The sequence below is a fragment of the Hippoglossus hippoglossus genome, chromosome 21 (genome assembly GCF_009819705.1).
Source record: "Hippoglossus hippoglossus isolate fHipHip1 chromosome 21, fHipHip1.pri, whole genome shotgun sequence".
Taxonomy (NCBI): domain Eukaryota; kingdom Metazoa; phylum Chordata; class Actinopteri; order Pleuronectiformes; family Pleuronectidae; genus Hippoglossus; species Hippoglossus hippoglossus.
The window spans coordinates 4,073,204-4,194,019 of NC_047171.1; the positions used below are offsets into that span (position 1 = coordinate 4,073,204).

The following is a 120,816-nucleotide window of genomic DNA, read 5'->3' on the forward strand; positions in this document are numbered from 1 at the left end:
TAGGCCGCTCTGAAAACCTTTACACCACTTATTTGCTCTGGCCGTTCCAGTTCCCTGGTTGATCCTAGAGGAGACAACCACCGAGTGGCTGAAGGCCTCCAGCAGGAGTGCAGCTTCCCAGCTTCCCATTTGCCTTCAGCAGAGTGAGAACATTTATATGTGTAGGCAGACGTATGTGTTTCTACTGTATCAGGTTTTAATCAGAGCCTGCTGAACAAAGATCGTCTTCTTTTCACATTTATTTTAGCAGATTTAGTTAACATCAACATTCCTGCAAGCTCACCTAAGCCGTTTTCAGACATGAACTTAGGAGAATGTCCTCACACTTGGGTGTAGAGCTTCTCTGCAGTTTGTCTTCCACATATGAACAACGCAGCAAGAGATGCTGCTCACAACAACACAGACATCTCTGGAGTGTTCAGGTGACGGGCATATCGCATGGATTTGTCTACAGCAGAGCTCTCAGCATCCTTATTGGTGTCTTCTTTGCTTTTTCCTCCTGAGGTATTTGTATTCTTTAGAAACGTCACCAACACACCTACTTGTTGGCATTGAATCCTCCAGAGGCTCATCCAGAGGAGTAGCTTGGAGGCTCACAGCCCCCTCCGCAGAATGTCAGGAGATTATCTGGAGTTCAGTGCATGTCTGGAAGCAGCTCTAACGGCTGCGGGGTCGGTTCCTTGCAAACTGTCCTGTCGATAAAAGGCAAAATGCTGAAAGAAATATCCTCTTTTTTGATAATAATCTCTGATCAAATTTATCATTTTCACTTACTTAGCATTTTAGTCCTGCCACATTATTGAGGAAATCCCTCAGTTTACCTGCTATCTGCCTGTGAGCCTGTGAGACTGTGATTGATGACTGTTGTGTTGTGGCTTTCTCACTTCATTTGTCTCCAACATTCCTCCTGGGTGTTCGGTTTGAGAAGTTTGTGGAGACTTGTTCCAACAGCTCCTGGACCGTCTCCTATTTAAGAGCTTTCATTGCCATTATAAAGTCAGCACCACTGTTGTGAGGAGAAACAAGCAGTGGGAGGTAAATAGACACAAGACACTTGGCTTCTTCAGCCAGTTCACAAATCTGCAAGAAGCAGTTAACAATGCTGCCCAGTCTCTTCAAGCTCCACTTCACTAACTAAAATCCTTTCATAAACATAGGTTCTATCTGTGCTTTATGTGGAAAGTGTCACTGCTTTCTTTTTAAACGTAAAGAAAAGGCTTTACCTGTTGCTCCATTTGTTCAAAACAACAGTTTAATGAGATGATTTTACAGGGAAAATGTGACAAGACTCATAACAGGTGAGGCCCCAAATACAGACGTCATCCAAAGAAAGTTTTCTTCCACTTATCCCCGGCTCGAGTTGCACAGGTATCCGGCCAAGTAGGGTATCCCTGATGTACCTCTCCCTCGCCAGGAGTTTCAGCTCCTCGTCAAGGAATCCTGAGGAGTTCCCGGGCCGGATGGGAGATGTAATCCCTCCAGGGATCTTCTCCAGGTTGAGCGTGCACAGTAAAAACCTCCAACGTCCAACTGCCCCAGGAGGACTCTTGATTTAATACCTGAACAACCTCAATTGTTCCCTTTTGATTAATGTCTGAACTCCTCACCCCATCTTCAAGGCTGACACCTGAGGGAGGAACCGGCTGCTTGTATTCACTTGGGAGATGCTGATGGACTCAAACAAACTAAATACATGAGTAGCATTAATCAAGGTGCGGCAGCTAATCAACTAAGGGGCGGCAAGGCAGAGAAAGACAGGAAGTGAAGTGATCTGAAATGATAAACAACAGTAATTACCAAAGTAAAGCAGGAAATAAACTCAAATAGTCCAGGCCAAAGTCCGTAAACACAATATGAGTCCTTCAAAAGATCCACTTAAACAAACCAAAAGTCCACAACACAGGCATATAGAAGAGTTTATACGAATTGCAGAAACAGATTTAGAGTTTGACAACATATTAAACAGCTAGAGCACATGAAGGAGAACTGTTATAATAGGAAGTACTAGCTCCGCCTACAGATCTTTAGTGGTTGTCTGTAAATTTATTTTGGATTTTATGTCACAAAACTTCAACGTTCACTTTCACTCTTAGCAACTTCATTTCAAGACACAGAGGACAGCAGAAGAAGAAAATAAAACTTATATACTGACTACATGCTAATTGTCTAACAACAGAATAAAGACGTGCAGTAAGATGCTAGCGGGTGAGTATTCAGTAGCTATAGAGTCAGAACATTCCCTCAAATAAAGCTAAAAAGTTGTTCCAAAAAGAAAAGTTAATGTTGTGTCACATGTCTGCTTTTACCTTCAACATGTGAATTCCATAGGATGATAATTCTGCCCTCCCAAAGTGAGTTGTATGCTGTGTAATATCTAGATGAACATTGTAATAAGTGACTATATCCTCTATATGAAACATGTGTCATGGCTGAGGATTCCTTTGGCCTGTGTTCTCGTTCTCTTGAGGATTAAACAGGAAGTCGGAGGAAACAATTAATTTCTCTTTGGGGTATAGTACGTTGACCCGGGGTCGACTGCAGCACGCGGTGTTCATACGTTGGCACCGAGGAGGGGCCCCCGGTGTAGGTTACTAAGTTTCCTGCATTTATACTCGACGGAAATGTGCTACATGCTAAGAACAACAAACCCCCGCAGGTCAGAAGACTCGTGGAATTACATGATCAAAGAAGCACTTGAGGGTGAGAAGAGTTTAATCCTCAATTACGGGACCTCGCAGGCATTGGCTAAACCAAACAGGGGGGGGGTGTGAAATAGTAAAAAACCTGCAATGCAAACATTCATAGTGTTTTTACATGAGAGCAGTTATGTAACTTTGCTAATACATTATTTATTCAGCCCTTGTGGCTCATTATTCCCAATTAAAAACAGAGAATATGTCCGAATCTGTTGATTGATACAATAAGTATATTATATAATGTCTAGTTTCACCAGAACAAATCTGCCTTCATATGTTTTTCTTGGACATTTTGTACAATTGATGCATTTCCCTTTTAGGAAAAACATTTTCTTGTTTAAAGTTGTCTCCTGTTATTAACTCTATTTTATTGGCCTAAAAAGTCTTCTGGGTTAGTGGGGGGGGGGGGGGGCTGGGGGTTTGGTCGAGATGACTTTTGCAGATGAGCCAGGATCGTGAAAATACATGTTGGGAGGAAGGGGGGAGTCATCACAGCCTTGGCAGCGGTGGATCCAGGCGTCAGTACAAGCAGGAGATATCACGGGGGAGATTGTTCCGCTCACGCTGCAGAGGAGCTTTCTGCTGGAGCTCCTTCGGTTTCACTTGGATTCATGTAAAACTGCCACCATGTGGATCCCAATACAAAACAAAAAGCCTCAGAGTCAACATACAAACTCACATCCGTGATAATCAACTGTTTCCACAATTCAACTGTGTCCTTGTTTTGCAAACAGAAAAAAAGGTAATTAATGTTTTTATCTGTTTACAGCCGCCCCCCAAACACACAGCAGCCCGGCTCAAATGTCTAAGTTAGACAGGTTTCCAGATAGATTTGATTTGATCACATTCTAATCACATTCATCGTGGTTCATGGCTCAGCTCCAACCTCCGTTTTAGACTTGTTATAGGCAGGAATGTACCATTAACTCTGCCAATAACTTTCTTCTTGAACTTCTCAAACACACAGTATTTATACGTTTGTGGTCAGAGCTTCCAGACTCTGGAAAAGTCTGCATGAAGCAATAACTATAACCAGTCCAGTGTTTGATTATTATTTATAGAGCATTTTACACCTTTACTAGACAGCCAACAGAGCGAGAGATGACAGGACATGGGGGAGGAAGATGGGGGGATTACTTCGCCACACACAAACTGGGAATGTAAGGGGCGGGCTGAGATGAACTGGGTCTTACAAGGTGTTACCGAACCACAGTAGCCAACAGGGACACTGGAAGGTGTGGTGAAAAGCTTGTCATCCCAGAGAAGGAGGGCTGTGATATTTGAATATGGGTACAACCGCACACATTTTTTTGGACACACTGTCCTGGAAGACTTTGAACTCATGTTGCTCGAATTACAAGCGACAGAAATAGTTGTGGAGTCACTGGATCCTGTCTCACCTCCGCACAGCTGGCCACTCCTGATGTCCAGTGGGTGGGAACGCTGGACTGGAAGCTGTAGAGTCGCTGGACACAGCCCCCCTGCCCTACTTCCAATGAGGGGGGGAAGGTTTCTGAACCTATCTGATAAGCCGTTCTGATGAGACTTTACAGTTAGTTGTCTCAGCTTAGTATCTACATTCGTCCATAATGGTCAGTGGCAGTGAACTAAATGAGGGGGGGGGGGGAGTTTGGCCTTATTGTTCTTCTTATCCAGCTACACTTTTAATGGTCTGTCCCTCGACCACCAGGGCTCCTTCCACATTTCCCTTTAAATCCCCCTTGAAACTTCACTTTATAAAATGTATTTTTATTGTTTTCACAAATCTTGCTGTCTACTTTATTGTGTCCAGCAGTGTTGCATAAATAAAGTTAGTGTAGATAAGATTGTTATTGTGCAGCTGAACGTCATCTAGAGGTTTCTTTTCATCTCTGACAGGATCATATACTGTTATATATATACAACACAGAGGTCTGCATTTTACAATAGGCCCCATGTGCGTCCCATCTGCTCCACATTCTTCCTGTCCGGTCCGTTTACAAGACAGCAACAAGAGTAAGAGCCTGTGGATTCAAATGGGATCTTTGAAAAAAATCCCAGGTGGAAATGATACCAGTTCTTGGTAATGGGCAGATAGTGAGCTGCTGGTGTGCGAGCTCCGTCTGCAGAGGCTGTGTATTGCCGATATTTTGTCAAGCGTAGCCTTGGTGACTTATTGCTGCAAATTATTTCCATTCTGTGGTCAAATCCAAAGCCAGAGTTACAGTAGATTGTATCAGAGAAGCCTCCTCGTCTACTGCGTCTTTCAATACCATCAGATCCATGTGCACGGAGCACGTCAGACCACAACATACTGATGACACATGTCAAGGTGTTTTGGAGTAATTAAAATGCTCAAGTTCCTACTCAGCATCACAGAGTCAGACGAATACAGTATTAGTGGAGGAGAATGTGTGACGTGTTAAAGCAGAGTTATAGAAGCGAGGGCTTGGGTTGGCAGTCCTGGGAAAACCAGCCACTCCGCAGACGCTCCTCCTCATTACAAGGAAATAAAAAGTCTTACCAGGAGGAGTTCATTAGTCAGGGAGGAGACGCTGGAGTGAAATGGAGGATGAAGCCAGTTTTTCTCAACTACTTCCTTCTACTGGAGCCTCGTCCCAAATTGTGTTCTTGGATGAAAATCTAATCCTGAGCACTTGGAAAGCTGCACATCTTGCGTACACAACAGCTTGCGTACATGCAACGCAAACTGCAGCTCAGACTCACACCAGAGCAACAGCAGAGGTTGTGTACTTCTTGCTTGTATGGTTTAAAGATGTAACTAATAGAAAACAGGATCAGTTGTACAACTCCCAGTCTAAAGAACTACAGATCAGGTCTTTTGTCTAATCAACAGTATGAGCAAATCTCTACTTGACTACATTTCATAAAATGTGTGTGAATCAAACTATACTTTTAGATTAATATACAAGTTCTGTGGTCAAGCATATAACTTGAATAAAACCAAGTGAACAAGGAACCTTTCCGTGTTATGCAGAGTTACATCTGGGTTGAGAAAAACATAAATATCTGCTCTACAACAGGCATCAGGTTACAGGGAAGCAGGTGGTTCCTGCTTCAAGTTGCAGGGAATAAAGCCTGAGTCAACACAACTCGGACTTTAGCAATATCAAGTCACATTTACCTGCAAGTGACAGAAACACAAAGGAAAAACAAATATGGAGATTCTAACAGCAGTCGACAAAATGTATTAAGAACTATTTTCATGTCTTAGATACATGAAGTATCAGTCCTCCTCCAACTGAGCTTTTAGTCTAAAACAAATGATACAAGAAACTTGAATAAATTGTTTTTAATTTGATTGAAAACAACTCAGTTAATCAGCTGAATGAAAGTGAATAAATCAGTACACATAAAAAAGACACTGAGTTTACACTGAGGTGTGTCTGTGTGTCTTTTATCTACAGCAAAAAAAGTTGTGCTAAAGTTGTGCAACAACTGATGACTGCAGCAGATAATCAGTTTATGCTTGACTGATGTAAAATATGTAAACTATGTAGTCTGCTGTGTCTCCTGCATTATGCACGTTTTATTTAATGTTTTTTTTACCACACAGATACAGTATGTATGTTAACGAGGTACTAATCAGAAGTAGAATGGATATAGCAACAAAACTGCAACTTCAAACCCAGTATATTATAGTATTCACTGGGATAAATCAGTTCTTTTTCCATGCTCTGTGTGGAAATACACAGATATACATTTACACTCACCAATGCTCAGTCTCCGCTCCGGCCACATTATTCATAACCTTGACCCGATACGCTGCACCGTTTCATCCAGTCCGAACAAAAGAGGAGAAAAGGCACAATCTTAAGGCAGGAAGCGGATAATAATCTCCAAAATCTGAAAATGTAATAATCCTTCTTTTTCATGTTACTGTTCGTGGTGACAGGATAATGACAGCACCTGACATTTGTTCATAACTTCGTGCCTTTTATGTAAAAAGAAACCGGAATTTGTAGATTGATGCCTGTTGGACAGGAAGCGGATCACACAAGGAGCACGTTGCAACATGCAAGCAAAACTTTCAGAGTTTAAAAGTATATAACATAAGTACCTACACGTGAGGTTTGCAGCAAGTATTAATACCAAATGTTCATACCCTCTGCTATTAATCTATGACTTTGCAATATACAGTGTAATAATGGCAAGAAAAGAACACAACGTTCAGGCGGAATAGTTAGAATATCATGTTTCTTCTTCACGTGATAATAATCCACTGAGAAATCCAAGAAGTTTGCAGCAAAGCAGCTTTTCATTCCACAGAAGTAGAGATAATTGTTTTTCTGGTTTAGCTTGCAGAGGTGAAATCGATATTAAAGTACCTTTGTCAGTAGGTTCAATTTAACGTTTTTTGCATTTTTCATGTGGTAGAGTTTATTTTCCAGTTTCTTATTTACAAACTCTCTGGCGTCTCTGTTTGCTTCAGCACGATGGCGAGTGTTACTTAGCGGATGTTCACTCCTTCAACTCAAATCACAAATGGCGTCGAGGCGGCCGGAAATACGATGCTACCGAGTGGACCAATCACAGCTGGATGCAGCTTAATGTTGTTTACTGTAGAAGAAATCACTTGCACAGCAATCTTGTTTCGAGACCACAGGGGACTGGCCATGATTTACACGAACCGATTCCCAGAGCACCTACACTCCCTTTGGCAACGGTCTCGGTAATGACAACATTTTTTGGGCTGCGACTGGGTGTCAGTGTCAGCTCTGCCCTGATGTTTCCTTTGCCCGTCGGTTCTCCGAGAAAATACAAGTGATGCTTCTTGTGAGTCCTGAAGCTGAGGGACCTTCAATTGGCCGACCTGCGGAGGGGCAGGGCCAGCGAGAAAACAGCTGTCTTTCTCATTAGCCCTCCTCTAGGCTCTTAAACACCTCCCCCATCCCCCCCCCACACCCACACCCCCTCTTTCTATACACTCACACACACATGCACACACACACCCTGTCTGATGGAAAGTCAATCACCTGATGCTTTTAGCGCCTTGTGAACACGACACACAGCTGTTTCCTGTCCTACAGTTCAGAGTGTGTGGCAAAGCTTGGGTGAGAAACTTTGGTGTCATTTCAAAAAGTGATGTTTCATTTTTCAAATGGCTCCAAGTGTGTATGTGAGGTTTATGAATTCAGAATTGTGAGTTTCATTAGCTGTAATTTACATCTCAAAATAAGAACTAGCCGATACTATTACATGACTTCATGGCTTCTCTAAGTTTTCAAAGTCAACATAATTTATCTGTGTAGATGGTAACATCATGTTTGTGTTCAGAGCCCATTGTTCCGAAAACCAGGATTCACCATATGTGGATGAGCCGGTGAAAAATTGTCCCACAGAGAATCATTCATCTGTTATTTCTCCATGTTTCTACATTTTGCCAAAGACGAATTGGTGTCAATTCCTCGTGAGCAGTTTCACTGACGTGCGGAGCTGAACTACAACAGATCTCTCTCTATGTGGGAAGAGGAGCAGCTCATCATTCAGTACAGTGTCATCTGAATTCAAATGTCCCAACAACATGTTTAATATTGTACCTTTTATTATGTTGCTTAAAGATTAAGGACTTTAAAACCTCGTTGGTGCCTCACAATGAAAGTTTACACTATTCTTGGTTTGGTGTAATCAGACGTAGTGGCTCAGTGGCTGGAGTCCATGTTCTCGGCATAAGTCAAGAGGTGCTGACCTCAGATTTCTGTCTAAATTTACATTCTCAGGGATGACCACCTACGACCACGACCACCCATCGTGACTCAGTTTGCCTCTTATCTCTCTTTCCCTTGTTGTCACTCAGGACAGTTTTAATTTAAAACGATCGCCTCGGATTCTACAAGCAAACGAATCGACGAGCAACCTCGTGTGCTACAATATCCTAACTGCAAATTTCTCATCAGAAAAACAATAGAGTGATAAAACTCTATTCTTGCTTTTAATTGGCCCGTCTCGGCTTTCTGCGCGTCTCGTTCGGTGTCTCACAGACGGCAGTAAAACGTCCCTTTTTATGATCTCACTTAGCAACCACTTCTGAAGAGAGGCAGAGAAATCAGTGACATCTTGGGACAAGCAAAGTCATGTTTTCCTTTTTTCTTCTTCTTCCTTCCTTATCTCCTCACCGGCATCTTTGTTTGTCCTGTGGCTCCGAGGTTTAAGACGGATCACGTTTTGAGGGGAGCGACTCGAGACCGCTGAAGGAATCGCTGGAAACTATGAGAAACTTGTTGAACATGGGTGTAGTTCTCCCTCAGCCACAAAGCCTGTGAGAGGATGGTTATGGGAGAGGGCTGACAAAAGAGGGGAGGGGAGGGCGGGGGGGGGGGGGGGGGGGGGGGGGGAGGAAAATTAGGCCCGCCAGCATTCTTCTCATTTAAAGCTGTAACTACACAAAAAAAAGAAGCCACTCACGCAGTCTGGGCTGGGTCTGCTTGCTGCTTACAAGGAGAGGCACTCTCGTACTCATGGTGGTGCAGTGATAACCTGGGCACTTTTTTTTTTTTGGGGGGCTTTTTTTCTTTGCACACACGGGACTGGCTCATGTCTTTCTTCTAGACACGATGAGCTCTGTGCGTTTAAGGACTTTCCTTTTTCTGGTGGTCTCCGTAGCTCAGGTTTTGATTGTTACATGTCAAGAAGGGAACAGTGGTAAGTGGAACCCCCCCTCCCCCCCCCCCCCCCCCCCCCACCCCCCCATTCTCTGCTGTTTGGTTGCTGTTTGGTTGTAATGTGTGAAGTTGGCTGAAACCTCAATCGTTGACTTTTTTGTTTGTGCAAACTGTGAAGAAGTTGTGTTTTAGTTGTAGCAGTTTATTTTTGTCTCTGTGGTTTAAAGTGATTTATAGCAGCGACTCCTAAAAGTGTGTTTTTTATTGATTAAGGGAAAAGTTACTTCGGATAAGTCTTATCCTGTTAATTTCCTACACTGTGTATTGGTTTTGTTTCTCCAAACTTAATTCTCCTGGTACATGACGACCTTATTTTCCAATGTCTTGTTTTCTACTGGACGGCAGTAAATTCATGTAGAAACAACACAGAACATGAGAAGTTGCATCTCTATTGTCGGTGTTTGAGACGGACCCTACTTGGTCAGTGAAGAGCAGTTTACAGAAGAAGAAGATGAGAGTAGCTCTGCTGTGATTATCCACGATTTGGCAAACGTCCTGTGTGTCAGGAAACAGTCCTGTGGACATCTGTCAGTGATTGCAGGTGATGTCACCGTCGGGCACAGAGAAGGGGAAACGAGCACCTTTGTGGTTTTCACATGCGCTCCAGCTCCGCTCCAGCACTGGAAACATTCATTAAGTGTTACCCCAACCCCCCCCACCCCCCCCCCCCCCCCCCCTCCTCCTCCTCGTTCAGTCTACATTGTACATCTGCTAAAAGAATTCGAGCAGCGGAGCCCGCGCGCCTCTGAGGGAACACAGCCTGCACGCTAATGCAGGGCAGATGTGGGGAGACATGAGATGCTGTTGGACGCTCTGAGTTCCTGAGAGTGTGCTGATGTCTTCAGCTGGAAACACGGAGCGCTGGAACACCTGAGTGTTCTTGTTTTACTTGAACTGTGCTTTCTTTTTCCTCAACTGGAGCGTTTGATGTCCTGTGTCGTCACAGGGACTGTGTTGTTTCTACATGTATGATGTCATGGCCCACACTGAGCACGGGGGAGTTTATTGGATGGGGGCCCCTGATGGAGTTTGGCGTTGAGCAGTGCAGCAAAGACAGAGCTGTTTGTTATTTTTAAGACATTGTTCCCTCTGGATAATTTAACTTCTTTCATTATTTCATTAACTAAAATGAGTTGGCTTTACTCTTTAAGTTCAACGTGCAGAGACTGTGGTGTGATAGAGGGGACCGGATATAGCACCACCTTGTGGTGAATGAAACACAGAGCCCATAATGTGTCTCGTGCTGAGTGTGAACTCAAACTGTGCTGAAGAAATTATTCAACTCTATTCTTGCTGCTTCCATTTGAGAAGCACGGGAACAGACACTGAATTAAACATGTTTTACATTTCCTGGAAACAAGCTACAGCTCCACCGACCTCTACATCATTCTGCTGCTCTGACATGAGCAGGGGGAATTAACTCTTGTTGGTGTTGAGTAGAACAAGAGTGGTTAGTGGCTGAGTTAAAAACTGCTCCTCCGCCCTTGTTGGGAAACAGTCTGAGTCCATGTTTGTTCAAGAGAAGCAGCGCAGTGATCGTGCTTCTTTCCATGGAATAGTGGTGGGTGAGGTGATTGCATTTCGACCAAATACAAACAGTGGAAAGTTGGTGGATTTCGTAGAGTCAGGGAAAATGTGGTTCACCAGAGTTTTTCGAGACAATGTTCTTGTGTGTGTGTGTGTGTGTGTGTGTGTGTGTGTGTGTGTGTGTGTGTGTGTGTGTGTGTGTGTGTGTGTGTGTGGGTGTGTGTGGGTGGGTGTGTGTGTGTGTGTGTGTGTGTGGGTGTGTTACTGGAATGGTTTTTGATGTGCAGACTTCTTGGCATTTTACACTCCAACTTTTTGGCAATTGGTGTAGTTGTGTGAATAAAATGTATCCAGAACCCCCCAGAATAACCAATAAAACTTAAAGCACTTAGAGTTTGACGAACACTGACCCGAGGTGCAGTGTTGTACGTGATCATGGCTACAATTACCAGTGGAGACGCCATTTAACTTTTTACAGGGAACTCGAATGGACTATTGCTGAATCTTAATAAAACCAAATTGTAAGCAGACATTGAACTCTGAGAAAAGTCTGAACCCGACATTTTTCAGTCTGATCCCAAATGGAAAAGGTCTATGCTGAGGTCACTGAGACCATTGGACAGATTTCTGAGGGCTTTGGAATTCGAATAAAATCAAATATGCAGCCTCGAGACCGAAAACATGTTTAAAGCAAATGTTGCAAATTTCTGGTCAATGCAATGCTACGGGTCTCGATTGGAGCCACATGCCTGCACATGTGCGGAAAGTTTGCTCGCAGAAGAACACAAGTTGGCAAATGAGATCAAGCAGCAGACTTTGAAGCTCACAATTGGAAATGGTGACGCCAGCACAGATTACGGGATAAAAATACAGTACAGCCCCTCGAACAAAACCTGCAGCTCGCGGTACATTGGAAGAAGCCGAGGTGTGGAGTGAGGGTTGGGGATATGAACATGGAAAAAGGAAAAAAAAAGCTGCAATAGAGAACTGACGCCAATAACATAAAAACGCGACTCTGTGCCCGGAGTTTAAACAGAGATTCAGGCCTGTGTGTGTGTGTGTGTGTGTGTGTGTGTGTGTGTGTGTGTGTGTGTGTTTGTGTGTGTTTAAACATTATTCCTCGCAGACGCTGACATGGCTATAAAACATCTTCAAAGATGCCTCTTAGCGCCTGACATCAAAGCCACCAAACGCTCAGTCTTTGTGAAACCAGCAGCTTACTGGGATTCGTTACATTGGTCCCATCGTCACACATGGGTATTTGATAGCCATCGCAAATCTACTCGTGAAAAGTTTTCCCTCACTGAGAGAGAAACGCTGAAGCTGAGAGCGCAGAAGAACCCAAATCAACAAAAGCTACGTTAGCTCACTCTGTCTCTCCTAAATTGCTTCCAGTTGTTGTTGCCACATCACTGACATTGCAACAAATGGGCTGTTTTCTACCAAAGCCGAAATGTCCAAACATGTGAATTCAACCAGGTCCACAGACGGCTTTGATTGGAAACACATGCTGCATTTTTGAGCTATGACTTGATTACACGCCTCTTTCCCTTCCACAGTTAAAAGGGGGGTCGTGCAGCTCACGAGATCGCACACGGTCCTGGACTTTGAGGAAGACCCAGATCCTATCAGTTGTCTGATGTGTAGCGTCTGGACCTGGGACGTCCTGGTCTGCACAGACGACGGGGCCGATAGATTTCTTTTAATGCAGCTTGTGTGAGGACTGCTCCATGGGAACTACTTACAAACCAAATTATTGCAGTCAGCAAATGGAGGCGCGGGGTGGGTGTGGGGGTGGGGGGGGATGACTTCCAGATGTTAAAATAGTCGCTTTGGCAGTATTTGGAAAATATATTGAGAAAAAAAAAAAGAATAAAAGCTTTGGCCTTCAAGATAATTGGAAAGGGGAGGATGGCTGATGTAAGACATAACGTGTCAATATTCCTTCAAGGGGACTGGAGCATGGATAGATGTGGTGCTCATTGGCTCTTGGTTCTTCCTCAACAGCCTGAGAGCTCACAATCCCCCCCCCCCCCCCCATCCTCATACTGAACACCTCCACAGGTTCAAGTTAAAGTAACTGTTTGTTCCAAAAGCCGTGCAATTACAGGCTCCTCCTGTCAGGTTTCCCACTGCTTGATTGGCACTTACCCACCGGTCTTCCCCTGTGATCCTCTCGGCCTTGTCCATGTGGGAGGATGACAGGGCCACGTAAACACACGAGGGGCCGGGTCCCCCAAGCGCTGTAATTGTCTTAATTTCATTCTGACTGAAAACGTGCCAGCGCTCCTACGCGTACACCGATAAGTCTGCATGTGACGATTTGTAATCGAATAGATTAAACTAATTCCAGTTGATTTAGAGTTAAATGTGTTGTGTCCCATGTTGAGATGAAAAAGTTCAAAATGTCCTACACATAAGGTTCAATTTACTTGTCAGGAGGAGAAACTGGGCCTGTGAAGGGAGTGGAAAAATGTTACAATCTGAAAAAACTTTATTGACAGCCGCAGGGACATTGCTTTGTTACAGCTGCACAACACACAGTTAGGAAAAAGGAAGTTAATATTCATAAAAAAGTAAATACTACTACAACAAAATACCAATAGCTGCACAGTAAGAATATAAGATACACATGTGCACAGGGGTGCAGGGTCTGAGGTCCCCTAGTATCCAAGTGGATGATGTCACATGTAGTTGCCAGGTTACCGGAGGGCAGTGTAAACAGTGTAATGTATTACGGATGCAGCTCAGCCAATAAGCTTCATGTCTGAGCTGCAGAAACGTCCCATCTTGTCCGTCTGGAAGCAGATGATGGTCGCTTGTAGCCATGTCTCCCTGAGGTCCCTCTGTCTCCTCACTCAGGCGGCTGCCTCATCCATCTTATTGTCCGACAGTCTCAGGTTACACATGATGATCGAGAAGTGATGCACGACTCTCCATCCTTCTGTTTTCCTTCTTCGCTTCATTCCTCCTCCTCCTGGAGTTTCTGCTCAAGGGTCGCCCAGGGAAAATAAAGCTTATGACATCATCAGGGTTATATTACAGACTCAAGTCAGCATATATCAGGCAGAGAGGGTCTAAAGATGATATTCAGTTGCATTGTGGGAAATATAGGATCCAGTGTTTTAGTAGCTGGACTGATACTGAAGCCTAAAATGGTATTTCATCATGAGCTACCTCAGTTTCCACCACTCTTTCTTTATTCTGTCTCCTGTCAGTCGTCTCTCTTCATAGAAGTGCTATAAACTTTAGTCATCCCTAAAGTCACTGATTGTTTCTTGTCATCGAACGAAGGCTCACATGATTTCTCTCAACAATTAAAAAGTAATATTGTCCATCACTGAGTGCCAGGAAAGCAAACATGACTGTCATCATGTTCCAGCTTCTGAGGAGTCGGCCGTCGCTGCACACGAACGTTTGCCTGAACACTGAGTGTTTGTGCAGCTGCTTGTAGTTTTATTCCAGGTTGACTTTTGCCCTCTGGAGCTTTCTGTAGGTTGGCAGGTCTGAGTCTAATGTGGCACCACCTCCACACATGTTCCCAGTCGCTCCCCCGGTGACAGTTTCAAAGAGCGCCGTGATTGCTTTAAAATCGTCCAATTTTCACGAGACGTCGTGTCCCGTCTGGGAGCCGGTTCCTCGCCGTGGGGACGAGGTTAAGACCAGGTAATGATTCAGTAAATTAGATTACACTGGCTGCTGAGTGGATTTTCTAATTAAGCAAAGAAGAGTTTTGTCATCAGTAATTAAAAATGACGAATGTATGAGTGACCTCTACATTCTTTTAGATGCAGCTTTCTTATTGGTGTATCACCTCATAAACCCTGTGACAACACCGTGTGTCCGACTCTCCAACACCTACTTGTTTATACACCACAGTATGGTGACCGGCGGCCATAATTGCAGGTTGGGCTGCAGCCTAAATTCTACGTTGTGGACTCGGTCGTTGTATTACGACTTGTGAGGGTGAACCAGCGGAGCTACATGGGTGTTGGTGGGTGACAGGGGTTAGCAATGTGGTGCGGGATTATGTTTAGGCCCTTAACAACTTGTTGAACAGCTGATTGACTTAACAGGGAAATGCCTGAAGTGCAGCAAAGGGCCTTGAGCTGCTTTTTGAATCCAGGTGGTCCTCCGCTGGCAGTAATCAGATTACTGCAGTGGCATGGCATGATCTTATATTTTTCTGGTTCTTTGGGAAGGCTTGTTTATGTGCTGAATATTCCTTGTACCAAGGTCTCCCATAGAACATGGATGTTCACCAAGAGGCTCATGTTCAGGGGGAAAAATATGAAGCTGACGCAGGGCTGGCGTCTCGTCTCTGCATCACTGCCAACATCTCAGCAGCGAGTATGATGTTTCTTGAAAAGTCATCTCCAATCACGCTCAGCGCGTTCGCAAGGCCGATATGTGTATGAGCTCGAAAAAGCAGAAATCACATGTGATGAATGAGCTGAGGAGATTCTAGGCATTAAAGAGACTTTTGTTTAATTGGATCATCGTCTGTTAAATGAAAATGGCCGTCATGCACATTTCATAGAGGTTGCTACGCGACGGCTTTAAAAACATCCCGTTGGAAAGTCAGTTATTCGGTGAATTCCTTTCGACACAATGTGAGTCTGTGCTGCCCCTGACCCACTGGCTGCACCGTCCACTCACTGTTCCCCAAAACAGACACTTCTCACATCTACCGCGTCCAATGACATGTGGAAACGTCTGCCTGCAGCCGGTGACTCATGGCTGCCAGTGGATAAACGGCTGCTGCGGCAGAGAAGTGTCTGAAAGAGCCCGACTGAGTGAGAACGAATTGGAAAAAAGCTTTAGTTGGAATTCAAGCGTCTGTACTTATCCAACCTTTCGTTGTTTGTACATCGTGTAATGTTATGAGCATTTCAACCAAGAGAGCAACAAATCCAAATTCCTGCACGGTGACTTACTGCTCACTTACTTTGAAACTATCCACATGCAGGACTTCAACTGAAAGCACTCATTAAACATACTTCAGAATAAAAGCGGAGCCACGTTCGTTTACCTAACGAAAAAGCTTCCGGCAGAATAACCGTGTATTACTGTTCATACCAGGCTTCAGTTCCACATCAGGTTTACACAGCTTTAACTGGGGTGTGCAACATGCCAGTCTTTATTTACCTGGGCTAAGTTACAGCTCTAAGTACAGGCTGTGAGTCGTGATTTGTATTTAACCTTCTCCTCTTATTGTTTGGAGCCACTGATGTGACCTGGTATTAGCTTTTAACACGCAAGGCTGGAAAGGAGAAAAATATGATCCTGGTTTTTTAACTACTGGTTTGAGGGATGAAACTCTGGTGAGGAGGAGGAGGAGGAGGAGGAGGAGGAGGAGGAGGAGGAGAGGAGTCACAGCAGGAACAGTGGATAAGAGCTGGAATCCATAATGGGAGAAAAAACAAGAGTGAGAATGTGAAAGGGAGTGGACGAAGTGAGGGAAGCCCACAGGGCAGATTGGTACATGTCTACCAGGGAAAATATCCCCTCACTCTGTGCACGGCAACACACACTGGTCCCACTCCAGCACAGGAAGTCATGTCAAAGTGGAATTTCCTCTGAAAGAGCACATGTTTTGGCTCTGGTCGCTGTGTTATCCAAAAGATAAGACAGACACCAAATCAAAACATAGGAACAAAGCATTATTTGATGTTAGTCTCGCCTTTTGTGCAGCCACAGAATTAAGAACATTCTCAGGCATTGGTATTTCAGTGTAGAAACACATTTGCTCCTCTTCAGCGTTGCAAACCAGTGAGACTGCTCTGAGGCTCTCACAGCTGTTGATGACATGTTGAATAAAGAATGCAGCTGTTACTGATAGAAGGGAGGAGTTAGTGCAAACAAACTGCGACACATCTGCAAGAAATAACCCCCCGCTTGGCACTCGGGACATTATAAGAATGCTCTCAGCTACAGTGGTGTTTCACTGCTTTCCTGCCACAATGTCAAGTCGTGGGTTGGAATATATTCTCCTCGTTAGAGCCTGAACGATACTGGATCATAGGGCAGATATGAGACAGATACTATCTGATTAGACAACAACAAAGTGTGTGTGTGCGTGTGTGTGTGTGTGTGTGTGTGTGTGTGTGTGTGTGTGTGTGTGTGTGTGTGTGTGTGTGTGTGTGTGTGTGTACATATGTAAATGTTCTGCTCTGAAGTAACTTTGGGAATACAAATACATTTGATCACATATTCGCTTTTTACTATTTCTATTTCTAAACTTCCAACTTCTTTGGCTGCAATATCGAGCTGCACACATCACACTTCTCTCATTAGAGAAATCTAGGTCCGTCTGTAAGTGTGTGTGTGTGTGTGTGTGTGTGTGTGTGTGTGAGAGAGAGAGAGAGGGAGAGAGAGAGACTTTGAAGTAGATTTTATTACAATTAACTTTGGACTTTATTTACTTCATAACATGAAGCTTGATTAAGTAATATGTCGTTTCATGGGCGGATCTTTTCCAAAGTCCCTAACAAGTGGCCCAGCCTGTGACACATACACTTTAACAGTTTCTTTTGAGGAGACATTTATTTGAGACACACCTAAATTGGAAGCAGCTGCATCCCAGCCTTTATGATGAAGACTTTGTTGATCCACCCTTGAAGGAATAAAATCACTGCAGCAAAACTTAACTCACTAGAGATCAGAAAGTGATAAACTGAAGCTTAAGTCCAGTAAAACGTGCTCTTAAAGTGACAGTGTACCGTCTGGGTTAATAATATGGGCTTTATACTGAGACTTATATCACATTAGGAAAGATAAAGGAACTTTTCTCCTGCAACATGGACTTTATTTGTAGTTTTTACTTTGTTGGTCACAAATATTGCTAAGTTGTCTGCTGTTTGGATCGTGTGGATTTTACTGATAAACATTATTTGAGAGATTTAAAATAAAACGAAGGATGAGAAATGTTTATCTTTGCTAAGTTTTAATATATTATATAAATAAACAACTGTGATACAAAGCACGTTCTGAGCAAATGTAAATTTGTCACTGCTCTCTAGTGGACAGTTTATGTAATGGAGAAGCTGTTTCTAAACTACCTGAACTATCTTTGTGCGTCATTGACATTAAAATAAAGCAATTTCTGTCAAATTTAACACAATATATCTTTGATTATCTAATATTTAATCTGCAATCAGTGATTTTCAGAGGGTTAAACCTCGTCCACTCATTATCCAGGCCCGACTGACCTCACAAGACTGAACAGAGCCCGACCTCTGACCTCATCCCCTCTGTCTCTGTCCCCAGCATTTACAAAATGCAGGTTGCAGAAAACTTCAATGGCTTCATTTAGCATTTAAAGGGAAAGTGATATATTGCGTGTGTCCCCTGAGGCTTCAGGCCTGACTGAGGTCACCGCAGGGGCCCACACAGGCAGTGTCGCCTTTCAGGCTCTCCCCCCTGCTCAGATATCTGCAGTGTTCACCACAGATAATATTAATAGCCTCTGTTTGGCTTCAGATACGAGTGAGTGATGCAGAGTCCTCAGTGCTTTGTACCTGCAGTCACTGGAAACTACCCGAGCGTCTATCCATCCATGTTTTTAGTCGAGCTCAGTAATAATGAATAACTCTGGCAAGTAGGAGACGAGCTGATGTGGTTCACCTGGAGTTAAGTCATGGTTTCCATTTTACAGATGATACTGGGCTTACTCCAAATAAAGCAAACATCTGCCCAGACACGTTTTTCCTTCACAGATTCGGTCTCTGCTCACAGAAGCGTCTCTACAACGTGAGCTCTGTGTTTGAGCTTCACGACGGCAACACAGCTGCATTTCTGCAAATCAATTTTCAAACATGAAAGTGTGTTGGATGAATCAAGGGGTTTATTTTCTGCTTTGGAAATGTTTTGTAGGATGTTGTGGCGCCGAGCCCTGAATCCACTCCCTCACCTGTTTTTATTCCCTCAAACCTCTTTTGATGAAGAGGTTTTGAAATGTAATGTCGAATAAATTCTATAATTTTAAGGAATATAACAGTGAGTGAGTTAAAAACAGGTTTAACCTTTAAAGAACTCAAGGGACATGATTGAATGGACCTGTATTCTTTTTTCAGAATAGGAGAACCGGCTAAATCTCACCACTTAATGCAAGTATAGATAATGTAAAGCTTATGGCCTCATAATGTGCAGTCCAGTTGAAAATGTAAATATTTATGGGAAACATCCTCTGCCTGATGTGCGGTTCACAGAACACAGCGTACGTCGGTTTCATGGCCGAGCAGCTGCACCATTTCCCAGAGCCTTTAAAATAACAAAAGAGAGGCAGCGACATAATTGCTGTTGATCATGTATAAGCACACGAGAAGAGGAAAAGCAGAAAGGAGAACAAGGAAGGGAGGAGCGAGAGGAGCGAGAGGAGCGTGAGGGCGAAGTCGAGAAGGGTGACCGCGTGCTTTGATAGGGATCAGGACAAAAGGAAGGAGGATGGAAGGAGCTTTGACGAGGATATGAGAAGACACAGGCTAACGTGAAAGAAAAAAGTGGGATCTAGAAAAAAGCGCCTCCGGCCGCCATCTGGTTCGAGGAGAGGATTGCAGAATCCTTAAACTGCTGTAGCAACGCAGGTCACACAAAATGTGGAGGCAATAAATCTCCTGCCTTTGGGGCTTTCTCCTCGCCACCGATACAGGACGCCTCATAAAACCACTCCGAGACCTTCCCCACCTCAGGAATGACAATGGCTGAACATGTGCCGTCCATTCTTTGACTTGTGCAGGTCAGCAAAGTCAGTGGTTAGGAATATTCCCAAACCTTTAAACTGTGACCATATGCTACTACGTTTATACAGTGTGTTGTGTTGTGTGTTGCTTGGTGCACGATAGTGTGTTTGTCAGACGAGTGTGATGTTGATTTACAGACAGCAAAAAAGCCACAAACCCTGCTCCGAGGAAACGATGATCACTTTGTGTTGATGCAACAACCTTCATCATCAAGCATCTGTGATTATGCTCGTGTTCTCCCACATGATCACAGAGAGACGGTGGGACTAGTGGGAGGCGGTGGAGGTAGGGGGGGGGCAATCGAAAAGGCAAACAGATGACTTCAGCATTAACTGATTCAATTTTCTGTCTGAGATTTGAAAGTTTAGTGGAACTTTATTAGCCGTCTGGTGGGTTTTTATTTTTTCAGAAATCATTCCTGCTTCTCTGGATAATCCACAGAAAACACTGGCAGCAGTTTTCTTAGGACTTTCTGATTCTATAGAATTATTTTAGTTCCTTTCTGATCTTACACCATGAATGTAATGTGTCCACAGAGGCAGGGACAAGCTTCCCCCTGCACCCTGAGCTTGATTAAAACCCTTTTAATTACAGATGTGTGGTAAATTAATAGTGTTTTATTCATAATTTAGCTTTTTTATGTATATATAAATAAATGTATCTGTTGCAGCAGCAGAGTCTAAGTGAAACACACTAATGCTTGTGCAGTATCTCTACTTCGTCGTTTTCCGATCGAGCAGCTCGAACACATTGTGCTGGAAGAGACTTTAACTCCCAGTTCCTCTGTGAACAGAGAATCCACAGTTTATCTTTCACATCTGGCCGTGCGCTCTGTTGATGTCAAACCCCAGGGAGCTCTGACCCCTTGTATACGTTACTGCTCTGCTCTGGTAAACTGGAACATCTGACGTCACCCATTTTCCTTTGCTGCATACCTGCTATTACATGAACCAGCCAAACGCGATGTGGTTAATCAACACATTTAACAGGTTTACAGGAACGGGGGGAGGGGGGAATATTATCAGGGGTGATTAGAGAATGAGGGGAAATCCTACGATGCATATTTTGGTTGCACTGATTATGTGCATGGATTATTTTTGTGGTAACACCGTCTTCTCCTGTGATGACAGTCAGGTTCCAGCACTAGTTTTTGTGGAATGTGTGAAGAGAGGACAGCTGCTGAAGTACGCTGTTCACATCTGGTGAAGTGTCTTTCTTTTTTATTTAGCTTGATCGATGTCATCAATCAATCAGATTTTATTTGAATGGCCCAAATTACAGTTTGTCTCATCGGGCATGTGCACTGGACCCATCCTGAGGGGATAAGTGAAAAGCACATGTTTGACCAGGAACTTGTTTCAAATCGAAAAGGTCCAGCTGCTGAAAAGTGAAACAGTCGTTCACACAAACTCATAAACAGGAAGTTCACCTGCTTTGTGTCGGTTGTGTTGTCGCGGATGAAGCTGGCGACTTCACTGTGGATGTTCAATGTTTTAAGAAGCGGAACATCAAACTGGATTGTGATGATATAAACATCAGTGTTTACAGTCCAGGTGAATTGTGATACAATCTGGAGATGAGCTTTGTCTCTTTGCAGTCAGATTTCTGCTGCGATCCAGAAAACTAAATAAATCCAAAGAGCGTATGTGTTGTCACAGAGTAACATGAACACAACTGGAAATCCAGCCACAGAGTTGAGTATAAGACAAACCAGAAACATATTCCTCATGAAGACAGATCCTGTTCTGTCCTGCAGCCGAGCACAGATCTTGTCTCAGCGGTTTCATGCCTGAGCAGGACGAGGCCGCCCTGGTGTTGAACTTTGACCCTCAGCTTGGTGCCAGCCTCAGGCAGAACCAGCGAGGGTCAAGCTTTTGGCATTTATACCAAAGACCCCCCTTCGCTGTGCAGTAGCTCACGTTTCCATTGCAACAGCTTATGTTTTTCTAATTCTGTAATCACAGCATATTATTCAGTTGGGATCTTGCCGTCTGTCCAGCAGCTTCACCAGTACTCTCCGTATGGTGTGAAGACGCAAAACCTGTGTGGTCGATACAAGGAAAGTCTGGATTTATAAAGAGCTTTTCTAGTCTTTTCACGTGCACATTTGTAAACTGCATCTATGTGCAGCACTTTATCATAAATCACTCTTAAACTGTTGCCTCAGCCGTCAAGGGGCAATACAGGGTCCAGTATCTTGAATTTGGGGGAGACTGGTATCGAACCGCCGACCCTCTGGTTAGTGGACGACCTGAACTTGATGCTTGAGAAAATATGGCAACATACATTATATCTTAGAAACCTTTTTAATGCTGTTCTGCCAAGTTCCTTCCTACAGCTAATTTAACTTTAAAAAAGATAATTCAGCTCTTCTCTCAAATATCCATGCACACAGATGGAAATGAATCAGATCCAAAGCGAGAGGAAGCAGAGAGTCCGTCAGCAGAATAGATGGAGGCGAGAGGGGGGCTGGGGGTGCAGGGTGAGGGGGGGTGTAATTTAGCAGGACCACAATCCTCCCCGGGCCGATCATGTGATGGGAACAGATCATAGCTGTGGTTTAGCCTCTGTAGAGGACGACCCGTTGGAGATGGGGCCTGTTGCTGGAAAAGCCTCGACATGCAATCAGAGAGCTGCTTATTCAGTTTTCCTGGCCTGAGCCTCCTACACCCCCCCCCCCTTCCCTGGAGATACTGAGCTGTGCAAGTGGCAGCCAAGGTGAAGAGCGTGTTCAAACTGGATCGCTCTTTCTGATTTCAAGCCCTGTCAACATAACGCAGCAGATCCTGCACGCTGCGGAGTATTGAACAGACAGGGTGCTTTATTCTGACATATTAAGATCCTCACTGGAGACGCCAGCAGGGCGACGGCTAACAGGAGGGAGTCGACTCCCTTTTGAAGGAAGACGCCGTGTTGACGTGTTGAGCCCGGGAGGTGACCGTCCTCACTGTTGACCCAATACAACTCACGCTCGGGGGCTAATAGGGCGAAGGCGACGACTGATGTTTGTGTGGCGCGGCCGGTTTATGGACGGCTTCATCAGCGGACCTGTCAGGTTGAGCTGAAGGGGGAAAGATTTACTTTTGGCCGCCACACCGAGCGGTTTAGAGCAGGAAAGAGCAGCAGCTGCAGAGCCCACCCCCTCAGCAGCTGTAACTCATCTGGACAAGGTCTCAGGCCTGCGCTCCTCACGCCATTAACCATGTTGTTGTGGCCAGTTGCTCTCAGTGAAATGAAGAGAATGGAAGAGATTCTGTGATCTGAGCTCTCGATGGCCACTATCTTCTCCGAATATGAGTCAAATGGAGGCTGTGAGTTTTGGGCTCGCACAGGAAATGAGAGATCCAGTTTAAAATGACTCATTGTTTCCATAAGGTCATTTTCTAACCCCCACCCCCCCACCCGACTTCTGGCTGCAATTGATTCTCCCCAAACACTCTGTGAGTATTTCCATATTAGCCAAGGAAAATCCATAAACTACCCACTTTTTTTTTTACCTCCTCACATCTGCCAGCTACATCACATCTGTGGCAATGTCCCCCCCCCCCCCCCGGTTGAGTTCTCGATGACCTCAGCGAGGAGGCTGGCTTCTCCGTTATCTGTCTGATGAAGTGATCGGTGCGGAGCAGACACATGAGTCATGTTGAAGAGCTCCAGACTCCGTGTTTTTAAACCAGGGGAGGAAACCGTCTGCCCACTTCGCTGACTGGTGGAAAGTCGGGAGGGAGAATGCCTTTTCGCCGCTGTCACGATTTGAACTGTGGCTCTTACGGCGTCTGTGGAAAAGTGTTGGGGCCTGCGATGAATTAGCCCGAGAGGAGGGGAAAAAGTGAGCGTCCCTCTCCTCCACCCCCTCAAGGCTTGCGGTGGGGTTTTTAAGGCTGCTCCAAAAAAAAAAAAAACCCACACTTCACTTCCAGTAAATTTCAAACTCTCGCAAACAAGCAGCGTCTGAAATCCCCTTAAAAATCCGTCAAGGGAAAAAAATCGCCCTGCAGCCAAAGAGGTGCGAAGTGTCGAGAGGTGTGAAGTGTTTCAAAATGGCCTCACAAATCTCGTGAATACTCTTGTTACTCAGAGTTCTGGATCTGATTTTTTTTTTAAAAAGGCCACAACTCAGTCAGTCGGACGTTTGAAAGGCAGGAAACTTCCCTGCTGGAATATGTCGTGTTTTTAAGAGTCGTAAAATACTTTGCGGCCGACAGAACAAGAGCGACTGAGAACCTCCAGGTTGATCTTCTAAAGTACACACAGATAAAGGCTGCGCTCCTCAGCCAACACAGCTGCAGGATGATAAAGAGCCTCTGTTGTGGGTCCAGGGGCGTTTACAGTTGCAGCAACAACTCTGTGTGAATGTTATTTTGTTTTGCTTATTTTTTTTATAATGAGAGTCCAAACCCGAGGCCAGATAAAAAACACCAGGAAGCTTTGAACTTCAATATGTGGAGACTTTTCTTTTTGATGTTAATTTGATGAAGATTTTATGTCGATTAGGAAACAGGATATTTAAACGACTTACTTCTTAAGTTGAGAGATTTTTGAATGAACTAAAAATGATGTGAAAAAGAAATGTGGTCTGTGGGTTTGACCTCAATAGTCGAACATTTTTGTGGGATCAGATGTAATGAGCGTAAAGTGTCTGATCACATGATGCAGCCAGTGGAAATCCAAACCTTGAGTTTCCTCTTTTAATTAGATGACGTCCCAATGTCTTGTCTTGTTAAGGACAGTTCAAATGTGATTTAACATTCATCCTCACTTTGTCTGATCTTGTACCAGGAGTCTCCTCTTTTATAAAGTTTCACACAGGGTTCATTACGTCATCACTGCATATTAGACCTGTGCAAAGTAGTGGAATTAAAAGACCTGGTGTCCTTCTTTTATTTATCTTTCATTTTTGAATAAGTCACACTTTCAGATTCAGTGGGCGTTTAGGGTGAATTACTCTCTACCACATAGTGTTGTTGTTATTTCCAATGGAGGAAGCCAAAGTAAAAAGTCTTTCACATGTAAATTACTTTTGATCGTGAAAATATTCTGGCGTTATGAAATATTTTTTTCATGCTACAACTCCTTGATAATCAATTTTGGGAAATTTGATGCAAAGTTTTGCACACACCAACTTTTTCTCGTTGAACTAATCAGCCTTGAACCCACACATAGTGTTCTGTAGGAGATTAGTATAGTATGTACATAATGTTTCAGTTATGTTTTATGAACACTTGTTTGTGTTTGCTTAGTCGCCTTTGTCGAGTTGTATACGTGTGTATCTTCCACATCTCTCATGTACAACTATTCTTATTAATCTGTTTAATTTCCCTGAGAGCCGCTCAATCAAGTGCATCAACATTCATGATCAATATACATCTCAAAGTTCATGTCACAGGTTAAAGCTACTCGCTGTCCAATGCTTGTTTAAATTAAACAAGTCGTCTTTTTACATGAGGACTCACTATAAGCAGACCTTGTCCACAGTGTAGAATGAGGTGAGTGAGGTTTTCACCACAGGTTTGAGTCTGTGTTCTCCTCAATGTGGCTTTTCTCTGTGGATAAAACCCACTTCTATGAACCGTCAGCTGTCAGGTTCCGCTCTGCAGCTTCTGGTTGAGTGGCTGGACACCAACCTGCCTCACCTGTCTGAAGCTCGGAGCTGCCACCTGCTGTTTGCAATGGGAACAGGTAAAGGCCTCGGAGCCTCCTGTCTGCAGATGTGACAGATGTGGGTTCGGATCCTGTTTAAAGTCAGACACCCCCACCCCCCACCCACCAACTGGAGGTCTCCCTCTACTCTCACTACTTTTTATAAAGGAGTGAACAAATAAGCATGACTTTTCTATTTGTGAATATCTTCAATTTTGTTTAGCATTTACTATTTGTCCAGGTACCACGGGCCACGTGTTCAGTTTTCTCTCGGTGCACATTGAGGGTACACAGTTCATTTTAAACACAAACTGGTGAATGAGATGTCTGGCAGAGACAGTCGGTGGTTGCAGGGTTTTTTCTTTTGAACATGTTTCAAGTTCTTTGGAGACGCTGCCTCTGGAGGAAATGATCTCATGTCTAACCACTGGAGACTTACAGTAAATTCCAGATCTGGATTGTCTCGGTCTTTGTGCAGAATATCACTCTCTGAAATGCACGGTGCACACAGAATATACATGTTGTATCATATTTATCTTATAAAACCCTGCAGTGTTAACACAGAGGACAGTGACTCAGTGACTGGTCCCCTTGAGGCAGCTGCTGGGAGGAGGATTAAATAGTTTAATTACCATACCATTACCCATACCCCTGAACAGAAAGCAGAGCTAATGGGAGGAGGCCGGATGATTGTTTACTCTTTGTTTGCCTTTTTAAAGGATTCAGACACGTGTGGTCTATTCTCTGCATGTGGACACTCGGACTAAAGGTGCATGTCCTCCTGTCTCAGTTTATGTCCTGGTTTATTGGTTTAAGCCTTAAAAGGATCATAATCGAAAACAGGTTTTCTTGGCAAAAGCCCTTTTTTTTTTGTTGCTTTTAATTAACTGACACAAATCTGATAAACTAAGAGAGTGTCCCCCCCCCCCCCCCCCCCCCCGTCTGTTCACAGGAGATGACTTGAGCTGCACGGCCGACGGCCAGGTGTACACAAACAGGGACATCTGGAAGCCCGAGCCATGCCGGATCTGCGTGTGCGACAGCGGCCAGGTCCTGTGCGATGAAATCCAGTGCGATGAGCTGACAAACTGTGAGAAGGTGGTGATCCCGGACGGCGAGTGCTGCCCCGTGTGTGGGACCGACTCAACCAGCACCGGCGGAACTAGCACCGGCGGAACCAGCACTTTCGGTGGGTGAGCAGTCGCCCGCTGTGGTTGTTTGTCACCTGAAGGAAACAAACACTGTTCAAGGGAACGGATTCTAGTTGTAGGGGGGAGGTCACATTAAATGTCCTCACAAACACAAACACAAAGTTTAAAAGCTAAAAAAGAGATAAAGCTATAACAACAATAACAGCATCCTGACCCTGACAGAAGCTTTTGACAGGTTGTCAGTGACTGGGTCAGAACCAGTGAACAAATGTCGGCCATTATCAGGCCGCTGCCCTCACTCGCTCAGAATGAGTGACATCAGATCGATGGTGTTAATTGACTGGTTAGCCTTTGTTTACCTTGTCTGACCTGCTTACTGATGGGAAAGGATTCTCTCTGTAACTGGGTCACTATGCAGTCACGATGTAAACGTGGTTGAATGAATAATGAGATTTATTTTGTTGCTTCTTCCCTTAATGCAGGTGGAGACCGGGTCTATAAGGTTGGTCACAGCTTCATCACTTTGGATAGTTCTGCTTTTTGAAACATTTTTAGTGACATAATTACAACTGTGTGATGTAAGTTTTAAAAAGTTTCTTCTTTTCTGTTCTGCTTCTGCTTATTCAGGGTCAGAAGGGTGAACCCGGAGATGTCCCACTTGTGAGTGTTTGCGTATTCTAAACCTTTTACACAGGCTTTCTAATCAATCTCCTAAACAATCCAAATGCAGGATCTAACTGTTTTCTTTTCTTTTATAATTCCCTGCAGGTCACTGGCATCAGAGGTCGTCCTGGAGCGATGGTGAGAATATCTCTCGGTTTTGCCAGTGAATGCTCAACTACCTGAATAGACACTAGATGGCATGAGAGGACAGTTTCCTCCTGCATAACTTCACCTTAAAAGGAAAAAAGTCACTGTGACATGTAAAGCTGCACCTACAATGACGTACGGTGACATTGTTGTGATGTGATCGCTTTGTGTTTTTGTGGACAGGGACCTCCCGGCTCTCCAGGAGACAGAGGACAACGAGGAAACAAAGGAAGGCCTGTATGTCACATCCACATTATATATCTTTCAAATTGTATCTAGGCATTTTTAGAACGGATATATTACAGTACAGAATACGATGTAATATAGTATAACAAATGCAATGTAATATTTTAGAGAGTTTGTTTGTTTGCAGTTCGTTTTGCATTGAATCTCTCGGCCTTGTCAATATGCCGACTGACATAATGACGATTGTTTATTACCAACAAACACATGAAAAGGTTAAATGAAGCGTCTTGTCCTTAAAGTCCATCTGAGTGTCCCTTGAGGAGTCTCAGTCCTTCACATGACATCTGTCCTCCGATCACACTGAGGTCATGAGAATGACTCCGTTGCTCTTCACTCAAAGTGAAAATAAAAACACTGCTCTATTAAAAAAGGTTTTTTTCAGCTCAAGGGCAAGAGACTAAGAGTCAGAATGTAATGTAAAGTGGAAAGTTTGATGTATTATGTGCTTACCAAGCACAAGCGTAGCAGGGTGATGAATGAATGGTCCCCTCCGGAGCTGCATTCCGGTTGAGGGCAGCATTTTAGGTTGATTTATTGGTACATAACCAATGGTTTCCTTTTCTGCACGGCTACAGAAATTAATCTGCATCATTTCTATCAAACTGGATCCACTCTGCATCGCGACCAAAAGCAAAGTATCCTAGCAACGCTGATTGATTCATCAAATCTATATTTTCAATTTTAAGATCACAAAATGAATAATATAAATGAACACAATAAAATAGATTGTTTTTTCATAGCCACAAAATAATAATGTGAGACTGAGAACGGCAGAGCAATAAAACAAGTGACTCAGCAGCAATTGTGTCTTTTCTGCTTCACAGGGCCTGCGGGGCTCTGGGGGTTACGATGGAGAGCCCGGTGTGCCTGGTCAGCCAGGTGAAGCTGGACCTCCGGGACCGCCCTCGCACCCGGGAGTGAGTCGAGCAGGCAGCACACACACACGTGTACATTCGACAGTTCATGCACGGGCCAGCCAGCGCAGGGAGAGCAAACACAGCACCGATGATCTCAGAGGCTGTGGCGGCCATCAGAATTATCGTTCACACCACAGAATTAAATATATGAGGTCTACACACATGATTAAATGCTCATAGGATGTCAGCACCCACCACTGTGCATGTTGGGATGTTAAATCATATTTATGCACAGAACAGGCACAATACACATCTGGTATTATTAATGCATACTTACATGTTTGGTTTACATCATTTACTCCCACTGGTCTCACTTGTAAATGGCAAATTCATTGTGATTAAATACAGTTAAACTAAGACAAAGTGTGTGTGCTTCACCTGCAGGGTCTGGGATCCCAGATGGCCTCAGGGTTCGATGGGAAGTCGGCCCCCCAGGGCATGATGACCGGCTCGAGGGTAAGAAGACGTCAGCGTATTATGAGCCAGCCTCGTCTGTCTGTGTTTTATAAGCCGCTTATCCAGAAAAAAAGGAGACATCTTTTTAAAAACTAGCTTTGATTGTGTGTCGGAAAAACTGTTTTTTTTTCTCCGTGTGTAGCTTTGGCAGAGAACAGCGACAGACTGGTGATTAAGAACAGCCCAATGGGACAGTGTCATATTTGTGCACTGGCTGCCAATACCTGTTTAATCTGTTTTTAACCAGGGCTCTAAGGAGAAGGGGGTTCAATATGTTTTTTTTAGATTGTAAAGAATTTTACAATTTCACATTTCTACTTTTACTTGATGTAGCGATTTAGACTTGAGGAGATACTCCATCAATTGAATGTTTCACTTTCATAAAGTTGGAGAACTTGAGAGAAACAGATGTAAAACAGTTACTGACACAACCTCAGATAACCTGTTAGTCAAGTTACTAAACTCATTGGATCCTACATTTCCCATGATGCATTTCTCTGTTAGAAAATCTCTGTCCACTAAACCCATGCTCTCTTTTCTATCATCTATAATAACATCATTAAGAGAGATGTCTCCAGAGCTGCATAAAACGTATAATACAACATTGTACAGCTTTGTGTGGAGCTTGTAAATAACACCTGAAGTGTTTCTTTAAACATGAATATTGGCCACATGTAGCTTGTTGCAGTAAAACCTCTGCTTAATATTCAGTATATACCTTATATATAAACTCATACAAACACATCCTCCTCCAGATTTCTGGATCTAATGCAGGAAGTGATTAATGTTGTAGAACATTATCCTTGAAAACTTCAAAATGCCGCCTGCTGAGGAATGGGAAATGTTGTCCTGTGCAATAATTTAAGAGCATGCATTGATTGAACTTAACATAATTTAAAGTCATGTCTGTGGAAGAACATAAACCATCTTTTTGATTTTCATAGCTTGTCAGCAACTGATTTCAGATTGAGATCAATTCATTCTTAAATTGGAAAGTAAAGTGCACTACACTTTATATTTACATCAGCAGGAAACAGCGATTGGCTGATGTCTTATCAACATTGGACGATGGGATAACGCACATTTTTTTGTGTTTACTTGAATAATATATTAGTGTAAAACTAATAATTATTTACAGTTCAAAAATGTTGTCTCATAGAATGTTTTATCAGCTGCAACAGCATAATAAAATATCTACATTGGAAACTGACCAAACCCATCGATCGTCCGCTAATTCACAACCACAGAACTTTGTCAGACATTAGAAGTCAATCCATGTCCCTGTGTCACTGAATCACTATGAAGTGGAGTAGATCGGAGTATATATGTGTGTGTATATGTACACGTGCACACACGTTTATTTCCGTTGTGAGGATAAGGTTAAATTCTGTCCATTGTCTGATTTTGCGTCGTGTTGGTTTCAGGGAGAAGCCGGAGCACGAGGACCTCCTGGACCCCACGGAACGCCTGTGAGTCCAAACGATCTTCTACACATTTAGATGGACGCTGCACAGTAACCACTGATAACACTTCAGTGCTGATTCGCTCCATGTTTATATTTAAATGTTTTATTCTTATAGGGTCATGCTGGACCCCAGGGGCCTCATGGAGATGTTGGAGATCCAGGACATATGGTACAACATAAATCTTCTTGTGATTTGCGTAATTTAAAGCATTCATGTGAGTGTTAGTAACTGTGTTGTTGTGTCTCAGGGTCCATCTGGCCAAAGGGGACCTGAGGGCCCTCCAGGGAAAGCAGGTGAAGATGTAAGTATGACACGTGAAACTCAGGGAAACTAAACCATCTTCCATCTTACTTTAAACAAACCACAGCATTTTTTAAAATAACAATCGGCTAATTCATATTTCCCACAGTTTGAAAGAGCTACAAACAGGATCTGAGCTGTCAAAGTTTAGTGTTGATGTAACTACGCCTTTAAATCCAAACACTTTTCATGGATCCATTTCATGCTTTGTCTTTCATGGGTTAGTGAATGAAAATAAAAGACTTCACGTCAGTGACAGTGTCATGAAAACTGTGCAATGAAAGGATTTGGTTTCCACAAGAAGTCAGTAACTGTGCCTGTGTTTCCAAACAAAACACAAGCACAGGCAGATTGCATTAAGAGCGGTGTAACAAAAACCCATCTGCAGCATTAAGCTCCAGTTCCTCACATCCTGGATTCCAAGTGCATTATGTCGTAAAAAACACTTTTTCACTAACATTAAACCGGAGAGAATAAATCTGACGTGTGTTTCAGTGACATTCATTTCAATCCGTCTAATTTCCTCACACAGGGAGAAGCTGGCAAATCAGGAAATTCTGGAGAAATGGGATTCACCGGATCAGCAGTAAGCTTCTCCGCCACATGCATCACGCAAACTGTTGTAACCTCCTGTTTCTGGTCTATGAAGAGATCTCTGGATATAACTGATAATGGCTTTCATGTGCACACTTTGTAGGGTGGCAGAGGATTTCCTGGTACTCCAGGGCCTCCTGGACTGAAGGGTCACAGAGTGAGTACAAGTTGTCCAGCACATTTCTTATGAAACAAGCTTGAATGGTACATGTGCTTCATTTTGCTGGTTTTCCTCTGCTCTGTCTCATTAAACACAACAATGACATTTTTTCTCCTTGTCACCAGGGTCACGGTGGTATTATTGGCCAAAAAGGTGAAACTGGAACTGTTGGATCCAAGGTAACAGCCTGTCCCTTTGATTGATGGGTTGAATGATTGACTGCTTAGTTCAATGATCTGAAATATGTTGTGTATCATCGCTGTAACCACAACAAATCTGTTGTCTCTGGATTTCTAGGGTGCCAACGGACCCTCTGGTCCATTGGGAGGACCTGGACCCATGGTAAGTTATATTATGAGAGTTGAAGTTGCTTTCTTTTTTAAAGATATCCAAAGAGCTGAAGCTCGAAGTTTGACTGGGGCAGCCCAAACAAATGATAACAGTTTATCATGAATGTGTGTGGACTACAGCACTCTGTAGTTTACCTTCTGCTCTTATCTAGAATGAGACAAGGTTGTATCTAAATACTAAATACAAAAAACCCTCTGAACTTACTCACCTTAAACATAAGCATTGAATCATGGACAGCTGTAATTGATCACTGTGTGTGTGTGTGTCACTACAGGGTCCTGCTGGGATGCCGGGGGAGAGAGGGCGCTCTGGACCCGGCGGTATCGCTGTAAGATGATATCACTGTGTTACTTCTTTTCTTTAACGCCTCTAATGTCCCTGTTGTTGTCCAGTATTGTCTCTTTGTAGAGCTCGTCCCTCACAGGGCGACATCACAGTGATTTATGCATCCGAGTGAACAGTCTTTGTCTTTTAGGGAAAACGTGGGACTCCTGGTAACGTTGGAAAAATTGGTCCGATGGTAAGTCAGCGTTCACACTGTTGCAGATTGATTTTATACTTAAATATGTAGCATGACATCATCATGATCAGAACAAACACACATGTGGAGGTACATCAGCCAGCTGCACTCTCCTCCTCTCTTATCACTGGACTACCAGTTTGTTTGCAGACTTTTTGGTTCTTTATTAAACTCTGGTTTTGACCGCTGTTTATTTTCCAGGGTCCCCTGGGTCTCAGTGGCCCCCCTGGATATCCAGGAACCCCAGGAATGAAGGCAAGTACAGAGAAAGCTCTCGTCTTTCATCTGCAGTAAACACTCAGCCTCATGCTAATGCTCTCCTTTAATTATTGAACTATTAAGAGTGAATATTTGGTTTTCTTAATTGTATAACTTGTATGACTTATTACCGAAAGCATATACAAAGACTGTAGCCAATATATTCCAAGCCAGACGTGTCATTGTGATGTTTAATTGTGATACGTGATTGTTTTCCGTAGGGACAACCTGGCCCCACTGGAGTCCGGGGTCCTGAGGGCCCACAGGGACAGAGAGGAGAGACAGGTCATCTGGGTAGAGCTGGACCAGTCGGCATCGGGGTAAATTTCTTGCTTTACTTACACTGACACATCACATACAGCAACTAAGACACCTTTTAGATCTGCTGGGATGGGAAACATCACCATAGCTAGTGCTCTGAATTGATGATCTAATCAGAGAACTTTTGTTTCTCCAAGGGACCCTTGGGTACAGATGGTGGCCCCGGTGCCAAAGGACCAGTGGTATGTAAAAAGTTACTTAAATCACAGTCTCTATATATTCATGGAGGTCACATGCAACATGACTGATTACTCTTCACAGGGAAATCTTGGTCCACAAGGTCCTGGCGGCCATCTTGGACCTTCTGGCCCACCAGGACCTCAGGGAAGCACCGGTCAGCCTGGTATCAAAGGACAACTGGTAATGTGGATTTAAGTCTGGAAAGTGTTGAAAGTTCTGGTCACTGTAGTTTAAAAAAAAATCCTAACTAAACATTTTTGAATGATTGTGTTACAGGGAGATGTTGGTGTTGGAGGATTTAAAGGAGAATCTGGACCCAAAGGAGAATCTGTAAGTTTCTAATATGTTGATTCTGCTATTTAAGACAATAAGAATAATTTGGATGAGTTAAATATACAAGTAAAAGTCAAACTAGTTAACTTTTGACAACGTCATGCAAGATAAGGAAGGGGTTTCTTGGTTTCATGTGTAATCTGGTCTTGTGTGTCATGTTTCCAGGGTCCATCAGGCTCCCAGGGTGTGATCGGACCTCAGGGTGAGGAAGGAAAGCGAGGACAACGTGGAGATTCCGGGTCTGTCGGCCCTGGTGGTCCTGTTGGCGAGAGGGTGAGTCAGCGTCTTGCCTCCTGCTGTTACAGTGACAGAGCTGCACTTTGGGTCAGGGGTCATTGGGGGGGTAATGAAGTAAATACAGAACAGTAATCGGAAAGTGGAAAAAGATTAGTGTGGGACATTGGAAATTATACCAATTATAAGGGGGGGGGGGGGGGGTATATTGTTTCATGGATATTGGCAAACATGGTGGTTAACACACTCACTTTACTGCAAGGAGGTCCCGGGTTAAAATCCCAGGCAGCTGTGGCCTTGCACTGCAAAGTTTGCGCGTGTGTGTGCGTGTAGTTTCCTCCTGGAGCTCTGGCTTCTTTCCACAGTCCAGAAATTAGACCGACTGGAGAGTTTGAATCTCCCACAGACGAGCGACTGCCCTCACAATTACCCAAATGAAAAAAGACAGATGAACGATGGTTTTCCAAGAAAACATTTGGTCTTAAGGGTCTAGATGCAGCTTCTCAGCTTAGGGAACAATGTGTTCTTTACTTCAGTGATCCTGTTAAACACAGTTGTAACCAGCTTTCTGTGTGACTATGATTCAGTGTGTAACTGGTTGACGTGTTTCCTAGGGAGGTCCTGGTAACAGAGGATTCCCTGGCGCTGATGGGCTCCCAGGACCTAAGGTACAATATATTTTACACTTACTGTTTCTATAGGTTGGTTTACTGCAGTATAACACACATGTAAATACTAACGTCAGCATGGATTAATCATCTTTGTACTTTTTTCTGAAGGGTGCTCTAGGAGATCGTGGCACATCTGGACCCCCAGGACCCAAAGCCTCTGTAGGAGACCCTGGTCGTACAGGAGAACCTGGTCTGCCAGGAGCAAGGGTAACACTGAAGCTTGACATTTTACCTTTGAGCTGGACTATCTGTTCATCCATGATTTCTGTCTCCACAACATACTTGAATAACATATTTTATCTTTTTTTCCAAAGGGTCTTACTGGCACTCCTGGAGTCCAGGGGGCAGAGGGCAAGCCAGGACCACTGGTAGGTCGCAGTGCTCAATAACAAATGAGTCATTGGACATAGTGTAAAATGTGTTATAATAATTATAATCACTCCAAGTTAGCTTGAAGGTGATGACAAATTCAGTTAAGTCACAGTGATGCTTGCTTCTTTCTTAGGGGGCCGCAGGTGAGGATGGTCGTCCAGGCCCTGCAGGGTCCATTGGAAACAGAGGCCCAGCAGGAACTATGGGAGTTCCAGGCCCTAAGGGCTTCAATGTAAGGCTGCTCAGTCACTCAACACTTTACATTAACAGATAATCTGATCACTCACGTCATCGTCCTCATTCTGAAATATGTTTTACTTTGAAAGGGTGATCCAGGAAAGACAGGTGAACAGGGATCTGCTGGAGTGTCGGGTCAAAGAGTGAGTATTGTGCCTCACTTCATTTTTCTCACATATGGACAATTATAGATCTGTGAGTTATGAGCAGATCATGAAAACTGTTAATATGTATATGCAGCTGACATGTTCAGTCACTTGAACTGGTTTTGATGAATGTGTATTTATCACATCTCTGTGGGCAGGTTTTTAACAGTCACTTTGTTTTCAGGGTCCTCCAGGAAAAGATGGAGAAGTTGGCCCTGCTGGTCCCCCCGGGCCGGCTGTAAGTGTTTACTTTCTCTTTTAAATTGATTGTATGTTTATATCCCTGCTTTTGAAAAATAACTGTGACATTAATGTGCTTTCTCACAGGGTGTTGCAGGAGAAAGAGGAGAGCAAGGACCTCCAGGTGTGAATGGATTCCAGGTATGAGATTGTTTTTTTGCTGGTGATGAAATATAAGAAACCTGCAGACATCAGACTCTGCTGCAGACGTGCTCTCATGGCCCTGGTTAAATGTTCCTTTGTGTTCTTCAGGGTCTTCCTGGAAACCAAGGCCCTCCTGGAGAATCTGGAAAACCAGGTGATGAAGTAAGTGTAACAGAAGCTTTGATTCCTGCTTTGAGCATTAATGGTGTTTAGTGTCCCAACCCATGTTTAATCATTCAAAGTGACACAAACGACTGAGATAATACGGATGTTTGTGATTTTCAGGGTATTCCTGGAGAGCTTGGCTCTGTGGGTCAAACTGGACCAAGGGTGAGTGACTTTCTTCAATTTGAATTACTCTGAAATTCATAGTGACTCTGAACTGTCTGAGACTGATGATATTTATTTCTCCAGGGGGAGCGTGGAATTCCTGGTGAGAGAGGAGACCTGGGGCCAAACGGTCTGCAGGGACCTAAAGGAATCCCCGGTGCACCCGGTCCAGATGGACCAAAGGTACTGTTGCAGTAGCAAAACCATTGACGGATAAAAAAAAACAAAAAAAACAAAAACAAAACCTCAACCTTTGGTGTTTCTCATTGAAGGGAAGCCCTGGTCCTGCTGGTGCACTTGGTGATGTGGGTCCTCCAGGTCTTCAGGGGATGCCAGGAGAGAGAGGCATCTCTGGCCCTCCAGGACCTAAAGGGGACAGAGTAAGTTTGTCATCATGTTCTTCTCATATTGATTCTTACTCTTGATATTTGTTTCATAGCATTTACTCCAAATAACAGCACAAATGTACCTTGAAGTTAATATGTTTATTTTGCTGTCTGTATAGGGAGCAATTGGCGAGAAAGGATCAGAGGGCACAGCTGGAAATGACGGAGCAAGAGTAAGGAACACATCTTTCACTCAAACACACACAGTCGCAGCTCAACCAACAAACACACAAGTTCAATATACATCTGTGAGGCTAAAGAAAATCTGCAGCGGATGATATATCAGTGCAAACCTGAGACTTGTCTCAGCTTGTTCAGAGAAATGTGTCTGCTGACGTGACAGCACAGGTTCAGCGATGAGCCACATCTCCAACCACATTTCTTTTCTGTCAACAGGGGGCCCCAGGTCCTGTCGGCCCCGTAGGATCTTCAGGACCCAGTGGTGAGAAGGTACAGTATTCTTTTGTTTTTTGCAGCTATTCACATCACAATGACTCAAGTTTATAGCTGCAGGAAGTGAAGTTGTTTTTAGGAAAGTGTCAGTTCCCAGGATGCCCACTAAGCTGTTCATCCCTCTTATGTTATTGGCTGCATCTGCCAGCTTGTGAAGGACGGTCATTTTAAAAAAATATCGGATTCACGGAACGGCACAGACTCAAGAAGCGATCGTAGAAACTATTGTCATTAAAACCGTGACATCTTTGCAGGGCGAACCTGGACCCAAAGGACCAGCTGGACCTCCAGGATCCAGAGGAGTGCCTGTGAGTTGAGCGGTCCTGTGTCTTCAACTCGTACATCAAGTCTGGTTTGGGCTTGTTTATTGTTCTGCCGTATATGTAAATAATATATATACATCTCCTACCACAGGGATCAAGAGGTGACGCAGGCCCAATTGGAGCTGTTGGTTTTGCTGGACCCCCTGTAAGTAGCTAAAAACACTCCCCACATACTAGACATTAGTTTAGTTCACATTTTTATTGTTTAATCGACTTTTCCCATCATTATTTACACTTTACAGGGTCCTGATGGTCAACCTGGAGTCAAGGGAGAGCCTGGAGAGCCAGGCCAGAAAGGAGATGCTGGATCACCAGGACCTCAAGGCTTGTCCGGAGCTCACGGACCTCCTGTGAGTTGAAAATATAAAAAACAATACATGGAGAATGCTGTCAGCTGATTAATTTAAAAGCAGAACATGATATTCTAGACAGTTAGTTTTCATGATTTCCATACATGCTGATGATAAGTGCTTCTCTAATCACGTGTTGTTGTTGTTTCAGGGGCCAGTCGGTGTTGCTGGACTGAAGGGTGGCAGAGGAACACAGGGTGCACCAGTAAGATCAATTCATAATTATTATTATTCATATTATTACTTGAATGATTGTCCAACAGCATCTGAGCACCTTGTGTCATTTCTCAGGGTCCCACTGGTTTCCCTGGATCTGCAGGAAGAGTCGGACCACCAGGCCCAACTGTAAGTTCTCACTGTCACTGAAAACACATTCAGGGAACCAGGAGGAAGTTATTTCTTATATAAACTATAATATGATTGTAACAGACTCCAGTAGCTGATCACAAATCTGAGGTTTGATCAAACTGCTCCAAATATTAATAGATATTTGTCCACGTACTGCACTAAAACTGTAAGTGATATAAAACCTTGTGTGGAAGTAGATTGTCAGTATAATATGTAGGATATGAAACAGAAAGCTCCTGTAGAAATGACTTATGAATACACTGATTACAATAAGGACACACACACAATGATGGGTTGAATTATGAACTATTAATTATAAACGGTATAACAGGAGACAGATGCCTCACAGGAGTCAAAAAGACCCGTCTCACACTACAGGTGTTCCACAAACAATAGACTCAATTGACCAATTAGAAAACGCCTTATTGAAGTGTGCACACTCTGCTGCATGTCATGTTGCACATCGGATCCTGGTCTGTAAGAGAAGTGGGCCTCTTCACAACATCTGTGACGCATTAGCATGATGCTTCTCATTCCTCAGCCACTCACATTCCAACACACACAGCTACAGACTGTTTATCACAAAGAAGAACTCATGATAAGACAAAGAAGATTTCTGAAAACAAACAAACAAATAAATAGTTAGAAACTGTAGCTACTACTTTCAAGTACAGAGTTATCAGTGCTTATGTCTTTGTGCTGAATGCGCTGTGACTGACTCCTGCCAGGGTCCACTTGGAGAACCAGGACCCCTCGGGCCTCCAGGAAAAGAGGGACCTCATGGTATTCGTGGAGACAACGGACCCCCTGGAAGACAAGGAGAGCGAGGTCCAGCGGGACCAACTGGCAGCCCAGGAGACAAAGGGGACTCCGGAGAGGACGGACCCACGGTAAAACCAACGAGACGATAAATTAGAATCTACTAATAGGAATATTGTGAGAAAAAACATCAGCTCAAACTACCAGAGAGGATTTGAATTGATGAAACCCACATTTCTCTCTGTGCTGCTGCAGTAAAATAGTTGTAAAGTAAAAGGCCTTTTTATTGATCCCAGCACACAGGTTTAATTTGAATTGCCTGATCATTACTGCAGGGTTTATCGATTGCTCCTAAACTCAAATTCATTTTAGAAATTAGAATGGCACTCGGTGGAGTGAACATCTCCGCCTGTCTGGCTCTTATCACAGATAGATGAGTAAATAAAAGAAAAAAGGAAATTCTCCACCAAATTATACAAAATAGGATCTTAAAACCATTAATACGTCTCGTTACTTACATCAAGATCCTCATTGTTTCCTGAGAAATTGTTGAAAATGTGGAAAATGTGCTCACTTCACAATTTAAAAAGTGATAAATGACGAAGTAAAGTTTTCTGCCCGGGTCCACGTCTCATCCCTCCATCATGTTTGGTGCTGATTGGTTCAGGATTTTAATCCTATTGTCCAATTAACAAACAAACAAACTAGAATGACGCCCAACAGTCTCCTTATGAAACCACATTGAAATCCTCTATCTCCAGATTTTTCTACAACCTGTAGTTTTTGTGTAATACTGCTAGTAGGTCTGTGTTTAATCTAAATATTCTGTGTGATGATCTTGTCTTCAGGGTCCTGATGGTCCTCCTGGCCCAGCTGGTACCACAGGGCAGAGAGGCATTGTGGGTCTCCCTGGTCAGAGAGGAGAGCGAGGGATGCCCGGCCTTCCAGGACCAGGGGTCTGTATCACTCATGTTCTGATTGAACTGCACACAAGCTTCTGTCTTCATGTCATTCACAAGAGTTTCCTTTAAGAGCTGCGTCATGACGTCCATGTTTGTTTTTCTCAGGGTCCACCAGGGAAACAAGGATCCACAGGATCCTCTGGAGAGAAAGGTCCCCCAGGTCCAGTCGGTTCTCCTGGTGCTAATGGACCTCGTGGTGATCCAGGTCCTGATGTAAGTTTAAAATCTGTCTTGGTCATAAGTAGAAAGTGTTTTCTCTCGTGTTGTCATATGTCTTATTGTGTTTCTGTGTGCTCTTCAGGGCCCTGCAGGATCTGATGGTCCACCAGGCAAGGAAGGCAGTCTCGGACAAAGAGTAAGAGACGAGTAAAATTGTGCGCTACATGTTGTTTTGTGTATTTGTAGTGAATAACGGTCGTTACTTCTCTAGGGAGGCCGAGGAGATTCTGGTCCAGAGGGTATGGTCGGTGCACAGGGACTCCCTGGCACCCCAGGTCCTGTGGGTACCCCGGGTGACGCTGGAAGACGAGGAGACGCTGTAAGTGGACGTTTTCTCCACCTGTGTGTTAATGAGCTTGTGTCTCTGCACATTAGCAGGAGAGTAATAAAAGATTAACGCACATGAGCACGCTCTTGATTCCAGCCCTGGAGGCATGTTGGATCCTGACTGGACTTAATATGAAGTGATAGGAATGATGTGTTTGGGTATAATGAGGCGTCGGAGTTCCTCGGTGCTGGCAGAGCTCTGTGCTCCCTGAGGGTCTGATCATGATCTCACTCATTTGCAGGGATCGAGAGGACCTGTTGGTCCACCTGGCTCCGCTGGAAAGAGAGGATTAGTGGTGAGTGTCCAATATCCAGCTTATAACATCTTGACATTCTGTGAAATATGATCACGGCAAAAGAGACGACCTACTCTAGATGCTTTGTAGGTTTTTGTAAATGTTTATCAGCTGATGGAACCGAAAGGAAAACGTCCCTGTTTCGAAGCAAATATCACATGTGTCACATCTTTCCTAATTCAGGGACCACAAGGACCAAGAGGAGATAAGGGTGACCTGGGTGATCACGGAGAGAGAGGACAGAAGGGACATCGAGGGTTCACTGGTTTACAGGGTCTCCCCGGACCTCCGGTGAGTCACAGTGATGCTCAGTAGTGAGAGTCTGTTGTCAGGGAGCTTCTCCATGGGTCAGGTTCAGTAAGATGGTTGATTTAAAGTCTCCTCCTCACTTCTAGTGCCCCCTGGTTCTATAATTTTAACACACGAGCACCAACGGAGGAACAGGAACTGACTGATATCAGCCAAGTCTTCTGCCAACACTGTCCCCAGAGATCTGTCTCTGCTGTGTCGGCCCATTGTCTCTGTGCTAGAACACAGAACAAAATACTTTGTAAAGAAAATGCGTATCAGTGTATCACACTAGAAAATGACCAGACTACAGTTCAATAGTTACAGAAAGGCCCAAGAGTGACAGATACTTTGTTCACTTATTTCAATACAATACAAAACATAACATTGAAAACCATTCAGAAGTTATTGTACATTAAAGATTTAATCCTCAAAACACCAGGAAACTTAAAATCTGCTGTAATCATTCTCTCTCTCAAATTAGAAAGCAGTTGTTTGTCACATCTTCCCATAACCTGGTCTTTTGGTAGGAAAAATACATCTGAACAGTGGAAACAAAATGCTATGAGCTGAATAAAAACCTATAGATAGACCTACTGTTGTATTTACAGCAGAAACAGATTAATGAACATTTATTTCTTTAAAGGGAACCACAGGTGAACAAGGAGCTCCAGGAATCGTTGGACCAAGCGGCTCCAGGGTAAATGACATCTTCTGTAATATTCAGATTTATGATAATAAAATGTAATCATATCTTAGTTTCATGCCAACATTCAATTTGAAATCGAAATCCTGAACACGGTCTTATCTGTCACGTGACTCAGGGGCCTCCTGGACCTATTGGACCTCCTGGAAAGGAAGGATACCTCGGACAGTCGGGGCCCATGGGACCTCCTGGAACTCGTGGACTCGGCGGAGAAATCGGACCAGAGGTATCGTCTCATTATACAGTTCACAGAGGAACGTATTACTATATGTACAGTGTGTTGACTCAGCAAACCTGGTGAAACAGAAAGACTTTGTGTGAGGTAGAAACAAACAAAAGGCTGAACATGCTTTAAACAAGTGTCTTAATGTTGTTAGACACAGAAATGACTCTGTACATCCACAGGGCCCTCCAGGAGAGGACGGACCCCCAGGTCCTCCCGGTCCCCCAGGACCTCCGACGGCTGCATTGGACGAACTCTTCGGCCCTCAGGATTATGATTTCGGCCCTCCTCCTCCTCCTGAGTTCAACGAGGATGAGGCTCTGCCCAACAGCAACTCCTCAGCCAGCGTGGTCGTGGACCCCAGCGTCCAGGCCACGCTGAAGGCCCTCAGCAGCCAGATCGACAACATGAAGAGCCCGGACGGCAGCAGGAAGCATCCCGCCAGGACCTGCGACGACCTGAAGAGATGCTACCCCATGAAGATGAGTGGTGAGTGCCGGCAACCATCGTGTTGACAACGCTGTTGTGAACTGAAGTACACACAGGATGTCTCACAGGATGTGGAATATCAAATTTCAACCTATTCCTCTGTCCTTTTCCTCTAGTTTATATGTTCTTGTGCAGTTATTTTTCATCTCCATCTTCTTGGTGTTTCTTTCTTACATAATAAATCTTGTCCAGGCACAAGCCAGCATGTGATATCACGGCTTTATTTGACCACAGCAGCTGTAGAATAACTCAGTGCAGACTCTCACCACCTCCTGATGGTTTTCTCGTGTAGGTGAGTACTGGGTGGATCCAAACCAGGGCAGTGCCGAGGACGCCATCAAAGTGCACTGCAACATGGACACCGGAGAGACCTGCATTTCCGCCAACCCGGACAGCATTCCTCGTAAATCGTGGTGGAGCTCTTCCAGGAACAAGCCTGTGTGGTTCGGAGCCGACATCAACAGGGGAACACATGTAAGCGCTCGTATCTCTGATGGTGTGAGCAGGGCTGTGAACGCCACACACACAGGAAAGTACTTACTGACTTTACTATTGTCTTTGTTTCTCCAGTTTACGTACGGCAACAAAGAACAGCCAGCCAACTCCGTCACAGTCCAGATGACCTTCATCCGCCTCCTCTCCAAAGAAGCATCCCAGACCATCACCTACCACTGCAAGAACTCCGTGGGCTACAAGGACGAGAAGACGGGCAACTTGAAGAAGGCTGTGATCCTCAAAGGCTCCAACGACCTGGAGCTCAAAGCCGAGGGAAACAACCGCTTCAGATACACGGTGGTGCAGGACTCCTGCTCTGTAAGTTCCCAAAGCTCAGTCACGGCTTTGCTGCTTTTACACACTTCTTCAGTATTCAATGTATCTCCGGTACTGTAAAGTCATATTTTATGTTCCTCTTATTTTCAAATAAGCTATGAAACGACCAAATATGTCTCAATAAGGCATCAGAGATAAGATTTAAGTTTTTCAGTGAGGAAATAAGTAAACCTGTAGTTTGCAGATGTTACCTAAAGCTTCTGTAATCAATGTTTTTATACTATTAAATTATATTAATAAATGAGGCCACTCATAGAAATGATCCCCCAACTCTTCAGTTCCATGAAGCATGTCGGTGTCTTTCAGCTCATTGTTTCAGTTTCACAAACCCTGACTCTCAGTGTAGAAAGATGGACGACATGACAGCTCAGCAAAAGTGAAGCCAAAACCTCTCGATTGCCCCCTGGTGGCTGACTGGAGTATAGATCATAAATCTCACCTCCTCCAAATTACATGATAAATAATGTTTCGTTTCAAAATGGCCTCTTATCAAACAAAAGTTTGTCCAAGCATAATTTTTTCCAGCAAGTGTAACTTTTATTTAGTTATTTGAAAAATGGGGTGAAACATTATGATGGACAGCTGAGAGTGACCTTAATAATAAATTCCATCCGCCAATTGATACTGAACAAGCTCTGATTCCAAATATTCCATTCATATCTATTTTGGCTTTATTTCTGGATTCTGGGAAGAAGTAGAGATGCGTCGTCCATCTTTATAAATAGTTTTACTGCTCTCAGCAGTGATGGTCACAGACTGAGAAGTATGTGTGAAACATTTATCATTGAGGAACCAGATGTTTTCCTCTGAAGTCAGTGATCAAAGTATAATATAATAAAATATGATATAATATATCTTAATAAATCTTCAGTGAAATGTATGCTAAAACAAATTCATATTACAATATGTCTGTGTTGAGCTGACAGCTTGTTGGGCTGCCCCCTAGTGGCCAAGAAGCTGATCCATTCAGACACTTTTAGACACAGCTGTGCTGCATTAATGAGATTTTCAGGCAGGAGGATTGAATATAAATAAATTAAATGTGTCCACGTTAATGAAGGAACATCAGTCACCCAGTGCATCAGAATGTATTGGTTTTTAGTTTTTTGACTCTAGTGGAGAACTGTGGTTAACTGGTCCAGATGAGATTAACCCGTGTTGTTCACTGAAGAAAGACGCTGACCGAGCTTCTGTTTGTCTCCTTTCCACAGCAAGCGAACGGCAACTGGGGCAAGACGGTGTTTGAGTACAGGACACAGAAAACAGCAAGACTTCCTATTGTGGATCTCGCCCCTGTGGACATTGGTGGCTCGGATCAGGAGTTCGGCATCGACATCGGGCCCGTGTGCTTCTTGTAAGAACGATAGCTGGGAGGCGTGGAGGACAATCCTGAGACTATTGAACTGACCGCTGACGCGTTCAGCCACGTTGTACATACAAGTACTGAGAACTACTCTGGCCCTGCGGCAAAGATATTTATTGTGCCTTTTCGACCCGGTTCAAGACATCGACGATTTGTAAGTTAGAAGAATGTTTGGGAATTTACATAAAAAACCTTTTTTTGGGTAAAAATCTGAATCATTCCTCTGTCTTCTTGTGTATGTTTGACTTCAAGCTTTGGTCACTGTGGTCTAGTTTGGTACAAAGATCTTTAACCCCTATAATTTTATTTCACAAATCCACTTCGCCAAAGAGTCATGAATATAAAAGCTTTAACATTTTTTTTATAGTAACTGCTGTTTACAGGCCCAGAAACCCCCCCCCCACTGGAGTTACGTCAAATCTCACTCCCCAACAATTTTTTTTAACAGATTTGTTTTTCTCTCTCTCTCAATGTTTTCATTGTCTGAATATTGAAACTCGATTGTGGTGCTATTGAGGAAACAAATACAGCTGAGGACGAGCTCACCAGCTCCGGTATTTTTCTCAAGTTTCAGTTTTGATGGAGCCGTGTCTGTATCCAGTTGTTTTAAACTCTGTACCGATCACGTAGAAAAACACCAAAGACACATTAAGACTGTCTATTTCCTCAGTGTCAGCTACCTCGTCACCGAAACTGAGAAAAAAACGATGACACTATGTGTATTATTATTATTTTCTTTTTGATTTCCACCGGTGCTGTTTTGTAAGTAGTGTGATCTTTGTGCTCTTCTCCTGGCTACGTGGCACAGGGCAGGGTTTTGGGGGGGAAGCCAATAAAGACCTTTCTGTCGAAGATGGAGAGATGAATGAGGTTGTCGTGTGACTGGTGTGTGGTAATTTGTGACACTTTTCTTTCCCTACGACTTTAATATCGTTCAGTATAAGGTAGCACAGAAAATATCCTATTTTTATGCATGTCGGTTCCCCCTTTGCAGTATCCTGGACTTATATGCTCTTTTTTTATAATCGGTTTTGTAGAATAAGGTGGCTGTGTGTGCCTGTTTGCTTTGTATTTCTTGCTATGCAACAAATTAAACACAATGCTTGTAAATCCCCCCAAGCTCTTGTCACGTTACTTCAGGTACAGTCAGGTCCTTCGACTTTGTTATTTTGCACACAGACTCGATTTTTCGACATATTTCTGTTCAGCAAATGTATCAAAGTCAAAACAGTTGTTTTCTAATGTAAACGCTTTGTTTTTCCAATTTTCATGAATGTGCCTTCAAGTAATTCCATTGTGACGGTTCATGTTTAAGTATATTTATTCTAGATTAGAACACTTAGCGAGGCTCGACTGCCGGCTAGCACCCGAGAGGCAGAGCTCACCAGGGGGAGGAAGAGGAGGGAGACTTCCACACTGGAGGCAGATGCGTTTCTTCCTATGAAAAAATAAATATTGAAAATAATTTCTCTCTGCCTATTCTTGTTTGAGGAAAGAGTTTATCTGGTCCTTTAAATCAAACTTTGTGCCATCTTAGAATAGTCTCGGCCTCGGGATGGTTTGAAAACAAGCCAGAGGAACTCTTATTGAGATTAAATATAATATTAGACTGAAGAGTTAACTGCACCGAGCTAAATGCTAACGTGTTGATGTTTAAGGTTTTATTTCCTTGTTCACCACAGTAGTGTAGTAGGTTCGCATGCTAACAGGAAACCATATCTTATGCTGATCCGTCCTGAGTTTTTTTAATGACAAGCACCATTCACACCCATGTATCTTCATCAATTAACCTAAAACCAGTCTGGATGTGTCTGGAACATTGGGAGAAACAGGAAGACCGCAGCTGAACCAGGATTCAAACCTTGTCCTGTGAGGCCACAGTGCTAATCACTGCACCACCGTGCCACCACCGCTAGAGTCCGATGATAAAAATTCTGAATTTCAAACAAGCAACAGCTGAATTAAGTCAAACAATCATTCGAAAAGACAGAATTTTTTCAGTAAGATTTTCTTTAATAAGTGTAACAGCAAAGTCAATGCAACCAAAAGTAAAATAATGGGAATAAGAACTGCATGAATGGACAGTCTCTGTCCCAAAAAGTGCCTTCTGGTGCAAGAGAAGAGAGGAGAGTAAAAATGACGATGCGTAAATATGGAACTGACGTCTCATACTTTTTAAAAAAACAAACAAACAAACAAAAAAAAACAGCAACAACAAAAATATCCTGAAATATCAAAACCAAAAGGTGGGAATGTAAGTAAGCAACATACATGTACATCATATCCAACTGGGTTAATGAGCTACATCATGTGTAAAATAACAGTATGTGATGTTAGGGGGCGGGAGGAAGGTTTTAAAGATACAGGTTCCATTTATTTAATTCTTGCCAGCTTGTGTTCGGCGTACAAACAGGAATGTGTCACAAATACACAATTCAAATGGTGCATACACACAAAATGGTCTCATATGAAAATCCTGCCACGGAGCGTACCATTCAACATGTCCCACTATTTACATCTCTCATTGCCTTGTGCAATCAAAGGTACTCAAAACGACTCCTTCCTTTTTTATTCTTCATACAAAAATAGTTCTTTTCTATAATGGATCTAAGTTCACCTTGATATATCGAAAAAACCAATCTAAATGCAAATGCATATAAACCTCAAGATGAACAGTGTGACATCTTGACTCGGCCGTGGAGTGGAGTTTGGCACTTCTTCATACAAACGGGTTCAAAGTACGCGGCGGCGAGGAGCGTCTTCGAGGCATCAGCAGCGGCTGTCGAGCGGGTCCAGGGAGAAGACGGTGCCCTCCAGGGTCAGTCCCATTTTGAACCCCTCCTGGAAGACAAGTCAGTCAACAGCTGTGAGAGACGCGGCGGCCGCCAGCACCGACGGGAGGTGACATGTCGCTGATCAACAGTCAAAACGTGAGTGACGGTCGGACTGAGACGGAGCCGTGGGAACAAAGTGTCTAAAAGCTCTGAGAGGTTAAGAGAAGAATGAAAAAGTTCAACATGCACTTTATTCACACGCATAAACTCGAGCACAAGCAACAGGACAAGAGTTTCTGTGGAAGCAAAACAAAAGCATGCTTTTATTAACACAATGAAAAGTTATGTAATGATGCACCTCGTTTTTTGTATGTGTTTTCTCACATTAGTTCATAAAACACAGACTCAAAAGATGCTCATCCACTGCAGAGCAAGACAGCTGATGAATGACACAACCACACGTGCACTGTGCACATGAGAACATGCATGCAAAGTGAGTCACAGCACACACACACACACACACACACACACACACAGAGCAAAGAGTACAAACCATCTCTGACGCTGCGAGTATAAGAGGACGAGAGATAAGAGATGAATTCAGATGTTAATAACAGTTCAGGAGAGAAGGAAGGAGAAGCTTGCACCGAAAAGGAAACAAAGTGGGAATCGGAGCAACAGCACCTCCTACTGGCAACACGCAGATCGAACTCAGCTGTTTGAGTTCAAATGGTGTCTTTACTAAATGTCCCTGTGGAGGTGAGGGGGGGTGGGAGAGCTGCACCACCCTCACCTGCACCACAGAGGACCAATCAGCGCAGGGGAGAGCTGTTAGCTGATTGGTCCTCGTGCTTAAAAGGCAGCGTCTGCGCAGCCTCACGGAAGAACTCAGGGACTCAGACACTGGAGAGACTCCCAGACACCCACCCCCTGAGAGACGCCCAGACTGAGCTGCACAGCTAGTCTGCTTTAAGTTGAGGTCTATTTATGTTTGCTGAAGTGTGTGTCTGATTCAATAAAGTATGTTAAAAAGCGAATGGTCCGTCTCTGGTTGTTGTGGTTCGAGCCCCGTGGCGAGGTCTACTGCCACAGTCCCGTCTCTTCTGATGATGAATGAAAACAGTCTCCAGCCTCCTGAGACGTCTTGAAACAGACCAGTCAGGTTTAACCCACTTATGTCAGAGTGGGAGAATTGAACATGATTTTTTTAGTGTAGAACATTTTTTATTTTTTTCTTGTGCATGAATCAAGATTAATCTCTGAAGCTTTGCTCGTGTAAACCACTGTTGTTTGTTTGATGTGACTCCATGAATCAGATGATCTAACTCAAGTCCCTTTGCCTCATTCTCCACGTCCTCAGTGCGATAACAACTATGAAACTATCTTAAAGGAAAAAATTGTTGATGTGGAATCTGAGTTATTAATTTGGTTCAAATCCCATCCACTGACATGGAGGAGGTGAGGTTCATGACTTATGCTGCAGCTGGCCACCAGGGGTGGATCGAGACGCTTCAGTTTCAGGGAGCAGGGAAATCTGACACCTCCACTGTTCCTGGTTTTTAATTCCTACCTCCAGGCAGCAGGGGGGGTGAGGGAGCTGCTGCTGCGTCTGACGAGCCACATTATTTCTGAAGAATGAATCCAATGTCAAACATTTGAGCTTCTGCTCACGTTGAAGGAAACAGAGCAGAGGGATCTAAAGTTTTAATAAACACTCCACCGCTTTCTTAATAAAGTGGAGGCACTTCATTAACCAACTGTTGTGCTCTTTTTAAATAATATAGAATAGAATTAATAGAATTAAATAGTTACTCTTTCACTTCTGTTTTAAGCACTACAGTTTGAAAACCATGATCTATTTCGAAATTAATTATTTAAGTAGAAAGGGAACTGCTCGCTTACAGTTCACAGTGCACACAGGGTGGTGGCGCTCACTGCTGTTGGAGAACTTAGAGGCTTTGTTCATATAAACAAGAGGAAACGTTTGAATCTTCTAAGTGCTGACAGTGATAATAAGAGAGGACAGGAGACCCTCACCTGCATCTCATCCAGCTTCGACTGGATGTCCGGAGGGAAGTCGGCCGACCCGCAGGTGAACGGATCGAAAGGCTCTGAACCAAACAAGTCCTTCCCTACAAACACACACAGCACACACACATTTGGCTCAGACTGCAAAGGAAACACTCTTACAAGCCCGAGAACTGATTAAAAGACGTCAGAGAGTTATCACTCACTTATATCTGGTGGCAATGTGGTTGGCGGTGGTGGCGGGCAGCCGTTACTGGCCACTACGGGCACCAGCGGTGTCACAGGGGAGAAGGGAACCATGTCGAAAACGTCTGTGGACGACTGCGGTTTCATGGAGATACTGCCTCCCTGTATTTAAGGAGGAATGATCTTACTTGTGCGAAAAATGCACATAAACAAACTCCAAAGATATAGGAACAGCAGAAAATGCAAAAAAAAACTAATAAACAAGAAAGCAGACAGAGGTGAAAGATAATAAAGCTTCAGGGACAGCAACAAAGCACAGAGCAGAGAGAAGGAGAAAGCGTAGGATGTTTACGCGAGGCCGCGGGATGCTGCATCCCTCAGCAGGCTTAGGAGGAAGAGGAGCAGGTTTGGCAGGCGGAGGAGTTAGTAGCCCGCTGGACAAGTTGGACTCCGGCGAGCTCATAGGGGTGAGTGTGACAGAGGAGATTTCCAGACAGGACAGTGACTTGATGCTGTGACACCAGAAGAGAGACGAGGGCCTCTGCAGCATGTACGCTTCGTTGGAGGCGTTAATGTGCAGCGGCTGGGAGGAAAAAGAAGAGGTCGCAGAGAGAACATGAGCAGAGAGAGAGAGACGGTGTTATTCAGTGTGTGTGTGTGTGTGTGTGTGTGTGTGTGTGTGCGTGTGTGTGTGAGTGGCCGCGCTCGCAGGAGGCTGTCACAAGCGCCGGCGTTTGAGCCGCTGAGGTGGTGGACGCATCACATCCCTCATCAGACCAATCAGGTGTGAGATTACTTTGCCTCAGACTCGGCTCGGACCCCCCGCGGAGCCCCTCCTGGTGGGTCATATCAAACCTGAGCCCGAGGCGCAGCGTCCAATCAGAGGAGCAACATCAGCACAACCGGCTGTCCTCTAAAATACTTTGGAAACTTGCATAGTCACATTTTGTTAACTTTTTATAATTAAAGTTGGTCGTGCAGGTTTAGCTGAGGGGGAACATTAAAAATAAATTGACAGATTAGAGGTGAAGCTGTAGTTTACACTGCAGACTGTGGAACCATGGACACAAGCCACTGTGCTGCTTAATGTCTCTAATGTCTCTAATGTCTCTAGTGTTAGCTAATGTTAACCAGGTCGGTGCCTTTACGACTCTACTTATGCTACAGTTAGCTCACACTTTAGCATTTACAGTACCGCCCTCCCTCTATCTTCACATATGGAAATATCTGACCTGGGCTCGTTCTAATATTTAAGAACCCCATTTTGTTCCGGGTCTAAACTGAGGAGGCTGTTGTGTCCTCACCGGTGGAGAATGAGTGATCATCAGCTGCTCTTCAAGATCCTGAAGCTGCTTCTTCAGCTCAGAGTTTTCAGATTCCAGTTCTTGAATCTACAAATGAAACAAGAGCAGTCGAGCTGGTTTAGTAGAAGTTTTTTCAGAGTTTCTCATCCGATCTTTTTGTAAGGAATGGATTAAAATATTGATAAACTGTTTTCATTATATAGACAATATTAAATCTGATAATGTGAAATCAATATACATATTGTGAATTGCAGGAGACATCTGCTATTGATTGAATTAAATACAGAATCAAATACATATCATCCAAATCTTTCTATCAAACTTTAAACATCTAATTTGACAAAACAATCCCAACTCCAGAGCCACTTATTAACTTTCCTCAGGGCTTTCAACTTCAGTAGATGGTCTTCATCATATTTGTAAGTGCTTGTCTGTTGTGCTGGACGTCCTCAAAGTGCGATGGCTGAAACCACAGCAGCTTCTGAGCTTGCAAAAGTTTAATCTCCATGACAACTGAGCAAACCTGATTCACTGCTCAGAACTGTGTGACGCAGTTTGAAAGCTCTGGAAAAGTTAGTCAGGGAACCTCGAGTTGGGGTTTTAGTTTTTCCAAGATCAAGATAAATGTTCAGTAAAAGCTGAGTTCACACGGATGACAATAGCTAAAACCATTTTAGAAACTAAACTTCAAATGAACCTTTAAGTACAGAACACATGACACTGGTGTTTAAATACAACATCACTAATGCAGATTCATACAAATGTCTTAATAATTGTAATAAACAACCATTTAAATAGAACCCACTGCAGTTTATCAGCAGGGTGCACATTACACTCCTACTCGTCATCAACAGAACATTAATGTTCATTACTGTCACTTTCCAATCAACACAGCGTGACCGTCCACACTGAAAAACAATGAATACAAACCAGCTCTGTGTAAATTCATAAAGACATCGATGTGTCAGCATGACGGTACGAGTCCATTAAAGTCTATGTGAGAACAAACAAGCTGAGCCAACGGGATGTGACTGGATGGGAGACGTACTCTTTTTTGAAGGGTCCCGATCTGTTTCCTGGTTTCCACGTCTTTGCCTCCAGACTCCAGGAACTTCTTGTAGGCCAAGTCAAAGGCCTGGCCGATGGTTAGAGTGATCTCCTCTGCCTGCAGCGGGACGGGAACAAAGACTGTGAGGACGTCACTGCAGCTTATTCACACAAATCACCGATATAGAGAGAGAGAGCAATTTAAGAACACGAGATTTGAAACACAACACATGCGCAAGGATTCTGCAACCTGTCGTTAAAAAGACGAGGAAACACTTACACACTTTTCACTGTCAAACACGAAGCAGAGGTGTTTGTTGGACTCGGAGTCTTTGCAGATGAAAGTGAATATCCTTTTATCCGTCTTGTCGTCTGCACAGAAGGATATCCTGTGTAGCTGACAGTTATGCTGCACATCCTGGAACACAAGAGCAATATGTTTACCATCGACCCGTTTCAAAGCATCAATGCACAAATCAAGAGCACTAACACTGAATTACTTGGACTCACTTTTGACTTGAGATCTAGTACTTTCACGCCATAAATGGAAATCTGCAATTCCACTTTGGGAGTCTTCTGTCCCTCCGACTTCTTGATGTGCCTCTGGAACTGCACATTACACAAATTCAAAATGGGGGGGAACAACTGATTAGTTCACACTATTAATGCAACAATATTCATAAGGAACAAACATCACATGCTAATCACATATAATACTACAACTTTAAGTCTCACAGAACAAGCTGAAACCACAACAACACATCAAACAGTTGTTATGATCAATATGCTATAGCAACCATTCGCTTATTTACACATTCGGCAGACACGGAAAAGAATCACCACTGATCCCGAGTCAGGTTTCTGGCCACGAAATCCAGAATTCACTGACATTTTAGCTCAGTTTGAGTCACCACCAATTCCCAGAAATGTTTTTGGGGCTGTGTTTATTATCTGCTTGCTTTATGTGTCTGTTAGCTGCTGGGTAGGTATTAGACAGAGGTTTGTTTTCCACAGACAACATTTGAAAATAATGGCTAACGAGAGTTTTGAGACCATAAAACCAAAAACGATAAACGAGATGAATAAAAAAACTGTTCAATAGTTAAACGGTGATGAAACTGTGTTTAGGAAAAGTTAATCATCAAGGTGAAGTGTTTTGTAGAAGTCGCCAGAAGAAATCCATCCAATGGGTCACTCGCTCTTTTAAGCACATTTTAAGTCTTTCCCAGTTTGGTTGCCAAAATGGTTTTAAAGGCCAACTGCAGCTGGCAGAGAGTTCAGCTCAACACCCAATGAAATTGTCTGTTAGAGGGGGAGTGAGCTCTTGCATGTGAGCAAACCCACAGCAAGCCGATGACAGCTTATGATTATTTAGGATTTGATCATATGCATTCAGACAAATCTTCATGAAGCCAGTGTGGCCATCAAATTTTAAAACCATTAAATCCTGCAGCTCTAATTTCTCTTTTTCAGTTTGAGAGGAGACAAAGTGTGTTCATGTGAGCGTGTGCCAAAACAGATAAAGCAGCAGTTTAACCGTCTGTACTCGAACACTTTGGCTTATGGAGAAACGATATGTTCAGCTGCAATCAAGCCCTTGTGCCACCTTGAGTTCAGCCTCAGTAAATTGAGGACATTTACTTTTTCACGCTCTGCAGATGTAAACATGGACAGAACCGCAGAGGAAAACACGTTTTACAACCAGGTTTATCCCGAGCAAGGACACACATCTTCTAACTTTCCAAGGCCGTCTCTCAATTCTTATTTTTCTAACACATTTTTTTCCCCCCTCCGCATGCACTTTGGAAATATAACCGAGCTTGTCCAGATTCTCAGAGTAACCTTGGTCTCCAAAACAGGCTTTCAGGATCAAATGTAACAATAGAGGTGTGGGTTTGGGAAAACAAGGCTCCCCGACGAGTGGCCTCACAGATTCTACACTTGGCAGGAGGAGGCAGAGGGGGGTGGCAGTTCCCAATGCTTACAGGCTAACACTGTTAGTTTTACTTTATCTTCCTGATGTTGAGTGGTCTGTGTCCTGAAAGGAACTCGGGCTAAGTTCAGTGAAACCGAGCCCTAATTACATCGGGGAAATTCCCTAAATGACAAATACGAGTTTAGTCAGTGGAGTGAAAACGATAAACTGAGCAGCTTCTTGGGTATTTTCCCGGTTTGTGGAAACTCAGATACTCAGTTCAGGGAAGTTCTGTCCTGATTAAAGAAAACTAACATTTTAACACTGAATCAGTTTAACATGTGTAATGTTAAAGAGGTGACTTGCAATGACAAACCACAGAAGATGTTCCACATGAAAGCTTCTCCATGTTAGTGGATGGGACATGGACCAAACTGAAAAGTACCTACTAGATACATTTTAAATGGTTCTTTCTGTTCTTTAGTGACATGTTCCTATTGATTTAGCTTTTAATTAGTTGTTGATGGTATAAAAACAGAGTGAAACATCATGATCATTGTGATTGGTCGTGTGTCAGAGGCTCCAAATTACGTTAAAAGCACAAGATGGCAGCACCAACATCCATAATCCATAATAGTTTGGCTTCAGTTCTGTACAACAGGGGGAAGTACCTGCACTGAAGTGATTTATTAAGAACACCAGTGTCCTTATATCAAGAACATGTTGAAGGGGGATTCATGCTACGGATCTTTTAACAACAGGTTTTAATGGCAGATACATTTTTATATCTCTTCCTTTATACCTGAGGGAGGTTTACATAGCGAGGTGCTGTGCTTATCGAGCCGTTAAAAGCATCCGCACTGGGGAGCTGAACAACTCCAAGGGCACCTTGATGGTACGAGGGAGGGGAGCTTTTGTCACCCCCCCCTCTCCTGAAAAACACTGGGTCTGTGCTTTGGGCTGCAGATTATCCGGAGGACAGACTTTACCTTGAGCTTTCTGACCGCATCCTTTACAACTTCTGTGCCTTTCGGGGCTTCAACCTCGGTGTTTCCAAGGAACTAGACAAAGAGAAGAGAGAGAGATGCAACATTAGAGAGATGACAGAAGTAAAAACTAAATGTGGAAAGAATGAAAAGAAAGGAAAACACTGTGGAAAAGTCTTTCAAGTCCTTGTCCTGTAGCAGAGCAAATATCTATCTACAATAAGATTGACCTTCTTTATATCATCATAACACACACACACACACACACACACACACACACACACACACACACACACACACACACACACACACACACACACACACACACACACACACACACACACACACACACACACACACACACACACACACACACGGGAGCGCACACTGAGGTGCAGCACTTCTGCCGCCCTCCAACAGATGGAGCCATTAACCTTTGTGCCTGAACATGGTGCGTTCCATCTGGCAGGCACAGCAGCAATTGTTGCAGTTACAAAAACACACACACACACACACACACACACACACACACACACACACACACACACACACACACACACACACACACACACACACACACACACACACACACACACACACACACACACACACACACACACACACAAACACAAACAGAGCGTGCTTCAGTGCCTCCTGAGCTTAACGTGTGGAGCCTGTTCCAATATCAGACTTCATAAACACTGGTGTCGGCCCCTCAAAGGTTGAGGAAAACAAAATAACAATGTCTCCCGGCGGAACGGAGCAAACAGGCGCAGACAGACGTGGACTGTCTTTACAGCGAAATAAAAATCTGTGTGAAGCTTTCCATGACTTGGCTCTGCTAACGTCCATGTGACTGGTGCAGGCTGGTATCTTTATGCTGCAGGTGGATTGATGCTGTGGTTCATTCTGTCTTGTTGCTTCTATAAAAAAATATATTTCTGTTAATTGAATCAGTTATTCACAGTTATTTTTGCTGACGCCTGACAGCAATAAAAAAAAAAAAAGGGGGATTAAGCTTCAGAATTATGTAACTAATTAAACCTGCAGTATTTGTTGGGAGTATTTGTTCTGTGTCTACAATTTTTCTAAATCCAGTGAGACACAGTGTCACCTATCAATGCAGCCAGAAAAACAGATTGCAGCTTATAATACACAAAAAGTGTCAGCACTCACACACGCTCCTGTTTGACAAATGTACTCCGCACAGACGTAAGGGACATTGTGTGAGCGCCGCTGACAGATGCCCAGAATAGAGTGGAGAAAGCAGTTGTTCCTGACCAGTGCATTCTGGGGTGCGGCTGGGGACGTTTCACAAGGCAGGCCAAGCCCGGAGGCTCATCCATCAACCGGTGCACGTGGTGGAAAAAACACAACCCCCCCCCCCGCCCTCCCCTCATTCCCTACGGTGAGGATTCACACCTCAGCTGTGCAATCTCGAATAACAATATTAGACAAAATGTCCAGGGACAAAACATAGATGTCAAATGTTCCCTGGGACCAACGATGAGTTGAAAACACAGCTCAACCCGCTCTGTGTCATGTGCGGCCGAAGTGGGTGTGAAATGATTGTTGATGTCAGATCTCAAAAGCTCAGATATTCACCTCTTGTGAAACAGTGAAAACATATAAAGACGTCTCGGGAAGAGGCGGCGCAGGGAAACAGACGGGCTGCAGAAGTAGGTGCTTGTCCCTGAAGGCACCACGAGAGAAAATAAAGTGAACAGAATTCGAATCAGGAAAATACCACGAGTACCGACGCCACACTCTGAGATCCGTCTTGCTTTGGTGTGGAACGTGGGAACATTGAAGAGACATTGAAGTGGGTGGTGGTGCCGCAGGGTTTATTGATATGTGGCTCCTTCAGTGTCCATAAGGGAAAAAAAGATTTTCTTGACATTGATGAATTGAAAAATGGAAAAATAAAGATTCCCGTCCTTCAGCTCTTGATTGATAGATTTTTCATATTGAATTAATTTAGTTTGCAGTTCAATAAGACGTTTCTACGAGTCTTAATTAAAATGAAGCTGTCCTTTCAAACGTCTCTTCAACAGCTTCAATTAATTCCAACAACTGCATCTCTATTTCCTCTGTTATCAACTCAGAATTACATGTTTCTCTCCAGGAAACGTCTCTGGGAATTACTGAAAAAGGACAGAGCTGTAAGACATTTGATTAGGGATGGGGGGTCTGTCATGTGCTTCCCCCTTTTCTCCTCCTCCTCTTCCTCACTCGTTTTCTCCCTCTCAGGTGAACGTGATGACCGTGATTACACAGACGGTGATTTAAGGGAGGCTGGAGGAGCAGGAGCGCTCTGCTTCAGTTGAGATGCAGACATTTTGAGATTGTGGCTGTAAAATACTGTTAAAACTCATCAGGAACTATTTTTTGCTGTTTTAATTTATTAATCGTTTCATTAATTTCTTAAGCACAAATGTCAATCACTCCGTTCTGGTTGCAGCCTCTTTGGTGGGAGGATTTCTTTAAGTTCTGAGAGTAGATCGACTACTTTGAACTTCCCAGAAGAGTTTGATGGACGTAGTTCACGTCTTTCTGAAACTTTACTGACAACAAAGAATAATTAAGCTATTAATTGACTATTCAGAAAATGAAGCTAGTTATTAATTGCAGCCCTAAAACCATTAACATTTTAACTCCCAACATTAAAGTCTAAATAGCGTTAGTAGAAGTAAAGTGAAACTCCAAAAATACTTTGTATATAAAATGAAATACCCACCGTATATTACTTTCATCTGTAGATTGTAATTACCAAAAACTACAGAAAATGTGAGCTAAGATTTCTCATGAATAGCTGAAGCTCTGCCAACACTCGTGTCAGGTTTAGTGTCAGAGACCCTTGAGGGAAACCCAAGAAGAAATGATGTAGGTCATTTGGTAGCCTTAACAAATCAAAGACTTTCATGACCTTGTTGAATCAATAGCTGGAAACATTGAGAGCTTTTTCTCGAGGCCGAACGAGGATCCACCCTCTGCTAACTGGGCCTTTTTTCAACTTTTCTAAGGGCTTTAAACAGCGAGAACTGGCCAAACACTTAGTCAGCACCATCTCATTCCCTTCAATTCCTGCACCGACGGCTGGTGTCCTCAGATCTGAGCGGAACGTATCCCGACAGGCGGCTCGTCAGGGAAAGCTGACGATATGCAGACATTATGGAAACTGACAACACGCTTTGATTTCAGAGATGCGTCTTCTGCCAGTTCACGCAGTTTGGGTGGACGTGGTAGTTTCAGAGTTCCACCTCAGGTCCGTCATAAGATCTATGAGGTGGGATGACAGGGTCTGAGCCTCTTGGGGGCGGGGGGGGATACTCTTTGTCTAAATGAGGCAGAAAAGCAGCCTGACTCCCCGAGTGAAACATGCTGGTCTGTGTTTTGTAAGAGACCAGTGTTTCCAGTCAGAACAGAGTGTGCCATTTCATTCAAAGTTCAACTTCTTGCATCAGGGGTTCTGGCTGGTTTTCGACAGACGCATGAGTCACTTCACGTAAACAACACCCCCAGTCCCCCACCCCCCCACCCCCACCGACTGACACACTCATTAAAAAACTAAAACAAAACAGGAAGGCTGAAACACAGAGCGACTCTTTCAAATTAAAGTTTGACGAGAATTTCCCCCTCCCATCGCAGCACCGAGGGAAAACAGCTGCTCTGGAAGATAAATGAGAGCAAATCCACTTTTTGACAAATCATACTCGCGGTGTGGTGGAAAGAAAATCCAAATGATCATTGCTGTTTGTGTGTGTGTGTTTTACATGAGAAGTCAAATGGGTTAAGGATGTTGAGCTGTGCTTGTGACTTCATCCTGCGCCGACTCCAACTCCACAACTCAAACTTTACGCAGCTTCAACCTGAGATAATAAATCCACAAACAGGCAAACTCATTTAGCCGGACATTATCACACAATGTGAGCTGCTGTCCTCAGTGAAAGGCCTGGTGGTGTCAGGAGAAATGCATCATGCAACACGTGGACTAGAGGGTGTCAGTTTGACGGGTCTGAATAAAGACGGCAAACACAACAAATGGTGGAAGCTCCCAAAAGGATTTGGTTTTACTTCATCATACCACGTCTACACTTCTGGGAATAAAACTCTCCCTCCACACGACCATCGTTTGATAAAATATCTCCTTCCAGATGAGAACACTACTACAAACACACAAAAAGGCATAACAGGCCAGTAGGTGGCGATAAAGTCAACATCAACGATCTGTCAAATGTATGTTTCACAACACAGATACACAGAAGCCAGACTTTTTGAAAATCTGCACTTTAAAAAAGCGATGGTAAAAATCCAATACCTGCATTAGTGTGGACAGGATGTTTCTCTGTCCCTTTCAATGTAAAAGCCCCCAATCATTGCTTAATGTCTGCCCCCCCCAATGCCTTTTTTATACAGTTAAAGTGCTCAGCAAAGGAGTCAGTCCCACAGTGACACATACCTTGACATTGTAGGGTATGTAATGCTTGGCCAGTGCGTCCGGGGTGTGCATCCAGGATTTATCTGAAACGATACAACAAGCTCTCTCAGTCTCGTTCAATATATCACAACCTGCCACACAAGAGAGTAGATTCTCACACAAGTGACAGAAGGTGTGAGGAAGGATATTACACAACAAACACAAAAAGCAGTGGATGAACCAAACATGTTTTAAAGCTTCTGTTTCAGTTGGTGCTTCTCTGCTTTCCCCTGGAAGTTGCCCAGTATGGCCACGATCCACCACAGCAGATTTGTTGGTGAGGAATCAGCTCTGCTGGAACAGTTTGGGGGGGGTGAAGGACTCAAGGGCAAACCAATGGTGGCAATTAGGAATGGGCGAACGCTGATTCCCCCCCTCTCCCACCCTGATGAACTGAAAGTCAGGAAACTGAAAGTGGCCACGAGCCCATCACTCTGGTGTGCTCAGACTGAACTGATGTCTATTTAATAGGCAGTGCTTTGCATTCAGAGTAACACGGATGTGACCAGGTGAACGTGTTTATAGGTGGGACGAATTAAAGTGAGGACGTATCCTTGCAAGTTGAACATTGAAGTGGACAAGATGACAACGCAGGGAAGCTTCGGTTTGGGGGGAACCAACGGAACTTAGAATATTCATTCATATTCTATTTTGCATGCTACAAAACATGGTCTGATTATGATGCCAAGAAGCTAACTGTTGCGTGTCAGTGTTGCAAAATGCTGTGAAAACTCTATAAAGCCGTTTATAATGCGTCTAAGGTCAGAAAACTCCACATGTCTTTGATTATTGTTTATTCTGAGTGTTCAGGTTGAGATAATCAGAAAATGCTGTTTGCATGAGAGTCTTATTTGGACTGTTGTGTTAATCTGTTTACTATCCGGTGTCCAGGAAACACTTTGTTTTCTCTTGAAAGCACATTAAAAATCACTTAGTTACCAGAGTGAGTAAAGGTATGTTCTGCTTTGGAGCCCTTTTGAAGCGGCTCCGTCTCATTTACACTTTAAGTGTGTCAACAACTTCTTGATATTCACATCAGGTCTAAGAATTAAACAAATATAGTTCTTTCTATAAACAAACAAAACACATGAATCTATTTTGTGGCTTTCCAAGTCGATTCAATTTCCAGGGTAGCATGAATTTCTTGTTTAAATAAGAGTGTTTTAGTACCAGTTTGACTTCTGACACATCCTCACACTCGGTTAATGAGCCACTTGCCCTGCAGACGCTCTTTGAAGATCAAACCGAGGTTCAGGGATCATCACAGGTCACTGATGAAACAATTCAAACTGTCCCGTTCTGCCGTTTTCAACATTTCCTAATCATCTGCTGATTAGAGATCCTTCTCATTGTTTCATTTCCCCATTCATAAATGGCTTATCGCCCCCCCCCCCCCCCCCGTTAATGAATGTTGTGACAGGAGATGCATGACTGTGACCTTGGGGGCGCTCAATTACTGTGGGTGGATTGTGTTAATCAAGACATTGCAAGGTGGAAATTGTGTGAAGCAAATTTATGATGTTCTTCACAAAAGTCTGTAATCGCTTTGTTTACATTGTTGTTGTTGACTGAGTGGCTTGATGGATTCTAAGTCTATTATAATTAGAGTTAAATCAGTGGCCCACATTTGCTATTTTTGATTGCTTATGTTTGCTAATCGTATTATTTCCAAGGAAACAACAGGAGAAATCCTGACTTGTAAAGGAGATTTTGTTTTATTTTTCTGAAAATCTTTCTGATGGCAACAAATAAAGAGGCAAACAAGAACTAACCCACACAGAGTGATGCTCTCTGTAAAGTTTGTTTCACTGCTCAGACTCTGCAGTGTGAACCGGGAGCCTTTCCTCTACTTAACTTGTCCTCCTCCTAAAGCGTTGCTAACAGCTGTGCAATGAGATTATCCCCGCTCGTACCTTGCAACGGCCTCCTTCCAAAGTGCAATCAATTTCCTAGTGGGGAGCCTTCAATGACAGTTGATAGAGGGATGATGTATCTCCTCCTCTCGTGCGCAGCTAAGGAGGTTAAGAAACTGTAAAGTCCAGGAAAGCGTACGCAGGACTTTCAAGCCTTCAGCACACACCGTTCTGATTAAAGGAGGGAAGGTGTGTGTGTGTGGGGGGGGGGGGGGAGCTTGTCTTCTTTCCAAGTCCTTTGCTGCATAAAATGGCAACCGGGAGAACACAGCAGAAGTAGGAAGAGTCCTTCTCTTTGTGTCCAGGTTGCCACAAAGTAAGATTGACTGCTGGGGCTCAAAGGAGAGGTCGTGGTGTCTGAAGGTCGCTCTGTGAGGTTCAGTTGTCAGATGCTGAGAGGAGATGGGAGAAGAACTCACAGAAAAGTGCCAATTCATCACTGTCACGCTGTAGTGAACTTTCTCTAGAGACAAGAGGCTGCGTCACTTCTCTCTCTACTCTGCTTCGCTCTCCTGCAGAACCCGGTTGGGATTTGTGAAAGGATAAAAGGTCACAAGTCCGTCATGCTGGTTACACTCGAGTAACTACTGCTATTAGCAACAGATGCCCTCATGTTACCTCATGCTGGGAAATCACACAGTAAGGTTATTATGACCACACTCAAATGACTGTTCGCAGATCGGCTCTGACGACAAACGAATCCCAACTTGACTCATCCGCCCATCAACCCCCCGACGGAATTATTTTCTACAATTTATTCTATAATCCACACATCACTACTATGGTCATCTTGCTTGAACTACTGGCAACGCTGCCCCCTTATGATTCCTTGCACGAATACGGATGAACTGAACACACAGACTTATCTTACTTTGGAGAAAATGAGCCTTAATACTGTGCATCACTGAGCATGTTCTGTAATTTGCTGTAGAACAAACCGGTCAAGGAGAATCTAACCTGAACCCTGAGATCCTGGGATAGATGAAAATAGTTTCAGAAGTTAAATAAAGCGTATACTAGTATTTTCAGTACCAATACACTGCCCAAACAATGGCTACTTAGTCTTGCATTAGCCTTATTTAAATTATTGAAAAGTTTGCTTTCACCGCAGAGGTATAACAAAAAGCATTTGTAAAGTCACTTGGGAGGAACAGATTCCTGCACACTGTGGATTGACTGGTGGTTTGATCTATTAGACCTTTATCACAAGGAATCTCTTCTTATCTCCAACCTAACAGCAGCATTTGGTTTTTATCTCACATCTCTTTATCTCATGTTTTACTGTGAATCCCGGCATTGGTAAGATAGTTCTTCACCTCAATGAGCTGTGCTTCCAAAGATAACAAAAATCACTCCACTTTTCTAAAGTCCTCCACTTGAAAAACCATGTATTAATATATGTGATTTTTCATCTTTTACTCTAAACTGTACATATATGAGTTCAGGGAAGATATTTGACTGAAACGAAAACAACTGGCTAACGAGCACAGCTCAGATACTCTGCAGGACACGTACAAGTACATTTGCTCTCAGAGTTTTGCCCGAAGTACAGGAGGGTGATATCCTTCAGGGGATCATCAAAAGTTCTACACCTCCGTCTATTGTCTATTTAAGAGCTGTCTCCTCACAATGAACGAAAAGTTCCTATTAATATTTGTATTAACGATACCACTTGGAAACAACAGTAACAGTACCTAGTCATCACATATTCTTCAGTGTTGGGCTCTCCCCTCTTTAACATTCTCTGGGCTTAGCTCTTTACTTCTAGAGCTTTTAAATGCACAGTGTTTCCAATGCGTCCGCAAGAAGTGGGCAGGCAATAGCCTAATTCACTGCAGTGCTCAATCACTGCCACGCTGACATCTTGCTGGGTTTGCACTGTTCTCCATCATGCAGGGGTACAACCTCCATGCGGCGAGGAGCTACACCACCACGCTGCTGAGGCCCAGTAGGTTGTGTTTTTACATTTAAGATGAATCACTTTAAACTGTACGACCGCTGTAGGTACCGACGTTGTGTATGAAGCAAACGTAAAAGTGCAAGACAGAAATATTGACAGTATCTCCTTAGAGCCTCATAAATGTACTGTCTGACAGTAACAGAGGTTTCAAAATGGCTAATGTGCTGCATGTATCTATATTGTAAAGGTGTTTATGGTTTTTGAAATAAAGCCCCTAGATGGATATAAAACCACGTTTCCATTCTGCTTGAAAGGTGCGTTAAGAGTTTGTTCAATTTAAAAAAACAACTAAAACAACATCAAGTGCTGAGAATATTGCTGGTAGAAAGAAATCTGGGAGCCATTCCAGGCTAAAACGGATTACACAGCCAGAGAAGGAAATGCTTATGGATCATATGTCTCGTCAGATGGCTTTATGAACCAGCTAGAGGAAGGGATCAGGCTCATACAGCACCAGACTTCACATCAGTGTCCGTCCCTTCACTACGTGGCAATCAGACATGCACAAATTAAACTTAGGGCAGCATTTATATTTGGTATTTATATTTCCCAGTTATTCAGTTAGCATGGCCACGGGGAAATTAAAGCCCCATGTATCCCCCTCCATCTCATTTTCTGTATGAATGCTTTGTTGATTCCATCATAATGATGAATAGAGGACTTCTGACCTTAGTAACAATAAAAAAACGCAGCGTAACAATGACGTGGATATCACAGTTCTGACGACTGTGTGATGCTGATTCTTTAATTTCACCAGCGATCATTTAGACCATGCAGGGGTGGGGGGGACCTTTATTCATATTGAGGGCCATTTCAATTTTTCTAACATCCTTCCTTAGGGCCGTAATAAATCCCAGAGCACATTTATCACACTAACGTCTCTAATGCGATGTCTGGAACTGCTTCTCTTTTGGCTGGTTGTCCAAAGTTTTCTTGTTTAGCTTAAAGTAACATCAGCTCATAATGTGATGAATGTCATTACGTTCAGCCCGTCAAAATAAAACGCGGACCTTGTTTTAAAAATAAATGTTTTTTAACATTATTGATCCGTCACTTTGTCAATTTTAATTACACCTTGCACTACACTACAGTCAGATATCTGCTATTGAGTGTACAAAATATGCATGTATGGATTTCCACCAGGAGAGAAGGTCCACATGATTACTTTTAGAGCTGATGGGTCAAAGCTACAACAAGAGTATGGCCAGAAAAAAAACATTTTCCGAGATACCTCTGCGACTCTGCTGAGACAATTTAAAGCTTTATCGATCAGAAGATTATTCCCATATATCCCATAATGAGTGACACCATGAAGATGTCAGAAAATGCCTTCATGTATAGTTTAAAAAATCCATTCTTCACGGTTGTCTCTGCATCATAGAGGACTATAGACACTACCCAAGGCTTATATAGATCGAACAATTCATTATGATCATATAAATTATGTCATCGTGACATCACTATAAAATCTGAAATTGACGTCATAAACAGTAATAAAACATTATCTCAAGCAACCAATGAAATTAGATCTACATAGGTGTAGATGAAACTGTACGACTACAAAATATATAAGATTGAGGTGTATACACTTCACACAGGGTTTCCTTCGCTCCTCTGATTCCTTTCATATAAATCTATGTTTTACGACTGTTACTTACAAGAAGGTCCACATGATTCCCCCCCCCCCCCCCCCCCCCCCGCCAGAGTCAAACTACTCAATCCACGTCACGGCCAAGAGCACGGGGGCAATAAACATGGGAGATAAAAATGATCAAGATCCCTGCTGGCATTACCTGCTAGACGTGATCAGGTCCAAAAACACAGCCAGACGCAGAGATAAAGGGGGGGAGGTAAATCAGTGGAGTGGATCTGATGCCGGTGCCAGCCTTCACTCTCAGCCAAAAAGCAGCAGCAGCAGCAAGGTGCACAGAAACACACATTAATAAAATCTGTTGGACATTTATGTACATGTGGGCCTGTATGATGTCTGCTCTGAAGGCTTTTCAAGTACAACTCCAACCAGAGGCGTGAACAGACACAACAAGAGAGACGAGTTTGACTCTATTGTGAAATCCTTGGCGAACAAACCTTGTGGGAGGTCGTGAGAGACGCAAATGTAAAGTCCCGTATCTGACGGGGAGTACGGTGGGAATGGGAATCCACAACTGTCGTCAAGTGTGATGAAACAAATCGATTTGTTGCATGATGACACAAGACACAAATCTCTTAAATCCATTACCGTCCAGAGTCCTCCGCCGAGGAGCGACTGCACCAATGCGTCATCTCATCTTCCTCATCATTGGATTTTCATTATGAAACACGTTGAGATTCCAGCTCATTCAAACACCAATTTAAACCACGATGTGAAAAATCTTTGAAGGATAAACATCCATCACCAGTTTGCTCAGCCACAGTGAAAAAACTATCAAAGAAACGCCAAGAAGCAAAATAGACAGTGCACACACATGGTTCCAGGTATTTCTGTACGTTGTGGTTCATGCTCTGAAAGAAAGAAAGGTCTCATCTCTCAAAGCGGGGGAAAGCTTTTACTACACTACCTGTCAGGGACGTTTTGGCATCACTCACTGCAGATTGATTTGAACAAAAGTTGCAGGAATTAAATCAAGAGAGGAGCTTAAAGGTTATGCATCTGTTGGTGTTCAGAGGTATGAGCGCATTGCAGAGGCCAGGGAACTTCTGTCCTTCGCTTGGAGAAACTCTATCGTGACAGACGGATGAATGGATGCACGCTTAACAGCTTCCAACGAGTGCAGAGAGCTGGACGGTACATGTTCGACCTTTCTGGGGCAGCAGCTGGAATTCACAGAAATAGAATCCCAGGTAAAAATGGGGAGGAATGGGGCTGTATTTCTATCACACGCAATCAAACAGAAGTGGAATGTGAGCAGAATGCCTGCCCCGTCTGATCACCATCTTTAAAATGGAGGACCCAAAGTGAAGAAGTGAATTATAACGCCCAAAATATCATTAAATCCTGGTGCACCACCTGGGGCCCTGGACACCTTCCACCAACACTGTCCACTGCTTCTCCAGGAGTGTTGATTCCCACCAGAGGGAGTGGGACAGATGGTGGTAAACACATCAAACTGTTTCGCAATCCCCCCCCCCTCTACGTTTGGCCAGGGTCACCTCAAGACACACAAGTGTTGCACAACCCCCCCCCCTTGGCTGAGGCCAGAGCTTGGTAGATTTTTGTTGTTGCTCTGACCGTTTGTATTCTTGCATTAACAGCTTTGTGGAATGAATAAAGTTCAGTCTGGATTGGATCATTTCCAGCCTCGGTCGGTCATCCACACTTTGAAGTTGCATCGTGCCTGGTTTGTAATCAGATGAAATAATAAACACATCACTCAGGATGTCACTTTCATGTTTTTAAAACTTCACAGTCCTGCAGATTTAATGAGCTGCACAGGGCGAAAGTTGAGAAAACGTTCAAAACAGAAACTTTTTTCGGTGCATGATTGACAAATGAGTAACTGCATCTTAATGAACTTGAAACGGGAACAGTCAGGGTTTGATCCAGATGAATCTTTTTCCCCGACGTGGACAGAAATCCTTATTATTTCAGAGGAAATAATAAGGACAGAAATCCTTATTATTTCAGAGGAAAAACATTGAAAATGAGATGAAGCTGAGGATGGTTCAGCTTCAACCGAACCCAGCAGAGAAATAGAAGCATCTGACACAACGGCTCTGTGTTCGGCTGGAGGAGTTATTTTCTGCTCACCTTTTTTCCTGTTGAAGGCGCGGTTCATAGTGGAAAAATGTGCGTCTCTGAGTTCCCTCTTGGGTTACTGCCAATACTCCACCTGGAAAAGCAGCAGGAAGAAGGGGTTTAAAAATGGCTTTGACCTTAAGAAAAGGCTACAAAACAAAGTCTGACGTTTTCTTCTGGTGGTGAGGCAATGTTTAGCTGTCAGAAAGTCCCCGGCCTCATCAGCTCGGGAGTCGGGTTCTCCCGACCTTGTAGTGCTGATAATAAAGTGCTCGCTGCCCTTTCCTGTTTTTAAAGCACTGGACCGGCCTGAGACTGGTGATTTCTATCATAGACAAGTAATAAGGCTGCACAGTAAAATCTAACATTGTTTCCCATCCTCTGTTTACAGTCTGTTGCCTTATGTTCTAATCTTTATACAAAGGAAAAAAGAGCAGTTGTTTCTGTCAAAGTGCAACTTGTTCAATCCACCAAAACACATTCAGCTACACACTCAGCATTAAAGTCTACAGAACTGGAATCCAATATAATCTTTATAAGCTAATGACGAGAGATGCTGAACTTCTAATGATCTTCAGATTCACGAGGAATAAAATTGTCTCGCAAAAACAACCATAGGGCAACATGTTGAAAAGGTCAGATGTTTTAAATACTCAGATGGTTGTGCAGAAGTTATAATTAATCCCGAAAGCTTATAGATACTTTGGGTAGAGTTAGAAGATTCATGTAATTCATGGACTCTGGTGGAAAGCATCTTATCTTGTAACGTGGTTGCTTGGTGCGGACAGTTCAATGTTGAGTGTAACGCGACAAACTGTCAAGAGGGATTAACAGGGGTGAGCAGAAATCAAAGGGGAACCACAGATACCAGTAAGCGACAGGTTTACGCTGAATGGTAAAAATAAAAAGCTCCTGACATAACAAGCAATCAGTTCTATCCTTTACGTACAGAATCTGAACTTCCTTTGGGAAGGAGTTTTAAAAAGCCACGAGCTTCCAAAAGAACTCAGACCTTTTTGTATTAGTGATCAATTTTGTTGTTTTCCTGTGGAGCCAAAGACGATTTCCCCACATTGTGGACAGTATAGTTTAACCCGACCTACCCCGAACAGCCCCAGTACTATACATCATTACTCCACTCCCACACAGCCGGGATGAAGTCAGTGATAAACGTGGTGCTGAGTGTTTCTCTGTCTGAGTCTCACTGTACAGTAGCAGCGCAGCCTTGACGTGCCCTAACACAGAAACTGGTACACTCGACCCACACTGCGTTGCATCACAGGAAAAAAAAGGAGCAATTTCTTTATACAAATGCAAAGTGTCCGCCTCCGCAGCGTGTCGAAAAAATATGACTCCTGGCTTTGACTGTTTTCAGGCCTTTGCATCAGTTCCTCATGAGAGCTCGGCAATCTCGCGGACCTCAAGGACAGAGTGTCCAGGACGAGGAAGCTGTCAGCGAGCTCCACGATCAATATCCTTTCTGCTCTTATACTGTGGGGGAAAATATACAACAGCTACTTCAATCGGTGCCCTTTGCAAACAAACTTAAGACTGCATGGGGCAATTTAGGAAATGAATTGAATTTTCCCCGTCGCTGGTGTTTTAAATATATCAAGAAAAAGTCACTCTACATTTTCAGTGAATGAAAAAAACAATCCCAACTAATGTCAGAGAACCAAATTGATAAGATGTCGTATCCTCCGAAACATTTTTCTTTTATTTGTTAAAAAAAAACCTGTTTGCTCTCTTCACCGGATCAGAAAAGTCTAAATAAGTTTTTCATTTTTATATTGAAATATTTCTGCAGGCTTTAGCTGATGCAGAACTGACTGGTTTTCAAACAGCTTCACAGAAAAGCAAACAGGGATCTCGATGGGCTCAACACATTCAGACCTGATTCAGTCACACATGTAGATAATTAGACCTCACCCCAAAAACAAGCTGTGGACCTGAATGGATCCAGAATCGTACCGAGTTAAGAGCAAAGTGTTGAAAGAGTAGAAATGTGACTCATGTTTTCTGAGCTTTAAAGTTCAACCCCCATCGTCTTGCATCAGAAGACACATTTTTCTCTGGTGATGATAAAAACATTATGACTTAATCATCAAATCTATTTGTCTTACTCGGATATAACCACTTTAGATTTATTTTTCCTCTTCTCAAAATGAGTTCCTGCTCTGTATCGTCTCGTATGTTACACGGACTCCAACGACGGACATGATGCCGTTCAGACAACAGGCTTCTATGTATCAGGCCTCATCGTCCAATCGTCCCCTCGGGGCTGAGAAATAAAACACAAAGTTAAGTATGAGAAAACAAATTGATCACTGTGGTACTGGAGGGTAATGGGTCATTAGTTTTGACTGAGTAGCAGCACGGTGCCAGTAGGAAGTGATGGATTCAGGCTATCGAGTCAGATACATTACTGCTGGGAGGAGCTGATGATGAACAAACCATCCTTAAAACTACACCTCGCACACAGCTCCAATTATTTCTTAATTCAGATAAAACTGTCTCCGTAACGATTTTTAAAAAACTGTCTTCTTAGACTGGGAAATGAAAAGTAATGAGCCTGGTTTTCTCCAGATGCTCAGAATTGAGGCCAAACAGTTCAATCTTGATTGATCATCAGACCAGAGAATCGTGTTTCTCCCGGTCTGAGGGTCCTTCAGGCTCTTTCATGTGTCTTTCCCTGATGAGGGGCTCCTCTCTGGCCACTCTGCCACGAAGCCCAGATCCGTGGAGTGCCATAGTGAGAGCAGCCTTTCACAACGTTTCTCCCATCTTCACATACGATAGACAGATTGCTAATTAGGTTCTTGGTCACCTCCCTTCTCCTCTGATTGCTCAGTTGGGAAAGGTGGACATCGATAAGAAGAGTCTTGGTTGTTCCACGTAACAAATGTGGATATTACTGTGGAATATTTAGCCTCATAGGTCCTGTTCAGACCTGTTATTAACATCCTCTAAATGCAAATGATCACAACTGGCATTTTTGTTTGTTATGATGTTGTTTTTGTCCAGTTTAGGTTTAGAGATCAATCAATCAAATGTTATTTGTATGTAAAGATGTGTGTGTCATTGTGATTTAGAGAGAGAGAATGGCTAAATGCGTTATCATTATGTGATGGTCAGTGTTTATATTGTGGTGGTGACTACAAATATATCATCATATGGACTCTTACAAGTGTAAAAAATATGTTTTAACTGTGTTAGATCAGAGGACGTCAGCTGAGAGGGAAACCTGAAAGTGTCTTTGAAAAGTGTAAGAATACTTATGTCAATATTTCAGTTTTCCTTTTTAATATATTGGTATAAATGTCTTTAATTGTGGTTTCACATAAAGATTAAAGGATATTGAGTGTAGACTGAAGAGGGGAAAATGACTTTAAATCAACATCAGGCTGCAACAGAAGTAAATGTGAAAAGGAAAAGTGAAGTGAATCCATTTTAAATGCTCTGTCATAAGGCTCAAACTAATGTGGCATAAAGCTGAGGGAAAATGCAGTTTGCAGATACAAACACAATGTAAGTGGGTTTCTACTGTAAGGGGATATTTTCCTGTAACTCGGGCCCTGGAAAGGGCAGCAGCACATTCTAAATGGAACAAGCTTCAGGGTGGAGACTGGGACATTCCTCAGTCTGCCAAATCCTAGTATCTCTGCTGCTGGGAAATTGGGTTCCTGATGTACAGGTCTAACGTGCTGCTGCTCAAAGCATCGCATGAGGAACAAGGACAGTATTGTTTACACTTCACCAAATACAGTGCGATAGAGAGGATTCTGCACATCTCAGCACCAAAGTACTCTAAAGTATCTACGCTGCCAAATTAAGAACTTGGCAGCGACGGCCTTGGTACTTAACTACAGCTTTTTTTGAGAAGCAGCTTTTTGGATTTAAGTGCCTTCATCCTCAAAGCAAGTTTGACATATTTTTGTATAATACAACGTCCCTTTTAATAGTTTGTGGTGTTTTTATGTTTATGTTGTAAAAAAACAAAGCAGATCTAGGGATAGAGGACAGCGTGGTTCTTTTGTGACATGAGATATAGAAAAAAGGATTTCGAAAGCCTATCTTCATTTCAGTTATGAACAAAAAAAACAAATATGTAAAACCAGAAGCAGCCCACCAGGGGTGTGGTGCACCTGAGGAATGCAGCCTATTCAAAAACAGAGGAGAAATATTAAATATGCTCCCACTGGAGCTGCGTACCAGTGTTTCTAAAAAGCACTACGAGGCGAGTTTGACAGCCGGGTTTGATCTCCAATACAGATTGATAAAAGACAGACCATGATGGGCTCCTGTCCTAATCCTATTTGGTACTCGTCTAAAAATCCCAATTAAGAGTTTTTAAGTTCATGAAGGATTCACAACATGCAGCAAAGTCAGGCCACATACTTGCTTGTGGGAGACTGTGATATAACACGAAGCCACGCCTAACACCTGACTGTGATGTCACTCACTTGTGATAGACAGCCCCAGTGTTCAGCCGGTTTTAATAGCTTCCTGTCTGGTGCTTCAACAGCACCCCCTTGGGAGAAGCGTCGATCCCGAGACACACACACACACACACACACACACACACACACACACACACACACACACACACACACACACACACACACACACACACACACACACACACACACACACACAGATACACACAGTAACTTAACACTGAGCTGCAAACTTCCTCAGTCTCTGTCAGTGTTTACTCGCTGCAGTGGGAGCAGCAGGTTAGGTCTGTTCATTTCCAAACAGAGTCCTCACCGGGCTCTCGGTACACTCAGCAGACCTAACAGCACATTTATCCTCCATCATTATGAATAATGCAACTTTATGAGGTCCAATAACCAAAGTAAGTGGACACTAAAAACCCTACAAAGCACAATTACACTGTAATTAAAACCCACAACAAACAGCTACAGTATATGAATGTCTAACATGATACAGAAAACACACAAACTCATTTAAAACCACACAAGAAAACTTGAAAGATCCCTAAAGAATACATACACACTCAACAGTCTGAACTGAAGAGTAGTTTTTCTCTTTCTTAAGTTTTAATGATGTATAAAATAAGTAAAAACATATAAGCCTGCTCTACATTTACTAACTTTCACTGCCAAAGGCAAAGCAATCTCAAAGCCCAGAGTCAGAACAACTCACCTTCAGTGACTCAAACTATCGGAATTTGGGAAATAAACTTTCTGGAAGTGAGCGCGACCTACTTTGACCCTGTGAAGTCGACTCCTCGTACCCCTACAACCATTTAACAAAGAAAATGAATCCAAAGGCAGAAGGTTGACGGAAGTTAACGTTTGAAAAGTCTGATTTGGAGAAAGAAAGAAGGCAAAGTTAACATCCCATTTACAAATGCCTTTCAGCCACACACTAATCTGACCCATATGCACTGAGAAGGCAGCAGGCTTTTAACATGGGACAGACGCACTCCAACATAATGCCTCAGAAAGGAAAATCAACAAAGATCCTTTGTTTGCTTCTCTTTACTCTCCCCAGCTCTGGAATCTTGCTGGATACGCGCAACACACAACAACAACACATCGCAAACTACAATCTGTTTGTGAATTTTTCGTCCCACAATTCCTCGGCCGAATCAACCCGTGGTGTCCTGGTGTTTAATCTAAAAGCCAGGCTTGCTCTCTCTATCACAGCCTGGCACTGAGAACTGCCGTGGATCAAATGCAGCACCCTGACGTACTTTCAAGGAAAAAGCACCGCTTGCCTTTTTAGAGGGAGAAGCAAGAAGAAGAAAGACACAGAAAATGATCCATGGAGAGAAACATGCAAATCAAAGACAACAGAGCTGAGATAAAAGCTACTTACTCGCCTTCCAACTGGGGAGGAATAGAGAGGAGGAAGTTCCAGCAGATCCTAATAGTTTTCAGCTGTGGGCCAGATGGTGGTACACTAAGGACTGCAGCGAGCAGAGATGATGGGGTCTGCAAACTCAACAAGAAGCTTTTTGCCTCGACACATGATACTTGACATTCAAACCCAACCTCCTCCGCCCACAGTTTGTCTAAAATGGATTCTTTTGGAGTTCTGCATGTGCAAAAAAAAAAAAGTAAGAGAGACCCCCGTTTGCCAGGAACTGTTTCCCCTGCGATGCACCGTTACATACCAGAGGTGACCTATAAAGCCAACACGCCAGAGGTTGCAGTCTGACGACCCGGTTCCTGCTGCGTGTGATTCGTGATCACAAAAACGTAAACTGGCCCAAAGCCTCAGCACAACAGGCAAAGTAATAAAAGATCTGCTTCTCAGTGAGATTATATCAATTAAATAATGTAATTATTCTTTCTCCTGTACTCCAGAAACACAAACAGGCAAAAAAAACAACATGTGTCCTGAGAGTTGAGAGGAAATGATCTGTTGCTTTTCCAGTCTTGACGACCACTCACAGTTCTTCACAGTACAGTTTTCCATTCACCCATTCACACCCGTTCATACAGAGCATCTTAATCCATCATCCCTCACTCACACACCCTGCAGGCACAGCCGTCAGGGGCAATTTGGTGCCGAGTGTATTGCCCAAGGACACTTTGGCACGCAGAATGGAAGAGACCAGGGAAGGAACCGCTGGTGCTTTTGGTTAGTGGACAACCCGCTGTACCGCCTGAGCCACAGCCTCCCACGGTGCGTACCACTTTTAAAATCTGTCACTTGATTGTTCTTTCTATCTGTCAAAGAGAGGAGCAGAGGACAAACACCGAGAGCCTGATGTCCCCCTTTGACAACTTCATGCAAAGCGTCTCTCCCTCGGGGTCTGATCAGGAAACCGTCTGTCTGACTCCTTTACGGCCGTTTGAGTGTCTCTCAGGGAAGTACAACTGCTTCAGGATCTGACCATTTTTCAAGAAAAGAATTCTTGAAAGTTGTATTATGTAAATTGTCATCAAATAAGAGCAACCTTGGGAAAGAGGTCAAAAACAAAATCCAGATCACAAACAGGTTTCCAGCAAGTCACTCAAAGTACGAAGGGGCATTCCTTCTTCTGCTTATTCAGCTTGGTCAGGGCAGAGGCTGGTGGAGGTGGAGGTGGAGTTGGAGTTGGAGGTGGTCTTGCTGGCGAGCAGAAGTTTGGGTTTGTGCCTCAGAGGCCATTTAAAACAGGCAGTTCTCACAGGATCTGGGCTGTTCACACTTTATTTTTCTAGGGTTTTTCTTTGCTCTGGCCTGTATCATTTCATGTTTGCGTCTTGTATGAACAGCTGTGGTGGGGTAGAGGAAGTGGCTGGACCAGACACTTTCCGGGAAAGTGGGGGCCCTTTATGCACGCACGCGCACACACACACACACACACACACACACACACACACACACACACACACACACACACACACACACACACACACACAGTAAAAAGGTTGAGAATTCATGTTACAAATGAAGTGGAAAAAATGTGAAGTTGTAATCGATGACATGTGTGACACATTTTATCTTATTTGTGCCCGTATACACATTTTTATGTAAACGTGTAAGTTGCCTCTGCTACAGCGCACACAGATAACAACTTGTCCATTCTCCGAGAAGCAACACAACATTCAAAGCAGTGGAAAACAGACACAACAACTCCAACGCAACTAGGTCAACATTTGAAAACAATATCAATGAGTCATCTGTTCATACTTTGTTTAATAACTAGGCTACGGCAACTTCTCCCCCGTATCCCAGCATTAAAATGTATGGGGAGAGAAATCAAGTTGGACAAACCAAATAACGAATACGCAGAGGATTCGACGCGTCTCCATCCCACCAGCAACTCTTTCCGCGCTAATGATTTAGCAATTCTTATGGTTTACAGATTTACACAAGTTCAGAGTCCAATTATCTCATCTTTCAGTCGGGAAATGAGTGTGTGTGTGTGTGTGTGTGTGGGAGTGGGGGAGTGGGTGGAGAGGCAGGAATGTGCATCTCAATGAGAAGCATCTCGGAGGATTCTCACTCAGATTTGCAGCCTCAACATGATTTGTGTTTCCTCCAAGCAGTAATGTGTTTTACCTGCGATGTTATTTCGTGCAGGCACGGCGGGAAAAAACGTCCCAGCGCCAGACACCGAGCCAACAATGATGATGACTACAGCCAAGGGTGCAAGGAATCATTTCCAGTGGCTGCTGCTCTACATTACACTACAACATAACACAGGCAAGTGTTGTGTGAGGTGATTTACACACAGCCTACTTTTAACATGGATCCAGCACTTCTTAAAAATCCATTTGATTCAGACTCAAGAGGTTCAGAGGCACCGTCCTCTGACGTGAATCAGTGTAAACGCAGCCGCTCTCTCTTTGTAATAAGACGGCGTCGAAAACAACAACACACTGTAATCCCCCCGGATGAAAGTTGTCACTAAGCTCTTTTGTTCAATCATTCTGAAAAAACCCAAGGGGTGTTCAAACTCAAATATTAATAGCAGGGTTTGTGACGAACTGTCTTCCACGTGCAACACAAACAAAGAGTAACGTGCTGGAGATGATATTAAAACCAGACTGTCTGAAGCCATTATACCTTTTATCGGGCTATGAAGCTGTTGGGGTATTATTGGATAATTAAAAATGTTAACATGGCGACACATAAGGGATCAGTAAAAGTACTGAAACTCGTTCAAAATACTGAAATTCAACAATTCATTGGATACATTTTTGTCAGTATTTTGAATATGTCTGCCAAATTCAGGCTGCATCAACACAACTGCTATTTAGTTTTATAACACATCCCTGTTGTTACGCTTACGTCTGCTTTCCAGTTTCTAATCAGGAGAAGTTTTATATCCCTGTTGTAGTTTGAAAACTCCTGGATGTTGTATGAACAGGCAAAAACAGAGACGTCCCCACATGGTCTCATCCTGATTGGTTCTAATCAGTCACTACTCGACTACCTGCAGTGAAGGTTCAGCTTTGTAAACCTGTCCCTGTCCCCCCCCCCCATCGTCAGTCCAAGACAGGAAACCCCTGCTCTTACTTTTCACCACTGCTGTTTCTCATCACTGTGTTTTCTGTATACGTAAGCCACTGGTTGCATATAGTAGACAATCTGTTTCCTGTTTACACACGTGCCCGGTGTACGTGAATGGACACAAAAGCCAACGAAAACATTGTAATATGGATTTTGCCTCAAGAAACAAAGGAGACAGGCAAAGTTAAGATTCATCCACTCGGCACCGTGACTGTCACATTAAATCTTGTCCCACTCTCAATAATTCTAAATCTAATTTTAAGTTTTTAATCTTGCTTAGAATTCTTAGAACTTGTCGTATCTTTTGTGTCTTTTCTGCGTTTTTCTCTGGCTCTCTGTACTTTTGCATTTATCCATTCTTTTGTTTTTCCTTTGCAACATGATTTGTAAAGCACTTTGGCTCAACTCCTGATGTTTTCAATGTGCTGTTTGAATAAATCGAACTTGACTGGACTATTAAAATGTAAACAGAGATGCCTATAAAGTCTTACAGGAAAAAACAAAAGTCAAGCTAGTAAAGGATAAATGTATAATAGGTTTCCCTCTAATACTATGTGCAGTCACCCTCAGGCTCTGTGGAAGTATTTAAGTTCACCAACTTTACTGTAGTAAATAACATTCATCATTTGTTATTACACTCATCTCATCTCAGCTGCCTGCTGCTGACGGCTTTATGGGCAAACAGCAAACGACCAACATTACCTCTCTGCAGAATATAACTTCTCACATGAACAGTTTGATAACTTTATGTGGCTTAATCTCACGGTGCAGCGATAAATGCAGACAGTCCTCAAAGCTGCGTTTTGGCTTTCGGCCTGAAAAAGGAAAAGGAAAATACCTAAAATTAATCAAATTATATTTTAGTAGCTCAGTTTTCTTTACTTTCTTGCTTTTTTCAGTGTTTGTCAGTTTCATACCAGCACAGAGGAGGGGGCTCAACTCAAAACAGGAAGTGACAGCTTCTACCCAGTTAATTTAATTATCTAGACTGTGGTGACCCACCATATTCTAATTTGTCCTGCCGCAGTTTCGTAATGAGTCAAAGTTATTCAGAAACACTGTTGTCTCACTCACATACTTCCCAGAATGCATTGTATTGTGGTTAAAATTCCCCAGAATCTTTCTTTTTTTTTTCCTCATATGAAAGATTTAACATGACGGAGGCTGTTTTCCTGTGTTTATTCAAGATGTCAAAGGATCAACGCTTTGATTAGAAGTTGTGCAAACCATAAAAATATGTCCCTGCACCCATCTAACAACAAACTTTAAATTATTTTAAAAAATATATAACGACAGGAAGCCATTTCTAGTGACTTAAACGATCATATATAGCCCAGATTAAATACAAAATTTGGGCTATATATATATATGGAGCTTATCACACTGTTCAATCAGTTATATGATGCTATAAAAGTGGTCTGACAACTGGGGGACCTATCAAGGATCCACCCAGGATCCATCTTTATTCAGTCCATGATTATAAAATATTGTCACGTAAGCTTTGCAGGTGGCCGTCACTCAACCTCCTACGAATTCAGCCCCTGAGAAAACTTTACTATTTATTTTATAGAACTCTTCTCCTTGGAATGTTTCAGTCTTTTCAACACACAGCTGCTTATTGCATGTGGTCCCTCAGGTAGTCACTAGCTGGATCCCAAAAACCCACTAACACACAACAAAAGACTGAACTGAAGTTAATGGGAGAGAACGGCCCAATTATATCCAGAAAAACAAAGTTAAAAAAAACAACAAATGTTTCTACATCACATGAAAGTCTCAGCTGGTACCTCACTGAACAGGCTCCAGACCATAATTATGAACCAGGCTGGAGCTTAAATGTGCTAAAAAAAGGATTTCATGTGGGTTGCAGACCAACATGGCCACCAGGGAGCTGTCAGTCCAAACACTTGCATGGTATAGTTTTATACTCGGTGAAATTTGAGTTCAAACTAAAAACATTTTAAATATAAATACTCAGCATTCAGTCTTACTTGCTTGAACACAATGTTTTATTAGCTAACAATGACACACTACAGTCTGTGTTTGTATAACTGTAAACTCTGTCTTGAGCAGTTAGTCGTTAGCACAAACATTCACTTTAGAATAAGTTACACATCACACACTTGATAAATGTACCTCACCGAAATGTGCGGCAGGAAACTCAACAGGTCACGAACCAGTGCTTTTTGCTGGATTCTACAATTTGAAGTTAATTAGAATAGAGCGGCCATGCAATATCAGGAAGTACAAGGTTAAAGCAGAGGGGGGTCTCTTCTGTTAATGTTCCTCTCGTCAGCCGCGTGTTTGCTCTCGACAGCTCGATAGGTCACGTTACGTTTGCTGTTATGCTGTAATATGAATGAATAAATTAACTTTTATTCCACTGGAAGAATTCCACCGTTCTTCCTTCACCTGTTTCAACCTGCAGCAGGTACAAGACGACCTCCACTGACTCGTGTCACCAGCGCTGACATGTTGGCATTTAATTTGGTTCTAACCTGATTTATTCTGTATCATTAGTGACAGAGATGTGAAACCTTGTTTTACGTACTGAACACTATTTCTTTTATGAAGAGTCATGTCCAGGTTAGTGTCCCATATGGAGGATTGTTTCCCCATCATTAGGAATTTCAAACTTGACTGGTCAATTGTTAACCGTCCAGTTCTGCCGTGACTCAGGGTTTTACGTGTGTCTGTCCTTTGTGTGTTTTCCCCTTGTTCCCTCGTTCTGTCTGTCTGTCCCTCTCTCCCATGTGTGTGTCCTGGGCGTGGCGATGACTCCTCCCTCCACCTGGATCATCCAGCACCTGATCATCGTCCGCCTGCCTTCCCACCTGTTCACTCTTCACCTCCAAGGACTCGATCTCTGTACTCTCCACGTGGTCATCGCTACGCGTCATTCCAGCAATATTTCTGAACTGTACTAAATAAAAACCTTTTTCTCTGTGTATAGTCGTGTCTGTTTTTGCGTCAAGCCAAAACAAAAGTGTAACTAGTTATTTCCACGTGGTTGTACACCTCCACAAACCAGTCCAGTGGCGGTTCACATCCAGACTCACATGCAGTTAGGATTCTCTTGCGTTATGGCAAAACAATTTTGTTTTGTGAGGTCATAGTGACCCTTGACCTTTCTAATCAGTTCATCCTTTGACAACGTTTGTGCCAAATCTGAAGAAACTCCCTAAAGAGATAAAATGTTCACAACAACAAAGACAGATGGAGAAGCGCAAAACACAATTCATAATCCCCCAAACATTGCAAAATGTGAAGCAATTTTCAGAGAATTAAAATACCAAAAGTCAGGAAAAAATACTCCTCTCAATAATTCATGCGTCACTGTGCAAGAGAGGCTGCGGTCCATATAACGAGATATCACCAAATTAAGCCGTTAGAGGTTAATGAGTTGTGCCAAATATGCCTTAATTGGATCACTGCTTTCTCTAACTGTGTAATCCATGATGATAAATGAGGTGGAGAAAATAAGGAACACTGTAAAAAGGATTTGAGAGAGACCAGCCCCTCAGTTGGCAGTGATTCACCTGTATGCAACACACTGATCAGGATTTGAAGACATGTTGCCTGATAAATGTCTGTGTTGTTTCACAGGGAAACAAAGTGTTATGACACAGAGTGTGGATGCTGTTAGAATTCAGACGTGTGGCAATATCACATCTTCTTCCTTCAAGCGTTTGAGAGCTGCAGATCTCATGAAGAAAACATCTTGCCAGTCTGATATTTCCAAAAGAAAGATCAGGAGGAGTAAAAGTAAAGTTTCTGTCTGTTCTGACTCCAACACATCTCTTTGGAAAGTCTGTGAATAGCAACTGACGGTAGACTCACTTCTTTGCAGGTTCCTATTTTTACAGAAACTCTTTGCGTACAAGGATTAAATCAAAAAATAACGATGAAGTCTTCTGACCCGGTGGTGTTGGGGGTTGGTGAGGTTGACAGCTCTCCTGCAGGCCACCTTCCAAACCAGGGCAAATTCCAGTTAGCTCACACCGAGCAACAAATCACGGCGAAGAGATGATTTACGCGCTCGAGGGCCGGTTCTGGGTATTGCCCCCTCAAGGTAAAATCATATTTTATATACACCGATCTCATTAATGGCCTCTCTGGAATCTAATTGACAGAAATTTGTCAAAGTGATTGGACAACTTTAATGCCCCAGTGTGTGTGTGTGATGTCTACCAAACGGCAGCAGCTGTCCCACTTGCCTGTCACAGTGAAGGTCCCGCACAAATCTTCATGTGAAACCATGATAATTACAATGTGCAAGAACTGCATATCTCTATCTTTGAATCTACATTGAAAAATCATGTGAAAAATGTTTAGTAATGCAACACATTCATATTTTCCCCATCCGAACAGTTTTACTGATAAATGTTTGCTAGTTAAAAGACAATTCACACGATACAGAAATGTGCTGTTTCATTTCAAAGTCACAAAGTGAAGTGGGGCTTTAAGAGCTCTCGTTAAGTTAAATGGAGCTTTTTTAAAACATTAACATTAAACAAAAGAAAATCATAAATGGAAACACAAGGTTTGTGGTCAGCTCATTACAACAAAACGAGTAAAATGGAACTTCCTCCAGTGTGCCTCTCCTTCCCCTCCCTTTGGAGCACTTCCCCCTGAGGACCACTAGGGCCTGGCTCCTTCTAGCTCTTATTCCCTGACTGAACCTCATCTGTACAAGTTAGTTCCCTCAATGGATTTAATGGTGCGCCTCGTTATAAAATGCACTCGCGTTATCTCCAAAAATAGTCACAAAATGCGATTAAATGTAGTCACAGTCTGAAGCTCAGGGTTGGAAGTTGTAAGTCAGGGTTTATTTATCGGAGCTTTGCTATTAGTAGAAACAGTCTAGATGTGAAATCCTTTTTAAAAAGTACATGCTCAGTGAACGAGTGTAAAGTGGTGCAGTGTTGTATTCACTCACCCAGGGATCCCCGAGCTGAATGAGCACAACATCGGTTAATGGATACCTGCCTGGCTAATGGAAGCCAGAGCAGCCACCTGAAAGCTCGTCCTCACACTGACAGTGAAAGTCCCAGGCGGCGGCTGCACAGAGGTATTCGGTGGATAACTCTCATGTTGTTTATTAGGGAAGTTGTTTTAACACACTCCTCCCTCCCCCCCGAAAAACCAAAGGCCATGAGTTAACATTTCTTTAGTCATACTAAAGCAGTCAGCATTAGAGGTATTGGTGAAACTCGTTGTTTCGCTCTGATTCCAGACTTTATGCTACACTAAGCTAACCACATCCTGACCCCATCTCTGGAAACAGCTGACCGAGCAGAGCATATCTGAAAGGGGCAGCTCCTCCGAAGTGTTTGGATAAAGATTGAACACATCTGTCGAGGACCTTCATCTGAAGCCACGATGAATGGACGCGTACGCTGCTTCCTGTACAGCTACAAGTTCGCCATCCACCAGCTAATTCTCTCCCCGTTCATCTCGCCTTTCATCCACCATATTTGACTTCTCATGACTATTTAAAGAAGATTAGAGTTCACTTTGTAAACAAGGTCATTTTGAGAGAAAGATCTTGTCGGTTAGGCGATAGAATATCGTAGCATGTTGCCAATAACACTTGAAATGACCTGAGGATTGTGGTTTTGTTTCATAGAGAACGAAAATAGCACTTTAACCGATGTGACACACTCATAAATCTAAAAGACGGATTACAGTGGACCATTTATGACCCAAATCTACCTCAATAATTTACTTCTAATCTACACCCCTGTTCCTGCGTGATAAGACATCCCCCCAGCTTCCACACAAAGTCATTCATATACGGCCATATTTTACTGTCAGCCACTGTTTTGAATGTGCTGACTGCATTGGGGAGTCAGGCAAACTCTATTCTCAAACTATACATGAAAAGACTTTCCAGGCTCACTTCGCTGACAGTCAAACTGTCTATGAGGAGAAGACGAGGCACTCAGCAACAGCCGAGAGGTCATCTGAAGCTGAGATAGGAGGAACACGATAAAAGACCTTCTGCAAACTGTCCTCCTTTAAATGGTAAGCGAGGTGCTGCTGCAGAAGGAAAACTATTCACGAGGTGGGTAAGAAAATCTTTGATCACATTTTCTATAACGCAGCCATTGTGAATAAAAGAAAAATCTCAAAGGTTCAACTTGGTGGCACGACACTCTCCTTTCCTGGGCCTCTGTGTAAACTCTCTATCCCGACTGTGCCTCGGGAATCAGCGCCGCAAAGTGAAGAAGACGCAGGAGACTGTTTTCTCACTTAAGGTACGAAGTGCGTGGCTCATCACTTATTTACTAATCAAATGCTCATTGCAAATGTACAAGGATTCTGCATCATACTTGTACTTGGGTCTCACCATCTTTGCCTCTTCTAATAGGAGCTTTTCTTTTGCCAAGTGAAGTTTCTAATGATACTCCAGCTGTTCCACTGTTTATCATTCAAACTACTGAAGTAAAGCAACCAATAACTACAGGGAAAACAAAAGAACAGTCATCTTTCTGTTCTGGATCCAGTGGCAGGAGCACTTCCACTAAACATTAGCATGAGAATGATAACGATCATTTCTCAGACAGTTCTGAAGGGAGCAGATTAGGAGTCTTACTGTTACTGTGGACTCTTGATGTTCAGGTTTCTTTGTTTGTGCCTCACACATCTAAAGGCTGATGGGTGTTCAGTGGTGCTGCATCTTCTGCAGGCGGGAGGAGACAAGAGACAACAATTAAATATCCAGTTTTGAAATAGAGAAACAAGGTCGGTGCCACTTCTGGAGCGATTACGTTAAATCTATGTCGTTATTTCTCTGTTAACAAGGTATTTATTAATTACATTTTATGTAAGAAGGGGAATATGTTAATTAAAAAGAAGAAATACATGCATTTCTTCTCAAATTAAGACACTGAAAAGCTATTTATTATTTAATTGACAAATAGAGGAAGTGCAAGAACGATGAAAGCCAATGCACATCTCGCATCAATCCTGTAAACAACATTATAAAGTACCAACGTGTACGGATCAGACAGCACAAAGTACAAATGACTGGGGACACAGAACAGGTCTGCATGAATAAGAATATAAATTACATTCATAAAAACGCAGAGAACATGTTTGCCCACAGTTATTATTTTAGTGTGTGCTTGAAGACGGAGGTGCTGACTCACCTCTTTCCTGCTGGTGGCACAGAAAAAAAAAAGTTTTTGTTCAGGCACCATAAACTTTACCTTCTGTCCAAGATAATAAAGCTTTTTTTATTCATTTAGGCTAATGAATTTACAGCACAGTGTCAGCAATGGAGAGTTGTGAGCTCTCAGTGTTTATTAATGGTTTAAAAGAAAAACACATTGATCAATCACTCTCAAAAATGCCAACTTGAAAGAACAGAATAAAACTCTGAAATGCTTCCCTTGCAAATCTGAAATCAAAAGCCATGACACAACCGGGACAATTCCCAAGAGTGATATATTTTGTGTCTCCAGTCCTCCTACATAACCCGATTTTAACGAGTTTAACGATTTTGAGTATGTCCAAGTTCACATGAGTAATTTATAAAAGAACACGGTCTTCTTAAGATTAAACCTGGTTGTTTATGCACTTCACGAATGAGCAGCAGAAGTTTTGTAACCCCGCAGCGCAGCAGGTCTGTGGAATTATAAGGAACGGCCCCCACGGATGTAAAGGGCAGCTGAGTGATTAGGTTTAGGAATATTTGTTCTGGTTTTCGCTGCTGCAGATCATCCCTGTGCACAGAGCTGTTGAGTTTTATTACAAAGATTTTGAGTTCATCATATTTATTGCTTTGCTCTGCAAGTTCATGATCCGGTCACTGTCAAATGCATCAGACATCTGATCCAGGGGAAGAAAAATAGCTTGTTACTACCGACAGTGAAAAGATGCAGTTAAGTCCAAAACCTGCATATACTGTATATATGGAACAAGGAATTTGTATAAACTGTTTAATTAAACTTAGCATACCTTTATTATATATTTTGCCTTTATCTAGATAGACATAAGGAAGGAGAGGCAGGAAAATGGGTCAGAGAGAGAAACATTAGACAAACTGAGTATCTGCTGCTCAAAGCATATGTCACCATGTGGTAGGTTATGCTCCATAATCATTTGGCTATTGCATCGCCCCCAAACTGAACCTACTTCTCCTCCTTCCCTTCCCATATAATCAGTTCCAATGCAACAAAAACAAATTCGACAAGATGGAATATCTCCAATAATTTCCAGTTGAGCAAATATGCAAAATGTATTTTTCTACAGCATTTCCCTCTGTGTTCAGGCTGATGCCTTTTTCCATCCCACAGTATAAATTACCAGTGGGATGTTTTCCAACAACCCCATTTTCCAACTTTTTAAAAAATGTCAGTCGAGTCAATCATCTCAAACGGAAAACAAAGATCAAAAGTAAAATGTTTAGGTAATTTAAAACTGAAAATGATGTTCATTACATTGTAAGTGATGAACAATGGAAGTACGTGAAGCCTTGTTAAGGGTTGCCCACTTTTGTTAATGACTCTGACAGTGTTGGACCAGTGTGTGTTTTTACCATAGACTTTAAATCCTCCCACTATTCAAAAAGAAAGACAAAATAAAGTGCATTTGGAGCCAGAGTGTGTGTTCATTAAAAACTGGTATAAAGTGACAGTTCACAGTTACATATCAACTGAAATTAATTTACCCTGCTCCTCCTCATTAGAAGCAAATTCCCCAAACATCAGAGCTAAAATGTCCCGGCAGTGAGAAGGTTAAAGTCCAGAGGGCAGAGTGTGTGTGTGTGGGGGGGGGGGGGTGCTGTACTTGTTACAAGGGAGGAATGTTTAGTGGATTAATCCTCTTAGGCAAGTTTTGATAGCTAGACAGAAAGTCAATTTGAGAAAACAAACGTGAAAAAAAAACAAGCCTTGATATATTATTCTAAGTGAAGTTGCATGACTGGAAAACATCAACGCAGCCCAGGGCGTCGAAGAATGACACGACTTGTCAGACTGGGAGTGGAGCAAACATCCTAATTACAAAATAAGATAGTTGCTGGAGAAAATAGGATTACGATCCAAAAGGAGGGTTATATATTATGTCTAATACCAATATTAGCAAATCCAATACAGTGCATGGCGTCTAATATTGTCAGGCCAAGGAACGTGTGTATGTATAATAGCGTAAAAATAATTCTCGTTAAAAAAACAGCTTGATAAATATCTCGTTGTTGTCCCTCTGGGCTCTGAAGCGTGCGTTTTGTGATAACGAGACACCATGATGAGGGCAGCAGCACAGATCCAGTTCGCATGAGGCTAGAAGGGGTAGATAAGAGACGGGGGGGGGGACATACTGATAGCACCATACTGTCTCCGGCCCATCTTACTTCCTGAGGTGCAGAACTCTGCCTGCACCGGGCAGACGTCAGGTTATCAGAGAACCTGCAGCGTTCTGACCTGCTCTCAGACACGAATCACTGTCAAGATGCAGCCGCGGCTTTGGAACACTTGAGAAAAATGTTGTTGCTCAAAAATAACGGTGCACAGATTTTCGTGACTTCTTCCCAAAGAGCTCATCCTTCATGGCACATTAGTGCTCCCACAGCATTAAAGGACAATGGGGGAAAAAGATTATGACTGTGTGCTTTAAATAAGACCACCGTGAAATATGAAGTGTATCAAGTAGCCGCTTTAGATGGAATCTCATAATGGAAATTTCCACCTTATTATAACTTTAATTTAAAAACTTTGACTACGAGATCACTGATAATCCGGGTAATGGAAAAGTCCCTATTTTACAACCTGGATCTTATTTCTGTAAACTGGGCCGTGATTCATTTTTGGTTATGATGACAGGATTTAATTTAGGGGTTTTATAGCTGAGATCTGGGCACAAGGTGACTACTGGAGGCAGATACTCCCGGGTTGACTCTAGTTTTTTGCTTTCAAATTGGTGGCATAAAGTAAAAACTCCTGAAATGATGACAAGAGCTGTCTGTGCAATAGGTCAAGGTTTTTGTTTTGATGCAACACCCACAGCTTCTTATTAGCAGCTTTCAAACATGCCCAAGATCTTAAGTTGCTCTGAGGGAAAAGGTTCATATCCGAACTGTAATTACCTGTTTGAATTTAAATATTCGTGGGTAAAAGGGCATCAGAGCGTTTGAAGTAGTTTGCCTTGTAATCCAGCAGACGGCACTCACTGTCAGCTTGACCCATCAGTAAAGTATAAACCAGTAAGGTTATGTTGTTTAGCTTCGAAAAAAAAGGAGGACGCCAACAAGCAAAGCGAATAATCACAAAGCCAAAGCATCTAAGAAGCTGTGTTTGGAAGTTTCTCAATTTCTACACCTACCATTATACCACTTATTCCTTGAGGGTTGCAGGGGGGGGGGGCTAGAGCCAATCCCAGCTAACCTTGGATGAGAGGCAGGGTACAGCCTGGACAGGTCGCCAGTCAATCATAGGCCCAACAGACAGAGACAAACAGGCTTTCACTCTCACATCTACTTATAGTTGGTTGTCACCTTTTTGCTGTGGTTCAAAACAATCTCTCTCACTTTTATGTATCACTAAACATCTAAGGAATAAACTGGCAGCCAAAATATTCCCAGAAAAATGGAAAACTTCAGAATTGAGATCAAGGAGGTGAAGGAACAAATATCACAAAGGAGGAGAAAAGTGAGGAGGAGTTCTAATGAACAAATAAAGTGTGAATAAGTCGATTGAAAAGCTGAGAAATGTGCAAGAGGTGCGAACACTATTTACGCTCACGTCAAACACTGGATCTCCCGGGAACACAGGAGAGCTTGGCAGCGACACACACACGAGAGACTGTTGAAGTAAGGGAGCTTACAGCGGCTTTAATGTACAACCTGACCCAGTTAAGAGACTAACTGATATTCCATGTCAAATCCAGTCAAGCTAGGTTGAACTTTAATTCCATCCGAGGCAGAGCAGACTCAATCAGGTTCTCTCCTGGTGAGCACACAGTCAGACAGCCGGCTGACAAGCAACAGCAACAAGGGGGATTTGTATTATTGATGAAACGTTTCTTAGTGCACCTCCTGGATTTGAAATAAATATTGAAGAACTCCGCATCTCTGGTTCCGCTGAGCCGAGCAACGTAGTGCGTAAACTTGTTTTTTTTTTTCTTTCTAGATGTCTAAGTGAATTCCAGTGTTTTCTCTTAAGATTTCAAGGATGTGAAAAGATAATAAATGGCCTCGGCTGAGCAGCACACGGAAAGCAGACGGCAGATTCTCTCCAAACTACAGACCATGTAAAACAAACTGGGTTTCTCACCTGAATATAAAATCAGGTTACTTGAGTTAATTTATCAATGTCCTACCTTTGGATACATATATTGAAATAAATAAATAATAGAAAATAATATATTTATTGACAGACACAGGGGAGACAGCTCAGCTAGATTATCTTTTACTCAACACAATCTCACAAACACAAAAACGACCAAACCTCATGCTCGGTGGTCTGATTGTTAATTTGCTCGCTGCTCTTATTCATTCCTTATCCTTTTTTCCTTGAGACAGCTCCTTCTGAGAATATTCATGAGCAGTGGGAAGTGAATAGAGAGTCAAAGACCTTCAAGACCCAAATATCTGGAGACTATAAATGTTTTTACCAGCCTTGATGGGGCTGCAGGCAAACACGGTCATCTACAGCGAGGACAAGCGATGAACAACAACTTCTCCACGATGGGAAATTCCTGCCAACCTCTCGAGGATATGTGTAATAAAATCTTGAAGGGGGGTTGATCATATACCAGTTCTTTAAAAAGGCCTCACAGCCAGGTTCTGCAGCTTTTTTAATTCAATTCCTTTTCTTTCAGACACTGAAATAGGTCTCACTGTGTGCTCATTGACAGCTGCCTACCTTGTTGGCAAAGAAGCAGAGTCGACTGGAATTTTGTAGGCGGTATTGAGAATGGGCTCATCGTGTCTCTGTGCCAGAGTTAAGACAAACGATAAAAAGAAAACGCAAATGGCCACAAACATGAGCCAAAGCATGGGTGGATACAGGTAAGCCTGCAGAAACAAATACAACTCTGAAATCGGCATATTCCTTCGATCAACACAGAAAATACTGATTGCTCCCAGCTCCCACTCCTGCTAACAACAAGTCATTCTCATCATCAGAATAGTCCCAATACTCTAAAGCCTTTCTCAGGCATGAACATAGAAAATGTCTACACAATGGGGGTTCAGATCAAAGCACACCGACACTAACAGATTTCCTTATCACCAGAAGCTTTTGAATCTCGTTGTGTTTACAAGTTGACATCTGAGATGTTTGTATTCTTTTTGTTTTGTTTTGTTCAGTTTTGCATCCGTCACAAACATGCTGTGAATGCTCGTTCGAACATTGTGCAGAATTTTTACTACGGGGGTCGGCCAGAGGGGAACTGCGCAGCAAGTGACGGACATTTGCGTTCTCATATAACAGCCCCTCTGGATGGTTAAAGGAGATTATCCGGAGTTCGGGGCATGTGTGAAAGCAGCTTAAAAACCCAAAATGCTCAGGGAATCAATTGAGGAAAAAGTCTGAAACCGACAGAGTAATTCTGAACCTCAAAAACCTCTTGAATTTTACTATCGCAGGTCCTTCACAGAAAATGCTCTACTTCAGTGCAGTTTTGCTCGTCTTCTTTTGGTCACAGTCACATACAAACTGCAGGAAACACTGAACGGACTGAAAATAGTACACCTAGCCTGCTGTTACACTTTGTCTATCTTTTAAGTCAGAGTGTCTCGACACCCCGGGGGGCGCAGTTGCCAATCCGGCATCGCAGGGGGTTCTACTCTGCTCATCCGTGCTTCCCCTTCTTGAAAACACTCTCATCTCAACTCAAACAGTCCTTAGTGGCGCTCTTCAACATCTCCAAGCCTCGCAAATGTGTTTCCAAATTTATTGGAAAGACATAACAGGTGTTTCTCCTCTTTAGCATAAATCTAACCGATATAAATGGAGTGGTCAAGATAATAGAAAACACCTGTCGGTAGAAATGTAGTAGAGTTCCTACAGCACGACAAACCGCTGCCTCCACGATGACCATGAAGCTGAATCAATGCTCAACATTACAACTGTCATGACGGAGGATTTACTGCAGTTTTAGCAATAGGAGTGTGTATATATACCATATATAGAAATAGATTCATTATTTTTCTTTCAATTAAAAGCTCCAAGGACTCAAATCAGCGCTATAAACATGTCAGGGAAGTGAGAAATGCCCTTTGGTGAGTGAATCGGCACAGTGTCACAGGGAGGGTAAGCTGCATTTTATACACCCACATCATTCAGTCAGAAGACTTTCACTTGGAGACTCTTATCGAGGGTTAAACTCACTTGTGCCTTTTTTTCTCCGAAGGTGTCTAAATCTATTCTGGGCAAAGGGTGACCTTTCCAATCTGTTGACCTTCGTCAGCATCACAGCGGTCCGTGATGTGTTGACAGCCGACTTCACTTTTGATTTTGAATTTGACAGGGACGTGTCGGATGAGGGGTCTGAGCCACTGTGATGGCGAATCATCGCTTTTCATTATCTCTATTGTCGCCTGCGGAAGCGAGTGTGTGACGCTGTTAACACCGTGTTACGCTGTAAGGACGGACGACAATGAGACAAAGCACATCTCATCCGACGGAAGCTTGGCTGAGAAGAGGGTCTAAGTGAAGTTGCACTTACATGTGGCACTTTGTAGTTTGGCTCTTTTGAAGCTAATGTACTTTCGTGGTTCTTGCTGTTTTGAGTTTGTACCCTCATGGCTGAATGCACTTATTGGAAGTCAGCTAAATGATATGTAATGTAAAGACACTTCAGGCTGAGCAATATGGCTGGACCTCATTATCCCCACATTGAAGAGGTAGTTGGAAACTGCTGCAATTACTTTTAATTGAAGGTAGCTATAGCCCCCACTAATACTTGCTTAATGTTGCTGGATGAAGTAATTGACTGAGTAGCAAATTCCTGATGTTATTGTGTCAACCGGTTTCAGCCCTTTGTCTATGTGCTTCTCTCCTCCTCTCTGTGCTCACATATACATAATATCAATGCAGACGATATCCCAATAAGGCTGTCGTCATTCACGTCTTTTAATCTTTCTGTTGTCAGACAAACAAACTCATAAAGACGACATGTTAACCATTCACTACCATGTAATTTCCTATATCTGCTGCTGTGCACTTCCTTAAACCCTGATCTTACAACCACAACGTTGTTAAACATCGACCAATCCAAGCGTAGCTGAAACCACAGCAGACAGAAAGTTAGAAGCTCATTCACATCAGTCATGCCGTCAACTGAATGAGATTCACAGAGACCAAGTTCAGCCACTGACGGCAATTGGCTATAAGGTGCTTTTTTCGGGGGGAGAAGAATAATTTCGATATATTTTTTGTTCTGGTAGTGAACCTATTATGTATTGATTACACCTAATAGTACACAAGAACACTTACATTACACTTAATACTACACAGAAATTTTTTTGGGAGTGTGATGTAAATTCACATTCAGTAAATGTATAAAGGAAACAAAACTTTTCTCAGAGGATTCACAGAACATATTGACATCATTTGAATTGTATACTGTAGGTGAGACATGCATGTTGTGCATTTCAACACATTTCCTCTCAGCTCTACATGTTGGACTCATGAGCTGAACTTCACTGGAGTGGATTCCTCTCACACAAAGAAGGAAAGACCTCATGCCAACTTTAAAGTTCATTGCATGTTTGGGTCAGTGGCCAAAACAATCTCCCCAGGGACTATCCCTCTCTGTCAGTGGACAGAGTGGCTGTGACAGGAAATGGCCTTGAGGGTAACTAAGCAAGCGGAACACAACTCCAGAATTCTCCCACCTCGTCTTGATTTAGACGTTCAAACCCAAAAGTCAGGATTCTTATAGAGCTCAGACTCTGTGAGGCCCGAACAACAGCATGTGAACCAAGTGAAAATGATTTTTTAATGTTGAACCATTAAGCCTCAACCTAGAAACAGATTGTTATCTCTTACATTATCATAATTAATCAATTTATTATATATAATATTCATCCCACTGCTGATAGTCTTGCCACAGCATTACAACAACTTTATGAACAGAAATTATCTATTTATACAAAACATAGATTGTGCCCTAGCATAAAGTCTAACCTTCCTGCTGGGCTTTTCGGGTTAGCACCTTTCTGAATGTACATATCGATCACTGTCATCGCAGCACAGCCGACAGTGTGTTGCTGGCAGCCGGTGGGGGTGCATGTCACCTGCCAAGAGCTGCAGACACTGTGGAATTTACAAGACAAGAGGTTATAATAAAAGCAGCATTAATTCTTCAGGGCACACTGCACACTACAGTATTGCAAAGTGATGAGATGGACCACCGGGATTGAGGCTAGTTTATAAGCATGCTAATTTCCGTAGAATCAAAGTCATTGGAGAAATGGAAAGAGTTGTCACTGCCTTTGTTTTCCAGCGCTGAAGAATTAAGGAACAACATTTGATGCTGAACCGTAGACTGCGTAAAGATGTGTGATGTGTCATTTCTGATCCACTTTCTGAAGACAATAACTTAACTGCAGGCTCCAGGCAATGTCCTTCATTTCCCAAACGTGTAGGACATAATACCAGTATATTTCACAGCCCTTTGTATCCCATAATCCACTGTGGGCAGGTAACTTGTTTAGGGGAATGATGAGACTATTTCATAAGGCAGAGCTCTGTTTTTGACAACTTTATCATCCTTAGTTTCCCTCAATACAGGTTTTTGTATTAACACGTTCCTGTGAGTCTGTCCTGTGGTGGGAAAATAATTTACTGTCCATGTTGTGATGCATCCTAGCCTAAAATATTTTAATGTTCGGAATCCTAACAATTAATTTAACAGATTAATTAATTGATATAAAGTTTACTGAAAACTACTCTTATTATATTCTCAGGGAAAATATCAAGTAGAACAGCTTCCAAAGGTCTGTGTTTATTTTCTTATCTGATAGTAAAGTGAAAAGCATTGGATTTTAAACTATTGAGTTGAAAAAAGTTAGAGGTGTTTTTATTGTGTCTGGGAAATGTTTGGGGCAAATAATCAGCAAATTCAATTGAAAATGGTTATCAGATGCATTTTTGTATTTCAAAACACAAAACACAAAAAGTTAAAGGGCGTCTGGAAACCTACCAACACAAAGGAGAATTAATTTTGTCTTTGAGAACAAAAGTTCAGCTGCCGTGGATTTACTACTTTAATGCATCCATCCATTATCTATACCACTTATCCTCTGAGGGTCACAGGGGGCTAGAGCCAATCCCAGCTGACATTGGGCGAGAGGCGGGGCACAACCCTGATGGGTCGGCACTCTATCACAGAACTGACATCCATGCTCACAGTCACCAATATTTCTGAGTCAAAAAGATCCAATTACTCAACATATTCATGTAAAAATAAAGATCACACACCCAGCTGCGTGTCAGGGTGTGGTGTCCATCTTGTTTGTAAGAGACTCTGGAGCGCTGGTCTGTATCGCGAGTTAGCCTTTAGCCTTTAGCCTTTAGCCTACTGCGTAGCCCCGCTTGCTTCTTCCCCAGTTTCCTCTCCCTCTGCCTAAACATTGGCTTTTCCTGCCAATTTTCATCCTGGTTGTCTCATTTGCTGTTCTAGGTCATAAAGAGGCAGCAAAATTAAAACAAGACCATTTCATAACCAGTAAAAATCTCCTAGTGGGGGTCTTTAATTTAACGCCTGTCTGTGTGCTGTGCAATGAAGCCAGGGAAACGCAGGCACAGGGAGAACATGCACACTCCACACCGGTCGGCCAGGAGAGTCAAACCCAGACAGTTCTTGCTGTGAGATGACACTGCTAACCGCTGCACCCCCCGTGCCCCCTTTAACACATGGCTCAATATTTCCACCAAGTTTCTGGAAGAACCTTATCAATCAGTATTCGTTCGACAGCTAATGTTCTCTATCCAATGCAGCCGTGAGTGATTCTCATCAATATTTAATTGCTCGAAATGTTTTCTGACAAAGGAAGTCAGCAGCTCAATTACTGGAAATGGATTTTTTCAGAATTCCAATTCCCGCACTGCAGAGAAACACTCATTAAACCCAGTACACTGTCTGGGAGTCAGAAACCAGCCGGCTTCTGATTTCTGATAATAAACAACAAAGCTAATATTCAAATTCATTTCCAAGTTACCGAATATGATCCAGTCAGCAAATATGCTGAGACAAAATATATTTATGAGTTGAATTTCAAATGAAATAACAACTGCATCTGTTCAGAGGCAATTACACTGAGTACAGGTATATTACCAACGGGGACAACGGTGTTAGGAATGAGGAGAGCGGCTCATTTATTCACAGGCTTAAGGAGGGAAGCCTGGGCTGAGCTTGTCGGAGAGGGCCGCGGGCTGGACGGGCACACGGGGAAAGTGATTAGCATCCATCACTGCCTGTTCCTCTCTGACAGCGAGACGGCCGTGACAGATGAAGGCGACACAATTAGGGGGCGAAACAGCAAAGTGTGGCAGAAGAAAAGGAGCCAGCGAGGGAAGAGGACGAGCCCGGTCCGCTGAAAACGAATGACAAAGTTGGGACATCGGCTTTTAAAGGTCGAGATAAGGTTGGGGAAAATGTGTGCTTTGAGAAAACGACAGTGACGGCTGAATGCCCATTGTTTGTGAGTGGGGAAGCTTGGGAAGGGACATTAGTAAAACCTGTACACTGCACACTACAGGTAGAATATCAATACCTATTATGATAAACTGTCACGCAGATATAGTCTGTGGGGCATTCCCACAACTTAGCACAGGGCACATTGGATTAAAATTGACAGACGTCCAACAGCACCCACAGCAGATTTATCAAAGAATATGCCAAAGCAAATGTAACTGAAAGGCTTCAGAGCATAACCAAGCCCTGACATTTTGTTCCTACCCCCCCCCCCAAAGTAGAATCACTCCTTTGGTCAAACCACTGTGACCAAAAACCCACGGCTAAGTGTCTGAAACGTCTGACTTCCAATTTACCAAATGACAGGGAAAGTTTGAAAGCAGTGTTTGGTTTGTTTAATGAATAAAGAATCGAGGCCTCACTTTGTTATCGCTGCTTTTCCTTTCTGCCCTTGAACCCACTGCTCTGCCGCAAGAACAATTTGAAAATTCTAACTTCAAAAATGTATTTTGGCTGAAATACTACATTTCTCCTAAAGCTACAAGAAGAATAACTTGAGATTTCTTTATTCAATTTTCTTTCTTTCCTTTTTACTTATTATTTTCAACAGTTTTTCAGCAATCATCATAAAACCAGGTGCAACAAATATCCTCATGCTTCATGTGCTGTTTTTGTCTCTCAACTAGTCTGACAAACATTTTCATTAATCTGCAGAGAGAATGTTACTGTTTGTTTTGTATTAGCTGTGCCCAAACAGTGTGGCCTATGATTTACTCTAACATTATACAACGTTATGTTCTCCCTCAGTAGAGAGCAGACCTCTGCTGAGAGTCTCCTTAACACGCCAGATTTTATTCATCAAGATCCATGAATTATGATCTAAAAATTACTTTTGGACGGTTTGAGCAAGTGAAAAAGCCACAAACTGTCTCTATCACTGTTCTCTCTTTCCATCCATAAATGCAATCTGACTTTATCATAGTGAAATATATCAAACTAGTAAAACAGACTCTTAATAATTTCAGATAGTTAATCACGGAGCCTAGATTTTATTATTATGCCACATGTAAGTGTGAATTTCCCGCCCACAATTTTCTTCCTTCAATTGCTCGTATCTGTAGACATCCAGACTATTAGATTCTGCTGCGGTGTATAGCGGCTGCCATGTTTTCCAATTATTAATAAGACGGTGGCATCTAATTTGTCCCAACACAATGATCTCAATTTCTTTACTCTTCTAATAGCATAATAGATCATTAACGCAACGTGTGTGCAGTGCTCTCTCTCTCTCTCTCTCTCTCGTTCTCTCTCTCTCTCTCTCTCGTTCTCTCTCTCTCTCTCTCTCTCTCTCAATATAGTGTTGTACAAATTGGAGATTTTCATTCAATGAGTGAACCATAAACATAAATGAAATAACTCGTTACTCGTTGGATCGTCTCGTTACGATATAATGTTCTGATGGGAAATGAGCTCCTGGCATTCCACTGGATGTTACTCCGACATGTACCACCCACTGTGTCCACTCCCCGATGATCTCAGCTCCTGTGGCAGCGGGCCAACGAGACTCTACAGGATCCAACCCGAGCTTGCATCAACAGCCTCCGAGGAGTCTCCCTCCAGGTCTGTATCTCGGCCCCGGCACAGAGAGCTAACACCGGACGGCTGTCAGCGCTGCAATTACACACTGGATTTCCTCACTGGCCTCGTTTTTCATTTTTTTTGCCTTACTGCCAGACAAGCTTTCTAAACAACCACCAACCAAGCTGGTGAGCTAAGATAAAGCAAAGACACAACAAAGCAGGGAACTGAAAATAATCTACATTTACCACCTCGGGAATTTTGATGGGTTTTTATTTTTTAAGTTTTTATTTTTATTGAATTTCCCTGCCCGTCATCTTCGTTTATATGTTTACATCCGATTGAAGATTTAAATGCCACTAACAAAGTAATGAGAGGTCTTGTTCTTATGTTGTTTCAGGGATACACTGGACTTTTACTACCAATTTTCATTTTGTTTTTTGTTTTTACTGATATATCATGATACAGAATCGTTAAATATAAAGTTCTCAGCTATAAAATACAATGTGGAAGACAAAATCAAACATTTCCAGAACAAAAACGTTGCTAAGGCATATAGAAACTATGTGTTCATATTATCAATAGATCTAGAGAACTATGTGAACCCAGCTCTATAAAGCCTTGAAGCTCATTGTTCAAATGTTACAGCCCACAACCTTCAGTTCACAGCAACCAGACACATTTAGCAACTAGCTGGTGGACACACAGAAGCATTAACAGCTTCAGATAGATAGTAACATTGGTGGAGATCCCGAAACAGGGAATAATATATATATATAAATTGATTTAAGGAATGTAAATTTTCAGTGAACATTTAACTATAAATCACGTGCGTCGTGTATTTCTCTATATATTTTTTTGTTAAGTTAAAACTGGCATTAACACAAGTGGATGGGAAACCACTTGATGTCTGTCATTCCTTACCAAACGGTGCCATCCCCTCTGGGTTTGTTATTCAATTACTGTGATTTCCGTTGGCTGGAGGGAAGACGAGTTGGAAAGTTGACAGAACGTCAGATGCATGGGAAGTGGCTTTGGGTGCACGCCAGATTTAATACAGCAAATGAAAAAAGTGGTGTCTGGTTGGATTTCATCTAAAAATACTGGATAAATGGCAGAACTGAAGAAGCGTGTTCCAGAGACTGGTGTGTGTGTGTGTGTGTGTGTGTGTGTGTGTGTGTGTGTGTGTGTGTGTGTGTGTGTGTGTGTGTGTGTCTGTGTGTGTGTGTGTGTGTGTCTGTGTGTCTGTGTGTGGCCCAAACAACAGTAATAGTAAATGTATGCACAGGGAGACAGAACTGTAATGAGCCCAAATAAATCTCATTACTTTTAATGTGAATGATGTTTTATGGGGGAAGCTTCCAGGCTGATAGTGTAGAAGTAAATAAATAATGCACTTGAGAAGTATAAGTATTTCCTCCAGACTGCCGCCCTGGCAAAACATCCACGGCACATAAATAGCCATTCAGGCCTGCGAGGATGAGATACGCAGTCTACTCAGAGAATGAACAGAGAAACCAGTCTCCCATCTAAAGTGCTAAACAATACTAATAAAAAACACATCATTCTGCCAAGTCATTACCAGCAGGAGGATAATGGTGGATTCCAAAAAAATGCCAGCTGCAAAGCACTGAGGCTTGCCCCCTTGAAAATGAATGGTACTCATCAAGAAATTTTAAAAAAAGCCATAAAAAACAGTCCTTTTTGCAATGGGGGTGACTTCTTGAGTTAGCTGGGGAATCCGTGCATGGGCGCACGTGTCAGTCAGCTCTTCGGGGGCTGGATCGAGAAGACATGCGTTAAAAAAGCCTAATTGAAACACCAGTGTTAGTCTGTCTGCTTGTCCAATTTGCTCAGAGCCATCAGATCTGAATGATGTTCGTCAGCTGCACAAACGCTGAGCAGAATGTGTGATGTAACATGAAATGTGGATATCAAAAGCCTTTGCAGTGCACAGTGCGTTTCAGTAACAGACAAAGTGAAATACATGGAGGAGTCTAGTTGAGGCTAATGTCTGAAACCCAGATCTCCATGTTCTCCTCCAAATGTCTCAGTATATTATGCATCACATGCTTGTCACCTCTTCTTCTAACCAGCTCATTAGTGGCTGTGTCTTATGTCTAAAACTGTCCGTATGATACAAGAGAAAGCAGAAGATCTATACATACTTTTATGTCAACTACTTAGATCCATTAATCAGATTAATCAGGAGTTATCTTAACGCTGTTGTAGTTGCAAGCAGCTAAAAGGTTTTCCTTCACTTCTACTGTTCTTTAATATAGTTATTTTAATACTGGATTCAAGACTGTTTTTCTACGTTTTGGATTTTGGTTTTTGGTTTTAAATACTCATATTGATTTTCACAACATATTAGCAGATATTACATTTTTAAGATATGTTTCGGATAAGGATCTCTTATATTTGTTTATACTTATTGCTACCAAGATATTTACTGAAAAGTCATTTTATCTTTTGACTGTTTAAAAAGTGAAACCTGTCAGACAGCTGGTAGATAGAATATGTGAAGGTGACACGGTCTCTAAAAACAAACAGTAATATTGTACATGCCCATAACAATATATCTGTGACCAGAGAGGGAAACAGAAAACACTGATGCATGTCTGTTACATGAAGGTGAGAACACAACCTCAGCAATGGAAAACAACCTCAAAACCACACAGTTAACTGTCTTGTCTTGGCAAAACAGTCTTCATATAAACAAATTGTACATTTTTATGCCTCTGCGTCGGCAATATCTCTGGAACGCCGTCAAGGATCCTTCCACTTGTACAAACATTCACTTGGACTCAAGGATAGCCAAAGGTCAAAGGTCAGGGTGGCTCTTGAATGTGATCTCAAGCTTGAGGGAATTTCTTCAATTTTTTATCAGTTGTCACTTGGACTCAAAGATGAAGTGATAACGTTTCAGTGAGCAAAGGTCACAGTGACTTTAAATGAATATGGGAAAAAAAAAATTGGGAAATAAGTACACGGAAACTACACTGGTTGGCCGAGGGATACAACCACTGTGCAGTAATTCAAGTTACATAACTTTCATTTGAGTAAGTATATAGAAATCCCACTACCACCACTGGGAACTTATTAAAACTATGCAACTGGTACTGCCCACATGTCCAGTCCAGTCCTGCATATGTTTCTGCCTAATTCCATACTCAATATGAGAAACTCAGTAAGACAAACAAAATCTTGAGTCACCCCAGCTTCTTAGTGGATGTCTCACAGTTGGGTCATTCACTCAGTAGAGTGCATACCCCGGGAAAACAGTCCCCTCAGCCACAGTTAAATCTACTTGACCCAGATCTTCAGTTGGATCTGCACCAAATTGCACATGCTCATAAATATCATGTCTTATTTTTTGTCATCAAGACCCATGAATTATTCGCTGAGAAATCAAGGGAATTGTTAAAAAAGCACCCGCAAAGTTAAAGAAACCAAAAAATAAGTGACCCACAGTTTCACCAAGTTCCACGGTAATCAGTCCAATAGTTTGTACACAACAACAAACTGACACTGACAGGGATGGAAACTTAAGCCCCTTGGCAGAGGAAACCAACTAAACACATTCGATTTGCTTATTGATTATATATTAATATCACAAACCAAACCAACCCATCATTTACCCAAGTAGTAGTGTGCACAATGTGTTGCTTGTATCTTCTGTAGTTTCTGAGACGAGAAACTTTAAAAAGTGGTTGTGACGCTAACAAACGGGTGTTGCTGATTTATCAGAAAGTTCCGTAGGTCATTAAGTTTCCATGCTTGAAGTTTCCAGGGATTGTTCTCCATTATAAGGTGTCTTTAATGTCTTTGATGTCTTTGTCAAATTATAGCTCTCTGAAAACTGATTTAAAAACTATTTCATGCTCTGGAGTCCACTACTGTATATCTTCACACTGATCCTCAGATCTTATAGTTTTTTTTTATATAATACTCACGTTATAATACTTTCTTAGGAACTTCAACATTTCAGAGTTATGAGGAAACAGCATTTTAATTAGAAAATGCACAAAATAATCACATACTACCCTAAAACCAAGGTGTCAGACATGGTGTTCATGGGTTTTGTCCGACTTTGTTTATCAGTTACTTGCTGTATTAAACGAAGAATGTTTCTCTGTTTGGTTTTCAATGAGCATTGAATAGTTTTGCTGCACTTTATCTGTTGATTTGACATAGAATCAGCCAGTTGTCCTTCAGATGCTTTGTGCAGCCGTTCTGTTTTTAATTGGATTTCCAAGACCTTCTTGGAAATGCATTTTTTTTCCATTGGATGTTTGAGCGAGGGGAATTGAGGCTTTCATGTCTGAGTGGATAACTAAATCTGCACCACACTGTGGGGAAGCCATGAGTTGAATGAGCTGCCGAAGGGTCTTGATCGTACACGGAGCAGTAGGAATACAAATGTACCACCAAACGAAAAATATGCATCACCCCTATGGATTGACACTGGAAATATTTCCGATTATTAATGGACGGTTAACAGCTTTGAGTTTAACAGCTTTGATTTGCACAGCAAATTAAAGGTCATCTCCTGTAAATGTGTTAGAGCTCACTGGTGTGATAAAGGACAGAGATGCAAAATGTCAAAACGGCCAGCTGATTTAGGATTCGGTCCGTGCCTGCTGACTCCATTCACAGTGACCATCACTGTTAAATGTTGATAGCCATGAGAGCTAATTGCAAAAAGCCATGTGTCCCATCCCATTGGCTCGTCCCCTACACAGGCAGACGCACGTTCATCTGGAAATTGCATTGCATAGAGACTTTCATTAATCAAAACGCACAACCTTATGTGTCCAATCTATGACAAGCAATCCTCATTCAGAAGAATAAAGAAAATTCATAATTAAATGAATAATTTGAAACTGTACAACTAAGCTAGAAAGTATGACATAGACAGAAACAGCAGCCAGCATGCAGGGCTGCTCAGGAAGCCATAGACCAGATCAAACAAAATTAGTGGCAGGGATTTGCCTCGAATCCCAGAAAGCCTGAAGTCCCATTTTGAAAGCAATAACGTAATGAGGCTGATGGGAGCTTTCTTCTCCAACACTCGCCGGCTCATTTTTCTCCATCACTGCCTTCCCCTTGTCTGAGCCGTGATTTACTTACATTCTGGCATATCCCGCAGACAGTCCGAGACATTTCCTCCAAATGTCAATTGGCAACAGATGGTTATGAATACAGACACACATTTTATATTCATGCACCTTCTCTTGTCCACCTCACGAGATAAGGTTTAACGGGCTGTGGTTAAAGGTTAAAGACAAATAGGACCATATCTTAACACCTGGTGCAAAGAGGCAACAAGTATAATGCAAGTGACTGTGCAAGTTTCACACCAACACAGTTTTGGCATCAAACCCGCGGCCTTTTGAGCACCCATAAATGTGTTGGTTTTCAGAACAGGTGTGGTGAAGCACATCGGTGACACGTTGCTATCTTGAGACAGCGATTGACCATAAAAAACCTGGTCTGAATAAAATGTGTATAAATTCGCGGAGTAGCCATAGTTACTGACATGGAGGCGAAGATAACGTCTGTTAATAAGCATTAAAAGATTAACTTTCAAACTTAATTTAATTAAGCTTTGATTGCAGGACCATTCGGGTTTCACACCACATTACACACAGAAGGTATTGTTTATGAATCATGGTAAAGGCTTTCATCATTATCATAATATATCACTATCACAATTCTGTTTGCTCCCCAGGATATTTCAACTTTGACCATATGTACAGCTTACGGACAACGGACTAATGAGACGGATCATTGGTACCACAGTCAGGGGCCGTGAGGAAACTAAGCTGCACAGAAAGTACTGAATTATGATCCTGTTTAGACCTTAATCCACTTCTGGTCTGTAGTGTGGCATCCAAGGAGCAAAGCGTAAAAAGATGGGTCATTTATCATGCTGAAGGTTGTCATTAGTACTTTGTTTCATTCGCTTGTTTAAAAGTTTTATTTACCCTCGAATGATTTGGCTTTTTTAAGCAGCTCCTGTCAACAGTCTGTCCACTTTCTGTTACTAGTCACGATTCTTTTAAAATCACCCTCATCCCATCTTTTACTGACATATCAAGGTCCACGTAAACCCAACTGTTTTCACATGTAAATGTATTCAGAAAAAGTGTTTTACTAAACCAAGAAGAAGAAGAGACATTGTCACTACCTTTGACTTATGTATGACTTAAGTTTGGATTGGTCGATTCTGACCTGGCAGATAAAAACACCTCAGAAACCTACGACTAGACTAAACTACACTATAAACATGTGACTTCATTGGGTCTAAAAAGGAAGGAAACTAGTGAAATGAATCACATGTTTGCAGACCAGGGTAAAACCTTCATATTGCATGTTTTGTCTAACCCATGCCCTGAAACACACATACAGTATATTCAGTGTACTGTTCTACTGTAGATCCTACCTGCTGGAAGTGGACTGACCCCCGACACACACAATGTTAACCAAACAATGTTAACCAAACATTAGAGTTATTTTATATTGCTGGATTTCAGTTTCCATACGAACCTAAAACCTTCCTGTTGGGAATTATTATCATTTTAAGTGTCCCCCATAAACAAAGTCAACACCGAGAGAGAGGAGGGAGATGCTGGGCTGGCCTGTCTTGTGTGATGTCATTAATCTTTTGTGATGTGACATTGTAAATTATAAACTTGTTCGTCACTGCATGAAACAGGTTGTGTAATATTGGCAGCAAGCAAGTATTCTGTCTGTGAACGTATCCTGGATCCACGGGTATAAATGTCATCAATTCACTTGAAAACTCTTCAAAATCCGTCACAGTGTGAAATCCTGGCGCTGCACAGCCCTAATTTCTGCTGCAGGCACGAAAAAGTATTATTTTCAGCTCTAACATCAAAGCTCTGACAGTAAATTATACCTTTTTAAGTGTCTAGGACTTTTAATATTCTAATGTATTTTTTTTTCCTCTTTGTGGATCTTAATAAACGTACAGAGTGACACATCTTGGGAACCCAACAAAAAAAAAAGAAGACGCATTAGCACTTGAAAGGAGCCTCTAGTTAACGAGAGAACGCCAGTCTCATCCAAGACAAAATGACAAAGAAGAAACAGGACACGATTCTGAACAGGCAGCAGCATGGACGGACCCAAAGCTCCCTCAGCCGTCTCATTTGTCAATGCCCATGAGTAATTGGGATGTATGAAAACGGCTGAGTAGATTAATTCAATCACAGAGATGGTGACACTGGAGGCTCTGACATTTTTCGAGTGTCAACACCTTCACCCAGCGAGACAAAAAATATCAATTATCCTGACGCAGGCAAGTCACTGCTGTTGTTTTGGCCTATAAGGAGGATTTTGTTTTGACAGGGACTTGATTAGGTTAAAAGCCCTGTAGTGTGCGATGAGGAGCATTGTGATCTTCCTGCTCTGTTGTGAATCCAGAGGTAACAGCTGCTATGGTCCTCGTGGATGAAAGATGGTTTCTGACGGTGAACGAGGCCGAAGTCACCTCTGCTCTCCAACAGCTAAGTGTGGAAAGGACTTTTCATACGAGACAGTGAGGAATCGAGAGCGAGGGCAGATAGTAATGATGTAATCAGTCACTGTGGGATCGTGCACTGGTACATGAAGTGTCTGCTGAGCCCACTGAGTGCATGCAGGAGCGGTGAAATACGAGTGCTGTCAACATTACAGTAGCAGAGAAAGAGACTTAGAAATACAAAAAAATTAAAAATAAAATAACATAAAGCAGTAGATGAACATGTCCTTCAGGGTGGTCCGATCTGTCTGCCCGTCAGGTCCCAGTCAGTGGGAGGGAAACTGTTGTAAACCATTGCTGACCAGTAACATTGTGACTGTCAGTAAAAGACGAGCAGATATCTGTCCATTTACAAGACAATTGGACAATTACTTGTTACAGTAATTACTTGTTAAAGTCAAAGACGAGCCAGTGTGCCTAGTTTTCTGAGGAGGCACTTGCACCGATAGAAAAGGTCAAAGTCGAGCCTCATTATAGTCGGAAGCTTAATTGGATGAGTTACAAAGACAAATGTTCTTAGATAAAAGGAACATTCTCCGTTGGCTTGTCTGGTCAACAAGTAGCTTTCGCAGGACACAATCCAACTGAGACCATGTTAAACAATTAGGTTTTGTAGTGAGTGAACCTTGTTAGTAATAAGAAACCAGGCAAAGTGAACTTTGTTTCAAAGAACCTTAACAGAGCAGATTATTTACATGGAACACGATGCCAAAGAAAACAACAGACATAATAAATACTGACCAACAAGATGTGTTTGTGCATGAACTCACTGCAGAGTTGGACACGAGGCAGGAAGTACTATCTGTGCAAAGCAAGCCAGTACTAATATTTATTTGAGAAAGTTGTTTTGGCTAAAATCCGCTGCGATTAGCATCATTATCAAAACTACCATTTGACATCAGACGACTCATTCCAGTCATGACCTCTGAGATGTTAGTGTGATATATTTATGCTCACTCATTTATTATGGCCTGTGAAGGATGCTGTGAAAATTGATATTCATATGGATTAGGTTTCCCACCTGTAGAGGAGCCTAAGCTTTGTCAAAGTCAGCTTCCCTGTTGTCATCTTAAAGCTTAAACTATTATTACAAAAAAACAAACACACATAACAGATACATCTGTTGGGCTATTCTAAATATAATATATCTATATTTATATAAATATACTTGATATGAAGTTTCATGTTGTCAAAAAACTCATAGTATAATTTTCACCCTGCAAACCAAACAGTGACAAATAATAATTCAGCCTGAGGAGTGAGTGCCACAGACAAAGACGAGCAGCAAACCCTCGAGTATTTTTTCATTTCTGTCTCAGAAAATAACTGAAACAATTAATCAATTATGAAAACGGGAGCAGATTGTATTTCCACTAATCATTTCTCCTCTTACTATTCAGGATATTAGGCTTCAGGGAGGAACAACACCGAGGAGAGGCACAGTGTCACACAGTTTGAGCCTCTCGTAGTAACAACACTGATAACGAGACGTGTCAGGAGAAGTCTGCGGGTGACTGATTGTGCCCCCCCCCCACACACACACACACACACACACACACACTTTCACCCGCCCATTTCCTCGCTGATCTTCGGCGGCGCGTCTCTTAAAGCCAGTGTCTCTGCCAGGGTTCAATTTACTCAATCAACTGTATACTCATGATGTGATCTGTTTTAATAATACGTAAAAAACAAACTTACCTACAGAGGTAGATAACTAGAGTTCCCAAAGCATAGTTATAATCACAAAACAATAACAGTGATACGAAATAGAGAGCATTGAGGGAGCATACTATGAGCCATCAAATATTCATACATAGAAATGAACCGTGTGCTGAAACGTGCTGAACATGAGACAATGTTCATCAAATAAATCTTGTAATAATAATCTTGTGTTAAGCCAAAGTTCATCCAGCTCAATAAAAACAAAAGGTGGCATCACACTGGGTGCCCAGACTTCTCCAGCTGAACAAAGACTATTGTTTAATTTATGTGACCTTTATGTGATGCTTCTTAATTTCAGATCTGCATGACCACATTGTTTTAGTGCTGTAAAGCAGCGAGAGAAACTGAAAGCCGTCCCTTTGAATTCCAGTTAACAGAAGCCTACAGGCTAATTCATGCAGATTTTTCACAGCAGACACTACATGAGCCACTTGGAGAACAGCTATTCAATTACTGCCTCTAGTGGCTGGGAACGAAATAATCCACAGACCGTCCACTGGACGTTACACCATCAACCAGTTCAGAGGCAGACTGGGAAACTGCAAATGTGTCTACGAATGGCTGACTTCAACAGGTTTTCTCAATCCCTCTGTTTCACAACCAAAGGAAATCTGTGCCTCCTCTGCCCGAGAAAAGGAGAACTAGGGAAAAACAGAAACTACAAGTGACAGATGCTCCTGAGTCCTCAAAGCACTGACTCGTGCAGCCATTAGAGAAGTTTTTAAAAAACCACACAGCACACAAGTTGCAACGCTGACACCAGACTGAAGCCTCTGGTTTTGCAAATTACACAGACAAAATATCATGACACGTGAAGATGAGAAGCGAAGAAGCACCGCCCGAGCACATTGAGTCTCACCGAGTAAATAATACAAGAGATGCTCTCCAACAGCCTTGCCCTACATGCTCAGGGACACACACGCGTGTGCATGCATGTATGCATGATCCATATGGAGGCTGCACACGGTCACAGCACATATGAGCCAAAGTGTAGAAAAAAAACCGAGCCTCGGGAGATCTGTCATGTTTGGTCACAGAGCAGAACAGATGTGACTCCGGATCGGAAACAGTGTGAGATGTGTAGAGACTTTCTGTAGGAGAGGATTTAGATTTAATTACTCATCCAAGGACCTTTTGCAAGATATAAAAAAAACACCCCACCTTCATGTATTTTCATTATTTTCATTATTTTACATGTTCTGCTTGAGGGAACAACAACAAACACGTCTCAGAAATGCACCAGACGCGTATTAAAGGTATTTCCCACCATGTCATGATATTCTAACGGACGCATGAGGAAACTTTTCCACGCAGCCCCCCCGGCGGAGTGAGGGTCCGACACGTGAGGAGCACCGTTATTCCTCCATCAATAGCGAGTAGTGACCCAGCTCACGCACGCGACTGCCCAGTGAAAAGGGGGTCAGAATGATGGGGGGGGGGGGGTGACGCACACGGATCCACGTAATCCCTCCATTGTTTTGTTGTGTGTTAACTTTAAAGTGTCGCCTGGGGGAGGATGGAAGATGTGTTTCCCTCCGTGAAGAGGAGACGGACTCGTCGCGGTAGCTCGGTCCACCTTGCGCGGACTTGCGCAACTAAAGTTTCCCGTTAGATCCGGAGTGGGAACACAGCAGCAGCAGTAACAGTAACACAACGCAGGAGAGGGATTCGAACTAAAGTCACAAACACACAACCCCCTGCAAACAACAGCAAGCAGCAAGCAGCAGCAGCGGAGGAAGTGCACAGCTAACTCCGTGTAGCAGCAGTGGAGGAATCTCAGGAGTCACAGAAAGACATGGAGGCAGGGAGAGGTTTACTTTACTCACTCTGAGGGAAGAAGAAGATGATGAAGAAGATGAAGAAGAAGAGGAAGAAGAAGAAGTCCGACCAGTCCCGAAGAGGAAGAAGAGAAAAAAAGCTCCACAGTCCGAGCTCCACATCCAGCGGCTCGCTCCCTCTCCTCCTCCTCCGACTCTCGGGCTCAGCGGCGGCGGCGGCTCGGCGACTTCTCTGACGTCACCGGGCTCTGTGCTCTCCACTTGAATAATACAAGGGGGGTGGGCGGGGAGTCTACCATCACCATCACCACCACCATGCTCATCATCATTAGAAAAGAAAGATTCAAAACACACATCCAGTATGTTTCTGCCGCAGTGCATGCCTTGCTCAAGGGGGTATAGTGTGGAGAAGGGTTTGTGGCAGGTGCTCACATCTGAGGAATAAAAAAATAAAAGTAAAGTAAAAGTGACACAAACAACCAAGTTATGTAGCTTAAAGGTTCAGGGTGTAGGATTTAGTGACATCTAGTGGTGAAGTGTCATGTTGCAGCTGAATACCCTATCTATCTATCTAACTATACCTTTAAGTTATTTAAAGGTCATATATGGCAAAGTTTAAAGAGATGTCATACACTTAAATGTGTGCCCCCCCGTCCCAGCACTGTGATCTAAAGGCATTCAAAATATATATTTTCATGGAGCCAAAACTTACGATAACTCTCACCTTACATACGTTAATATTTGAAAATACATATCAGTATGTCTGCCTTGCTAATGAAGAAGCTTTTTTGGCAGATGCTCACCTGGAGTTTCTGCATCAGCATCTAGAATAAAGAGCGTCCCCTCAAGTGACAAAAACAGCTAAGTTGCGTAGCTAAACCACAATGAAGGGACATTTGAATACAAGGCCATTTGTGTGGATTCCTGTTTGTTGCAGACTTCTTCTTTCTTTAAATGTCCTACAAGGAACTTTTCATTTTCATTGATTTTCGCCGCCTCTGAGGACAAAAGTGTTCGTGTTTCCACTGAAAACCTTCAGTCCTCTAACAATATTACAACTGATTTAACAAGAGTATTAAATACAGGTACAAGAAATCCATACTTCCCCCTCCTCTTGTGGCCGAATGGAATATCCCACCTGAGACAATACCAAGTCGCTCAGAGTACAGGGGCTTAAAGTTGGCTGGAACATCAAACCACACTATAACACACAGCTGTTTGCAGGATGCATGAGGTAATGCAGAGTAACTCTCTTTCTTATCTCATCCATCTTGTTTGTAAGAGACCTGGAGTTGGCGAGGAACAGACTCGGGGACACTGGTCTAGACGGGTTAACCTTTAGCATGGCCTGGCTCGCTTCCCCCTCTTCTCTTTCCTCTTCCTCCTCCTAAACATAGGCTTCTCCAGCCTGACGGTTGTGGAGTGTTGCTCTGACTTTGCGGGTAATCCGTCCCAGCGACAGACTTTGTGAATAGTTTAAAGATAAAGCAAATGTTCTCCCTCGTTGTCTCATTTGCTCTTGTAGGTCATAAAGAGGCAGCAATATAAGACCGTTTCACAACCAGTTCAAATCTCCTTGCGGAGGCTGTAAGGATTTTGGAGGCTACTGTGGCTCTGTGGGACCTTCAGTGCTGAAGATGTCAGAGGGCTTGGTTTGTGTGTGTCTTTCCTGCCCATGACCAATCAATAGAATTCCCCACAAGTGGACACCAATCAAGGTCTAGAAACATCTGACATCATCTGCAGACACCTGAGCTAAATCTGAAGAATTTGAATACTTATGTCAACGTGGTTTTTCAGATGATCCTGTTTAATACATTTGCAGAAACACTGTGCTATTGAGTAGATCGATGAGAGGAAAAATGCATTTAAATCATGAGCTGTAGCCTTGAGAAAAGCAAAATGTCAGCTTCTTGCAAGGATCAGTAACACGTTGCATTGTATTGCAATACAATAAAATATAACCATAACTAAAAAAATATAAATCCCTCTGATATAAATCCCCCTTTTCTCCAAAACAGAATCCAAATAGGTCAGTCCCTGCGGCCACGATAACAGAGGAAAGTGGCCACGTTTGTCAAATCCAGCCTCTTGTTTAAAGCATTTAAAAGAGAATTACTTTTTTTTTTTCATGGAAGCCCAAGTCTGGCTTTAGATATCTCTCATAGGATTATAGACCCTGGTGTCAGAGGAGCTGACAGTCGGGCTTCAAATGGCTTCCCCCTCATCTACAGCTTGAAAAATGCATCAAGAAAATCAGCCCTTGTCACAATATTTAAATTCCCTCCAGCTGACCAACTTTAGAGACACTTTCTTGATGACGCTGCACAATCCCTTCCAGATTTGACAGTTTCTCTCCAGTGATGGATGTCCTCTGATGGATTTCAGTGTCAGTGATTATAAATAATAGGAATATCTGAATAATACCTTACAACAATCCTCAGTGTTGCATTTATGTTTGCTTTGTTAACGTGACATCACCAGACATATTCACTTTTTTCAAATGTGTCAGGGAATCGTGCGACGTAGCTCAGAGCGACAGAGAAATGGAACGAGACCACAGTGTGTAGTTGTTCCTTCTTCTGTTAGAGAAAATACACCGTCCAGTTTGTTTAAAACCTCGCAGCAGATTAAACTTTTTTCTTTGTGGAAACTTAATTTTAACATTTCCTCAGTATAAAAGGTCGAGGTGGGTTTTCGGCAATAAAAGCTCTGATTTAAAAAAAAATAAGTGTGATGATATTTTGTGGCCCTATTTTTCCAATTGTCAGGAAAAGACGAGCTAATTTTCTTCCGCCACGGGTACTGTAGATAATTTAGAGTCGTCCTATTCAAAAGAACCGAAATTGTAATAATCCAACTATTGCACTATTTTATCCTCTTTGAGTGATATTGTGTAAAAACTCCTGTGCTCTGTGGGAAATTGCAGACTTCTCCTTCTGGCTCCTCGTATTTTTTATATACTTTAAAAATAAATTGCCTGAAAACAGAACATGGGGCCAAACTAAATCAGGCACAAATAGAAAAATAGCGAGTGCTGGGGGAACCAAATAAAGTTTTATAAAGCAGACAACTAAAAGACTGATAGCAGTGAATTGGAAGGATGAGACTGCGGCTGCAAATTCTCTCAAAACTACCCGAGGGGCTGCAACAACTCTGGACATCGTTTGTCTGATGCCACACATGATCCATGCATTCCCTGTATCTATTCATCTATGGGTTAAATGCCTTAAAATCAGACATAACATTATTCATCTTAATTTCTACACCCACACATCACAAGCCACACATTCATATATTTTCCCTCTATTTATTAATTCACTTTTATTTTGTGCTATTGTATTCTTTTCTTCTTTTCTTCGTATCTGCATTTAGCTAAAATATACAGCCTTGTTTTTTGTATTTGTTGGTCTATATAAAAAGAGGAGTATCTGCAGTTTGCTCCGCTGGTGCATGGAGCCTCGCACATTATGCTTCTGCCTCCTGAGCACAGCCTCGGGAGGCGGAGAAGGAAGGAGCAGTACCACCGAGTGCTGCTGCCCCTGTTGCTGTCAGCCTGCTGGCACGGACCTGCAGGTGTCTCTCTTTCTGTCCCTCTCCTTCTCTCTCTCTCTCTCTCTCTTTGGTGCTTAAACTGGCTCCGAGGGAGATTTGGGGAAGGAATCAAATATCCGCTTTGGTGACATTGCCCCGAACCATCGAGCCCAGTACGACCTCGCCAAGTTTAAAATGAGAGAAATAAAAGTCAGGCAAGTAAAAAGCACCGATTCTTTATTTAAAAGAAACAACTGCATCCATGTCGATGGTTCAGGCCCATTCATGTCATTCCACACACAAAGTAACACAAAGGTATTGAGACTGGACACCCAGGCTATTGTTGCTCTTTCCTGGGAATTTGAACTGTGACAAAAGAGGTTGAGTCAGAAAAGGTTAGACAAAGTTTATGATAAAGGTCAAGATAATATTTTTACATGCATGTAGTGTTTGTCTTTCTGCTCGAAAGTGCTTCACAAGGAGGAATTAACACCAGGAAGGGAGATAAAACGAGGATAAAAGAATGGAACATGAGCAGAGAAAATATTTAACGATTTAATATGTAAAGTCTTGTAAGTAGGATTAAACAGTGTAATGTAAATAAGCACAAATGTCAACCATTTGTAAAAGCTTTAATAAAAATAAAAGTTTAAAGAAGGGATTTAAAGAAGCTTGAGATTAATAATAATAATAACGTGGGGGCTCTGATTGCAAAAGCTCAGTCCCCCTTTGTCCCAAGGTCGAGAGGCCACAGACCTGGTCCATAAATCTGAAAGATATTTGGGTACAAGGCTATTTTTAGGCCTTAAAAGTGAGCAATAAAGTTTTAGAATCAAAATGAAAGTCTCAGGGAGCCAGTAAAGGGAGGGAAGCCTCCTCCAGTGATAAACAGGGCAGCAGCATTTTGTATCAGCTGAGAGACAGTGGAGGGAGCTCTGGCTGATTCCTGAGTAAAGTACATTAGTGTAATCAAGGGCGAGATGATATGAAAGCACGTAACGTTTTGCAAATCAGCAACTGATAAAAATGACTTAATTTTGGAGATTGCTTCGAGGTGGAAGGAGCAAGACTGACTGAGCAACGTTCTTCTAAACTGAGGTTTGAGGAAGTCTCCCTGATGTGGACAGGATGTGGATCAGGAAGATTTGCACCAACAATCCAATCACCAACTAATCCCATGACTTCAAGTCCTTGTTGTTCCATAGGCTACATAGTTTTCCACTGATTCCCAAGCCCATAACCAAGTACTCAGAGTTTAAACATGAGTATTAAAACATTTATTATGCTATAGTTGCTTTAAGAAAATGTTATATTGTCAACTAGAAGTAGTATTCCAGACAGGAAATGCCTAAGAAACTCTTTCTTACTTGTTATGATTGGTGGGTGGAGCTAAATGTTTGTTTGGATCATCAGATTGTTGTCAAGGACGAGTCCGTTGCAGTGAAGTGATTCCATTTGTGTGTCTGCGAGGAAATGTGAAGAAAAGTGAACACAACACAGATCACAATGACACCGGAGCAGCACAGATAACGCCTTCATAACAATATGAACTCTGTGATCTCATACATATAAATAATGCTTTCAGGATATTCTCATGTTATGTCTACACATTTTAAGCCTTCTGCATATTATGTTTGGTTATGGTTAGAGTTAAGGGGGAATTATTGGCCAAATCACACAGAGGAGGGTGGGAGCGTAGTGATAACACACAAAATGGCTTTGGGATCATTCCATAAGATAAGACAAGATAAAACTTTATTGAAGGGAGGTAGACAAAGGAATAAAAAGGCAATAGAATAATAGTAATAGGATGTGGTGTAAGTAATGTATTTTATTTCTTCCCCTGTTTGCTGTTTCAAAGTGTCGGCACGGAGGTCCTGTGGACAACCACGGGGGTGCGAGCATTAAAGTTTCCACTGTCACGATGAGGCTACATTTTTGCGGCAGGCTCAGCATTGCTCAGCAGATCGATGAAGGCTGCAGGTTTGGCATTTAGTCTGTTCTGTTCTTTTCGTTGAAAAATATCTTTTCCCTGACTTTAAGACGACTGGACCTGTTGTTCTGCAGCTCAATAGTTCAACCTTGTGAACAGTGTGATCCTGTACACAAACCCCTGAGCCAGCTAAATACACAAATATCACTTCTTCTGTATGTACATTAATAATCCAGTTTATTTATATCAGTAAACGGTGGTTGCGCTTGTGGCCATATGTTTATACTGATGTAGAAAAAAACCTCTTACTGCATTCGATTTTCCCACTTTGCTGTTCTTCTTGTGTGGGAGCTTGTGTGTTTCACAATGCGTGGCACAGAAAAAATCAGCTTTATCCAAACAGCTCCCTGCATTACAGACGCTGTCTCCTCCGTGCGTCAACGCCTGCTGATTCTAGCTGGGAGCCGAAACCCGTCTCCTTTTAGAAATTCGCCCCATCTCCAACCTGATCATTAATTCTTATATAGACTCAGATACGGGACTGTGTATTTATTTTTTTATCCATTTGCGCTGAAACTCCTGCTTTGTGCCTCAGCAGCTTGTTTGAGACCCATTTCATACCATTATTTCCAATCCCATTTTCAGTCCATAACACGGCGCTCCTCCTTGGAAAACATCGCCCGCAGACCAAGTTCATCCGTTTCCATCTGGCGATATGAGGCTGCACATTAAGACACACATCTACAAATCCATCATTGTTGCAGCTCATCAGCGCAGCCACCATTGCAAAGATTAATGTAAAAAAAACAAAAAAAAAGGGTGCACAAGCAGAGAATTACCATGCTTTTCCTCTCGACGCTCCCCAAGCAGAGACGATAAGGGCATCATTGTCTCTTTCTGGAATTAAACCGAGAAAATGAGGCAGATAATTGGCAATATACACGTTATCAGCCACTGCAAGTTCAGTGGCACAGCAGTTTGAGATTCCCCGCCTTGTTTCTATCTAGTGTGCATGCAGGTTCTATATCTGCCTCTTCACTTCTGTCCCTTTGTAGAGGGATCATGCTTTTGTTTACTATGTTCCTATATTGCTTGGATCCTTAAGCTTAAGTGCTTCCTTTTGAGAGACACTTTCTCCATTATTATATAGTGGAAAGAGACTTGACATAGATATGCACAAGAAAAAAAAAAGACATATGAGTCAGTGGAAATATACGGTAAAAACCCCTCTGAAATTAATAATAGGGGCAAAATGTATTTGAAGCAAACAAAAACACTAACACATGTACAGTGTATTTTTGTTCCAAGGTGTATATATCAAGTCAACCCTTCATTTCATGCGCCGGCTTATTTCAAAATTCAGCGGCCCTGTGATCTGCTGCGGCAGTAATTGGATTCGAAATCCATGCAGCAGCTTTGTGAGCTCGGTTTTGTTTCAAAAGTCGAGCATTATACCCTGAATATCCAATCTCAGCAGCAGATGAGAGCCCTGATGTCACATGAAGGAGCCATTAGGGATCTGCCTTCACCCGCTTTGTATTGGCAGAAACAGAAAATTCACCGTGACTGCATGCATTGTCACGGCTAACTCGCATCAATTCCTCCTCCCTCACTAGGTGTCCAGGATGCTGGCAGAGGGGGGGCGGTGACACCGAAACAGAAGCAAGCTCCCAATGAGGTCATTTTAAAAATTATTGGGGATTTATATCACGCTCTCTTGCAAAGATGCCGCTGCTTCACCTTGAGTTTTAAATTTGCTGACCCGACTTATTAAAACTAGATCTGGTAATGTCTCTCAAAAGGAGCAGGACAAGTGCAAAGCTACACGCCCAGCAAGCCGAGCCCGGTGGCGAGATCCTAAAAGCTTCACGAGGTAAAAGGTACGGCCGCTCGTGAATCATTGAAGAATGTAGAGTTATAGCGCGGTGGCAGAGGCAGAATAAAACGCTGAGGAGATCTGGTGGAAGCGAAGACACCAGGATACGGCAGCATCTGGACACAACACATCCTCAGAGCTTCTCGCATTTGGGTCACAATCAATCACACCGACGTGAGGCTTTGTGACATAATGCCGTCATGTGTCATCATCATTATGGGCTGTTTTCAGTTCTGTTTGCGTGACTGACTCTAACTGAAAATGTCGTTTTTTTTTTTCTTTCCATCAAAAAGACAGAATCTGACAAAAAAAAAGAGGAAGCGAGGGCACGAAGGCTGCTGCACGGGGCCCGGAAATTAACTGACCGAAGCATAAAATTGGTAACTGGCCTCCAGAAGGAGAAATGGACTCATTTTCTGATCCATCTCAAATCTTAAACATGGAGAAGTCACTGTGCAGCAGAGCACTGGAAGCAACTGCCTGATGATTTAAAAAACCCTGTTTCTAACTTAATTCATTTTCTCTCAATTTTGTCCCTGTATTTTTTGGGGGGGGGGTTTTATGTCCCTGTACATATACCTTGAATCTACCTCTGTGTATGGAAGGTGCTTTATAAATTACATTGCCTTGCCTAGAACAAATCATTATGTGGCATGTTGATGCTTTTGAATAGCAGCTTACTTTAGTTACTGATTGTGGCCACATTTAGTCTAAGTGTTACGGTGGATATTCAGATTGTCACTGTAACTACACAAAATGAAGTGAGGTTGTCGTGCGGTTGCATAAAAAAGACTTTTCTTTCATATACTCACTGAATTGATGTGATTCAGAGTTCCAAGTGTCCCTGAATCCTCACAACAGAGGACATGACTCATTTTCCACCACTTGGTTTTCATTTGGGATCATCGTCAGCAGGAAGCCGTAAGAAGGAGAGCGTGTATTCTGTGAAGGTTGGTCTGAGGTTTGAATGCACAGTCAATTTTACAAAACATTGTTATGGTTTGTAAATAGGCCCCATCTCTCTCTCTCTCTGTTTGTCCCTGTTCACTCCAAGTACAAGTGATTGCTGTGGCCTCGTGGGAATCCTCAGTGTGAATGCTGGTGTTCAATTGTGATAGTTATGCTAAACATTTTCGAGCTCAGGAAGCAGCAGGAAACTCCCACAGTGAACTTCTCAGCGACTGTAATTGCCTCTCAGCATCTTTGTTGAATGTGCCAGTGCTGAAGTCCTTCGGTTGTTTTCACACTGAGGACAAAGGATTATTTACCTTCATTCGTGAAGCCGAAGCAGCCATTGCTGTATGGAGTCATATGTTTCTGATAGCCCTGTTCTGAACCTGCCTGTTTGGAATGGGCTGTTCTCTTGGCTTGTGTCAATGCTCCAGAGCTACTTCAGAATAATGCCTTGTCATCAGAGAAAGTGTTGCACATACAGTAGATGCACTGTGTGAATGTAAAACGTCACTGTAAAGCACTTTGAGTGGTCATCAGAACTATAAAAGCATTTTGTAAAAAATTACCTTTTACTATTAGTGAGTTCTACAATATACTTTCTTATTGTTTGTGTGCTGGACGCTGTGTGCAGAGCTTTTCATGCACAAAATAATCTATAATGCGAATCAAGTTAGAAAACGTTTGGTTCATCCTACCTGCTTTATCTGCAATGAAGATTTTATAATCCAATACCAGTCGGCTATTTCAGAAGATCTGTTAAGAAAGTGACCCGAGTTCACGACCCTTTAAAAACTTTGCTTCAACACAACGAACGTTGTGCTTTTACTTGGTGATTCTACGAATGTTGTCCTGACAGAGAACTGCTCCATTTGCCTGGTCACCTGTTTATTCAATTTCTATTAATATTGAAAGTACAGCGTGTCTGAATCACACTGGATTTACTTTACCGATAACAAGTGTGAAACCGATTAGATGAACGATTTACAAGATGTGTGTTCCACATCCAGACGTTTGTGGAATGAGACACAGGCTAATATTCTAAAAATGAACCTTTACTCTTATTGACTCCCATTGATCTCACAGATAACGACTTAATTGCTCTCACTGTACGTACTCCTGTTTTATTAAGAGACAATTAAAACACAGTCAAACACAACAAAGGAGCCTTTTGGAACTGGGCATGAAAGCGTGTGAATTCAGCCTCAGGCAACCCAGACCCAGTGGGCAGATACAACTACATCAAATCTCCATTACTGAGCTGAGCCGTCTGTGTGTTTCAGACATTATTATCCTCATTACTGTGATCCTCGGCGGAACACAAAAGAGAACGGACTGGATCTGAGGTAATAGCCACAGACTATTACCTCGTAAGACGTGGGAAAATTGCCCTGCACCCGAAAAACGGAAAGTGTCTGTAGACTTCAATTTAAAATCCCGAGCAGCGATGTCCCACTCCACTATCCTATAGTTAAACCTCACCTTGTTAGTATTTGTTTGGGAAGATATCAGACAGGCAGACAAGTTGTGTTTATCTCTCTCTTGCACCCACTGTCCCTTTCTGTCACTTTAAAGAAAAGACGTACCAATATGTTCCTTCTTTCTTTCATATGGACGTGCTCAGTTTCTCTTCAGATGACAGATTACGTCATTCGTATAGAGGTCGTCAATTTTACATATTTCCCAAACCCCATCAATCAAATTACAAGAGACCGATGCCCCCTTTAATCTTACGTGACCCTATTTAAAAACTTTGCCAATTAGTGCTCTTGTTCTAAGAGGCCTGCGGGGTCTGATAACCCCCCCCCCCCCCCCCCCCCCCAGCAAACTTACACCATTCTCCGTCAGCCAGCAGGACCATCATGGGGATACAAGCCTTGAATGTAATAAGTAAATCTCACACCATGTCAGACATCACAGCAGAGATTGAAAACAGATTAACTTCCTCACACAGGCTAAACAGAAAATACATGGTAATCGATATAAAAACATTAAAATTCAGTTATATAAGAATAAACAACGTGATAAAACACTAAACGTGTGACAGAAATTTATGCACCACCTCCCAGTGCAATGGTATCAATTAGTACAAGTATGTAAGCTTTGATTTTAAGGGGGCTACTGACTCCGCCTACAGCATGTCCTCAGGCACATGGGCACATACGTTACATATTACAGCAAGAGAGGAGATGGAGAGTAAAATAATGTGAAACTGGATCACTGGTTTTGAGACTTAATGTCTTTTACTAGTTTATCCCTTCACATAAAAATATAAAACACACTTTGTGTCCTTTTTTAGTATTGCATAAAGCCCGTATAGTGTTTCATCTATTCACATCTAGTCTATTCTCCTTCACCACAGAGAGAATTCCGTAGAACATATCCGAGATATCATAAATAGTTGAACGCCAACAAAGCCGTCACTGAACACGGTGCACGTCTCCAAATTCCTCCCTCTCTCTCTCTCTCTCTCTCTCTCTCTCTCTCTCTCTCTTTTATCGCATTATGATAACAGGATGTTCTTCCACTTGTGTGCAGTAGATTTCAGCCATTTGGCGAGCGCGCCTGCTGATTCAGGTGTTCTGGCGAGCGATGCACCTCGGCTAAAAGCAGGCGAGTTGCCTTTGGAGGAGGTGGATTAGAGCGGTGGATTAGAGCGGGGCTCACTGTCATTTTTGCTTCAGTGCCTGTACCGGGTTCTGTTCTCGATCCTGACGGCAGCGGATTCGAGTCCTCGCGGCTCTGTGTGACCACGCGACGCCGTTCTATTGTGGGACTAAACCATTGTGCTGTGACAGCAAAACTAAAATAAGAAAGAATATGTTTTGAGAAACCTTTGTCTTTGTGTGGGAACTATTCTTCGGAGAAATATGGTGTAAAAATAAACGAAAAGCAGAAGGCAGGAAATGTGCTGATAACTGAAAAATCTGCAGTGTCAAGTAAAAACATTCAAATCCCTGTCGTGAAACAGTTTTTCCGCGGTGTCTTCTACATCAGCCACGACCTTGAGGTTCCTTCTCTTGACCTTTCAATGTCTGACATGCATTTGCTGAATTCAACATTAATAATTATTCACATTGGCTAAGCTTATCATCTCCTGGCTTAAACTCCATACTTGCTGTATTCTTAAGATCGAGAGAAACATGAAAAAAAGCTCAATCACCACCTGGTCCCACCTCCTCCGTGTTAGTGGGTGGGACATCGGCCAAACTATAAAGATCAAACTACACGTCATAGAAATGTTTCTCAAAGTCGTTTTCTTAATTTTAGAAAGGACTAGTTCTTATCACACTAATGTACAGTAAGGGTTTATCATTCTGCTTAGTTTTAATTTGCTATTTGATGCTTATAACAGGGTGAAACATCATGATTAACAGATGAGACTGACTCGCGATTGGTCGAGCGCGTGGCTCCATCCTCCAATAGCTACTGCGTACTCTGGACAACTGGATTATATAAGTGTCACCAACTGGAAAACCAAAGGTCATACATGCATTTATTTCTCTTGACGAGTGTAATGTACTGTAAAGTGGCAACAGTCAAAGCTGCTCTGATGCAAGAGATATGAAGACGCAACTCCAAATGGTACTGGTTGCCTGTTACATTCAACATTGATTTCATTCTGATTTCAAGTTGGCCATTCACTCAGGTCTGTGAATGGAGTTATTTAGATCTTGGTTGGTGACTAACGGCCACCAGGCCTTTGCAGTTAGAAATGAATATGTCAATTTCCAAAGTTGACTTATTTCTCAGTCACGGGTCAGATGCTTGTCACAGCCTGTCCCTTTAACTCAGCAGTGAACTATGTTATGTCCTTTTATTCTCAGTGAAATGGTAAAACTCATGGTTCATGGCTGCAGGATAATAACTGCTGTGGCCGCTATCAGAGGTTTCAAAATAAAACCCTGCTCCAGGCCTTTCAGAGGTTCAAGGTAACTTTGAGCACGACATAGCAGACTCTTAATAAAGTGAGCAGAACCATTGCGACAGTGTTAATTTTGGTTTTGTATGATGGTGTTTTATGGATTTAATAATATGAAAAATGTATAGGATGAAAAAGCTGATCCTTCTCTACCTCTCTTGAGTTTTTCTGCTGTGTAATGCTCCTTGACTGTGTTATACAGATCGTTGCAGAGGATGAAGAACTCCAGTGTGATCCCCCTGGAGGCCATCATGGTTCACTGCCTTATGACAGGCTCGGAGATACCAGGGCACTGCTCAGTCTTTCAATGTCCATCTTTGGCATCACTCGTTATGTAAACAGCTATTTTAACTTTGACTTTCTCGGTGAACTGAATCATCTCAACCTTAGTGTATAAATGTGTTTCTGCACGGCTTGATTCCACTAACAAGTCGTATGTGGAGCCCAGAGGTTGATTTACAGTCTCACATCCATTGGTCAGACCTTTAGGTCTGCTTTGTTTCAGCTCAGCTGCTGCAGCTCGTTGTTGATGTGACAAGGCCAAAGCCGTGCTTTGAAATAAAATGACTGCATCCAAGCAGAGATATATTATTCAGGAGCGTCAACGCTGATTCATTATCCAGCTCTGTGCCACAACAGGATGTAGAGAAACAGAGGATCAAAGGCCACAAAGAGATGACTTTTCATCTGGGTACTGGTGAGTGGTTGCTACACACTCAGGGTGTGTGTGTGTGTGTGTGTGTGTGTGTGTGTGTGTGTGTGTGTGTGCACGCACGCTCACTACAGGCTCCTGCATGGTTTATTTCTGCCCTGGAAGGTCTTGAATAAAAAATGAGAGTATGGAGTTTACAGGCAACCACAGAATCAAAGATTTAAGATGCAACATTCAGCAGCTCAGTTCATCACTGAGGAGACGTTAATATATGACACGTGTAAGTGGTTATGCATCATCCATCAAACCATATAGATATACCTCTTATTCTGTGAGGGCAGGGGCAGGTCACCAGTCCATCACATGCAAACTTCATGTGGTGACATGGACAGTCAGTGGCTCTTTTGAAAGGCCACAGTGCTGACCACTGCACCACCGTGCCACAGAGTGTGTCTGTATACAATGTGTGAGGAACTTCATTTGAAGCTTTCAATGAGGTGAGTCTTCTAGAGGGAACTCACAGTGTCAGCAGTCTAAGAAACAATAAAAGACTTAATAAGTGTTGCAATGGAGGCTCACACACAATAAACACAGTAGATATCAGTACATATAAACTGTAAATCACTAGTTCATGATGCTGCCGAGCACCTAAAAGTCTAAAATAATGTCCATGAGTTAGTAATAGATTTTCATTACTAAATACAATATCAGCAATGTTCCTTTTTGTCTCAGGCAGCCTAAGACATTGTGTTGGACTGACGGCAGCAGCAGGCAGGCGGCCGAGCACCACTGTTACACTGTGGGGAACAAGACACAGTAAACAAACTCACTGCCGGCAGGTCACTGGCCAGTTTACTGCTGTTTAGGAGTGAGGAGCACACCAGCACCTAAACCACACCTAAGTGACATTTAAAGATTAGTTCACATCCTCTTGAATGTGCTGCAGCTGAGCAGATACTTAGCCAACTCACCTGCACACTGACGTTAGCCTTGAATTCTCTTCTCCAACGAGCTGAGGTGCAGGAGGACAAGATAGATTTGTAGGTTAGATAAGGAGGAGACACTAACAGGAGGGTTAATGACGGTTGTTGTACAGAATCTGTGGCTCTTGTGGTGTGTATAGCAGGTCTCTCTCTGGGACCAGTGCGACCAGCCTCTGCCCATGAAGGAGCACCAGTGTTACCACTTTCTGCATGTTTTGAACGGCTGTATCCAAATTATGTCTCCAGCTATGTAAGGTAAGGTAACAGGAAGTCCAGCCATCCAGGTAAAGGGGGCAGAGACTTGACTTTCGAAGTAAAACTGTAGAACATGATGACATCTTCTTCCTGAGAGTCTTGTGTTTGGCCGGGGACTAAAACTTGAACTGATTGATTAAATAGATTTTAGTCTCTTTAATATGCTATTAACTTTATAAATATAAATATAATGCATTATTGTGCAGCATTTGCTCTCATACATCATTCACACACTAGGGTCAAAGCTTTCGAGGACAATTTGGGGTTCAGTGTCTTGCCCAAGGGCACTTTGGCCCAGGACGGGGGGCGACTGGGTTCCAGATGTCGACCCTGATTAGTGGACGATCTCCTGAGCCACAGTCTTAAGTACTCAAACGTTTTATTTAAGTTAAAGTACAAATAAATAATAGGATTTACTCTAAGTACAGGATTAATTTTCTACTTAAGTAAAAGTTAGTACTTGCGTCTCAATAAAATTAAAGAAATACTTAAATATCAATTTATGTAGTGGAGTAGAAAGTACAGATAGTTGCTGATATATGTAGTGAAGTAAAAGTGAGAAGTACCTGAAAATAATCTTCATTTTTCATGTATCTGAACTTCACAGTAATGTAGTGCAGTGATGAAGTGAATGTACTTTTAAACATCTTGTGTATGATATTTAAAAGGTCACTTCTCTGGATGAACTCAAAGCGATTTATCACCAGACTCTGCAGCTCCTCTCTGTTTTATATGGAACCATCGTGGGCTGTGTTCGCTCACTGTTCTTTGGTCCATTACTTGTTTCTTCAGTCTCAGGGATAAAGCTTTGCAGCCAGACACGGTCTGATAAACCCACTGAACAGCAGCCGGCAAACACCAGCCTGCCGATAAACACAGTTAGTGACATATCAGCGAACACAGTGGAGCATTGTACATTTCTATGGATCCTATACGGGTGAAAAATAAAACTTCTACTTGATTAAGCAGCTAAAGAGCCAGACATGTTTTCTCTTTGGACAGTATATCTAGTTTTGATGTATTTTCGTCAACACAGCTAAAGAAAGGTGAATGCTAATGCTGGAGGTACATTTTTTATATTTTACGAATATTTTATTTCGTGG

At 42.6% G+C, this 120,816-nt stretch overlaps 2 protein-coding genes across 9 annotated transcripts; one reads left to right on the forward strand and one right to left on the reverse strand.

Moving 5' to 3' along the window:
- Window positions 1-9,051: 9,051 nt before the first annotated feature.
- On the forward strand, window positions 9,052-45,140 carry col5a2a (collagen, type V, alpha 2a). Its single transcript, XM_034574769.1, has 54 exons — window positions 9,052-9,338; window positions 26,219-26,455; window positions 26,900-26,919; window positions 27,045-27,077; window positions 27,186-27,218; window positions 27,411-27,464; window positions 28,298-28,390; window positions 28,775-28,846; window positions 30,271-30,315; window positions 30,427-30,480; window positions 30,560-30,613; window positions 31,145-31,198; window positions 31,310-31,363; window positions 31,492-31,545; window positions 31,664-31,708; window positions 31,992-32,045; window positions 32,193-32,237; window positions 32,439-32,492; window positions 32,717-32,815; window positions 32,954-32,998; window positions 33,078-33,176; window positions 33,273-33,326; window positions 33,495-33,602; window positions 34,178-34,231; window positions 34,343-34,441; window positions 34,549-34,602; window positions 34,740-34,838; window positions 34,933-34,986; window positions 35,174-35,227; window positions 35,317-35,370; window positions 35,482-35,535; window positions 35,659-35,703; window positions 35,788-35,886; window positions 35,976-36,083; window positions 36,209-36,262; window positions 36,486-36,539; window positions 36,797-36,850; window positions 36,957-37,010; window positions 37,108-37,215; window positions 37,367-37,420; window positions 37,507-37,560; window positions 38,292-38,453; window positions 39,171-39,278; window positions 39,390-39,497; window positions 39,586-39,639; window positions 39,715-39,822; window positions 40,073-40,126; window positions 40,310-40,417; window positions 41,061-41,114; window positions 41,239-41,346; window positions 41,526-41,832; window positions 42,125-42,306; window positions 42,403-42,645; window positions 43,875-45,140. The coding sequence occupies exons 1-54, from the start codon at window positions 9,251-9,253 to the stop codon at window positions 44,019-44,021; spliced, it is 4,497 nt and encodes a 1,498-aa protein (XP_034430660.1). The 5' UTR covers window positions 9,052-9,250; the 3' UTR covers window positions 44,022-45,140.
- Window positions 45,141-46,018: 878 nt separating this feature from the next.
- gulp1a (GULP PTB domain containing engulfment adaptor 1a) lies at window positions 46,019-105,799 on the reverse strand. Of its 8 annotated transcripts, none has more exons than XM_034574773.1 (14): window positions 105,656-105,799; window positions 81,930-82,016; window positions 66,365-66,446; window positions 58,726-58,787; window positions 54,270-54,341; window positions 51,876-51,974; window positions 51,646-51,783; window positions 51,367-51,483; window positions 50,319-50,405; window positions 49,367-49,597; window positions 49,035-49,176; window positions 48,838-48,932; window positions 47,354-47,364; window positions 46,019-46,867 (listed from the first exon to the last, which is right to left on the reverse strand). In XM_034574773.1, the coding sequence occupies exons 3-14, from the start codon at window positions 66,390-66,392 to the stop codon at window positions 46,846-46,848; spliced, it is 1,104 nt and encodes a 367-aa protein (XP_034430664.1). In that variant the 5' UTR covers window positions 66,393-66,446; window positions 81,930-82,016; window positions 105,656-105,799; the 3' UTR covers window positions 46,019-46,845. The 8 variants fall into 8 exon arrangements, with proteins under 8 accessions (XP_034430664.1, XP_034430663.1, XP_034430662.1 ...); XM_034574772.1 differs by lacking the exon at window positions 47,354-47,364 and adding an exon at window positions 72,204-72,418; XM_034574771.1 differs by lacking the exon at window positions 47,354-47,364 and adding an exon at window positions 72,200-72,418.
- Window positions 105,800-120,816: the final 15,017 nt, after the last annotated feature.

Excerpts from the sequence above, each read along its gene's own strand:
- col5a2a (XM_034574769.1), top strand. The coding sequence starts at position 9,251 with ATGAGCTCTGTGCGTTTAAGGACTTTCCTTTTTCTGGTGGTCTCCGTA. Across the intron at positions 27,465-28,297 it reads GAGGAAACAAAGGAAGGCCT|GGCCTGCGGGGCTCTGGGGG; the intron begins GTATGTCACATC and ends TCTGCTTCACAG. Across the intron at positions 35,371-35,481 it reads CAGGTGTGAATGGATTCCAG|GGTCTTCCTGGAAACCAAGG; the intron begins GTATGAGATTGT and ends TGTGTTCTTCAG.
- gulp1a (XM_034574770.1), bottom strand. The coding sequence starts at position 66,392 with ATGAACCGCGCCTTCAACAGGAAAAAAG. Across the intron at positions 51,484-51,645 it reads TGTTTGACAGTGAAAAGTGT|GCAGAGGAGATCACTCTAAC; the intron begins GTAAGTGTTTCC and ends GTCCCGCTGCAG. Across the intron at positions 46,868-48,837 it reads CGAAGCTGGATGAGATGCAG|GAGGGGTTCAAAATGGGACT; the intron begins GTGAGGGTCTCC and ends CTTGTCTTCCAG.